This window comes from Somniosus microcephalus, chromosome 5, assembly GCF_052327205.1.
Source record: "Somniosus microcephalus isolate GS21.2 chromosome 5, FLI_Smic_1.0, whole genome shotgun sequence".
NCBI classification, from domain to species: Eukaryota; Metazoa; Chordata; class Chondrichthyes; order Squaliformes; family Somniosidae; genus Somniosus; species Somniosus microcephalus.
In genome coordinates, this window is record NC_140991.1 from 224,612,540 (window position 1) to 224,756,718 (window position 144,179).

Genomic DNA, 144,179 nt, shown 5'->3' on the forward strand with positions numbered 1-144,179 from the left:
CTGTCAGGTTAGTGGAGTTTCAGTGCTTTCTTGTCACTTTCACATTGTGCAACTGTTTAATTCAGTAATTTAAAGGTTATTCTGTATCAGGAGTATTGTGGGAAGTAAAAAGTAGCACATTTATTCTTAAAACAATCAAACTGCTACACTTGGCTTAAATTAATGGGGGCTGTACTGGCAATCGACCTGGCCCTCCAGGATCTAAGGCAGAAGGAGCAGTGGCAGCAAGAAAGAGTGGAACATGTGGCCAAAGGGAGGAGGAGGGCCATCAGGGCTCTCACCAGGAGGCCTTTCCCTCCGTGGGTATTCCGAGAGCACTTCTCCAACCTCTAATTAAGTGAGGAGCAATGCATTAGAAGGCTCTGCTTCAGTAGGAGAAGGGACTACATTTCCTTCCCCATTACCAGAGAAAAGCAGGACGAGTGTGCACATGGCTTTGTCAGGATAGCAGGATTCCCAATGGTGCAGGGCGCCATTGACTGCACCCACATGGCTTTGTGGGCACCACATAACAACCCTGACATCTTCCATAACTGCAAAGGCTACCACTCACTTAATGTGCAGTTGGTGTGCGACCACAGAGCGAATCCTCAATGTGAATGCCCGCTATCCTGGCAGCAGCCATGATGCCTTCATCCTGTGCCAGAGCGGTGTGCCAGCACTCTTCCAGCCATCACATGAAACTCGTGGCTGGCTGCTCAGAGAGAAGGGCTATCTGCTCTCCAGCTGGCTCATGACTCCCCTCTGCAACCCCAACACTCCTGCCCAGCAATCATATAATGAGAGCCATGTTGCCACCAGGAACATCATCAAGCAGACCATCGGGGTGCTCAAGCAACAAGTCTGCTGCCTTGACTGCTTGGGAGGAGCCCTCCAGTACTTGGCTGAGCGGATGTCCCATTTTGTTGTGGTCTGCTGTATGCTCCACAACTTGGCCACCATGAGGGCCCAGCCCTTACCATCAGGGATTGCGGGACCACCTCAGGAGGAGGAAGAGAGAGAGGAGGAGGAGGATGAGGAGAAGGAGGAGGAGGCTGGATGACAGGCAGCGACAAGGTCAATGGCGGAGTGGCAGTGGTGGGAGCAGGAATGCTGTCATCCTGACAGAGGACAGCAGGTTCCTGCTCCATTGACCCACTGCTACTCCCCTGGGGCGGCACCTCAGCATCCCTAGCAATCTGTTGGAGCACAGATTGCTGGCCTGCTGTGACACCATGAAAGCCCCGGTCGACAGTGGTAGACACAGCCATGATGGCAGCAGTCAGAGATTGCGTGGCATCAAGCTGAGAGTGCATGAGATTGGATGCCATCAAGCATAGTCTGCATTACAGCACTAAGACATTGTGTCGCTTCTGCCTGTGCTGCAATGGAAGCTGCCAGATTGCCCATCACATGCGGCATCAGGTCTGGGTTGCCACAGTCTCTCTGGGAGTCCACCATCCTTTGCAGACTGGAAATCTTGGGCTCCATGTGTAGTGTATGTACCTTTAAGAGGAGAACTACTTTTACAGCTCCTGTATACTGTAGTACCGGCAGTGACCACACCTGTATATAAACCCTGTGTAGGGATCTGTACCTTAGTCTTTAGACTACCCTCATCCAGTAAACACCTGTTGATTGTTAATCTGCAGTCTCCGTCAATTTATTGAAGAACACCATACCTTAAGATTCACACATTTAACAGTGGCAACGAGGTCGATTCGAACCTACCTGCAACTCTGCATTTCCTCCCAGGGATTTGCTCCTGGAGGAGAGTGGAAGAAAGTCGAGGCCAGAAGCACGGGCGTTGACCATGAGCAACTGCCCAGTCATCCGGCAGAGAGTGAGCATCGCAGGGGAGGCTGTTGAGAGCTTGGCTTGGTTCTCCAGCCACGACGATCCAGCAACAGACTGGCAACAGGTACAGCGCAGACCCTTCCCGGACAGCGGCGGCTGGAGCCGACCGACAGCACAGAAAAGGCCGAGCAGCGTCGACGGGGTAAGAGAGAGGGTAAAGCGCACAGGGCGCAGCCGGGGGTTGAAGACCGAGCGGCGTCGACGGAAAACAAAAAGAGAGAGAGGGTAAAGCACAGCCGGGGTTCAGGACCGAGCGGCGGCAACGAGAGGCGCGCACAGGAGAATGCAGCCAGGGCTCAAGGGCTGAGCAGCGTCCGCGGGGGAAGAAAGGAAGCGCGGGAGACGCCATTTGAGCCGTGGAGAAGAAGGGTGAGCGCGGGAGATGCCATTTTTGAAGCCGCAGCGGAGAAGAAGGGTGAGCGCGGGAAGAAAAGGAAGTGCGGGAGATGCCATTTTGAGCCAGCGGAGAAAAAGGGAGAGCGCGGGAGACGCCATTTTAGCCAGTCTAACCACGCCCAGGGATGCCGAAGAGTGGCAGTGTCACAGCGTTCGACAATGAAGTCGAAGATTGGGCGACATATGTGGAACGCATTGAGGTGTACTGCAAGGCGAATGAAGTGCCAGATGCAAGGCAAGCACTGGTTTTGTTGAATTCTATGGGTGCAAATACATATGGCTTACTGCGAAACCTAGTAACCCCAGAGAAGCCAGTGGATAAGGATTTCGAAAGCATAGTGGAAATCCTACAGGACCACTTAAACCCCACACCGCTGCTGATAGCAGAAAGATTAAAGTTTCAGAAAAGGAACCAGCATAAAGACGAAAGTAATGCTGAGTATTTAACGGAACTGCGCAAGCTATCGAAACACTGCCAGTTTGGAATGGGACTAGCAGATACGTTAAGGGACAAGTTTTTGTGTGGGCTTCAAAGTGAAGGAACCCAGAAACGGCTTCTATCAGAAAAGGATCTTACGCTGGACAAGGCTTTCAGCATGGCAGTATCACACGAAGCAGCCGCATGGGGCGCTGCAGAGATACAACGGAGACCGCAAGAATATGGCACCAATGAAATGTCATATGGAGCAGGGAAGTGTTATCGCTGCGGCAGGACAACACACGACCAGAAGGATTGTTGTTTCAAGGACCAAGTGGGCAGACAGTGTGGAAAAGCAGGACACATAGCAAGAGTCTGCAGGTCGGGGAAGAAAACCAGCAGCAAGAAATCTCCACAGGAGAAGTACAAAAAGGTACATAAGGTGACGGAGAGTAGTTCAGACGAACAGAAAAGTGCCACAGACTCCGGAAGCAAGGAGCTGTGTTGTCTGAAACTACATAATGTAATCAAAATGGAGGATCACCAAACTATCTGGGTCACGCTCCACATAGACAGAGTCCAAGTGAAAATGGAATTGGACACAGGATCAGCCCTAACAGTCATAAACCGAAGGGACCACAAGCGGCTATTCTCACATATACCCTTGAGAGATACAGAGATTGTCTTGAAGACGGACACGGGGCAAAAAGTCTACCCCAAAGGAAAAATAAGGGTGAACGTCATATACAACGGCGAGGAATCACCAAAAATGGACCTATATGTATTGCCAGATGGAGGACCACCACTACTAGGACGTGAATGGATCCGGAAGATGCAGTTAGATTGGCATTCCATACAGGCACTGACGGTAGAGGCCAAAAAGGATGATGACGTCACACCTGGACGACTGTCAGAAATGCTAAATGACGCACAAGAAGTGTTCCAGGAGGGACTAGGAACACTGAAAGGCATAACAACGACGATTAAAATAGAGGAAAATGCAAGCCCAAAGTTTTTAAAGGCCTTATGCGATCCGCCCAGCCGTCAAAGCAGAGCTGGAAGGTTTGGAACATTCAGGAGTACTGACCAAAGTGGACTGGAGTGAGTGGGCTACACCCATCATTCCTGTAATGAAGAGGTCGTTGAGTAATATGCCTGGGGAACCAAAGAAGGTTCGCATCTGTGGGGACTTTAAGGTGACAGTGAACCCAGTCCTTCACACGGTACAATATCCGCTTCCGCGGATTGAAGATATTTTCACCTCGCTATCTGGAGGAAAACGCTTCACTAAGATTGATCTGGCCCAGGCGTACCTGCAAATGGAGGTAGAAGAAGCCTCGAAACAATACCTCACGATCAACACTCACAAAGGTCTCCACCAATACAACCGGCTGGTGTTTGGGTTAGCATCAGCTCTGGCTACTTGGCAAAGGGCAATGGATCAAGTCCTGCAAGGGATTCCAGGGACCCAGTGTTATTGGGACGACATCCTGGTCACGGGCAAAAATGACAGTGATCACCTCGCCAACCTGGAGCAGGTGCTCACTAGATTGAAGGAATATGGGCTAGGAGCTAATCGCCACAAATGCGAGTTTTTCCAGAAGCAGATCTCGTATTGTGGCCACGTTATTGATGAAGAGGGGCTACATAAGTCCCCTGAAAAGATTGTGGCAGTAGTCAAGGCTCCAGCACCGGAAAATGTGTCAAAACTGAGGTCGTTCCTCGGGCTGGTGAACTACTACCATAAGTTCTTACCAAATTTGTCTACAGTATTACACCCACTGAACACCCTACTGCAAACGGGGGTACCATGGAAGTGGAATGACGAATGTAAACGAGCTTTCCAGAAGTGCAAAGAATTGATCACATCAAAAGAGGTGTTGGCTCATTTCAACCCAGCACTATCAATTCGGTTGGCGTGTGATGCATCACCCTATGGTAGTGGACCGGTGCTGTCGCACAAATTCCCAGACGGGTTGGAGAGGCCAGTAGACTTTGTGTCTCGGTCACTAACCTCAGCCGAGCGCAACTACACCCAGATTGACAGGGAGACCCTCAGCCTAGTATGGGGAGTGAAAAAGTTCAACCACTATCTGCACGGGCAGAAGTTCACCTTGCTGACTGACCACCAACCACTTGTCTCCATCTTTAATCCAAAGAAGGGCGTTCCGGTGATGACTGCGCAACGGCTACAAAGATGGTCCCTTTTTCTAGGGGCGAACCAATATGAAATAGAGTATAAGGGCACGAAACAGCATGGAAATGCTGATGGGCTATCACGCCTGCCACTGCCTACTGCGGAAGAAGTACCAGCAGTGGACCCTGTCGAAATATTTTATTCAACCATAATTGAACGCTTGCCAGTAACTAATGCGGATATAGAGAAGGAGACCTGAAATGATCCAGCACTATCTCGGGTATATGATTTGATGGTGAATGGATGGCCGGCACATGGCGACTCATTGTTGCCAGCATTCTCATCCAGAAGAGAACAGCTGTCAGTATGCCAGGGGACAGTGATGTGTGGATCCCGAGTGGTAATTCCACCCAAGTTAAGGGAGAGAGTGCTCAATGAGCTTCACGAAGGCCATCTGGGAGGGGTGAAAATGAAAAGCCTTGCTGGGGCTTATGTTTGGTGGCCGGGGATCGATCAACAAATCGAGGACCTAACAACGAGCTGCTCAGGATGGCAGAAGGTCCAAAATGCACCACCACATGCCACTCTACACCCATGGGAGTGGCCCTCCTCTCCATGGCAACGGGTGCATATTGATTTTGCTGGTCCATTCATGGACTCAATGTTCTTAATAGCAGTGGATGCGCACTCGAAATGGCCTGAGGTGATAAAAATGTCCTCCACCACTACGGAGAAAACGATTGCAGTCTTACGGACCATATTTGCCAGGAACGGCTTGCCAGAGCAGATTTGCACTGATAACGGACCACAGTTTGTGTCCGAAGAGTTTTGGAAATTTATGAGAAGGAATGGGGTAAGGCATTACACATTCGTACCGTATCATCCAGCCAGAGAGGTTCGTACAAACCTTTAAAAAGGCAGTAAGGGCCATGTGCGATGATAACATTCCACTGCAGCATAAGGTGGACAATTTCCTGTTAGCCTACAGAAATGCGACACATGCAGTTACCAACCAGACCCCAGCCATGATGTTCTTTAACCGAAGGTTGAGATCTCGTCTGGATTTGCTCAGACCAAATGTGCGAAGAAATGTTGAGAATAAGCAATTCCAGCACATCAATGAGAAGCCGACAAGGAGCTTCAATGTAGGACAACCAGTCTTGGCCCACGACTACAGAACAGAGAAATGGCAACCCGGAACGATATGCATACGGCAGGGGCCACTAATGTACACAGTGGATGTTGTGGAGAACATTGTGAGACGCCATGTCGACCAGATCCTAGCGTCACAGGAACGAGTCAACCCCATGTCTCGCGTACCTGGTGATGAACCCGACATACCGGTAGCATCTACCCCAGAAACAGTAGCATCGGAAGCTGATGAACTAACTGACGACAGGGAGCCAGAATCGCCTCCACACCAAGAGCAAGACACTCAGGAAAGGCGCTATCCAGAAAGGATCAGGAAGCCGCCCCAAAGACTGAATTTATTAATGGACTATTTCAGATAATGTGCATGTTAAAAGTGTTAACTGTTAAATGAATGTATGGTACTGTTAATCTAAAAGGGGAGGAATTGTAGTGTATGTACCTTTAAGAGGAGAACTACTTTTACAGCTCCTGTATACTGTAGTACCGGCAGTGACCACACTTGTATATAAACCCTGTGTAGGGATCTGTACCTTAGTCTTTAGACTACCCGCATCCAGTAAACACCTGTTGATTGTTAATCTGCAGTCTCCGTCAATTTATTGAAGAACACCATACCTTAAGATTCACGGATTTAATAGTGGCGACGAGGTCAATTCGAACCTACCTGCAACTCTGCATTTCCTCCCAAGGATTCGCTCCTTAAGATTCACGGATTTAACACCATGCTTAGCGCAAGGCCTTGTGCAATGTTGGAGGTGGACTCCTCCATGCTTCTTATCATTGCAGAGTGGCTCTTGGGCACCCTTGCCATTGCACCTATCATCTCCGTGTGCATGCCCATCAACCTTCTTCTAAATGCCTCCCCATCGAGGTCCTCATCTGAGTTCTGTGCAGCAGAACTCGCACGCGAACTCATCCTCCAGGGAGCTTGCCCCCGAACTAGCCCCCGAGCTACCCTTTCCTGTTGTGGGGTGAGTGGGAAGTAGGATATGAGAAGAAGGAGTAGGGTTGAACATACCCCCAAGGGGGTCAATGTCACCGGTGGCCATGGCACCCACCACCTGGCATCCAATAATCTGCTGTACTCTATTCTCCATCTCAGACAGTGGTTGTGTTTTGGCTTGTCCCCCACCTATGCACTCCTGCTCCCTCCTGTTGTGAGCCACCTTGGCCTACAAGAGAAAGGAAGCTGTGTGAGTGAGTGTGGAGCAATGTGTTTGGGTGATGTGCCTGGCATAGTTGAATAGCTGTCATTGTGTGCAAGGTGTGAGATGTGGGTGTTGGTAGGTAGAGATTGTTGGTGGCTTCATGCTGTGGGTGTGGTGCTTTGGGCAGTGTGTGAAGACTATGGTTAAGATGGTGGTATGTAGCATTTGTTGATGCATTGACTCACCCTGACCACCCGAGTGAGGCTGTTAAATTTCTTCCTGCACTGTGTGTGGGTCCTGGGGACCACAGTGGTGCCCAAGACATGCTGCACTACCTCCCTCCACATGGTGCAGAAGACTTGCGACGAGGGCCTTCTGCCACTTGCCGGGTAGAGCACCGCCCTCCACAGGGTCTCGCCACAGTGAGCACCAACGCCTCCAATGCTTGATCGCTGAGTCTGCGGGCTCTCTCCCTGGGGCGTGGATCTGTCATGAGTACAGTTGATTCATCATCTGGCTTCTTCTCCTTGACCTGCTGCTGCTTGCTGAGGCAGCTGCACAGCCAGCAATGCTGAGAATGAGGTTCTGCAGCATCAATGAACTACCCTTTAAGAACTGGAAAAAGCCTGTGGCAATCATGACTTGCAATTAGACTGCACCTGATATTGTTCCACCCTTTAACGACAATGAGCTTGGGCTTTAAGGCTTTAATTAGCACTCCAATCATTTCTTTGAACAAATATTTTGTATCTGTCTTCAAGGTAGAAGACACTAACAACATCCCAATAATGGATAATCAAGGGGCCACAAGGAGGGGGGAACTAAAGACAATCACTATCACTAAGGAAACAGTACTTGGTAAAATAATGGGACTAAAAGACGACAAGTCCCCTGGACCAGATGGCCTGCATCCCAGGGAATTAAAAGAAGTGGCTGCAGAGATAGTGGATGCATTGGTTGCAATATACCAAAATTCCCTGGACTCTGGAGAGGTCCCAGCGGATTGGAAAACATTAAATGTAACACCCCTATTTAAGAAAGGAGGGAGACAGAAAGTAGGAAACTACAGACCAGTTAGCCTAACATCTGTCATTGGGAAAATGCTGGAGTCCTTCATTAAGGAAGCAGTAGCAGGGCATTTGGAAAACCATAATGCAGTCAAGCAGAGTCAGCATGGTTTTATGAAAGGGACATCATGTTTAAAAAATTTGCTGGAGTTCTTTGAGGAGGTAATGAGCAGGGAGGACAAAGGTGAACCAGTGGATGTGGTGTATTTGGATTTCCAGAAGGCATTCAATAAGGTGCCACATAAAAGGTTACTGCATAAGATAAGAGCTCACAGAATTGGGGGCAATATATTAGCATGAATACAGAATTGGCTAACTGACAAGCAGAGAGTCGGGATAAATGGGTCATTTTCTGGTTGGCAAATGGTAATTAATGGGGTGCCACAGGGATCGGTGCTGGGGCCTCAACTATTTACAATCTACATTAATGTCTTGGATGAAGGGACCGAGTGTAATATTGCCAAGTTTGCGGATGATACAAAGATGGGTGGGAAAGCAAGTTGTGCAGAGGACACAAAGAACCTGCAAAGGGATATAGATAGGCTAAGTGAGTGGGCAAACATTTGGCAGATGGAGTATAATGTGGGAAAGTGCAAGGTTATACACTTTGGCAGGAAAAATAAAAAAGCAAATTATTATTTAAATGGAGAGAGATTATAAAATGCTACAGTTCAGAGGGACCTGGGGGTCCTTGTGCATGAAACACAAAAAGTTAGCATGCAGGTACAGCAAGCAATCAAAAAGGCAAATGGAATGTTGGCCTTTATTTCAAAGGGTTTGTTATGTTCATTAATAACTAGACATTCTTATTATGAACACAGCTAGCTTCTAGCTAGTTATTTATTCAGTACACGTTCTCTAGGTACAGTATCAGTAGAGGCTTCCATGTCTGCTCATGTGTGCAGGCTGCCATCTTGACTGTTGCCTTGTGGGTAGCCTAGTGCCTCATGGGTAATGTAGTCTTAAACATACAGCTATATACAGCTCTACACAGCTCCACCTAGTGTCCACTATAGAATGACATGCTATTGATCACTACATCCCCCTTTCTTTGAGGTTTAACAAAATCAATATCAATCAACTTTCAAGAAAACAATAAAGATAATATCAGTAACACCTTTGTTAGTGCTCTATAAACATAAACATTTTCAAAACAGTCAACACATTTTCAAAGCTTTACATTGTACTCAAAGATTAAGTCTATCAGGCTCTTTTACTTCACGTGTGGATCTTCTCAACGCAGGTAAGTCTGATGTGTCTTCATGAGATTGTTCTGGCGGTGAATGACAAGATGCAGTTGCGGCATTGTCATCAATCTGGTCTTGAATAGTCTCTTGTGTTTTTAGGAGGGAACGGCGGTTCCTCCTGAGAATCTGTCCTTCCTCAGTTCTAACAATGTATGACCTTGGTCCTACTTCCTCAAGAACTGTAGCTTTCCTGTTCCATGCATCTGGATCCTCAATCCTGACAACATCATCCTTTGTCAATGGTTTTAGAGTTTTGGGTGACTTGTCATAGTATGATTTCTGTTTCAGCTTTAACAGTTGAAGTCTCTGTCTCAGTTCCTCACTTTGCTGTTCTTTTGCACAGCAGGGTAGCGTGGTGCGCAACTTGCGACCCATTAGTAGTTCAGCAGGTGAAGAACCACAGTCTAAAGGTAAGGCTCGGTAGCTCAGCAGGGCGAGATAAGGGTCAGACTTGCTTTCTGTCGCTTTCTTCAGTAGCTGCTTGAGAACTTGAACACCTTTCTCTGCCTTACCATTTGACTGAGCATATAAAGGACTGGATGTGATGTGCTGAAAGTCATAATGTGCTGCAAACTGTTGCCACTCCTTACAGTTGAAGCACGGACCATTGTCGCTAACGGCAATCCTGGGAATTCCATGTCTGGCGAAGATGGATTTCACATGCATTATGACACTGCTTGCTGTGGTGCTTGAGAGCAGCGCCATCTCAGGATAGTTAGAATAGTAGTCAATCACTATTAGATAGTCTTTACCATTTAAATGAAAAAGGTCCATACCAACCTTTTGCCATGCTGCTGTTGGTATGTCAGCTACTATCATTGGTTCCTTTGCTTGTTTGCTTTGGTGTTTCTGACATGTCTCACATTTGCCTATCATGTTCTCAATGTCCTTATTTATGCCAGGCCAATAAACAGTGTCTCTTGCTCTCCTTTTGCATTTTTCAATTCCGAGGTGTCCCTCATGAATCCTTTTGAGCATGTCTTGACGTAGAGCCTGTGGAATGACTATTCTGTTCTGTTTTAGTAATAGTCCACTTGCGACACTCAATTCTGACCTTGTTTTGGACAGGAACCTTTTGGCCAACCATGATGAATGTTCTCTATTACTGTTTGTAATACTGTATCTTTTACTGTTTCTTCTGCTATTTGCTTTGATTTTGTGTCTGACACGGGCAGCGCAGCAGTGACCATACTCACATGAACATCCACGTCTTCTTCAGTAGAGCTCACATGACTCATTGTGGGTGCTCGGGATAGTGCATCTGCTAACACTATGTATTTGCCTGGTGTGTAGATCAGTTCAAAGTCATATCTTTGCAGCTTCATCATGAGTCGTTGAATCCTTGGAGACATCTCATTCAGGTTTTTTTTTATGATGGCAACCAGAGGGCTGTGGTCTGTCTCAACTGTGAAGGTGGGAAGTCCATATATGTAGCTATGAAACTTTTCTAATCCAACTACCAAGCCTAGACATTCCTTTTCAATCTGGGCGTATCGACACTCAGTATCAGTCATAGACCTGGAGGCATAGGCAACAGGCTTCCAATCTTTACCATCTGCTTGTAGCAAGACCGCACCTAGGCCATCTTTAGATGCATCCGTTGACACTTTAATTCTTTTGGTTGGGTCAAAGAAGGTGAGTACAGGTGTGGTTGTCAGCACTGTTTTGAGGTTTATCCACTCTTGTTCATGTCTTTCTGTCCATGCGAACTCATTTGATTTATGTAGCAGGTCTCGCAGACAGGCTGTCTTGGCTGACAAGTTAGGAATGAACTTTCCAATGAAGTTTATCATCCCCATGATGCGTAGCACTCCTTTTTTGTCAGTGGGTCGGGGCATTTTGAGTATGGCGTTTACTTTTTCCATATCTGGCTCTATTCCTTTACCAGATAGATTATCTCCTAGGAAAGTGACTTCCTGGACGCCAAACTGACACTTGACTTTGTTGAGCTTCAGTCCATTCCGGCGTATGCTCTGTAGCACTTTAGTCAGTCTCTCATTGTGTTCTTTCAGTGTGGAGCCCCAGATGATGATGTTATCAACATAGACCTGAACTCCTTCCAGACCTTCAATTATGTGTTCCATCGCTCTATGAAAGATTTCAGATGCAGATATTATCCCGAAAGGCATTCTGAGGAAACAATACCTGCCAAATGGTGTGTTGAAGGTACAGTATTTGGTGCTCTCTTCATCCAGTTTTAGTTGCCAAAATCCTTGTGAGGCATCGAGCTTTGTAAAGTATCTGGCACCTGACATTTCACTGGTGATTTCTTCTCGCTTGGGAATCTGGTAGTGTTCATGTTTTATGTTTGCATTTAAGTCCTTTGGATCCATGCATATTCTTAGATCATTGTTCTTTTTCTTTACACATACCATGTAGTTAACCCAGTCTGTTGGCTCTTCGACTTTCCTGATGACTCCTAGTGTGGTCATTCTGTCCAGTTCATTCTTGAGCTGGTCACGCAGGGGTGCTGGAACTCTTCGTGGAGCATGTACCACTGGCTGAGCATTCTGCTTTAGCTGGATCTTGTAAGTGAATGGTAGAACTCCAAATCCTTTGAACACATCCTGGAAATTATTCACTACAGAATCCACCGAGTCATCTGGTCTGCTTATGGCACAGTTTATACGGTAGACTCTTTTGACCAGTTCTAAGTCCTCACAAGCTTTGTCACCCAGTAGTGAATCAAGCCTTTCAGCCACAACAGAAAACATGAGATGATGCACTTTGTCTTTGACTGTCACTTTAAGTCTGCATACACCTAAGCTATCTATTTTCTGTCCATTATAGTCCTTCAGTAGTACTGACTTTTCTGTATTTTGGGCTTTCCTTTCATATTGTTAATGTCACTCATACTGATTAAGTTTACTTTTGCCCCAGTATCCAGTTTCAATGTAACTAATGCTCCATTTATCTGCAGTGGGATCATCCATTTGTCCTCTTTTACTGCATTAACTTTATGTTCAGCATTGTCTATTTCTGAGGGCTGCACATTTTCTGTATCTTTTTTGATATTGTCACATGACACCATTCCTACAAAAAATGTCTCACTTACATCAGTGTCCTCAATCACATTAACTCGTTGCCCTTTCGTCGTTTTTACTTTTGAAAAGCATTGTTTGGCAAAGTGATTCTTTCCATTACACTTTGTGCACATTTTTCCAAACGCTGGGCATTGTCTTAACTGGTGTTTGTAACCACAGCGTTTACAATTAAATATTTAATCCTCCGATTGCTTTTCATTTCTGTTCTGCCCACGTTTCTTCCCCTTGTAGGACACAGCACCGACAGCAGCATTATCACTCATTGCATTCACATCATTATTGATTTCACTGAAAGTCTTCGCGTGCTTTCGAGCTAGCTCGCTGGCTTTGCATATTTTCACTGCATTTTCCAAATTTAGTTCGGTTTCTCTCAACAGACGTTCCCTGAATTTTTTATCATGTAACTAATGCTCCATTTATCTGCAGTGGGATCATCCAGTGCCACGTGCTAGTGAGTATAGGAATAGGAGGATAGTGCAGATGAATGCGTGGCTAAAGAGTTGGTGTAGGAGGGAGGGTTTTAGTTTCCTGGATCACTGGGCCTGCTTCTGGGAAAGGTGGGACTTGTACAAGTCGGACGGGTTGCACCTGAACCAGAGCGGGACAAATATCCTTGCGGGGAGGTTTGCTAGCACTGTTGGGGGGGGGTTTAAACTAACTTGGCAGGGGGATGGGATACAGAGGGGAGCTGAAATAGGGGGTGATGTGCTGCCAATTATAGAGAAAAAAACAAGTCAGCTTGGTAGACAGGGCAAATATATAAGGGCAAGGCTGGATGGCATCTATTTTAATGCAAGGAGTCTTGCAAATAAGGTGGATGAACTGAAGGTGTTGATAAACACATGGGAGTATGATATTGTTGCTATCACGGAGACATGGTTGAGGGAGGGGCAAGACTGGCAGCTCAATATTCCGGGGTACAGAATCTTCAGGCGAGACAGAGGGGGAGGTAAAAGAGGAGGGGGTGTCGCCATATTAATTAAGGAGTCAATTACTGCAGTAAGGAGGGATGATATATTAGCAGGTTCCTCTAATGAGGCCATATGGGTGGAGCTTAAAAACAAAAAGGGGGCAAGCACTATGCTGGGAGTGTACTATAGGCCTCCAAACAGTCAGGGGGAGATAGAGGAACAGATATGTAGGCAAATCTCAGAGAAATGTGCAAATAATAGGGTAATAATAATGGGGGATTTCAACTTCCCCAATATTAACTGGGATAGTCAGAGTGTGAAAGGCACAGAGGGTGTAGAATTCTTAAAGTGCCTCCAGGAGAGCTTTTTGAGCCAGCATGTAGAAAGTCCTACAAGAGAGGGGGCGGTACTGGACCTAATTCTAGGGAATGTGGCCGGCCAAGTGGAAAAAGTGCTAGTAGGTGAGCACTTTGGTGACAGTGACCATAATATGGTGAGATTTAAGGTGGTCATGAAAAAGGACAGGAATGGGCCGGAAATAAAGGTTCTAAATTGGGGGAAGGCCGATTTTAATAGGATAAGGCAGGATCTGGCCAAAATGGACTGGGATCAGCTACTTGTAGGAAAATCCGCATCGGAGCAATGGGAGGCTTTCAGAAGGGAGATTGAGATCATACAATGGCAACATGTTCCCGTAAAGGTCAAGGGTGGTTCCAAAAACCACAGGGAACCTTGGATGTCAGGGGATATACGAGAATGGATTAGGAAAAAAAGGAGGGCTTTTGGCAGATACAAAAGGCTAAAGATGGAGGAAGCCCTAGAGGAGTACAAATAGTGCAGGGGGATACTTAAAAAAGAAATTAGGAGATCAAGGAGGGGCCATGAAATAACACTGGCGAGCAAAATAAAGGAAAATCCTAAGATGTTTTATAAGTATATTAAGGGTAAGAGGATAACTAGGGAAAAAATAGGGCCCATTAGGGACAAAAGTGGCAATCTGTGTGTGGAGCCGGAAGATGTAGGAGGGGTTCTAAATGAAATTTTTGCATCTGTTTTCACTATGGAGGAGGACGATGTAGACATAGAAATAGGGCGGGGGGACTGTGATATGCTCGAACATATTAACATCGAGAGGGAGGAGGTATTGGCAGTTTTAGCAGGCCTAAAAATGGATAAATCCCCAGGCCCGGATGAAATGTATCCGGGGCTGCTGTGTGAGGCAAAGGAAGAGATTGCGGGGGCTCTAACACATATATTCAGAACCTCTCTGGCCACAGGGGATGTGCCAGAGGACTGGAGAACCGCTAATGTAATACCATTATTCAAGAAGGGAAGTAGGGAAAAACCGGGGAACTACAGGCCAGTGAGCCTAACATCAGTGGTAGGAAAATTATTGGAAAAAATTCTGAGGGACAAAATTAGTCTCCACTTGGAGAGACAAGGGTTAATCAGGGATAGTCAACATGGCTTTGTCAAGGGAAGATCATGTCTGACTAATTTGATTGAATTTTTTGAGGGGGTGACTAGGTGTGTGGATGAGGGTAACGCAGTGGATGTGGTATACATGGATTTCAGTAAGGCCTTCGATAAAGTCCCGCACAGGAGACTGGTCAAGAAGGTAAGAGCCCATGGAATCCAGGGTGCCTTGGCACATTGGATACAAAACTGGCTTTGTGGCAGAAGGCAGAGGGTGATGGTCGAAGGTTGTTTTTGTGACTGGAAGCCTGTGGCCAGTGGGGTGCCACAGGGATTGGTGCTGGGTCCCTTGCTGTTTGTGGTCTACATTAATGACTTGGATATGAATGTAAAAGGTATGATCAGTAAGTTCGCGGATGATACAAAAATTGGTAGGGTGGTAAATAGCGAGGAGGGTAGCCTCAGTCTGCAGGACGATATAGATGGGTTGGTCAGATGGGCGGAACAGTGGCAAATGGAATTTAACCCGGAAAAGTGCGAGGTGATGCACTTTGGGGGGACTAACAAGGCAAAGGAATACACAATGAATGGTAAGACCCTAGGCAAGACGGAGGGTCAGAGGGATCTGGGTGTGCAAGTACACAGATCCCTGAAGGCGGCGGAACAGGTGGATAAGGTGGTAAAAAAGGCATATGGGATACTTGCCTTCATTAGCCGAGGCATAGAATATAAGAGCAAGGAGGTTATGATGGAGCTGTATAAAACACTGGTTAGGCCACAGCTGGAATACTGTGTGCAGTTCTGGTCGCCACACTACAGGAAGGATGTGATCGCTTTGGAGAGGGTGCAGAGGAGATTCACCAGGATGTCACCAGGGCTGGAGCGCTTCAGCTATGAAGAAAGACTGGGCAGATTGGGTTTGTTTTCCTTGGAGCAGAGGAGGCTGAGGGGGGACATGATTGAGGTGTACAAAATTATGAGGGGCATAGATAGGATGGATACTGAGGAGCTTTTTCCCTTAGTAGAAGGGTCAATAACTAGGGGGCATAGATTCAAGGTAAAGGGCGGGAGGTTTAGAGGGGATTTGAGAAAGAACTTTTTCACCCAGAGGGTGGCTGGAGTCTGGAACTCACTGCCTGAAAGGGTTGTGGAGGCAGGAACCCTCACAACATTTAAGAAGCATTTGGATGAGCACTTGAAATGCCATAACATACAAGGCTACGGACCAAATGCTGGAATATGGGATTAGATTAGACAGGGCTTGATGGCCGGCATGGACACAATGGGCCGAAGGGCCTCTATCCGTGCTGTATAACTCTATGACTCTATGACTCTAATACCAAACACAATCTGGCCACGAATCATGGATGCTTTGAGCTCAGAGAAATTACATGTCTGTGCTTTCAGTTTCAGATCAGTTATAAAGCTAACAAAAGTCTCATTTTGTTGCTGTGTCCGAGAACGGAAGATGTATCTTTCATACGTCTCATTCTTTTTGGGAGAGCAATGTGCATCAAATTTTTTTAGCACATCTTCTAATTTTTCTCTGTTCTCCGCTGGATTAAATACAAATGTATTAAATACCTCTATCGCCTGTGGGCCTGCAACCGTAAGCAGCAACGCTATCTTCCTTGCGTCTGGCTTCGTACCGAATCTGATGGCTGCAATGTAGAGTTCGAATTGTTGTTTAAAAATCCGGCAATTGTAGTCGACATTTCCCTCGAGATTCAAACATCCTGGTGGCTTCAAATTCTCCATGTCGCTTTTCACAATTTTCAGCAGATCTTCACCACCCTGGTACCATGTTATGTTCATTAATAACTCGACATTCTTATTATGAACACAGCTAGCTTCTAGCTAGTTATTTATTCAGTACACATTCTCTAGGTACAGTATCTGTAGAGGCTTCCATGTCTGCTCCTGTGTGCAGGCTGCCATCTTGACTGTTGCCTTCTGGGTAGCCTAGTGCCTCATGGGTAATGTAGTCTTAAACATACAGCTATATACAGCTCTACACAGCTCCACCTAGTGTCCACTATAGAATGACATGCTATTGATCACTACAGGGAAGTCCTGCTACAACTCTGCAGGTTATTGGTGAGACCACACCTTGAGTACTGCGTACAGTTTTGGTCTCCTTATTTAAGGAAAGATATACTTGCATTGGAGGCACTTCAGAAACGATTCACTAGGTTAATTCCACAGATGAGGGGGTTGACTTATGAGGATATGTTGAGCAGGCTGGGCCTATACTCATTCGAATTTAGAAGAATGAGAGGTGATCTTACGAAACATATAGGATACTGAGGTGTCTCGACAAGATAGATGCAGAGAGGATGTTTCCTCTCGTGGGGAAATCTAGAATGCGGGGGCACAGATTTAGAATAAAGGGTCGCCCTTTTGGAACTGAGATGAGGAGGAATTTCTTCTCTCAGAGGGTCGTAAATATGTGGAATTCTCTGCCCCAGAGAGCTATGGAGGTTGAGTCATTAAATACATTTAAGGTGCAGATAGAGAGATTTTTGCAAGGTACAGGAGTGAAGGGTTATGGGGAGTGGGCGGGGAAGTGGCTTTGAGCCAAGATCAGCCATGATCTTATTGAATGGCGGAGCAGGCTCAAAGGGCCAAGTGGCCTATTCCTGCTCCTATTTCTTATGTTCTTATGTTCTTTGAGCAGTGAGCATGAATTTTGTGTGCAGTCTAAAGAAATGGCGCCTGGCGCTAATTCTCCAACTTTTCCAATGATACGGGCCATTCCTGGGCTATAATCAATTTCTAGCCCCTAATGCCTATTTTAGGCAGGCATGCTGGGCTTTCAGAAGCTGTTACACTTCTGGGGGGAACAGGCGCAGGATACTCTCCCTTGAAATTTGTCTCCCCAACATCCATTTCGTGTCCAAAACACATTTGGAACGGGGGCCAATTACCCTGTATTTTTATTTCATTTTATATTAACAAATTGAAGAATTTACCTACTGGTAGATATCAGTTCAGCCATGTCAGTGATGTATTGTTAGGGTTAACAATAAAAATTACCACATTTCTTGATTAAAACATCAAAAGGAAAAAAAAAAGTGAAATATGAAAGGTGAAGCTTTTAAAATGGTTTGAATTAGAAAGCAAAACAGTAAAGGGCAAGACGAGCACAGACAAAGCAATCAAAGACTGCTGTGGCTTATAAAATGAAAATGAAGATGCCTTTTACTGAATAGCTATGGTTTATAGTTCAAGGCTGCAAACACTTGGGCCGGAATCTTTACCATGTAGTCGGGTTGCGTGCATGCGGGCCGTGTAGCGGGATGGGAACCCAATGTTCTTCAGTGGCCCCAATTAATTTAAACCAGTCATGCGCGTTTCCCGGCCCAATTAAGTGGAGTAGGTCTGATGATGTCATCGATGACTCGTTTCCAACACGGATATTTAAAGCAACCTTGCACACATCTCATTTGAAGGTTGATGAAGGAGTGTTCAAGGTGATTTCCAAAGGTCTGAGTAGTGTTGTTATAAAGCTGATAAAAGTGTCGCTCATGGATACACAAATGCAGAGGGCTGCACCAAGATTTAACGATGCCTCCCTCGATGTTCTGGTGGAGGCAGTAAGAGTACACAGGGAGGGCCTCCTACCTGCTGATAGGCGCAAAAGGCCACCCAAAGACACCAAAAGGGCCTGGTTGGCGATCACAGAGGTGGTCAGCAGTGGGGATGTGGTCAGCAGGACATGGATACAGTGCAGGAAAAGATTCACTGATCTCCTGAGATCAGGAAAAGAGTGCAATGCCACACTCACCTTCATCCTGATGTGCCTGTCACCACATCCCCATCACTCTGCCATCCCAAGCCTACTCCTGCGCATCATTCCTCACACCAAAATACCTTCCAGGTCCACTCTTTGTCTATGTACATACTCACATCCCCATCTGACTAACCACCCCTATCACTCACCCTCATCCTAATGCAATCATAGCAAGTAACACCACAGAAGGAACCATTTGGCAATGGCACCCCACTTCCTCAGAGTCACCCTCTACAGATGTAGCCCATCCACTCCTCACACTCATTCTATCACTCTCACTCAAAGTTCTCTTCTTTCCCTCTTTGCAGGAGAAGAGAGCCCACAACAATAGGTAGAGGCAGAAAACCGGAGGAGGCTCTCCAGTTCTCGCTCAATTGACTCCAGCAGAGAAGGAGGCCCTGAAGATTTCTGGAGTAGCACAGCTGCTAGCAGTGGGAGACAGAGAGAGGGGGACATCCCAGCAAACTTGTGACAGAATTACATCTCATACAGCCACATGACATACAGCAGTCACTCATATGGTGTACTGATGTCAGCAGCCAGTGAAATGTCATCATGTGCATAATGGTAACGTTACCCATTCTTATCATAACACTTCTAATGCATCTCTTTACTGTGCCACAGGTCCATCAAGTGCCCACCCTCCCTGCCCCCCCGCCCCCACTGTCCTGAGAGGAAGCTCCAGCCTCTGAGGGTGCACCGACAGCAGACCCAAGCGCACCCAGCACCAGCGCAGATATGCACACCTCGGTGCTCCTGTGCGAGATAGAATAGTATTGTCACCTGGTGTCTCTCACATCACAAGTCAGCAAGAGCAAATGGTGGAGACAGGGACAGCAGTGGAGACTCCTCACCGGAGGGTGCAGGACGTTGCAAGCTCTGCTGAGCTGCATGCAGATGCTGAACCTTGGGAGCCATCGAGAGAGAGGGTGATCTTGGAGGGGCAGGAACAATTGTGTGAGGCTCTGCCAGCTTTTGCAGCCGCGATGTGTGAAAACGTGCAGAGAATGGAGGAGTCCATCTCTAACATGAGCACCACCATCTCGCAGGCGATGAGAGAAAATGTGCTGTTCCATGGAAAGGATAGCCACCTGCATGGAGCAGCAAATGCACCACTCACATGAGAACATACTTGCTGTGGACAATAGTTGGCAGACAACCATAGACCGCATCTCTAGGAGCAATATCAACATAGACTTGGGCCTTCATCGCCCCACTGCTATGCAGCAAGGTGCACTCCATCTCCTGCCTAGCAGGGAAGTGCGGGTGGCCCATGAGAGGGATGATGGTGAGAGGTGACATGGAAGTGCGGCTCTACTCAAAGCGCTCCCACTTCTATCCCGTTACCTCCCCCTCAGTCAGAGCCCCACGTGCTTCCATGGATCCCAATGACCGAGTCTGCTCCTGCACAATCGCAGGAGGAGCAGCCTTTGGCGGGGTCCTCACAGGCCCCAAAACCCAGAGGACATCTGCCAAAAGTGTCTAAGCAGTTGCAGCAGGGAAGTGAGCAGCCTGTCTCTACCTCTGCTGAAGCCACAGAGGTTGCACCTCGTAGAAGCACTCAGAAAAGAAAACAGACACAATCCTAGATGCACACGGGTATGCACATGGGCGTATGAACAAATGTTAATGATTAGTTTCAGTTATTTTTATGACACAGATAAAGGTATTTCTTTGCACCACTTTCCTGTCTTGTCCATTTTTGCCTGCGACCTGGGAAATGGCTTTGTCACTTGGAGTGAATGATGAAACATGACTTAACCTCGAGCTATGGGGGCTTGGGTGGCTGGAATAACTTGGTCATTGTAGGGATGCTTTATGAAGTTGTTGGCTAGGGTGGGGTGGGGGGCGTGGGGGAGGGGAACTAAGTACAGCATTTGGCAGCCATATTGGTTTATTGGAGCAAGTTAAGTAAATCTGGCCATTATGAGACCATCCCGTGTCTCCCAGGTAGCAATGTGCAATGCTGCTGGTGCCATCTCCACCTCAGGTTCCTCCTCCTCCTCATCTTCCACCAGTTCCTCCTCTTCCTCCTCCTCCTCTGAAGAGGCTGTGAGCTCTGCGCCTTGGTCCTCCTGCAGCTCCAATCCTCACTTCTGTGCTATGTTGTGCAGCGCGCAGCAACCAACAATGATTCTGGAGACCCTGGCTGGCGTATAGTGAAGGGCTCCTCCAGATCTGTCAAGGCATCTGAAGCGCATCTTCAACATATCAATTGCTTGCTCTTTGACACATGTGGTGGACATGTGGCTCTCATTATAAGGCTCCTGGGCCTCAGTACTTGGCCTTCTCAAGGATGTCATGAGCCATGTCCTCGGTGGATAGCCCTTGTTTCCAAAGCAGCTAGCCGGAAAGTCTGTTTGGCGGTGCAAAGAACTGAGGGAGGGTGGACTGGTGAGCACAAAAGAGTCATGACAGCTGCCAGGGAATCGGTTGCACACATGCATGATGATCTTTTTATGGTTGCAGACGAGCTGCACATTGAGGAAGTGGAATCCCTTTTGGTTCACAAGCACTCCTGGATGATGAGGGGGTGCCTTTATGGCCACATGTGTGCAGTCGATGATACCCTGCATCTGTGGGAAGCCAGCCAGAGACGCAAAGCTGAGCGCCTACTCAGTAACACTGGCTTCATCAATGGCAAAGTTGACATAATTGGCTGACTTTTCAAACATGGCATTGGTCACCTGGGTAATGCATCTGTGGGCGGCCGACTGCGAGATCCTGCAAATGTCTGCTGCAGATCCCTGGAAGGAACCGGAGGTGAAGAAGTTGAGGGTGGTGGTGACTTTGACAGCCACTGATAAGACATGTCCACCAGGTCCTCTGGGCAGCAGTTCTTGTTCCAGCAAGCTACAAATGTCTGCGACGACCTGTCGTGATAGCCGGAGCCTCCTGAAGCACTGCTGCTCAGTCATGTCCAGGAAGCTCATTCTCTGCCTGTATATCCTGTGTTGGGGGTATCGCCTCCGGCGTGGTGCAGCCCTGTGCTGGCACTCTCTCTCCTGTACAGCATCAGATCATTGAGGAAAAGGCTGGTGTTGTGGCTGCTGCTGCTGGTGTGGCTGGTGTTGTTGGTGCTGAGGCTCATCTTGGTCTGATTCTGAGGTCCAAGGTGAGACAGCATAAGCGGCACCCATGCTGATATAATAGATGGCAGGTAAAGTGGAGATCAGAGGCACAATCCTTCAATATAGTGATAGTGACTAGCAATGTGGTGAGAGTGGCTTCCGAGGTTGCAGAAATGACCTGCAAACTGCTGTCAGCAAAATCTCTGCACAAAATGGAATCAGCAGGAGCCTTTCCATTAGCCAAGCAAGCAGGTGTAATGTGGGAGCATTTATGTGTTTTACCAAGCTCTAAATTAATGCACTCGCACAATGGCCACTGAGCTCCCGTGTAATACCCATGCTCCTGAAGTTAAAGCCAAAAGCTGCTGTTACAAACCCTCTTAAGGGTCTCTCAACAAGCATTTAATTACTTGAATGAGGTCGCCTGTCTTTCCTGAGTGGGTCCGTGGCGCGTCTCCAGACATGCCCGAGTTAAATGCAGAAGTCGGCAGGATGATGGCGGGTTCCCGACACACTGTTAATTTCCGCGAATTTAACTGCCGAACCGTCCCCAAACCCGCACGCTCAGCACTGGGAAAATTCCAGCCTTGGTTATTGGTTCCACTCTTCAGCTCCCATAAAACCATTTTTTTTGCAGCGCTAACTGCATTACTGATTTTTCTGATCTGCTTTACATTAGGAATATCTCTACCTCCTCTTCTTAAGAACATAAGAACATAAGAAGTAGGAGCAGGAGTAGGCCATACAGCCCCTCGGGCCTGCTCCGCCATTCAATAGGATCATGGCTGATCCGAACCTAGACTCACGTCCACTTCCCTGCCTGCTCCCCGTAACCCCTAATTCCCTTATCAGCTAGGAAACTGTCTATCTCCGTTTTAAATTTATTTAATGTCGCAGCTTCCGCAGCTCTCTGGGGTAGCAAATTCCATAGATTTACTACCCTCTGAGTGAAGAAGTTTCTCCTCATCTCAGTTTTGAAAGGGCAGCCCCTTATTCTAAGATTATGCCCCCTAGTTCTAGTCTCACCCATCAGTGGAAACATCCTCATCGCATCCACCCGATCAAGCCCCCCTCACAATCTTATATGTTTCGATAAGATTGCCTCTCATTCTTCTAATTGTGAAGCTGCAAAAAGTTGTATAGGAAAGTTTAGGCTTCAAAGCCTTTGCTAAAGTAATTAGAGAAAGGGAGCAAGAAGAGAAGAAGACTGACTCCCTATGTCGTTGGTTGCACTATGTCACCTATTTAGATTAGAAAATGGTGAGGCAAATCAGCAACAAAAAAAATGAACTACCTCAACAAGTGAGCTGCCTACGGTAATAGTACCAGGACTGGTAATGACCCCCAAACAAAAAATACACATGCTAAATTGAGTGAAAACAAATAAACCTGTAGGATATCACGCGCCTGCTGAACTTTCTTATGTTCCACTCATTTATGAGGACTATTGCAAATCACTTTTGAAAGAAAAGAATGATAGCAGTGCTTTTTTAAAGGAGCTGATAAAATGAAGTGACTGAAAATAAATAAATGAATAGGATTGTTTGAGTTGGTGAAGTGACATAGCATGACTTTCATCTTATTGTTTTCCTCTGCTGTGGAATTGCACCTGGGCTCTGGTAGCTAACCCACTGTGTGAGGACTCGCAGGTACAATTAGCTGCCTCTCCAATGTTCCATGTCACTGCGCCATCCTGAAATTAAGCTCAGGCCAAAGCATGAAATGGATGATAGCATTTTCTGTTTATTTGACTTTAATGAAAAAGAAAACCGGATGCAGCGTAAAATGCACTGCTGATTTGCTATCGCCCGTTTATGCCACCGCTGAAGACCAATTTCACCCCCATATTTTCTATGCTAACGGTGAATCTATAAAAATTGTATGGGGAGATTTACTTATCAAAGACTTTGCCAAAATAATTAGAAAAATGGAATTGACGACAGAACACCGACTCATATATCCCTTTTTTATGTATTTAGATTAGAAAATAACTTGCAGCAAATCAGCAAAAAAAAAGTGGACCACAGCAACAAAAAAGTAGATGGGAATTAACAATGGGGCAACAGTTATAGAAAGTGATAACAGTTTAATTTAATTTCTACCACTAACCCGATCTTGATCCTTGTCGAGAGTATCCATACAAAAGTTAGCACCCCCAAAAATTTGCTTGTCAAGGACCATTAAGTTCTGTTAAAGAACAATCAAGAGAAGCCTGTTCAGTTTAGCATATGAAATATGCTTTGAAATATGAAAATTGATTTCCATTCATTCAGACCTGTTAGTTATACAAAGGAAAGGCAAGATTTTAAAGCTTTAAGAGGGTAGAGACAGAAATGAATAGTATAACACAGCATGGGTGCAGCAACCCATAGAATGTTTCTCTTGTTCCATCATGGAACTTCCTCCCAGGTTGTCCTAGTGGTCGACCTCAGGTTGACCTGGTCGGTATCCAGCTGTTGTGCTCTTTGTGTCTAGCGCAAGCTTCTGGCCTGCCCCCAGCACACATTTCTTGAACGCTAATTCCAAGGACCTCCATGCACTGGTCAGTTAAATATCTTTGCTGTGCCATTTTTGCTAAGCTTTGGCCCAGAATTTGCGGTTGGGATGATAGTGAACTGGCAGTGTTCGCCATCATCCCGCCTTTGAACCTGACCGCAACTTCAAGATTTGACGCATGTGGAAATAATGAAGTTGCGGTCTGTCATTCACAGCTCCGGATGCGCTGTGCGGCTTCCTGCCCCCCACCCCCTCCTCCCCCCTACAGAGCCGGCAATCTGTGTAATCACCAAATCAGGGAAACTGACAAGAACTTTGGCTCTTCCGCAGTAATTACACTGTTAATTTCCCCACTGTAGGGGGTGGCGTGTGCGCGGGTGCGCCCAGTCAGCTTCACCTCTGACTGTCCTTTGAGCGGTTCGAATCACTCCCACACCCCTGGGTTCTAGACACCGGACTTAGGTACAGGCGGCGATACAGAAAATCGAGTAGACAAGTGGTTTGGCACAAGAAAACCAAGATTTTATTAAAAGCAGAATACAACAATCTTATGAAAAATTACTGGTATGAAAATACAGGCATGAAACAATTATACTGGGAATGGGGAACACATGGCACATCGAGGGAAATCAACTACATTAACAATCCCCTTATCCTTATCCCACCCCCTATACTTAACTAGATTAAGCTATGAGGGGCCAGGAATTCATGCTCACCAGTCCAAAACCTATTGCTTTAATGGTTGTGAGTTTTGAGGTCTGTTCCTGCTGTCCTTTGGGGTATCCCATCACCACGTGGTCTCAGGGTGCGGTGCTGAAGTTGTTGATGCGAAGCACCCTCCTTTTCCTCAGCTGCCATCGTCGTCTCGTCACGATGGGTTTTCTTCTTCTTCTCCCTCGGGCGATCGTTGGCGGTCTTTACCATCTGAATGATTTCACTACCCAAGCTTCGAGCGCCGGTTTATTCGTCGCGGGCGCCGCCACCCGCGTTTAACACCAGCTTATTCGCAATGTTCAAACGCCAACTTATTCTCACTGTCCATACATGCGTTACCACTTTCTTCACCAAACGCCAGCTTATAACTAGGTATTTGGTTTTTTTACCAATGCGTCTTTCGCTGCCCTTCTCTGCTTTTATCGGTTACCTTCTTCATCTCGTCTCGTCTCGTCCCTTTGTGGCCTGTGTGTCCTGTGTGGTATTGAACTTGGGTCTCGTTCTCCTCCCGCGTTTGGCCCTGGTGTAATGGGCGTCCTTGGTTGTTGAGCGGTGCGGGGAGCAAGAAGAGAGCCCGCCACGAGGCCAGGGCATGAGTACGAGCGGCAGCAGGCCAAGGCCACCGACAAGAGGTCAGAGTCAAGAGTCAAGAGAGCGATTGCTACCGATGGGCCTACTATTATACCCGTTCTTCCACTCCTTATCTGCACACCAAATCAGGTCAGTCCATTGTTTAACTTTTGGCGGGCTTGTTTAAATGATTACAACCATTTATTTTAATGACTTTTGGAGTGGTTGTCTCTGGATCTAATGGCCCCGATGTCCTGGTTGTTTATCATGGATAAAACCTAATTGTCCCCATCCTGACTTGATGGCTACTGTGATCTGTTACCCATTAAACATGCAGAAACCTAATGGCCACGATTATAGGCCCATTCTAGCTTGATTGGATTCAAGTCGAATGAATGCATATTCTGTGTTTACTTTGTCTGGCTGGCTCCAGAGAGTTCCTTCTCACAGATTCCTGCATTTTAAATTTTGTCTCCGGGCCTGCTTGTTTTCAGAGCCCTGCTTAAGAATCCTGTCGGTTTTGATCACGAGGTTACAAAAGCCATTTTGGGCACCCTGTTTTTAATAACTTGTCCAAAACAGGGTCCCTTGATCCATAATTTGGGGAGTGCGGGAATTTTGAGAACCCTGCAGCTTACACTCCCCCCTGTTGATACTAAACTTGCTTTAAGTATCATCCTGATGAGGTGAGCAAAATTTCCGACCCTCCATAGTCAACCTTCCCCTGTAATTACCTATCTAATATACCCACAACACATGCATTTCCCATTCCGCGAAAATGTGGTGTACATAAGTATACATAGAATAATTACAGCCTTTTACACACATCCAAGCATGGAGGGGGTCCAACACCCCTGCACCACTTGGTACACATACATCTTTATTAACAACACATTTGAAAATCTTTATTAAAAACAACAAACACAAAAAAAAATCTTTAATCAGAAACACAAACTCAAACAGGTGTATCTCCCTCCACCCTCACATAATGTTCCTTCCAGGTCCTCTGGTTTTAGAATTCTAGTATCTGACCTTTTCCCTTGCACTGAGTGTAGACTAGGTACAATACGATTCCCAGCTGGCATACCACGAGAATGTGGGAAGCCAGCCTGATCCACGAAGGGACCTCTATATTATTGAAAATGTCCCACCAGCGTGGAATCACAATGTCCAATATCTTAGCCCCTATCTCTACTGTTTTCTGCTCCAGAGTGTAAAAATGTTTCTGTGAAACTATAACGGCTTTGAGTATCTTGGTAAGGTGTTCTGGGAGAGGGAGAATTTCATAGTCAAAATGCGCTACGTACTTCTGCAGGTTGGTAAAATTCTCCTTCACAGTGAGGTGAACAGTGGAGGGTTCAGGAATGGGGACAATTCGTTCTTGGGCCACTTTAACTTCTGCCTCGGGTTTATAGCAGAAACTGCTGTCACGTACCGGACACCAGCTATGCTGTCCATGCTGGTAGTGGGGCGCGCCTGTGGTGACACAATATGTCCCACCTCCTATATATGCTACCTGCGGGGGAACATGGCCTTGTGCCATTGCCTCCATGGTGCAATTTATAGGTTTTGCGGCAACAGATTTAAACCCGCACTGTGGTTTTGAATAGGCGTTCAAGTGCTGGGGACACAGTATTATGTGTGCTCCCCGGCTCCGGCACCCCAAGAGGTCAGTACCTGCCATAGCATGCTCCCTCTTTATGATGTAAGATGGGACCGCTGTGAAACTAATGTGTGCACCCCCTTGAATCACTCCAATGTTCTCAACCCTCTATACCGGCGTGGGTCGGGCTGTCCTACCCATGACCAGCATTCTCACTACTATTCCCATGATGGTGTGGTTGGACCACCCACAATCCACTGGGACTGGGTAGGCTTCGGAAGCTAGCCGGAGTTGGCACGAGCTTAATGCATTCTTGAATGGATGGAGGGCTGCGAGGTGTTTGTTACTGATCCAGGAGGGGACTAAACCCTGTTTTAAATCCTCCAGATTACTGCGGCCCTCGCCCAGCAACCACGCCCCATACAGCATGCACACCTCGTTCTGCGCAGCCTGGTCAGAAGCATTTCTGTCCTCCCTTATGAGGGCATTTACAGTCTTTGCGTGCTTCTCCAGCTCGGCTATAATCTCTTTTAAATGGACCATCATGGCCTGGTCCTCAAGTAACTCCGAGCCCACTACGTTGTTCTCGTCCATCAATATCTTCCTTAACTGTGTTTTTAAACAGTTTATCTTGGTCTGCAGCTCTCTGTCATCCAGACTGTTGATGACAGAGGACCCTGTGTTAAACGCAGTAAAAACATAATTCCATGCTCCCCTTCTTTGTCTCCCTGTGCTACCCAAAAACTCACAGTGTGTGGTGTACAGTTCGGTTTTGTCGACATTGGCGAAATCAAACTCATAAAATTTCCTGAACATGTCCTTTAATAGGGCCTGGTATAGCTGCTCTGTTTCTTTGGGACACCACTCTGGTAAGTGTACCTCGGTGAGGTTTAAAATCACGGAGGCTACCGCGTAGTGTACCCCCTGGTACAGCACCTGATCTGCAGGCACTAGTACCAGCCCATTCCCTGGTCCCTTGGTGGTGGTGGGGCACCCTTCCCTGTGGGTTCTTGCTGCCTGGGTCGTGGGCAGGGGCTTCCAGGGGTGGGTCACTAGTTCAGTGGCATTCACTGGGATCGGTGAGTATGGGACTACGCACGCCTTCAGGCTGGAATCCCACTCCACCCCCTCCCCGGCATCTTGCCATTGCCGGTGGAAAATGATGGATATGCCTGAGGTGCAGGCCTTCTCTGACCCCCACATGCAGACATAAATCCCCTAATCCGGTTCCCACCACTTGTCCCAGCACACACTTAATCCCCCATGAGTCCCTGTAATTGTCCGGTGGGTATTGTTCCCCAACCGTTCCCATTCGACTGTGGGGTTTCTCATGTCTTTGCTCAGTTTCCTGAGCCACCACCACCTATCCAGAGGAATGTGTCCCTTGCAGGTTAAACATACACGTTTCCCTACGGTGACGCTGACCCTTGTGGTAACGACCTGTACCCTGGGGCACAGGAGGGAGGCCTCCCCGTACATGAACCCGGTCTGGCTGGAGTACTGGGACAAGTTGGACCCCAGCCACCCTGGCCACCTTCCCTCGTGGAAGTAGACGGCGGTCTCCTCCACATCCCGTTCGCCGCTTCCGTCGGTTGCTATTCGCGCTCTATCACCTGAGCACCCATAGATGTGAGAGTCCTCCACGTCGCCTCTCTTTCCAATGCTCAGTCCTATCAGGGCAAGTAGGATTACGCTCCCCTTCATCCTGAATGTCTTTCTGCAACAGATACAAAAACTTACAGCCAGGTCCCCAAGAGATTCTCTGGCTTGGGTGAAGCATATTCGGGTCTTGCGACCTCGACTCAAATACACACACTCTTAGCAGATTACCACTTAATTAAAACTACCCATCACCTTACTTAACTTAAGCTAAAACACCCAAACTTAAGCTAAATACCTAATCTTAAAAATAAGTTTCAACTATGTACATCCGCCGCCCGTCTCCGGGCGGCCAGTCTAATTCCTGTTTGGGCTGCGGCCCACCACTCCCTCCGGTGTGGCCGCACAGCCCTGCACTGTCGATCCCTCGCCGCCCTTGGCTGCTGGCTGGGGACCTCTGTCCTTGGACATCCCCCTGACTCGGGAGGCTGTCCCTTTAAACTGGGGAGCCGGTGACCATGGCTTCCTTGGCTGGGGCGTCCGTGGGGACCTTCTAGGGACCTTGGCGGGTGGGGCTTTCTTGGCTGGTGGGCCTTTAACCCGAACTGCTGTCCCCTCTGGCGCGGTCTGTGGATTTACCACTGCCGCTGGCTGGGGATCCTTTTCCTCAGGCTTTACCTCTCCTGAAACTGGGCTAGGGGCAGGTAACTCTTCGCAGCCTGTTGCTGCAGGCTGAGAGTCTCCGCCCCCAGGTCCCAAAACTGGGTCCGGGGCGAGGTCTTTGACCTCAGGTCCCTCCTCCTCTACACCTGGGTTAGGGGCGGGGCCTTCGCCCTCGGGTCCCTCCTCATCTGGAGCCCAGAAGAGTGGGGGAGTGTCCCAATTGGTGGGCGGGATGGCCCCTCCCTTTAAGCAAGCCACAGCGCCTGCCTGTGCAGTCTGTGAACTCGCCCCTGCTGCAGGCTGAAGATCTCTATCTTCAGACCTTACCCCAACTGGCTGTTTTCTCCTTTCAGGTTTAAACAGTTTGCACTAATTAATGTGAAACCATTTTGTGCACCGAGGCATCTTAACGGCGTATACCATGGGGCTGGCTTTGTCTACAATGCCGTAGGGCCCCATGTATAATGGTTCCAAACTCCCTACTCGGGCATACTTCCTCACCATGACCTGATCTCCTATCTCCCACTCGTGGTGCTTTCGGGGCTCTAACAGCAATCGGTTACTCCGATGCTACTTTCCCATGTTCCCAGCCGCCCGCTCGTGGACCTGTTTAAGGTGCTCAAAAAGGTTTCAGGCGAACCTGTCCCGGCTTACCTCTCTGAGCTGACCCTCCATGAGCACCGGGGCTAGTACATGGGTGGGGGTCCGCATAATCCTGCCAGTCATTAGCTCGTACGGTGAGTACCCCGTGCTTTTAGACTGGCTGGCCCGGATCCCCATCAGAACCAACGGTAGGACCTCGGCCCATTTACGGGGCGAGTCCACCGTCTCCTTCCTCAACCTTTCTTTTAAGGTCCTATTCATTCTTTCCACAATCCCTGATGACTGCTGGTTGTGGGCCACGTGCCACTTCCCCTCGATGCCTAGCAGCATAAGGGTATTCTGCATCACCTGTCCGGTGAAGTGACTCCCTTGGTCGGACTCCACATACTGTGGTAGCCCCCACCGCGAGAACACCTCCCGGACCAGGATCCTGGCAGTACCCAGAACTGTGGCCGTTCTGCAGGGGAAGACCTCTACCCATTTTGTGAACACATCCACCAGGACTAGGCAGTACTTATAGCCTCCCTGGGCGGTGGGCAGGAGCCCGATGTAGTCGACCTGTATCGACTGCCATGGCTCCTCTAACCTCCTGAGGTACCTACCTTTTGCGGGGGTCAGGGTTAATAGCAGCGCACACAAGACAGCCAGCACAGAACTCGTGGACATCTTCCCTGAGTCCTGGCCACCATCCCATCTGTTCCACCCATTGCCAGGTGGTCTCAGGCCCGGGGTGTCCCGCTCCTGGACCCTCGTGGGCCAGTTGAAGGAATTCCCTCCGGTGCTGCTGCGGCACAACCCACTGTTCCCCCCGGAATAGCGTGCCCTCTTTCACGGAGAGGGTTGCTGTGCCGTATGGACCCTCTATCCCTTTTTCCCTTAGCCACTGCACTGAGGACTGCTTTGAGGATGGGGTCTTGGGCTTGGACCGTCTTAAGATCCGGGGCTAAAGCTACCCCTACACTCCCTTGGGTCCCGTCCCTACCTCTGACTGCCGCCATGGGTCTGGACCCATACGGGTCCCAGAAAATGTCTGTGTGGGCACCCTCCTTGGTGAGCATGTCAGCCTGCTGGTTGCCTTGACTATGGGGTTCTGTGGAGGAATGGGCGTTCACCTTGTGGATGAAAACCTCCCCTTCCTCCCCCATTGTTGCTAGGGTCTTTTCCAGCAGGGGTTTTACTGTGAGGGGTCTCCCATCGGCGGAGGTGTATCCGCTGCGGGACCAGATGGCCAGGTACTCCGTACACGAATTGCACTTAAATATGCTGTCCGAGCAAATCGTGTATGGGGTGGGGAGGATTTTGGGGTGTGTAACGACGTACACTATCACGGACAGTTCAGCCTGCTGGGCGCTCATGGTGCTGGGGAGTTTAATCACCAGGGTAATGTTTGCCGCTGGGTCGTAAACTCCACACCCCGTGAGTCGTTCGCCAGCAGATACCGTGCTGGAACCGTCTACATAGATCTCGCGGCCCGTGGGATGTATCCCGGCCCGTAAACCCATGTTCACTTCCCAAACCCCTTCCATGGAACACCGGTGGGCTGTTCCAGGATATACCAGGTTGGCTGCGAGCTTTGGCTCGCAGAGACCCTTCACCTTAAGATCTATCTGTGAGAGGAGCAGTGTCCAGCGGGCAATGCGGGCACTGCTCACTGTTCCATCCTTGATCCTCCCATCCAGAAGCATTTGGGTGGGTGAGTGATGGGTGAGGAGGGTGATGGGAGAGGTGCCTGTGAAGATCAGTGATCTTTTCACAGCGCAATGTGTGGCCAAGAGGTGCCGCTCACAGTTGGAGTAGCTCCTCTCCACATCCGTGAGTATAGCAGAGGTGGCGGCGGAGCGGCTATAAAACCGACCCCGAGGACCAGATAGGCCCCAGAGCGGAGTCGGACCTGTGTGGGAAGCAGAGGCGGCGGCGGAGCGGCTATAAAACCGACCCCGAGGACCGGGTAGGCCCCAGAGTGGAGTCGGACCTGTGTGAGAAGCAGAGGCGGTGGCGGAGCGGCTATAAAACCGACCCCGAGGACTGGGTAGGCCCCAGAGCGGAGTCGGACCTGTGTGGGAAGCAGAGGCGGCGGCGGAGCGGCTATAAAACCGACCCCGAGGACCGGGTAGGCCCCAGAGTGGAGTTGGACCTGTGTGGGAAGCAGAGGCAGTGGCGGAGCGGCTGTGAAACCGACCCCGAGGACCAGGTAGGCCCCAGAGCGGAGTCAGACCTGTGTGGGAAGCAGAGGCGGCGGCGGAGCGGCTATAAAACCGACCCCGAGGACCAGGTAGGCCCCAGAGCGGAGTCGGACCTGTGCGGGAAGCAGAGGCGGCGGCGGATCGGCTATAAAACTGACCCCGAGGACCAGGTAGGCCCCAGAGCGGAGGCAGACCTGTGTGGGAAGCAGAGGCGGCGGCGGAGCAGCTATAAAACTGACCCCGAGGACCGGGTAGGCCCCAGAGCGGAGTCGGACTTGTGTGGGAAGCAGAGGCGGCGGCGGAGCGGCTATAAAACTGACCCCGAGGACCAGTAGGCTTACCAATCTCCAATCTCAGAGCTCCGAGCGGGAGAGAGGTAAAAAGTAGTTGAAGTGTGATGTCACCAGAAAGCAGGTAAGTGATTGGTTGGTGAGTATTTTCTCTTTTTTTTTACAAGCTTAATTTCTGCGGTTTATATTTTCTAGGGTCTCTGTGGTGTAGTGGGGACAGTTGGTAAATAAGCACCCTAGAGTAGATCTTTAATTGGTGGTATTGATTTAATTAAATTAATTAAAGGGTAAGTCATGTCAGGACATCCCAGCCCTGTGTTATGCTCCTCTTGCTCTATGTGGGAATTCAGGGATGCTGCCTATGTCCCTGACGACCATGTGTGCCAGAAATGCATCCAGCTGCAGCTACTAGCGGACTGTATTGAGGCGCTGGAGCTGCGGATGGATGAGTTTTGGAGCATTCGCGATGCTGAGAGGGTCGTGGATTACACGTTTAGTGAGTTGGTCACACAGCAGGTTAGGGCTGCACAGGCAGAAGGGAAATGGGTGACCATCAGACAGAGCAGTAGAGGCAGGCAGGTAGTGCAGGGGACCCTTGTGGCCATCCCCCTTTCAAACAGATATACCGATTTGGATACTGTTGAGGGGGATGACTTACCAGGGGAAGGCAGCAGAAACCAACTTCCTGGCACCAGGGGTGCTTCTGCTGCTCAGGAAGGGAGGAAAAAGAGTGGGAGAGCAATAGTGGTAGGGGATTCTATCGTAAGGGGAACAGATAGGCATTTCTATGGCCATAGACGTGACTCCAGGATGGTTTGTTGCCTCCCTGGAGCCAGGGTCAAGGATGTCACTGAACGGCTGCAGGGCATTCTGAAGGGGGAGGGTGAACAGTCAGAGGTTGTGGTTCCCATTGGGACCAATGACATGGGTAGGAAGAGGGATGAGGTCCTGCAGCAAGAATTTAGGGAGCTAGGTAGCAGATTAAAGAGCAGGACCTCAAAGGTTGCAATCTCTGGATTACTCCCGGTGCCACGTGCTACTGAATATAGGAAGAGGAGGATAGAGCAGATGAATGCATGGCTAAAGAGTTGGTGCAGGAGGGAGGGCTTTAGTTTCCTGGATCACTGGGTCTGCTTCTGGGGAAGGTGGGACTTGTACAAGTCACACGGGTTGCACCTGACCCAAAGCGGGACAAATATCCTTGCTAGCACTGTTCGGGGGGGTTTAAACTAAAATGGCAGGGGTTGGGAACCTGAGCAGGGAGGCAGAGGAAAGGGAAACAGGGATAAAAGCAAAAGATAGGAAGGAGAAAAACAAAATTGGCAGTCAGAGAAATCAACGGTTTAAATCAAACGTGGCCACAGTAAATAATAATTCTAATAGGTCTAAGAGTGTTAAAAAAACAAGCCTGAAGGCTTTGTGTCTTAATGCGAGGAGTATTTGTAATAAGGTGGACGAATTGACTGCGCAAATAGAGGTAAACAAATATGATTTGGTTGGGATTACGGAAACATGGCTCAAGGATGGCCAAGACTGGAAACTCAACATCCAGGGGTATTCGATATTCAGGAAAGATAGGCAAAAAGGAAAGGGAGGTGGGGTAGCATTACTGGTTAAAGAAGGAATTAATACAATTGTAATGAAGGATATTAGCTCTGATGATGTGGAACCTGTATGGGTAGAATTGAGAAATACTAAGGGGAAAAAAACATTAGTGGGAGTGGTGTATAGACCTCCAAACAGTAAGGCGGAGGTTGGGGATGGCATTAAAAGGGAAATTAAAGAAGTGTGCAATAAGGCACAGCAGTCATCATGGGTGACTTTAATCTACATATAGATTGGGCCAACCAAATTAGTAACAATACTGTGGAGGAGGAAATCCTGGAGTGTTTACGGGATGGTTTCCTGGACCAATATGTCGAGGAACCAACCAGAGATCAGGCCATCTTAGACTGGGTATTATGTAACGAGAAAGGATTAACTAGCAATCTTGTTGTACGAGGCCCCTTCGGTCGGAGCGATCATAATATGATCAAATTCTTCATTAAGATGGAGAATGAAGTAGTTGACTCAGAGACTAGGGTCCTCAATTTAAATAAAGGAAACTACGATGGTCTGAGGAGCGAGTTGGGTAGGATTGATTGGGGAATGGCACTCAAAGGGTTGATGGTGGATCGGCAATGGCAAACATTCAAAGGTCGAATGGATGAGCTACAGAATTTGTTCATCCCAGTTTGGCATAACAATAAAACAAAAAAGGTGACTCAACCGTGGCTAACAAGGGAAATTAGGGATAGCATAAGATCCAAGGAGAGGACATATAAATTGGCCAGAAAAAGCAATAATCCTGAGGATTGGGAGCAGTTTAGGATTCAACAAAGGAGGACAAATGGATTAATTAAGAAAGGGAAAATAGAATATGAGAGTAAGCCTGCAGGAAACATAAAAACTGACTGTAAAAGCTTTTATAGATATGTGAAGAGAAAAAGATTGGTGAAGTCAAGCGTAGGCCCCTTGCAGTCAGAATCAGGGGAATTTATAATGGGAAACAGAGAAATGGCAGACCAACTAAATTTATACTTTGGTTCTGTATTCACAAAGGAGGACACAAATAACCCCCCAGAGATGCCGGGGAAAATAGTGTCTGATGAAAGGGTGGAACTGAAACAAATCAGTATCTGTAGGGAAATGGTGATAGGAAAATTTGATGGGACTGAAGGCCGATAAATCCCCAGGGCCTGATAATATAGATCCCAGGGTACTTAAGGAAGTGGCCCTAGAAATAGTAGATGCATTGCTGGTCATCTTCCAGAACTCGATAGACTCTGGAACAGTACCCATGGATTGGAGGGTACCTAATGTTACCCCACTAATCAAAAAAGGTGGTAGAGAAAAAGCGGGGAATTATAGACCGGTAAGCCTGACATCGGTAGTGGGGAAAATGCTAGATTCTATTGTAAAAGATGTAATAGCAGAGCACTTGGAAAGCAGTGACAGGATCAGACAAAGTCAACATGGATTTACAAAAGGTAAATCATGCTTGACTAATCTACTGGAATTTTTTGAGGATGTAACTGGTAAAATAGATAAGGGAGAACCAGTGGATTTGGTGTATTTGGACTTTCAGAAGGCTTTCGATAAGGTCCCACATAAGAGATTAGCGTGCAAAATTAAGGCACATGGGGTTGGGGGCAAGGTATTGACTTGGATAGAGAACTGGTTGGTGGACAGAAAGCAAAGAGTTGGAATAAACGGCTCGTTTTCCGAGTGGCAGGCAGTGACTAGTGGGGAACCGCAAGGATCGGTCCTAGGACCCCAGCTGTTCACAATATATATTAATGATCTGGACGAGGGAATTGGATGTAATATCTCCAAATTTGCAGACGACACAAAGCTGGGTGGGAGGGTAAGCTGTGAGGAGGATGTCGTGAAACTCCAGTACGATTTGGACAGGTTGGGTGTGTAATGTATATACCTTTAAGGGGGGAACTATCTTTTACAGCTCATGTATACTGCAGTACCGGCAGTGACCACACCTGTATATAGCACTGAGTAGTAATCTGTACAGATCAGTTCCTGTGTGAGCCACGTTGAGTAAACGCCTGTTGTACCGTTCTCCTGCAGTCTGTGTCTTATTATACACGGACACAACATTGGCGACAAGGCAAGTTCGAACCTACCTGCAACTCTGCATCACCTCCCGGGGATTCGTTCCTGGAGATCAGTGGATTGGAGGTCAAGGCCAGAGACTCGGGCGTCGACCACGGGCAAACGCCCAGTCATCCAGCAGAGACTCGAGAATTGCGGGGGAGGCTGTCGAGAGCCAGGCTTGGCTTTCCAGTCGAGGTGGTCCAGCGAAACGGGCTGGCAACAGGTAGTGCGCAGACCCTTCCCGGACAGCGGTGGGCTCGAGCCCGACCGAGCGGCACAGCAAAGGGCCCAGCAGCGTCGACGGGGGAGAGAGAGAGAGGGCAGAGCGCACAGGGCACAGCCGGTGTTCAGGGGCCGAGCAGCGTCGAAGAGAGAGAGAGAGAGACGCGCAGAAACCCGCGAGGCGCCGCCATTGCCACGAGGACCGCCGAGAGCGGCATTGGCAGCAGCGCAGGAGAAGCGCGCAAAACCTACAGGGCACCGCCATTGCCATGAGAACCGCCGGCAGCGGCGTTGGCAGCAGCGGGGGAGGAAGGAAAGCGCGGAAGATGCCATTTTAAGCCATTGGGAGATGCCATTTTAAACCACACCCAAAATGCCGAAGAGTGGCAGTATCACCGCATTTGACAATGAAGTCGAAGATTGGACTGCATATGTCGAACGAATAGAGGTGTACTGCAAGGCAAATGAGGTGTCAGGTGACAAGAAAGCGTCGGTATTGTTAAATTTAATGGGTGCAAAGACGTATGGTTCATTATGAAATCTAGTAACCCCAACGAAGCCAATGGAAAAGAGTTTTGAAGACATAGTAACGATACTACAGGAACATTTAAACCCCACACCGCTGCTGATAGCAGAAAGATTCAAGTTTCACAAACGGAACCAGCATAAGGATGAAAGCAATGCTGATTATTTAACAGAACTGCGCAAACTATCAAAACACTGCCAGTTTGGAGTGGGATTGGCAGATACCTTAAGGGACAAGTGTGTGTGTGGGCTTCAAAGTGAAGGAACCCAGAAACGACTCTTATCTGAAAAGGACCTTACGCTGGAAAAGGCTTTCAGCATTGCGGTATCATATGAAGCAGCAGCACGGGGCACTGCAGAGATACAACAGAGACCGCAAGAATATGGCACAAACGAAATGTCATATGGAACAGAGAAGTGCTATCGCTGCGGCAGAACAACACACGACCAGAATGATTGCTGGTTCAAAGACAAAGTGTGCAGACAGTGTGGAAAAGTAGAACACATAGCACGAGTCTGCAGGTCAGGAAAGAAAACCAGCAATAAGAAACCTACCAAAGAAAAGTACAAGAAGGTACATAAGATGACAGAGAATAGTCCAGATGAACAAAAGAGTGATAACGACTCCGAAAGCAGCAAGCTGAGTTGTCTGAAACTACATAATGTGATCACAATGGAGGATCACCGAACCATTTGGGTCACTCTCAAGATAGCAGGAGTCCAGGTAAAGTTGGAATTGGACACAGGATCAGCCCTAACAGTCATAAACCGACGGGACTATGAGCGGTTATTCTCACACATACCCTTGAGAGAAACAAAAATTATATTTTGAAGACATACACGGGACAAAAAGCCTACCCCAAAGGAAAAATAAGGGTGACCATTATATATAACGGTAAGGAAACACCAAAACTAGACCTGTATGTATTGCAAGATGGAGGACCACCATTACTGGGACGTGAATGGATCCGGAAAATACAACTGGATTGGCATTCCATACAGGCACTGACTGTGGCTGACAAAAAGGATGACGACGTCACACCTGGGCGACTGTCAAAGATACTAACTGATGTGAAAGAAGTGTTCCAGCAAGGACTTGGAACACTAAAAGGCATGACAGCGATGATTAAAATTGAAGAAAACGCAAGCCCAAAATTTTTTAAGGCCAGACCGGTACCTTATGCGATCCACCCAGCCGTCGAAGCAGAGCTCGAGAGTCTGGAACGTTCAGGTGTACTGTCCAAGGTAGACTGGAGCGAGTGGGCTACACCCATCGTCCCTGTGATGAAAAAGTCGTTGAGCAGCACGCCTGGGGAACCAAGGAAAGTTCGCATCTGTGGGGACTTTAAGGTAACAGTGAACCCGATCCTTCACACCGTACAATATCCACTTCTGCGGATTGAAGATATTTTCGCCTCGCTATCTGGAGGGAAACGCTTCACTAAGATTGATCTGGCCCAGGCGTATCTGCAAATGGAGGTAGAAGAAGCATCAAAAAAATACCTCACAATCAACACCCATAAAGGTCTCTACCAATACAACCGGCTGGTATTCGGGGTAGCATCAGCTCCGGCTATTTGGCAGAGGGCAATGGAACAAGTCCTGCAAGGGATCCCAGGGATCCAGTGTTATTTGGATGACATCCTGGCCACAGGCGAAAATGACAGTGATCACCTTGCCAACCTGGAGCAGGTGCTCACTAGATTGCAGGAATATGGGCTCCGAGCTAACCGCCCCAAATGCGAGTTTTTTAGAAAACAGGTCTCGTATTGTGGCCACATTATCGATAAAGAGGGGTTACATAAGTCCCCAGAGAAGATTGAGGCAGTAATTAAGGCTCCAGCACCGGAAAATGTGTCACAGCTGAGGTCGTTCCTCGGGCTGGTAAACTACTACCATAAGTTCTTGCCAAATTTGTCTACAATGCTACACCCACTGAACACCCTACTGCAAACTGGGGTGCCATGGAAGTGGAGTGACGAATGTAGACGAGCTTTCCAGAAGAGCAAAACACTAATCACATCGAAAGAGGTATTGGCCCATTACAACCCAGCATTACCAATTCGGTTGGCATGTGATGCATCACCCTATGGCATTGGAGCGGTGCTGTTGCACAAATTCCCAGACGGGTTGGAGAGGCCAGTAGACTTTGCGTCACGATCACTAACCTCAGCCGAGCGTAACTATGCCCAGATTGACAGGGAGGCCCTCAGCCTAGTGTGGGGAGTGAAAAAGTTCAATCATTATCTGCATGGGCAGAAATTCACCTTGCTGACTGATCACCAGCCTCTTGTCTCCATTTTTAATCCGAAGAAGGGCGTTCCGGTGATGACTGCGCAACGACTACAAAGATGGTCACTTTTTCTAGGGGCGCACCACTATGAGATTGAATATAAGGGCATGAAACAGCATGGAAATGCTGATGGGCTATCACGCCTGCCACTGCCTACTGCGGAGGAAGCACCAGCAGTGGATCCTGTCAAAATATTCCAATCGACTATAGTTGAATACCTACCGGTAACTAACGATTGTATCGAAAAGGAAACCCGAAATGACCCGACACTATCTCGGGTATATGATTTGATGGTGAAGGGATGGCCAGCACATGGCGACTCACTGTTGCCAGCATTCTCAACAAGGAGAGAACAGCTGTCAGTGTGCCGGGGGACCTTGATGTGTGGATCCCCAGTGGTAATTCCACCCAAGCTAAGGGATAGAGTGCTCAATGAGCTTCATGAGGGTCATCTGGGAGGGGTAAAAATGAAAAGCCTAGCCAGGGCTTATGTGTGGTGGCTGGGAATCGATAAACAAGTCGAAGACCTGACCAAGAGCTGCTCAGGATGCCAGAAAGTCCAAAATGCACCACCACAGGCCCCTCTACACCCATGGGAGTGGCCCTCATCTCCATGGCAACGGGTGCATATTGATTTTGCTGGTCCATTCATGGACTCAATGTTTTTAATAGCCGTGGATGCGCACTCGAAATGGCCTGAGGTCATCAAAATATCCTCCACCACCACGGAGAAAACTATTGCAGTCCTACGGACCATTTTTGCCAGGAATGGCTTGCCAGAACAGATTTGCTCCGACAACGGACCACAGTTTGTGTCCGAAGAGTTCCGGAGGTTCTTGAAAAAGAATGGGGTAAGGCATTACACATCCGCCCCGTATCATCCAGCCACAAATGGATTGGCTGAGAGGTTCGTACAACCCTTTAAAAAGGCAATAAAGGCTATGTACAATGACGACATTCCACTGCAGCACAAGGTGGACAATTTCCTGTTCGCCTACCGGAATGCGACACATGCAGTCACCAACCAGGCCCCAGCCATAATGTTCTTTAACCGAAGGCTAAGATCTCGCCTAGATTTGCTCAGACCAAACGTACGAAGAGATGTTGAGGGTAAGCAATTCCAGCACATCCATGAGAAGCCAACAAGGAGCTTCAATGTAGGGCAACCAGTCTTGGCCCGCGACTACCGAACAGAAAAATGGCAGCCAGGAACGATATGCACACAGCAGGGCCCACTAATGTACACAGTGGACGTTGAGGAGAGCATCGTGAGACGCCATGTTGACCAGATCCTAGAGTCACAGGAACAAGTCAACCCCATGCCTCGCCCATACGTACCTGGTGATGAACCAGACGTACAGGTCGCATCTGTTAGATCCGTGTATTTTGATGTTGTGTGTCCTTCAATAACTAGACACGAGACTGCAGGGAACAATCAACAGGTATTTACTGGATGAGGGTTACTCTAAAACTAAACGTACAGATCCCTACTCAGGGATTATATACAGGTGTGGTCACTGCCGGTACTACAGTATACAGGAGCTGTAAAAAGTAGTTCTCCCCTTAAAGGTACATACACTACAGCATCTACCCCAGAAACAGTAGCATTGGAAGCTGATGAACCAACCGACGACAGGGGGCCAGAATCGCCTCCGCACCAAGACCAAGACACTCGGGAAAGGCGCTATCCAGAAAGGATCAGGAAGCCTCCCCAAAGACTGAATATATAAATAGGCTATTTTCAGCTGATGTTGCATGTTAAAAGTGTTAATTGTAATTAGTTTGATATTTAATTGTTAAATGAATGTTATGGTACTGTTAATCTAAAAGGGGAGGAATTGTAATATATATACCTTTAAGGGGGAACCATCTTTTACAGCTCATGTATACTGCAGTACCGGCAGTGACCACACCTGTATATAGCACTGAGTAGTAATCTGTACAGATCAGTTCCCGTGTGAGCCACGTTGAGTAAACACCTGTTGTACCGTTCTCCTGCAGTCTGTCTTATTATACACGGACACAACAGGGTGATTGGGCAGAAACATGGCAAATGCACTATAATGTGGATAAATGTGAGGTTATCCACTTTGGTGGCAAAAACTGGAAGGCAGATTATTATTTGAATGGCAATAGATTGGGAGAAGGGGAAGTGCAAAGAGGCCTGGGTGTTCTTGTGCACCAGTCGCTGAAGGTAAGCATGCAGGTGCAGCAGGCGGTTAAGAAGGCAAATGGTATGTTGGCCTTCGTAGCAAGAGGGTTCGAGTACAGGAACAAGGATATCTTACTACAGTTGTACAGGGCCTTGGTGAGACCACACCTTGAGTATTGTGTGCAGTTTTGGTCGCCTTACCTGAGGAAGGACGTTCTTGCCATGGAGGGAGTGCAGCGAAGATTCACCAGGCTGATACCTGGGATGGCAGGAATGACGTATGAGGAGAGATTGTGTCGATTGGGCTTATACTCACTGGAGTTTAGAAGATTGAGAGGGGACCTCATCGAAACCTATAAAATTCTGTCAGGCCTGGACAGACTAGATGCAGGAAGGATGTTCCTGATGGCCGGGGAGTCCAGAACCAGGGGTCATAGTCTAAGGTTAAGGGGTAGGCCATTTAGGACTGAAATGAGGAGGAATTTCTTCACCCAGGGAGTGGTGAACCTGTGGAATTCTCTGCCACAGAGGATGGTGGAGGCCAGTTCATTAAATATATTCAAGAAAGAGTTGGATATATTTCTTAAGGCTAAAGGGATCAAGGGATATGGGGAGAAGGCAGGGACAGGGTACTGAATTTAGATGATCAGCCATGATCTCATTGAATGGCGGAGCAGGCTCGAAGGGCCGAATGGCCTACTCCTGCTCCTATTTTCTATGTTTCTATGTTTCTATGAGTAGACCACCGGCCTTAGCCGGCCGTGCTGCTCTTGGAGCAACACAGCCCTCAGGCTATCCCCGCTGGTTGCTACCTCCAGGAAAAGCTCTTTCCCCCCATCTATGGCCCTTGGAGCTGGCGCGGTCTGCAACTCCTTCTTGAGCCTGACAAATGCTGCCTGGCAACCGTCATCCCAAACCCACTCCACTCCCTTGTGTAGGAGTCGGAGCAGAGGGGCTGCGGTGGCTGCATAGTCCTCAATGAAGTCTCTACAGTACCTGGTTAGCCCTAGAAACGATCTCACACCCGTAACTGTGTTGGGGACCGGTAACTCTTGTACCGCTTCTCTTCTAGCCTTATCTATGGCCCTTTCTCCAGCGCGTACGGTCAGGCCCAGGAATTTCACCTCCTGCTGGCCGATCTGCGCCTTCTTGGGGTTTACCTTAAAACCCTTTTGCCCAAGCAGCTCCAGCAGTTCGGCCAATAGTGGGCCATGCTCCTCTCTCGAATCGGTGAACAGGAGCAGGTCATCCACATACTGTACCAACTGTCTGGGCTGACTAAAATCCTTTAAACTGTTTGCCATGCACTGATGGAAAATGCTGGGGCTGTTGTGGAAGCCCTGAGGCAAGCAGTTCCACGTGTACTGCTGCCCTTTAAACGTAAAGGCAAACTTATACTGATCCTCCCTCATCAAAGGGATGGACCAAAACCCGTTGGAAATATCCAGCACCGTGAAAGTGGTCGCGGATGCTGGGCTACTTCCTATTAGGTTGGCAACTGCTGCTACCGTGGGTGCACAAGCTGGGATGTTACTATTGAGCACCCGATAGTCCACCGTGGCCCTCCAGGAATTGTCCGGCTTTCTAACCGGCCACAATGGAGAGTTCACGTGGGTGGCTATCAGTCTCAGAACTCCCTGCTGTATTAAAGAGGACATGGCTGCTTCCATGTCTGGCTCCGCTTCCCTGGGGAAGTTATACTGTTTCTGTGGTCGGGCCATGGGGTCCCCATCTACGCTGACCTCAAGCCCGTTGACCCTCCCGCAGTCGTGTTTGTGTGTGGCAAATGTGGCTAGGTGGGCCTGCACAAATGCCTGGAACTCCTGTGGGGTGTTACTGACCATGAAGCTCAGAGGACCTCTTTGGGCTTCATGGTGCATAGGGTCCCCTTCCCTTCCTTTCCTGGGATTACCACTACCTCGCCGTCCTTTCCTTTACTTGCGCCCCATAGGCAATGATTTCTTAAATCTACCAGGATCCCGTGGCCTACAATAAAGTCAGCTCCCAGGACCCCTCTTCCACCCTCCACTTCCCATTTCATCAGGACTCAGGTCCACTTAGAGCGTAGCGGTCCTAAACGAATTGCGAGCGGGATGGAAAACGAGCCGGCCTTTTCTTTGCCTGTGAATCCCGACAGACTGTATGGGACCCCGTTAGATAGAGGCGAGGTGGTGGGGTTAGCTGAGTGGACCACGGTGCATGATGCCCCCGTGTCCAACAGATAGGTCCCCTTCACCTTTTCTACCTCCATCTCCACGAGGGGTCTTTTCCATTCATCGTAGCGGAGAGAACACAGGTAAACAGGCTGCGCTGGCTCTAGTCAGGGCTGTGGGTTGGATGGGGCTGACGGGGTCAGAGCACTGGTAGCGGCTGCTACTCTCCCCTGGCTAGTCAATAAGGACCTCATGGTGTCCAAAAATGACTCGACCGCAGCGAGAGGGATTCCTGCCTCTGCCTTTTGGGTTGGGGCTGTGGAATTCTTCTCCTTGTTGTCTTTCCAAGGGTTTTTACACTCCTTCTGCCAGTGACCATCCTTCCCACACCCGTAACAATTAGTCTTTGTGTTGGGGGGGTTATTCCCTTCCTGATGCCACTCTTTCCTACCCTGTCCAGGTTTTACCTCATGCACCTTCCCCTTGGGTGGGTGTGCATCGGTTCCCCTACCGTTCTTATAGGCGAGGGTCAACTGTCTGATCACCGTAAGTTTGGTGGTCTGGGGTTTCTTGGGGTCGAACCAGACTTCCGCCTTGGCCCGGACCTGTGGCAAGCTGTTTGCCACCAGGCAACGGAGCCAATGGGCCAGTGGATCCCCGTTCAGGAATGCCCGGTTAGGTGTCCCCGGGCAGGCACTCCGGTACACCGGCCATAACCTGTCCGCGAAAGCCTGCGGGGTTTCCCCTGTGAGCTGGACCGTCTTCTCCACATGGGAGAAAGGACTTCCGACATTCATCCCCATGGCCTCCAGAACTTCATCCCTGAGCGCCTCATACCGGCTCTGCCCCTTCTTACACTTGTCAGAGAGGGATTGGAGGAGCCTACTCTCCAGGGAGAATAGCAGCATTTTGGCCTGCTCAGCACCATCGCAGTCGTTGACGCTGGCTGCCTGCTCTACTTCCCTGAATTGGATCGAGGGGTCCCCTTTTTCGGAGAGCTTTGGGATATGGCTCACCATAGCCCAAAGCTGTTGGGTGCTATAGGGTAATACGATCTGGTTTTGGAGGGGTCCCTCATCGTCGCCATTGACGGGTGGGCCAAACCGCCGATGCCGTGCTGGACACATCGGTCCGGCTCCGACCTCTCTGGCGGGGGTTGCTCCACCTCCGCTCCCACCTCTGGCTCCCCCTCCCTTGCTGCCAGACCTCGCTGAAACCTGGCGCTACGGGTGGTGGTCGTGAGACCTCCTGTTCAACTGGGTCGTCCCTGGGCACTACCAGTGATGTTTGAACTGTCCTCCCCTCGCTCCCCATAAAATCCGCCTGACCTGCCTTCGGGCTTATGAGGCACACCATGCCTTTTGCCTTCCTCAGGGCCAGGCTCAGATTTTCTATCTGCTCTTTGCAGGGGCCATGATCCGTACCTTCAAACCCCTGCTCGCTCGCTAGCTTGTAAGCTGCCTTTACTCTTTTACTTTCTCTTCCTGTTCCCTAACTTGCCTTGCCAGGCGGGCGTTCTTTTCCCGCAACCTTAACTCATTACCCTTGGCTTTGGTGAATTGGCACTGTAGGTATTCCAGCTGGGCTTTGTGTTCTCCCATTAAATACAACCTCTCCTGATTCAGGGCCTGCAATGCTACCATTAACTTTTCCCCTGCTAGAGCCTTATCCTGGATCTCCAGGGCTGACTCCTTTAACTCGGCTGCCTGTGCTGCAACGAGCCTGTCCAAAAGTTGGACCTGCCTTTTGAAACACATCAGCCAGGCTGCCTTCTCTAAGGACTTCTGGTGCTCCTTCCCTTCTGTCCACATAGCTGCTGCATCTACCGGACGCCCAGCCCTTAACAGAGTGGTGATCCACTTCTTTGTGATAGTCACCTTACTAAACACATAATCAGAAATCCTTTCCTCCATCATGGTTTGCTCATCCGAACCATTGTCTACTGTATCGCACCCCTGTTTCCGGTGTCCTGCCGCGGTCACCATTTCCGTAGGGGGTGGTTTGGTGGGTGGGTGCGCCCAGTCAGCTTCACCTCTGACTGTCCCTTGAGCAGTTCAAATTGCTCCCACACCCCTGGGTTCTAGACGCTGGACCTAGGTACAGGCGGCGATACAGAAAATCGAGTAGACAAGTGGTTTGGTATAAGAAAACCAAGATTTTATTAAAAGCAGAATACAACAATCTTATGAAAAATTACTGGTATGAAAATACAGGCATGAAACAATTATACTTATATGGGAATGGGGAACACACGGCACATCGAGGGAAAACAAGTACATTAACAATCCCCTTATCATTATCCCGCCCCCTATACCTAACTAGATTAAGCTATGAGGGGCCAGGAATTCATGCTCACCAGTCCAAAACCTGTTGCTTTAATGATTGTGAGTTTTGAGGTCTGTTCTTGCTGACCTTTGGGGTATCCCGTCGCCACGTGGTCTCAGGGCGCGGCGCTGAAGTTGTTGATGCGAAGCACCCTCCTTTTCCTCAGCTGCCGTCGTCGTCTCGTCGCGATGGATTTTCTTCTTCTTCTCCCTCGGGCGGTCGTCGGCGGTCTTTACCGTTTGAATGATTTCAATACCCAAGCTTCGAGCACTGGTTTATTCGTCGCGGGTGCGCCACCTGCGTTTAATGCCAGCTTATTCGCAATGTTCAAACGCCAACTTATTCTCACTGTCCATACATGCGTTACCACTTTCTTCACCAAACGCCAGCTTATTACTAGGCGTTTAGTTTTTTTACCAATACGTCTTTCGCTGCCCTTCTCTGCTTTTATCAGTTACCTTCTTCTTCGTCTCGTCTCGTCTCATCTTGTCCCTTTGTGGCCTGTGTGTCCTGTGCGGTATTGAACTTGGGTCTCGTTCTCCTCCCGCGTTTGGCCCCAGTGTAATGGGTGTCCTTGGTTGTTGAGCTGTGCGGGGAGCAAGAAGAGAGCCCGCCATGAGGCCAGGGCGTGAGTACGAGCGGCAGCAGGCCAAGGCCACCGACAAGAGGTCAGAGTCAAGAGTCAAGAGAGCGATTGCTACTGATGGGCCTACTATTATACCCGTTCTTCCACTCATCTACGCACCAAATCAGGTCAGTCCATTGTTTAACTTTTGGCAGGCTTGTTTAAATGATTACAACCATTAATTTTAACGACTTTTGGCGTGGCTCTCTCTGGGTCTATTGGCCCTGATGTCCTGGTTGTTTGTCATGGATAAGACCTAATTGTCCCCATCCTGACTTGATGGCTACTGTGATCTGTTACCCATTAAACATGCAGAAACCTAATGGCCACGATTATAGGCCCATTCTAGCTTGATTGGATTCAAGTCGAATGAATGCATATTCTGTGTTTACTTTGTCTGGCTCGCTCCAGAGAGTTCCTTCTCACAGATTCCTGCATTTTAAATTTCGTCTCCGGGCCTGCTTGATTTCAGAGCCCTGTTTAGGAATCCTGTCGGTTTTGATCACGAGGTTACAGAAGCCCTTTTGGGTACCCTGTTTTTAATAACTTGTCCAAAACAGGGTCCCTTGATCCATAATTTGGGGAGTGCGGGAATTTTGAGAACGCTGCAGCTTACACCACTAAAAGTTAGACCCAAAGGGATTAGGTGTAACTGGGGTTTTAACAGTGTTATTACTACTAAACAAAAGTTAAAGGCCTGGAAAACTAATTTTAATTTTGTGCAGTGTGAAATTTGTCCATTTTGATGAAAATTCAGATTTTTAAGGAACTTTTCAATTTAAAGTTTGTCCGTCTTTATTTCAGGCTTGCCTTTTCCCCGTGTGAAAGCCCCAATCTTTGTTTTGCTTTCTCTAACATTTTTAAAAAGTTAGAATTTTAAGAGCTTCCTTGTTCACAGTCTGTGAGAATTCTACCTTCTGACTGGCTGCTTAGACAGCCTGTTGATGTCACAGCAGTTCGTACAAGGGGATCCCCACTGTATTTCATTGATTTGAATTGAAGGTCAGAAAACCCAAAATTCTCGACATAGGGATCACGATATCCTTGTACGATGCGTACTTCGGGGCCAGCGGTCAGCGCCTTTGCTTTGCCGCTGACCGCAAATTCCGAGCCTTTATGTATGCCTCAGATGAATGAATGGAAAATTTAGCATTTAAACTGCTTAAGTGCCAATTTAGATGCTTTATTGAAATTAAGGTAGATTATAGAAATTAAACCATTGAAACAATAAACATCTTTTGAAATTCATTGTACTGAGGAATTATAGAAATGTTAAACAAAAATATTTGTTACTTACGTGAATTGCTTATCACATATCTTTTCCAGTGATGGAAGTAACCTACATGCTGAATCAGTTGCAGTCAGTTTGACTGCCAAAAATAACATGATGTAACCCAAATAATGGATCATCAAAAGCTTCAGAGTCACTTACAGCAGCAAGGTTAGCACCGTCCATTGCTTAAAGGTATTTAACATTAAGTATACATAATCATGATTATCTTCAGAGTGTGGTCATTATCTTTTATTTGTTAAAAAAAAATCCCACCATTTACTCAGCAAAATAATCAAGTTTGGTTGAAAAGAACTTATGGAGCCTTTTAGCAAAGTTAGCACTATTTCATTTAAAAGAATCATTATCTGTGGGTTTTTTGTCAGTACTTTCAGAATGCTTTAGAAAAAAGCTTTCTCTAAAACCATTGAAGCTTAGGGTGGGGAATTACTAAAATCAGACTGGGATTCGGCAATCTCATAAGAGCCTCCTATCATTCACTGACTATTTTGGTTGTTACTACTGGACCAGCATATCTCCACATATTAGAATAATGGAGAACTGTTTAACATTTCAAGCCTCTCTTCAAAAAAAAGTGACGATGTTCCTCTGAAACACAAGATATCTTCACATGCAGAAAGCAGTTGAGAGAAAGGCCACAGGAACTTTCCCATTGATACGAAACGACACACAAGGACAGCTGCCGTACAAACTTCAGTGGGTCCTTTCCCAGACTTAGTACTGTTGAGGAAAGAGGGAAGAGTGTCAGGAGGTCAGACCCGGTCTGCCCTCTTGATTTACCATGCCACCCTCCCCTTGTTTGAAGTTTATAGGCCTTGTCTTAATCACTACAGCCTGTCATCGTGACTCTGTACTACCCACCCTAAAAGCTGATTGTGGCATGCTTTGTGTTTCTCGGAGCTCCAGCAAAGCATCAGTCACGCTCTTCTTTTACTTAACATCTGAAAGTGCAGACAAGCTGAATTGTATTACACTAATAACCATTAAATCCCACTCCAAAGGCAATCAGCAATATATCAAATATGATAAAAGACTTTTATATAGTGATTAAATGTACTTAAACTTGGCGAGGCTTTCTGTGTATTCTTTTAATCGAATCCTATAGTTCTTTTGTGAATCCTTAAACCATTACTAATATACTTAAGACAAATTAATACATGTTGATAAAACAGAAAGTCAGAAGCAGACTGAAAGTTTTTGAGTTATTACAATTAAAATGATGTTCCTGTAAATTCTGGAGACCTGTGCATACTTAATAAATTGTGAGAGACATGGGCTTCTGTACCTGGCAAATCTCGAAGGCCAGCTCTGAGAACTACAGAACTCTCATGTCATGCCTTCCACCAAGGAAAGCTGTGGTAATGTTGTAATTACTGCAGTCATGCTGTCAATTCACATAACTTTATGAACTAAATTCTGTGGGGTTTTTTCCTGTGTGCTGATACGTAAGAAGAAATTATGGGTTCCTAGAACCATTGAAGTATCAATGATCACAGCACGGAAGGAGGCCCTTCGGCCCATCGTGTCTGTGCCAGCTCTGTATCTTCCTCTGCTTCAAATATTTATCCATGTTTCCATTAAAAGGTGTGATGGTCTTTGCCTCAACCATTTCTTGTAGCAAAGCACACCATTCTCCAAGAACCCTACGCGTAAAAATTAATCTCTAAACCTTTCCCCTTACTCTTGCACTCTAGGTCTCTATTTATTAAAACACCAAATGCTACTGACCTTTTTATGGCTTTATCTACCATCACTCACACTTTCAGGGAATTATGTATTTGAATCTCTAGGTCTCGCTTCAATTTCACCATTCACTGTCTTTCCTTTGAGTCAGTGTTCCTGTTCTTTGCTTTTCCTTGCAAAACGTATTACTACTCACTTATGCACATTAAATTGCAATAGCCACTTGTCTGGCCCTTCTACTAACCCATCTGTCTTCTGGAAGTCTTTTTCAGTCCTCCTTGCTGTTTGCCAAACACCCTACATTTATATCATCTGATCTAGTTCTCCCTACGTTCAGGTCAAAGTTATCTATTTAGACTAAGAGCAGACAAGAGCCCAGTACTGAACCATTTCCGACTCTTTTCCAATCTAAGTGAAGGTTCCTTCATCGATTGGGCACTAAAATTCTTGGGTTAAATTGGTACCCCAAAATTGACCCTCAAATGAAGAGGATTGTACTGCTGCAACCGCTTCAATTATCCCAAAAAGGATGGTCAATGGAAAATGTGGCCCATAACAAGGGTTCGATAAGCAAAAGCTGGGAAAAAGTACTGATTGCAGCAGGAACGAATTAGGCCAGTTTTCAACCCATTGAGCAAGAGACACAGCCCATCCATTGAACATTCAGATATGGGTAAAAAAAAATAATACTAGTAAACTTGTCTTGGATTTAATCATGGATAATCTAAGACCTGGAGTGCACTTTAAGTGTAGGCTTGTCGCGGGCTAAGCATAGCACAGTTCTGAACCGAGGAGGTTTTCCACAGTCAAGTCTCCAATGACCAACACCATGAACTGTTGGTCATTTACTGTGCTTTTGAGCCTTAAATCACCCTGGTGCAATGTCCAAGCTCAACATCAAAACACTTTGGTAGCATCCCCTGCCTATCCCAATGCAAATGTCATTCCTCCTCAATAACACAATTAAAACTTAATTCCAAACATAATTTGGCTCATAAAATTTTTATTTGGTGACTTAAACTATGTAAAATTATTTTAAAATGATATACTTTTATTTATTTTTACCAGCTCATGGCTGACAGCTGTTATTTGTAACTTTTCCACCTGGTCATCCAGGAGGAGTCAAGCCCCAGGCTCACAGGGGAATGGCACATCCATGTGGGAAAACATCTTGAGGAATTTTTAACAATAAATTGTTAATTTTACAGGCAAATTAAATGATTTATTTCCAGAATTGTTTAGAGGTAGATTTATGTCGGGAACCCGCTCCCACGTGCCTTTCCCAATGTCGGGTTTGTCAGCACTGAGCAGACCCAAAAAACAGCGGCGGGTGACCCACCTTGGCCCCTATTACATTTTTCCTTGTAGTTTTCCACTCCTTTCCCCCCCCCCCCAACCCTTTCCTTTTGTTTCTCTCTCACACCTGGCAGCTATCTCTTGCCCTGCCAATACACTTCTCACCTAATCTCAGCCTATTACCATCTCGTCTAGCTTCGTATACCTTTTATTGTCTCTTTTACTGCTTTTGTTTCTTTCACTTCTTTTGTCCGATCGCAGCCCTGCCTTCGATCTATTTTCTTTTCTTTCCAGTTTTGAAGAAGGGTTCGACCCGAAACATCAACCCAAATTTCTCTCCACGGATGTTGCCTGACCTGCTGAGTTTTTCCAGCATTTTCTGTTGTTATTTCAGATAATTAGTGGCTTGTTTAGAGCCACTTAAGAATTATTTTCTGCTTACCTTTTGCATTTGACAACTCACCTGCGGGGTCCACGCTGGTCGTGGACCACGTCTGTCAAGCTGAGGCGGGAGTTCAGTGGTCATTGAATCAACTGATGAGTTGACAGCTTCAAATGTAAAGTAAAAGCTCCCACCTTAGAAATATATCTTCCCTCAACCACAAGCTGTTCCTCAGTGCATTTCCCCAACAGATTCAGCATGCTGCAAGTCTTTACACAAGTCTCCATCCAGTCTGACCTCATTACCTCGCTGCCCATTGACAGATGGCTTCTGTCATCTCTTCTTCTCCTGCCACCTATTCCATCAGCATGGGTGTCCTTTATACTCTTTCACCTTGGTCCTCAGAATCCCACCACGATCAGCCCCAACACCGCAGCACCAGGCACACCAGCAGCACCAACAACAACACCAACCGACTCCGTAATCACCTGATGCTGCACAGGACAGAGAGCATCAGCACCTGACCATATTGCTGCCCGGGAGGCCAGGCATGGCCTCACCATGGCCAGATTTACTTCACTTGATGCTGTGAACCCTGGCTGCCACATGATGCACCAGGTTGGCACCACCCCATACCAACACCATAAAGCATGCCTACAATACCCAAGCCATTCCTTTCACACTCATCACCATTGTGAGGGTTACCGTTATGTTTCACCATTTACTGCAACTCACTAAGCCACTACCAAAGGTGCACACAAATCTGTCCAAGAACGCAAAGTGTTGAAAATAAAGGTTTCAATGTTTGACAGCACCTTAACAGAAACTTCACATGAACATTGCATAAAACACCCAAGTGCCCACCCATGTGTGTTGTTAGTTGGTATGATTGCACTAGGATGAGGGTGAGTGTGAGTGGTGGCTAGTGAGATGGGGATGTGAAAATATAGATAGAGAGGGATGGGTGGAGGTCCAAGGTAAGTTGGTGTGAGTATGGATGTGCAGGAGTATGGTAGGGAAGGCAGAGTGATGGGGATGTGATGAGAGGCACAGCAGGATGAGGTTGAGTGTGGCTTTGTACAAAAGTTTTGTGATCTACTGAGATTATTGAAACACTTGTGGCACTGCACCCAGGTCCTCCTGACCACATCCCTGCTTGTGCCCTCCTCTGCAATGTGCAACCAGGCTGTGTTGATCTCCTGAGGAGGTCTCTTCCACCCATTGGAAGGGAAGACGACCACCCTGCATGCTGTGACTCCCTCCATAGTCTGGGAGAGCCTGGATGCAGCCTCAATGCTGTAGAACACTGACAGCACAAATGTCAAAATAAATTTGCGCATGATCCCTTTAAGGAAACCGGCTGATGATGCGTCATCAAATGATATCACCAGACCCGCTTCCTCTAATTGGCCGGGAAACGCGCTGGGTGGGCTTAGCAAGCTCTATTAACGGAAATTCATTTCACAGAGCGGGATGGAGCCAGCAGCATGGTTGGGGCCCACCACTGACATCGCCCGCCACAGACCCACCGAGATGAGCAAAATCCCGGCCCCTGTCATTTTACCTTTTGTTCCTGGGTGAAGTCAATGAAAAGAAAATCGGGCGAGATATAAAACCAGTTTTCTGCCCGGCGATAAAAGTTAAATTTATCCCCAATGACTCTTTCGAAAGCATCTAAATTTCTACTTTAAAAAAGCCAATGATCATTCTGCAACTATCTATATGACAGATGTAAATCTGGAGACATGCCTGTCAGTATAATCGCAATGATTCCAGTAGTACCTTTCCATCATTGTAGAATTTAGTTTTCATCAAAAATCACTGCCAATTATGTAATATAGCTTTTTATACCACTTCATACAATAAAGTGAAATACTAAAACTTTATGTTTAAAAATTCGTTCATAGAATTTAAACTTTGATACACATCACACTGAAGTAGATACTGTATTTTGCATGCACTGCTTACATTAACAACATGCCAGACTGGGGTGAAGCCTAAAAAAGGTCAGTGGTTGGGGTCAGAGGTGGCCACTAATGAGCCATCTTGCTGAAAAAGGGTCTCCAGTGGCCCTAATTCTGCGGCTCCAGTGTTTATCAGCCCCCTTCGCCTGGTGGTTCCTGGCGTCAGCAGCAGTAGCAGTAGGAGACAGGGAAATCGGGTGGGTTTCTGGGCCCTGCCTCCTCACAGTCACTTACATGCAATGCAGTGGTGAAGGAATGGCTGACCACCTTCCCTGCTGAGGTAGGGAGGGAGAAATTAAGAGTGGTTCTGATAGGGTGAGGGATGCAATGCTAGGTCTCCTCTGCCCAATTTCCTTCGATTTTCTACCATTATACTGCTCAATTTCGGGTGCTATAATGGAGGAAAATTCAGTCCTGAGGATTGTATATTGTTAAACACATGGATGTACATTTGGATGGGGTGGTCACTGATTCAGAAAGCTCCACTGTACATATAAAAGACAATGGCCTAGAAATTCAGTCGCGTTTGCGCCCACTTATTGGCTATAGAGTGGTTTGCGCCGGAAGTTTTTTAGCGCCCGAAATTCAGTTGGTCCCTAACATCGGCGTTAGCCGGTAGCGCTGCGCCGGCACCGATGATGTCATCGGTGTGCGCAGCGCCCCGGTTCCAATGCTATTCCGTGCCGATGGCCAAATTCAGTTGCGGCCGCCTCGCCCGTAGCGGCCGCAAACAGCGTTTGAAAAACGGTGCCTTGCAGCTCCGAGAGGCCGGCGCATAAAGGTGGAGTGGCGGCCGGCCGCTTTCCCGGCGGCCGCCTGGCCGCACCTCCCTCCCCGGACTCCTGCACCACCCCCCCGCGGCATTGGTGTCTGACTCCCGCGAGCCCGGCACTTCTCCGTGGTGCCGGGCTCATTTGCCGGGGGAATCCAGCGGCGATCTCACGGCTGCAGGCAGCTCCTCCTTAAGAGAAGGAGGAGGCCTGCAGTACCCCAGCCTGCCGCACCGCATCGGTTGCTGCAGCGGCAGCTGGACGCCTGAAACTGACTTTCATCGCCCCAAACGAGGCGGCCAAACCCTGCAATAGCGCCCGCCTCCGTCTTGGGGCGGCGCAACTGAATTTCAGGCGGGCGCTACGGGAATCCGGGCGAGCGCAAAATTTCGGGCACTAAAGACCTGGCGCGGCGATACCGAATTTTTAGCCCAATTTCCCTGCCCTGGGGCTGGACAGGAGCAGCACATACAAGTGCAGGTCCAATAGTGCCAGAGTTTTCTCCCTTTAAAATGGCTCAGTGACACCCCCAGAGCAAGCTCCTCCCATTGCTGGTTGGGCAGGGGTCTGAGGTAAGCCACAGTGCCATGTTTCTCTGGACACACTTGCGCTAGGGCACCCAGTGAGTACTCCTCCAGGAAATTTATGTGGGACCCTGGGAACCCACCCTACGTCATTTGCATTGTGCCTACTCAATTCTGAGTTACCTGGATAGCCCCCTCGTGATTTGGTATTAATCAGATCGTAAGGGGTTTCTTTGTAGCTTTAGCATTTTACACTGTCTTGACTTCAATAGTATCATTATTTCATTTGCTTAAAATTAAACTTATTTAAGATACATTCTGAGATCTTGACCCTCTGAATGCAATGAATTTCAAACTTTGCTTGTGGCAAACTGTGCCAAACGTAATCATGACTCTGCTTCTGTAGCCCAGAAACTAATAAAGAAAAGATCAAGAGAGTTTAGCTACCCTTCTCAGTGAAGAATCACATCATTAACATAGGTTTTACAACAGGTGCACTTCACTCCATCTGGGAATTGGCAAGCTCTGAAAATACAGGCGATACATTCTTGTCAATGTTTGCGTGTCCTGTGTCATCAGAGGTTTCTATAAGAATGAACAGACATTCCTTCATGTATAGGCTGGGATGATTGTTTTTTACCTTTGTGTGGGGAAGGAAAGGGATTATCCCCAAAATGGCAGTGGCAATGAAGTACCCTGTAAACGAAACAATAAATAGATTTTGATCATTATGAGTAATGTGAAGTGGGCAGCATTTCTGAAACTGCTCAAAGGATCATCAGTGTAACAATTACAATGAAATCCTTTTGCACCATCATTTGAAGCTGCCCCCTCCCATGTGTTTGTGTGCAGGAATTTCTGTCATTTCTACTAGGAACTCCTAACAACATAGTATCCATAATAGACTGGATCAGAATTCCCATATCTCTGGAGATATGTAGGCTGAAACAGTTCATACTGAATTTTTTCTTAATCCCTTGCTGAGTGTGCTGGAATTTTACAGTATGTTCAGCAAATAGTATTGGATTATAGTTGACCATTTTCTCAAGAGTGTGCTCTAACTGTAACAATTTGCTTCTAAGTGTTATCCTCCAATACAAGCATTAGCTTTTTGAAAAAAGTAAAATAAAATAAAAATAGGCTTTGCAAATTATAAAATGTCAATTTGTTTTCTGCAAACTGAGGATTCTGAGGGCACTTTGCCCTGGAAATGATTTTCTCTATTCTCGGGATGTGGGCGTCACTGGCAAGGCTGGAATTTATTGTCCATCACTAGTTACCTTTGAGAAAGTGGACCTTCTCCTTGAACAGCTGGAGTCCGTGTGGTGAAGGTGCTCCCACAATGCTATTAGGTTGGTGTAATGATATCAGCAAATAGAGATGGTATTTGCCTGTTTGATTATGATGCCTTACCAGCATGTTTGCATGTATTGATTACTTGTGCCTGACCAGCAGAGGGCATGTGACCGAGACAAGCAAGGCAGTTTAGTTTAGTTTCAGTTTCATTCTAGATGCATCACTAGCATGATGTCTCCTGTAAATGCTGTTAAAAGAGTTGAACAAGCTTTAGATTAAAAGACATTCTCTTTCATAAATGTCTCGTCATTGAACCCACAAAGAAATCAATACATGGTGTCAGAAGTGATTGAAAGAGATGAAGAGAAAAAATCTGAAGTTAAATCAGCTCTCCACAAATTAGCAAGCCAAAAGAGAACATCGTTGCTTACCATTGGAGAATAGCTAACGAACTGAAAAATGGAAGGTTTACACCCACCGGCGACGCTTCAGTTGACAGGTAATGTGGCTGAAAATTGGAGGAGGTTCACAATGTGTGGGGTTGTATTTAGCGGCAATCGGAGCTGACGAGAAAAGTGATAATAAGAAATCGTCAGTGTTCTTACATGTCGTGGGTGATGAAGCGCTGGAGGTGTATAATAACTTCACATTCGCTGCTGATGGAGACAAAATGAAACGAGATAAAATAATGGAACAGTTTGAGGCCTACTGCATACCTAAACGTAATGTGATGTCTGAGAGGCACAGATTTTTCACATGTGTACAGAAAACGGGAGAGACTATTGATCAGTATGTGACTGAACTGAGAAACCGAAGCAAAACGTGTGAATTTGGGGGACTGACAGACTCGCTGATAAAAGACAGACTGGTGTGTGGTATTCCAGATAATGGTCTAAGGGAAAGACTGCTAAGAGAGCAAGATCTAGACCTGGGAAAAGCCATAGCACTGTGTAGGGCTACAGAGACTGTGAAGTTGCAGGCAAAGGAGCTGTTCAGTGACAGTAGCTGCAACGTGGATGCAGTGAGAATGAACAGATACAAACCGTTTAACAAAAAGAGCGCCAATGTGAAAAAAGAGGCGTGGCCAGGGAACGAAAATGAAAGGGACAATCGAAAGTCATGTAGTCGATGCGGTACACAGCATACACCAAAAAAGTGTCCAGCATATGGTAAAACATGCAATAGTTGCAACAAGAACAACCAATATGCCCGTTGTTGTAAGAACCAAGCGCAACAAAGCAAGGTCCATACAGTAGATGAAAGCGAGATAGAGGAGTTCTATGTAGATGTTGTGTCTGAAAACAAAAAAGAAGAAAGAGACTGGATGTTGACACTAAAAGTGAATGACATACATATTCCATTTAAATTGGATACTGGAGCACAAGTTAAAGTGATATCAGACACTGATTTTAAGAAAATTAGACCCAGACCAAATATACATGGAATAAAAGTGAAAGTGACAGGATACTCAGGTACTGATATACCAGTGAAAGGAAGATGCATTGTCAAAGTAACACACAAGGACAGAGAGCACACACTAGCATTAATCGTGGTGCCAAAGGATGTGCAAGCCATTCTAGGTTTAAAAGCCTGTGAGAGACTGAACCTGGTAAAGAGAGTCCTCGTTGTGGAAAGCGAAGGAGAGACAGTCTATGATGAACTCATGAAAGAGTACAACAACCTATTTAAGGGTCTAGGCTGCCTGCCAGGAGAACACATGATCAGAGTAGATAAAAGTATGCCAATGGTCATACATCCATGCAGAAAAGTTCCGTTTGCTCTTCAAAAGCAACTGAAGGCAGAGTTGGACAGGATGGAAAGCCTGAACGTGATTCAGAAGATAGATGAGCCAACTGAGTGGGTGAGTTCCCTCGTCATTGTGGACAAAAAGAATGGAAAGCTCAGAATTTGCCTGGATCCAAGAGATCTAAACAGAGTAATAAAGAGAGAGCACTTCAAGCTTCCTACATGTGAGGAAATCATGGCACAGTTTTACAATGCAAGTTTCTGACACTTTGCCAAAGAGTGGGACTTTGTCCACACAACATCAAGTCCTCACTATCCACAGTCCAATGGACTAGTGGAAAAATCGGTCCAGACAGTGAAAAGACTGATGTACAAGGCAAAAGACAGTGGAACTGACTTCTACCAAAGCATGCTTGTATACCGCACAACGCCGCTCGAGTGTGGTAAGTCACCAGCCCAACTCCTGATGGGACGTCGGCTAAGGTCAAACCTACCCATCCCGGAGAACCTCCTGAAAACAAAAGAGGGGGAGAAAGTGAGGAAGTTCAAAGAACAACAGAAAGAAAAGCAAAAGTACTACTATGACAGAGGAACACAAAACCTACCTGAACTCCACACTGGTGACCAAGTAAGGTTGAAAGACAAAACAAACACATGGACTCAGAAGGGAACTGTCCTGAGTGAAGTTCAACCAAGATCATACACCATTCAGACAGATGAGGGTGCTGTCCTGAGAAGAAATCGTCGAGATCTTCTCATGGGACCAGCCACAGCAGGTCAAGAGACTGATACTGTTGAACAACCTGATCACACAGCTGAGAACCAATCACCTGAGGCAACAACTCAGATTCAAGGACAATCAATCAGAAAATCCTCAAGACACGTGAAGCCTCCTGAGAGACTCATTGAGCAAATTTAAGGACTATTGTTATAGAAGGAAGTAATGTTATCTTATTCTTTCTTCAAGTTCTAGTGTATTAATATATTTCATGTGAACACACAAAGCAAAGTTAAAAAACCTTGATCATGATAATGATAATGTAAGTTCATTAAGTGTTACAGTTAAAATGCAGATTAATACAAAGAAAACATGTTGTTAGTTAAAAGTAAAATACTTTTGTTTTAAGAAAAGGAGATGCACTGATTTCAGCAAATAGAGATGGTATTTGCCTGTTTGATTATGATGCCTTACCAGCATGTTTGCATGTATTGATTGCTTGTGCCTGACCAGCAGAGGGCATGTGACCGAGACAAGCAAGGCAGTTTAGTTTAGTTTCAGTTTCGTTCTAGATGCATCACTAGCATGATGTCTCCTGTAAATGCTGTTAAAAGAGTTGAACAAGCTTTAGATTAAAAGACATTCTCTTTCATAAATGTCTCGTCATTGAACCCACAAAGAAATCAATACAGTTGGAAGTTCCAAGATTTTGACCCAGCAATGATAAAGGAATGGTGATATACGTCCAAGTCAGGATGGTGTGTGACTTGGAGGGGAACTTGGAGGTGGTGGTCTTCCCATGTACCTACTGCCCTTGTCCTTCTAGGTGATGGAAGTCACAGGTTTGGCAAGTATTGTCAAAGAAGCCATGGCAAAATGCTACAGTGCATATTGTAGATTGTACATACTGTAGCCACGTTACGCCAGTTGTGGATGTTCAGGTTAGTGGGTGAGATACGGGTCAAGTGGATTGCTTTGTCCTGGATGGTGTCGAGAATCTTGAGTGTTGTTGCAGTTGCACCCATCCCAGCACGTGGAGTGTATTGCATTACATTCTGACATATGCATTTTCAGGGGTGGAGAGGCTTTGGGGAGTCACGAGATGAGCCACTCGCAACAGAATATCTAGCCTCTGACCTGCTCTAGTAGCCATGGATAATGTGGCTGGTTCAGTTGAGTTTGACCTCCAGGATGTTGATGGTGTGGGGCTTGGCAATGGTAATGCCATTGAATGTCAAGGGAAGGTAGTTAGCCTCTCTCTTCTGGGAGATGATCATTGCCTGGCACTTGCATGTCACAAATGTTACTTGCCTCTTATCAACCCAAAACTGGATATTGTTCAGGTCTTATTACATGCAGGCATGGACTACTTCATTATCTGAGAAATTGTCAATGGAGCTAAACACAGCAAACAGTCCCACGTATGACCTTATGATAGAGAGAAGGTCATTGATGAAACAGCTGAAGATAGTTATGCCTAGGATACTGCTCTGGGGAACTCTTGCACCAATGTCATGCGGCTGAGATAATTGGTTTCCAACAACAGCAACCACTTTCCTTTGTGCCAGATATAACACAAGCCACTGGGGAGTTTTCCCCCGATCCCCAAGTGACTTCAGTTTCACATGGGCTCTTTGGTGCCACACTTGGCTGAATGCTGCCTGGATGTCATCTCACCTCTGGAACTCAGGTCTTGTTTAGATCAAGGCTATAGTGAGGTCTGGAGCTGAGTAGTTCTGGCGGAACCCAAACTGCACATCAGTGAGCAGGTAAGTGTCACTTGATACCAATGTTGATCACTCCCTCCATCACTTTGTTGATGATTTGGAGTAGGCTGATAAGATGGTGATTGGCTTAGCGGGATTTGTCCTGCTTTTTGTGGACAGGACATACTTGACCAATTTTCCACATTGTCGGGTAGCTGCCAGTGTTGTAGCTGTACTAAAACATCTTAATCTTAAGGGCACGACTAGTTCTAGAGCACAGATCTTTACTACAGTCTGGATGTTTTCGGGGCCCATAGCCTTTGCTCTGTCCAATGCACTTCCATTTCCCATTTCTCATTGTCACATGGAGTGAATTGAATTTGCTGAAGTCTAGCCTCTATGATGGCAAGGACCTCAGGAGGAGGCTGAGAAAAATTATCTCCTTGGCCCTGTGCTGTGCTCTGCCATCATTGAGGATGGAAATGTTCATGGAACCTCTTATTCCAGTTAGTTGTTTAATTGTTCTCCACCATTCATGACTTGATATGGCAGGGCTGCAGTGCAGTGTTCTGATCCATTGTTTGTGTGAACGTTTGGCTCTGCCTATAGCATGCTGCTTTTGCTGTTTAGCATATATATAGTCCTGTGGTGCTGCTTCACAGATTGCCACCTCATTTTCAGGTACACCTGGTAATGCTCCCAGCATGTTCTCCTACAATCTTCGTTGAACCAGGTTTTGTCATCTGGCTTAATGCTGATAGAGGAGTGTGGAATATGCCATGAGGCTACAGATTGTGGTGGAATAGAGTTCTGCTGCTAATGTCCCACACTGCCACATGGATGCCCAGTTTTAAGCTGTTAAGTCTGTTCTATTCCATTTAGCACAGTGCTGCTGCCACACAACATGATGGAGGGTGCCCTCAGTGTGAAGATGGGACTTGGTCTCCAGAAGGACTGTGCGGTGGCCCTTCCTACCAATATTGTTGTCATGGACAGATGCATCTGTGACAAGTAGCTGGGTGAGGACAAGGTCAAGTAGGTTATACCCTCGTGTTGGTTCTCTCACCACCTGCCGTAAGCTGAGTATGGCAGCTATGTCCTTTAGGACTCAGCCAGTGGTGGTATTACCGAGCCATTCTTGGTGATAGACATTGAAGTCCCCCACTCAGAGTACATTCAGTGCCCTTGCTACCTTCAGTGCTTCCACCATGTGCTGCTCAACATGGAGGAGCACAGATCATCAGTTGAGGGAAGATGGCATGTCATAATCAGCAGGAAGTTTCTTTGCTCATGTGTAACGTGAAGCCTTGAGAATTCATGGGGTCCAGAGTCAATGTTGAAACATTTCCTTGCTTTTTTAGAAGCTTATGCAAAAAAAGGTTGTCCTAAGGAATAAAGGTGGACTTTTGTCAATTATGTCTCATTAAACCTAAGTTAAAAGAAGCAACAGCAACTTGGACTTAAATATCACACTTAGCATAGGGTGACCATACGTCCCCATTTTCCGGGGACAGTCCCCGGATTAGGTACTGTGTCCCCGGGCAAACAATGTCCCCAGAAGAGTCCCCGGTTCTGGAAACTAGTTCGCGAATAAAATGTTCAGTGATTAAATGTAAAATCATTTCAGGCAGTAAACAAGAACTCTGGCCTATAGATTTAGGAAAATAAATTTAGAATTTCACCTCCATTAGTTACATCCAAAAACAGTACATTATAATTAGTTATCGCAGGTGTGGCTGATGTTTCAACAACTTTGGTCGTGATGTGCTGGAGGTGCCACCCACCATGTCGTCAAAACGGGGTGACTGATGATTGAGCAGGGGAAACTTGAGCTGCATCTACATTGTAAATAAATTAGATGAGTAAAGTGCGGGCAGAGGTGGGATTATCCGGTGGAAGATGGAAGGCTAATGGGTGGTGTATTTGTGAAAGGATGGAACAAAGACAGTGCGCCAAATTTAAGAAACTGAGTTTATTTAAGCAGTATCTTTTAAGTACTTGGATATGTTGTATTCTTACTAATTGAGGTACTTTATTCAACCCCTAATTCTATAGAACTCTGGTCCCTAAAAATGTATTTATTTTCATAGATGCTGATTGAGCTGTTTGTTTTTTTTCAAATTTCTAGCATATATAGATTTTTAAAATCTTATCTAAGCAGTCTCTACCACCCACAGATTCACTCTTTACGCCCTTTTGACTTTGTTTTTAGCTTCTGTGCAGTGATACTGGAATAAACACTAGTAGTACATTAGTGGCCAACAGTTTCATGGGAATGAGGTCAAGGGAGCCAGGAAATGGGTCTCATTCACATAGAAAGAGCAGGAGGTAAGGGAGAAACTAGAGAAAGACATGGGTTCAGGGCCAGGGCACAGGGGAGCCTTGAGAGAGGTTTGGCTTGGTGGACAAGGGGTTTGAGGTGTGTGGCAGAGGCGGATGTACAGATGGCCTTAATCTTTGTGACAAACAAGTCTGTGAGCTCCTTCCATGTGTTGATGGCAAGAACATTGGAATTTCCATTATACATACACTAGAGAAAATTCTGAAAGCTGAAAACCCTCAGCTACAGGAGAGAAGGCGGGCTGAAGCAAGAGCAGAGATAGACAATGTTATGGAGGTGGATGTGGGCGGTCTTTGTGATGGAGCAGATTATGGAGTTGGAAGCTCAGTTCAGGGACGCTGCAGTGGCAAATGATTTGGTTCAACCCGAGATAGTGGCCAGGGAACAGAGAAGGAATCGGAGGCCAAGGAACAGAGTTTGTGGTGGGGCTGAAAACAATGACTTAGGTGTTCCCAACGTTTAACTGGAGGAATTTTTGGCTCATCCAGGATTGGATGTCAGACAAGCAACCGGACAACACAAAGGCAGCGGAAGTGGTGAGAGAGGTGGTGGAGAGGTAAAGGTTGGTGTCAGTCAGTGTACAGAAAGCTTGGAACTAATGGGTGGATACTGTTTGGTTGTACTTTGTGGCAATCAGTGTGTAAACTAAAGATAGGAACATGTGCATACCATCAGAGACTAGTGATGGTTGATGGAGGTTAATCTCTATGTGTATTCCACCAGCAGAAGCAACAAAGTCATGCCGGTTTTCTTTAAACACGGAGGTAGCACAGCAATCATTAATAAATCTGTGAAAAATAAATGACATGAGCAGTGATATGATTTCACCCGATGATGGGTGAAACTAGAACTAGGGGGCAAAGTCTTAGAATAAGGGGCTGCTCTTTCAAAACTGAGATGAGGAGGAACTACTTCACTCAGAGGGTGGTAGGTCCATGGAATATGCTGCCCCAAAAAGCTGTAGAAGCTACATCATTACATACATTTAAAACAGAAATAGACAGTTTCCTAGAAGTAAAGGGAATTAAGGGTTACGGGGAGCGGGCAGGAATTTGGACATGAGTCTAGGTTCGGATCGGACATGGCCCTGTGGGTAGCGGAGCAGGCCCAGGGGCCGTGTAGCCTGATCATGCTCCTATTTCGTGTGTCTAATTCTGTTAGATTCAGGAGATGGTTCTGTGATAGTAGATTGGCAGTTAGGATCAGATCAGCCATGATCTTATTGAATGGCGGAGCAGGCTCGAGGGGCCAATTGGCCTACTCCTGCTCCTATTTCTTATATTCTTATGTTCTTATGTAAAGATTTTCTGAATACACCGTATAGACTGGGTATGAAAAACTGATGTCCCTGAACAGTGTTATTGTATTATTTACTAGCTGGGGTGAGCCCGGCGTTGCCGAGGCTTTTTCGAGGGCATGTTGTTGTTGGAAGAGAGAGAGAGCGACTGGGGGGGTGGGGGGGCGGCAGAGAGAGACTGGGGGGGGGGAACAGAGAGAGACTGGGGGGGGGGAACAGAGAGAGACTGGGGGGGGGGGAACAGAGAGAGACTGGGGGGGGAACAGAGAGAGACTGGGGGGAGGGGGGAACAGAGAGAGACGGGGGGGGAACAGAGAGAGACTGGGGGGGGAACAGAGAAGCTCTCCCCCCCCCCCGCGATTTCCCGAGGCTCTCCCCCCCCCTGCGATTTCCCGAGGCTCTCCACCCCCCCGCGATTTCCCGAGGCTCTCCCCCCCCCCCCGCGATTTCCAGAGGCTCTCCCCCCCCGCGATTTCCCGAGGCTCTCCCCCCCCGCGATTTCCCGAGGCTCTCCCCCCCCGCGATTTCCCGAGGCCCTCCCCCCCCGCGATTTCCCGAGGCTCTCCCCCCCCTGCGATTTCACGAGGCTCTCCCCCCCCCACGATTTCCCGAGGCTCTCCCCCCCCCGCGATTTCACGAGGCTCTCCCCCCCCGCGATTTCCCGAGGCTCGCCCCCCCCCGCGATCTCCCGAGGCTGTGTGCTGGCATCACGGGGGCCGTGCGCATGCGTGCCGGCGTCAAGGCGGCTGCGCAACTGGCGGCCTCTTCATTTTTTTTAAACTCATGTCACGGGGTGGCGGGCTGTGCGCATGCGTGTTTTCAAGACCGCCGGCGTGCCCCATTGCCGGGGTAACGGGGGCCGTGCGAATGCGTGCCGTCGTCAAGGCGGCCGCGCAACTGGCGGCCTCTTTTTTTTTTAAACTCATCTTTCGCCGATTAAATAAATAGAGAGCAGCAAAAGAGTTGGAGGGAGTAGGAGTCGCTCGGTAGGCCCATGCAAGAAGGACGGTAGCTGTGAATAGGAGGCAGGGCTCGGCTGCCGGTTAACTAAGTGGCCCCTCGGGTCGGACGCAGGCCTGGTCTCGAACGAGGAGCCAACTGCCCCGCCCACCGCGTGCTCATTTGCTAAACACAATTTAAAACACAAATAAATTGTTATTTAATTCCCTAACACATCATTAAAATATTTACCTTAGTTCCCTAACACACAGAAAGTGTGGGGGAAAAAATCGTGAAAAATCAAGATGGCGGCCACTCACCTCGGTTCAGAAGGATAAGGCCTGCCCACACACGCACCGATTGGTCGACCGGTCAGGTCACCGAAGCGTAGGATTGGTCAATCGTCGAGTCACTCGACACTCAACTGTAGGACGGCACGCGCCAGGAACACGCCGTCCGATTGGTCGACCTCGACGTCACACGGTCGCTAATGAGATGCTAATGAGCGGAACGCTGAACGTTTTTCGGATACCGCGGGCGGGATTTTTGTCCGGCCGGAAGGTAAATACGCCTATGACTGGTCCGGAATCGCAAGCTTTCTTTTGAGGTGACGCGCGCGTCAGTACGCTCTGTAACTTTCAAACGTATAGAGAACAGACAGACAGACAGACATCGGGACAGACAGACAGAAGAGCCGCTTTATATATATAGATAAACAGAATCTGAATGCACTTCAATAGTGTGACGTCACATCCGTGGTAATTATATGCACACTTGTTTTGTATTTGTAGTGTACAAGTGCAACTGTTAAAATATAGGCTACTAAAAAATTTTGCTTCACTTAATTGTGCAACCTATATTTTACATCCTGGGTACTTTGCTGTGCTCCCACCCTGTGTGTCCCCAGATTTGGGTTAGAAAATATGGTCACCTTAACTTAGCATAACAAAAACATCCTGGGCTAGAAATTCGTGGCCTTAGTGCCACTCCGTAGCGCCATTAAATGGCGATAAAATGGCGGCGGCCGCTCATTCACTAGCTGCTGACAGTTCCCGTGGCGGACGGCATTTTTGTCCTTACCTTTGCGCTGCCGGTAACTGGCAGTGCCATGCTGGACAAAATGGCGGCATTGTGATATAAATCAGCGTGCAAAGCCGACTTTTCGTCACAGGCACGAATTTTGACCCTAGCACTGAATTCACGCAGGGTCCTAAGCATGCCAGGTTAACCTGGCTTGCAAGCAGGCTGACAGTGGCAATGTCTGGACCTCTTAAAGGGACACACACATCATTCAGGTAAGTTCAAATTTAAGGGTTTGGACTGGATTTCTTTTGATTTTATTGAAGTGGTAGCTTGTTGCAATAGATGTGAAAAGTTTTTTAAGTGTGCAGGGAGTGCTGCTGGACACTTGCAAGGGCTCGGATGGTAAATGAAGGCCCACGAGAAGATAGAACATGCAAAGAATACTCAGCAGGTCAGGCAATATCTGTAGAGAGAGAAACAGAGTCTACGTCTCAGGTCGAGATGCTGTCTGACCAAATGAGAATTTCCAGCATTTTATGCTGTAATTTCACATTTACAGCATCCGCTTAGAGAGGGAAGAGGAAGACACAGAAGAGGAGGAAGCCACAGAGGAGAAAGCCGAAGAGGAGGAATCAAATGGAAGGATGCATCCCAGCCAGCCCCTTTGTGGCTGGGTGTCAAATAATTTTGTCTTATAATACGCCTGTGAAGCGCCTTGGGACATTTTACTATGTTAAAGGTGCTATATGAATACAAGTTGCTGTTGTTGGGCTATCCAGGATGGAATCATCCACCTGTGGTCCCAGTGACCACAATCCCAATTCCTCTTTCAACATTAGTCTCACACCTTACCTTCCCTCTGTTACTGACCATCACAACATCCTCTTGGCCACGATGCTGAAATAAAAGCCACCACAAAGCAAATTTTCCAATCCACCTATACACATCTATCCATCCAATGTGACATCAAGAAATCAACTCATCACCCGTATGCATTCTCCTAGTGACTGTCTTGTGTGTGCCTTTGCCTACCCTACTGATGTCATGCAGTGCTACTCCAGTGGCTGCAACATGGCTGGTGGAAGGCTGCTGACTTTCAGTGGGGGACACTGCAAATGGCCTTGCTGGTTGAACTTTAGGAGATGGTGGCTGGGAGTGTGAAATCAATTGTCTGCTGTTCTTGTTCTTCTTCACTCTTCTCTCCCTCTTCTTGTTGACCCACTGGCTGGGCAGGGAGCATTTCTTGGGTGTGTGAAATGAGGAAGGCATAAGAGTGGAGTTGTGCTGACGGGAGGGCGGGAAAGCAAGAGGTGCATACCAGAGGATAACGTACAAGGATACCAGCATCTTGTGTCCTTTCAGCTCTGCCACTGGCCAAGGGCTCAGTCATGCCCCTGCCAAGAATAGCCTGTACTGTCTCCTCCAAGGGGGTGAGGTGAGGTGAGGAGATGTGCCTTGAAATTGATGCAGATTGTTGGTAGGTGAGTGATTGGGGGTTGTGCATTGAGCAGTGTATGAGGCTAGTGGTGCAGTTGATGGCTTTTGAAGATGCATTCACTGACCTTAACCAGTGGTCTGAGGTCATGAACCTTCTTTGGGCACTGGAACCAGCTGGTGGGGGGCAACACTGCTGGCAGTGACGGCCTCTGTGATGTACTCCCACATCCTTCTTTCTGGAGGGCCTGCTGCTCCTTGTGGGTAGAGGACCTGTGTTGCAGTGTTGACTCCCTGCACAAAGCTGGAGTGCTGTGAGAGAGACCCTTGGTGTCCCTTCCTTGGCTTGCTGAGCTATTTGTGTTAGTGCTGAGGCACTTTTCCCATTTGTTGAGGTTTGGAAGGTAATTCAGCTTTAAGAGCTGAATATTCGCATTTAGAACATTTTTAAAAGGCAGAAAGGGCTGGAAAATGTATTGATTCATTTCATTTTATTTTGTATTGCTTCAGTGTGCAGGGCCCCATTAATTCTCAGACCTCTTCATTGCCCACAATTCCTTGTGCACGCCACAGCTTCACTCCCAGAGGCTGTGGGAAGCTGCAACACCGCACCTGGACACAAACCTCGCCCCGGATCCCTCCAGCAATGCCACCAGGATGACATTGCACAGAACGTGAGTACTGCGCCACCTATCTCCATGTCCCCCAGACCAATTTCACTCGCTTAGCATTGTGGCCATTTTCAGCAGCTGTTAACTGCAGTTGCCGATGAGGGTTTCAATGGTGGTGGAGGTGAAGTGCGAATAGGGATGAGCAATATTTCAAAGGTGGAAATAGGTAGTCTTGGTTGTTGACTGGAAGTGGATCTTGAAACTCAACTCAGGCTCAAATAGGACACAGATGTTATGCACCATCAGATTTAGACTGAATGAACTGCTGGGAAACAACAAGGTAATTGTCATTTAATACATTCACGATGATCTGTGACTACTTGTTGGTGGTTGACTGGCTTTGTAATCACTGTACACTTCTGCGCCTTTCTTTCATTCTACTTTGTGTTGTGTAGTGCCTTTGCAAAGTCCCAGAGTCCTGGCTATAATTCTTACTTAGTTTTCTCAATGTGGATTTATGGTTGCCATATATGTAATATTTTTAGCACATGGATGTGCTGCTATATCTATAGATTTATGAACTGTATCTTGAGAGTCAGGCCACAGAGGAACAAGACAGCTGTTCTTTTACTTAATTAATTGCATTACTGAAAATGTTGGAAAGTAATTATTATAGCATGGTTCTGTCTGGTATGAAAGTATGCCAAGGCAGAGTGGTTTAGAAAATCATTGGCGCCCAGTTTCGGGAGGCCTGAGGTCGGCCCAAAATCAGGCCTCATTAATATTAATTGTATGAGCTGATGACGTCCAACCCGCCTCCACAGGCAACTCGCCTATTTGAACAAAATGAATATTGAGCCATTTGCTTCACCAGAGACTCAAATGTGAATACTGGGGGGTAGGGTGGAGTAACAGTGGAAGGAGCGAGTGAGTAGGATGCTGTGGAGTCGAGGGAACATTCATGCTCCTCCTGGCACCATAGCAACATTAAAAAAAAATTTTTTTTTTTTTAACTTAGCTGTTGGTGGCAGCTGCTGCTTCGGCTGCAACGGCCGTTGAAGAATCCTGAGCAGAGCAGGCCCAGCTCCTGCTTCACTCATCGGAGACTAATTTCACAGAGGGGTCCTTAAACCAGCATTAGCATATGCAAGAGGCCCAAAGCCTGTTTTAGGCAGCCGCTCGGGACGCCTAAAGAATGAGCCCGACGAATTTATCAGTAGCCTGAGCACTTGCGCAGACTGGAAGCCCCACTGCTAAATTTATCACTGATGCGTCTGATTTGTGCCTGAAAAATGGGCGCAATGCATACCAATTTTTACACCTGTGCATCAGAGTGGAAGACATGGACTGACAAACATGGTTTCCCATCCAATGAGTTTCTGATCACAGTCAGATTGCTGAAGGAAATCCCTGAATGATGGCCATTTCTTTCCTGACAGCAAGGAGGCGAGATCAATGAATCAATAAATTTTCCTGCACTCATTCAGACTCGGGCAAAAATTGGGTTGCTTTGCGCCTCCCGTTAGCACTCCGGGGAGGGGGCGCTAACGAGGCGCAAATCACATAGCACCCGGGTGTGTGGTGTATGTGACTTTAAGAGCCCCAGGTGTGCTGTAATGCCGATAATTGCCACTCGGGCTATATAAGCCTGTATATTGTGTATATCCGTTAGAACCCCCCCCAGACTTTGCTTAGTAAATACCTATGAACCAACTCCTGTCTTCAGTGTCTTTATCAACACACGGACACAACAGTGGCGAGGAAGTGGAAACAGACTTACCTGCAATTCGGCAGCACCTCAAGGACATCGATTCCTCGGGCGTCCAGAAGACTCAAGGAAGTGAGAGAAGCTGTGGTTTCACCAGCTGGCCAAGCTGGTGGCAGGTACTGCGCTGATCCTTCCTGGGTGTCGGGCTGGGGCTCCAGCGGCTGGCTCTGCAGCTGAGACAGGCAGCGAGATCGGAGGCAAGCAGTGGCGGACTGGGGGGGAGCACTCGGGAGACGGCCAGCGCGGCAAGCAGGTCAGCGTTCAGACCTCCGGCGGGAACGAGTCTCCAACAGTAAATAAAAAAAAGAGAACGGAAACCGCAGTAAACAGCGTTGTTATTGGCAGCAGCGGCGGGAAAGCATGGGAAGCGCCATATCTTTGCTACAGAAAAGAAAAAAAAGCGCGGGAAGCACCATATCTTTTCTGAAATGCCTAAGTCTGGCAATATTGATGCTTTTGATAGCGAAATAGAGGATTGGACCACATACGTGGAAAGAGTAGAGGTATATTGCACTGCAAATGGAATAGAAGATGAAAAAAAAGCTTCAGTACTTCTGAACTTAATGGGCGCAAAGACATACGGGCTGTTACGAAATTTAATCACTCCAGCCAAACCAAAGGACAAGAATTTTAAAGAAATTGTTGATACCCTGCAGGAGCACTTAAACCCAACACCGCTGCTGATAGCGGAATGATTCAAGTTCTTCAAGAGGAATCAACACAAGAATGAAAGTAACGCTGATTACTGAACCGAATTAAGAAAGCTATCAAAGTACTGCCAATTCGGGGCAGGACTATCAGATTATCTTCGAGACAAATTCATTTGCGGTCTCTTAAGAGAAGGAACACAAAAAAGACTGCTTTCTGAAAAAGATTTAACATTGGAGAAAGCTTTCAGTATGGCTGTATCATACGAAGCAGCAGCAAAAGGAGCTGCAGAGATACAACAAAAGACACAGGACTTCGGCACCCATGAAATGACACAGGGTTTCAAAAGATGTTATTGCTGCGGCAGATCAACCCATAACCAGAGGGACTGCTGGTTCAAGGACAAAGCATGCAGGCAATGCGGAAAGATTGGACACATTGCACGGGTATGCCGATCTGGACAAAATAAATCCACTGACAGAAAAAAAAAAATCAATAAAGAAAAGTACAGGAAGGTACAAATGATGACGGACAGTAGCTCCGAAGACCAGAAGAGCGATAGCGACTTCGAAAACAAGAGACTAAGCTGTCTCAAATTACATAATGTACTTGCCAAAGATGATTACCAAACCATTTGGGTTACCCTCACAATAGCAGGGTCCCCAGTAAAAATGGAGCTAGATACAGGATCAGCTCTAACCGTAATAATTCGACGGGATTACGAGAGGCTATTTTCGCATATACCTCTAAAAGACACATCCATTATCTTAAAAACATATACGGGGCAGAAAGTATACCCCAAAGGAAAAATAAGGGTGCCTGTTGTATACAACGGCAAAGAAATATAAAAGTTGTATTTATACATTCTACAAGATGGTGGTCCACAGTTGTTGGGACGTGAATGGATCAGGAAGATACGTTTAAACTGGCACTCCATTCAGGCACTGACGGTGACCAGTAAGGAAAAAAACAATGATGACATCATACCTGAACGATTAAAAGACATCTTGGCCAACGCCAAAGAAGTGTTTCAAGACAAACTAGGAACCTTGAAAGGCATCACCGCCTCAATAAAAATGGAAGATGCAGCAATTCCCAAATTTTTTAAGGCAAGATCAGTGCCATACGCAATACATCCAGCAGTCGAGGCAGAGCTGGAGAATTTGGAAAAAGCAGGCGTATTATCCAAAATAGATTGGAGCGAATGGGCAACACCCATCGTTCCAGTCATGAAAAAAGCATTGAATAAAGATAAATCTGAAGAACAGAGAAAAATTCGCATCTGTGGTGACTTCAAGGTGACTGTAAACCCAGTCCTTCACACAGTACAGTATCCTCTTCCGAGGATAGAAGATATTTTCGCCTCACTATCCGGAGGGAAATGATTCACCAAAATTGACTTGGCACAGGCCTATCTACAGATGGAGGTTGAGGAGGCCTCTAAAAAGTATCTCACAATAAACACACACAAAGGCCTGTACCAGTACAATCAACTGTTTTTTGGAGTAGCATCAGCTCCAGCTATCTGGCAAAGAGCTATGGAGCAAGTCCTGCAAGGGATTCCGGGGACTCAATGCTACCTAGACGACATCCTTGTAACAGGAGAAAATGACAACGAGCACCTTGCCAATTTGGAGCAGGTGCTCACTAGGCTGAAAGAACGGGGCCTACGAGCGAATCACCCCAAGTGCGAATTTTTCCAAAATCAGATATCATATTGTGGCCACATAATTAATAATGAAGGGTTGCATAAGTCACCTGAAAAAATTGAAGCGGTTATAAAAGCCCCAGCACCTGAAAATGTTTCACAATTAAGGTCGTTCCTGGGATTAATAAATTACTATCATAAATTTTTACCGAACTTATCAACTCTTCTACACCCTCTTAATGAACTTCTACAAACAGGAGTGATTTGGAAATGGAACGAAGACTGTAAACGTGCCTTCCATAAATGCAAAGGCTTAATCACATCCAAAGAAGTTTTGGCTCATTACAACCCATCACTGCCAATCAGACTGGTGTGCGATGCATCCCCTTACGGCATAGGAGCAGTATTATCCCATAAATTCCCTGATGGCTCAGAACGGCCGATAGCTTTTGCGTCATGCTCATTAAACTCAGCTGAGCGTAACTGTGCCCAAATCGACAGGGAAGCACTCAGCCTGGTATGGGGAGTGAAGAAATTCAACCATTACCTACACGGACAAAAATTTACCTTGTTGACTGACCATCAACCACTCATCTCCATATTCAACCCTAAAAAAGGTGTTCCCATTATGACAGCGCAAAGGCTACAGAGGTCCCTTTTTCTAGGGGCACACCAATACAACATAGAATACAAAGGGTCAAAACAGCATGGGAATACTGACGGTTTATCGCGCCTACCATTGCCAACGGTAGAAGAGGCACCTACAGTAGACCCAGTAGAGATGTTCCACTCTACCATAGTGGAATGTCTACCAGTGACAAATTCTGCCATTGAAAGGGAGACGAGAAATGACCCGACTCTCTCATGGGTCTACGATTTAACAGTGAAGGGATGGCCAGCACATGGCGAACCTCTGTTGCCAGCATTCTCGCAAAGAAGAGAACAGCTGTCAGTGTGCCGAGGAACCTTGATGTGTGGATCCAAAGTGGTGATTCCACCCAAACTCCAGGATAAAGTGCTAAAGGAGCTTCACGAGGGGCATCTGGGTGGAGCGAAAATGAAGAACCTAGCTAGGGCGTTTGTATGGTGGCCAGGTATCGATGGAGACATCGAAGAAATGACCAAGAGCTGCCTAGGATGCCAGAAGGTCCAAAACGCTCCACCACAAGCCCCTCTACATCCATGGGAGTGGCCCTCATCTCCCTGGCAAAGGGTGCACATCGACTTTGCTGGTCCATTTATGGACTCAATGTTCTTAATCGCGGTTGATGCACACTCCAAGTGGCCGGAGGTAATAAAGATGTCCTCCACCACCACGGAAAAAACCATCACAGTATTAAGGACCATATTTGCCAGGAATGGGCTGCCGGAACAGATATGTTCTGATAATGGACCGCAATTTGTGTCCGAAGAATTCAGAAATTTCTTAAAAAAACAATGGGGTTAAGCACTACACGTCTGCCCCATACCATCCTGCCACCAATGGATTGGCTGAAAGGTTTGTCCAGACCTTCAAGAAGGCCATAAAGGCCATGGGTAATGAAGACATAAAACTTCAGCACAAGGTGGATAACTTCTTATTCGCATACAGGAATGCAACACATATGGTTACCAACCAAACTCCCGCCATGATGTTCTTCAATAGAAACCTAAGTTGCCGGCTGGATTTGGTCAAGCCCAACATCAGAAGGGACGTGGAAAACCGGCAGTTTCAAGGCATGAATGAAAGGCCAACTAGAACCTTCCAGATAGGTCAACAATTTTGGCCCGGGACTACCGTACCGAGAAATGGCAGCCTGGAACTATCTGCACACGACTAGGACCACTGATGTATACCGTGGATATTGGAGAAAGCATAATAAGGCACCATGCTGACCAAATCATAAAGTCATCTGAAAAGGGACAACCTACACCACAACTCTATACATCTAACGATGAAGTAGAGATACCCATATCTACCTCCGATCCGGTGATACTGGAACCCGATGAACCCGACACTGGCATACAAGCCGAATCAGCCTTGCCAGAAGAACCTACTACACCACCAGAAACTACTACACCCCCGAGGCATTATCCGGACCGAGTCAAGAAGCCTCCTGAGAGACTAACTTATAATTAATTAACTACAGCAATGTATATTATTTTGCTTATAACATGTAATTAATAATTACTTAAAATATGATGTACTGGTTAGCTAAAAGGGGAGGAATTGTGGTGTATGTGCCTTTAAGAGCCCCAGGTGTGCTGTAATGCCGGTAATTGCCACTCGGGCTATATAAGCCTGTATATTGTGTATATCCGTTAGAACCCCCCCCCCCAGACTTTGCTTAGTAAATACCTATGAACCAACTCCTGTCTTCAGTGTCTTTATCAACACACGGACACTACAGGGTGCAGTGCCACTAACGCCTCCCGCAAAATTCAGCGGGAGGTTAGCAGCGGCAGTAGCCGGTAGCACCCTATGGTGCTGCGCCTCCGGCAATGACATCATCACGGTGCGCAGCGTCCCGCTTGCCCTGGCTGCAAACTTTGGTCGCGCCCCATACCCACCGCTGGAAGATATGTCTGACAGGGTCAGGGTGGTGTTTTGTGGCCGCAGCCACGCTAATTAAAGGGCAGGTGCCGGGTGGCTATTTATTTTTGGGCCGCCTGCCAGCACCTCCCCCCTTTCCATTCCCTCATGCGGGGTGCCGGCCGCAATCTGTCAGTCCAGCACTCCTCTTGAGTGCCAGGCTGTTATCCCAGCACCCCGCTCCCCCCCCGCCCTCCCCCGGTGGTCCAGCAGGGCCCCGGTGCACGCTGCGCTAAGACCTTTAATCAGGGGAGGGTGGCCTGTAGTACCACGGCGCTACGTGCCGCATGCCTGGCGCTGTTGCTCGTAGCACCACAATATTGAATGTTAACACCCCAGGCAGGAGGAGGAGCACTTCCAGTAGCACCCCGCCTCCTGCATGGGGCACTACCATTCAATTTACGGCGCGGGGTTGCTAACTTTTTCGGGGCGCTAAAGGTAGCTCTGCAGATTCTGCTATTGCTTTGACACGGTGCTAAATTGTTCCCACAACTGAACACAAAACACAGGTTGAGCTAATTATTGGGAAGTCAAATCCAAATATGATGCATACTCCAAACTTTGAAATGGCTTTAAACATCTTGGGGTTGCTGTGTGCGATAGTAGTAATGAATCTGTTGACATGAAATCCCTCCATGTACTCTGCTATTTTAATGAATACATTTCATAGAAACACACTAATATGTATGTTACGAATATTATACAGCATGCCAACTCCTTAATGCTTTAAGTCACAGTGCATTCCCTGTGACAAAACTGGAGAATCTCACCTGAGCTAAATGCCATATCATTACCATTCAGTTTCATATTAAATTGCGGATCTTGTCCATTTAGGTGACAACACTTTAGGCAAGCCTAAAAGGTTAGGAGAGATGATACACAGTGTGCTATGGGCAGATATCGGCAAGAGAAACTCCAACTGATTTCCTGGCCACCCATTCTACACAATATCATCAACCATGGTGACTGAAAGTTCCGAATGCATTTTTCTTTGTATCTGAGCAAAGCTACGGAAGAACAACAACACATTGGCCTGTAATTTGCAGTCAGCAAAGACGTTTGCCGCTGGCCCTGAAGTAAGTTTCCCACAAAGATCCCGCGATCTCTGTGGCGAGAAGTTTGTTTTTTCTGGCGTGCGGTTGAAATCAATGTAAGTTATTGGGGAATCCATAACATGAGTTTCTGTGATGTCAGCAAGCTGTCTAAGCAACCAATCAAAATGTAGAATTCCTACAGACCGGGAACCAGGAAGTGAGTACGCTCCTTTGATTCTAACTTTTAAAAAATGTTATAGAGAGCATAACATAGATTGGGGCTCTCACACGGGGGAAAGGGAAACCTGAAATAAAGATGAACAAACTTTAAAAAATATATATTTTTTAAAAAGTTTCTAAAAAATTTGACACTCCACAAAATTAAATTTAGTTTTTCAGGGCCATAACACTTGTTTAGCAGTCAATACTCTGTCAAAACCCCAGTTACACCTAATCCAAAAGGGTCTAACTTTTAATGGGGTATTTAACAGCGATATTACCACGGAAGAGCTGGAGTTTTCGTCAGTTTCCCTGGTTTCACAGATTACACTGGTTGCTGGATGTTGGGAGGGGGCACAGCGCAGCCAGTGTTGGAGCAGTAAATGACTGACCACAACATCAGGATTTCTGCATTAGGATGCGCATGCGCTACATCCTGCAATTGCTGTCAGTTTCAAAGGGATAATAACAGCGAATGCTGTTCATTCGCTGTTATTACCCACCACAAATCTCGGCCCATTGTGTGTTATGTAAAATAATGCTTCTCTCCCGATAAAGCAGCATGTCTTCTGACTCGCCATGATAAATGCTATGGGAGAGTCACTAGAATACCTTAAAATTTTTTGCATCGTGCAGCATTTTATTCATCACATTCAGATATCACATTTTATTCAGATACAAACCAATCAGAAAGAAAGTCGATAACTTAATTACAGGTACTTCTGACATGGAGCCTGAAACATCAAATTGTTTTCCAATCTGCACAATTAACTCACCCAAAAAAACAGTTAATCTCTGATTGACCTAAAGCTGTGTTTACTCAACAGCAATTGGATTGTTTTTGCCTTAAAAGAACACAGCTCCTCCTAAGCATAAAAATAATACATTTGTGCATTACATGGTATAATATCCCTGTGTTTATAAAACAACGTTTCATCTCATTTCCATCAGCAATGCTGTAGGAGATTTGTTGGTAGGTTCTAAATTGAGACACATTAATGAGGATTATCCTAACAAGAATCAGCAGTGGCATCTCCACCATTGTTTTCTGCCATTCCCTCCAAATATCCCAAAATGTGCACCTCTTTAGAGAGCTCCCTCAGCTGATGTTTTTTTTTAGGGCTGTACAGAGGAATATGGAATTTCTACCTCATACCAGAGCTCCAGTCATTGCCTCCATCCTCAGGCAGGCATGTCTGGCACTTGAGTGCAAACACTAGCTTGAAAGGCATCACAGTACGTGCCACTTCCTATCCTGCCAATCAGCATAAAGACAATGGTGATGAACGCCCAATGTTTCAAATCTCTCCCTGTTACTCTTGAAAGATACTGAAGTAAATTTGTATTGAAATGTATCTATACCCTTAGTTGCTTTCACGGCGTGGTTGTTGAATGCAATCCTTTCTTTGGTAGCTTTCTTCACATTAATGAACCTTTTTCTAACCTCTTGCCGTCTCTTATATTCTTAGCAATTGTGTTCAACTGTCCTGCAGCCTCTTTGTAGAGATCTTTCCAAAAGCAAAGGTTTGGAAGTTTGACAGGCAGACTGGCCACAACCTCATCCACAATTAAATTCAACACCTGCCCTGTGAATCTGACCTTCCGCTTCTTTTGAAGGAAAAGAAAGAACTTGCATTTATATAATGCTTTTCACATCCCCATGATGACCCAAAGCACTTTACAGCCAATTACTTACTTTTGAAGTGCAGTCACTGTTGTAATAATGTAGATAAATGCAATAGCCAGTTTATGCACAGCAAGGTCCCACAAATAACAGTGAAATGACCAGTTAATCTGTTTTTGGTGAAGTTAGTTGAGGGACACTGGGAGAACTCTCCTGTTCTTTCTTGAATAATGCTCTGGGATTTTTTTTTATCCACCTGAACAGTGGACAGGACTTCAGATTAACATCTGAAAGACAGCGCCTCCAACAATGCAGCACTCCCTCAGTACTGCACTGAAGTGTCAACCTATGTTATGCGAAGAAGTTTTGGAGTGAAGCTTGAGCATGTGAGATTCTGGCTCAAATGTGACACAGATGCCTTCTTCTGACAAGTTATGGTGATGGGAGTCATTCCATGAAGACCTATAAGGGATCAAGATCCTCACTTATTATAGAACCATGGATATCCCCCAAAAAGGGGTGTGGGGATCACGATGTGTGATTACCCTGTGCCAGTTCAGTGTAATGCAGGCAGCATGCCAACTCTGTGCAGCCTGCTCATTGTAATGATTTCTGCATGCAGCTAGCACTAACTGCTGTTCATTGGCTGCACGCATCAGCAGCAAACCCAATATGGGCCCAGAAATTCGGATCCCAACGCGTGAGTACGGACGGAATACCCACACGTGGACCCGATGGAAGTGCCGGTTTCTTGCATGCACAGCGCATGCGCGGGAAAACGGCACTTCTGGTCCCCTGAACGAAGGGGTTAAGAGGTGAAACGCATGCGACGTATGAGGCAGCGCGTGCACGGTGAACTTCCGGTTTTTTGACAGGTTTGCCCGTGCGTGAAGGCCTGTACTTTTTGCACATTTAAAAACCAGACGTAAGGACTTAGTTTTAAAAGGTAAGTGGTCTATTAATTAAAGTTAGAAATTTTTTCCCACGGGTTTATTATTTTTAAAGACTTTACAGTAAGGTAAGTGTATTTTTAGACCTGATTTTTTAAAAAATTATTTTTTTCAAAAATTTGATTAATTGTTTAAATTAGTTTTTTACAGTTATTAATAGTTCATTTAATTAGTGGGATTTTTTAAAACTTTTATTTGAAGTTTAAGTACTGTTTTGGGTGCCCGGAGTTTTCATGAGTTTGACAGTTCTTACTATCAAACTCATGAATGAACTTTTGCAACCTCCGATTGGTTGCCCAGTGCTCACATGATCCCAGCCGGCTCATCGCACTAACTACACCACTGGATCACGCAGGCACAGCACGCCGGGAGCTGCAGCGGGCCACAGGCCGGAAATGCATGCAGGCCCAGGCCTCAACGGCCGGCGCGCTAGGTAAGTGCAGGTCGGGGGCTTGCACCCGCGGGAAGCCCCCGACCTGAATTTCTGGGCCATGGTAACTTCTAAGCACTACTTTCCTAGCTGATAAGGGAATTAGGGGTTACGGGGAGTGGGCAGGGAAGTGGACGTGAGTCTAGGTTCGGATCAGCCATGATCCTATTGAATGGCGGAGCAGGCCCGAGGGGACGTATGGCCTACTCCTGCTCCTACTTCTTATGTTCTTATGTTCTTATGTACTTAAAGCTAGCCTACACTGCTTAAAGCTAGCCTGTTCCTCTTAAAGGGAAGGTGCATTGTGGCTGTGGGAGGTGCTGAGATCATTGGGAATAGTGTGTTGTGCAACAATCAACACTAGCTAACCATGAGAGGGAGCGTGCACCAAGTTTTTTGGACGTTGCACTGGAGGTCTTGGTAAAGGAGGTGGAAAGGAGGAGAGATGTTATGTATATGTAGCGGGGCAGGAGGCCCTCCAGATATACTATGAGAAGGCAATGGGAACAGATAGCCATGGAGGTCAATACTGGGAGTTTAGCCCCAAGGACCTGGATGCAGTGCCGTTAGAAGTTTAATGACCTCACATGAGTGGTCAAGGTCAGTGAATGCATCTTCAAATGCCGTATCCCACCAACTGCAATGTTAGCCTCAGCCACTGCTCAATTCACCACACCCCCATCACTCTCCTACCAACAATCTCTATCAATCAGAACTCATACCTCACACTCATATGCTTCACCTCACCCTCACACACTTAGCACTGTTGCAAGCCTCACATCCACATCTCACAGCTTGCACACACTGTCAGCTATATAACCATGACAGTCACATCACCCAAACATATTGTAGGACACTCACTGACACACTTCTCTCTAGCAGGAGACGGTGGCACACAACCAGAGGCAGCAAGAACTAACTGGAGGGGGAGAGGCGCGTCTGCATGTTCTAACCCCCATGGAGGAGATGGTGCTGGCCATTATGGGAATGGCCATTGCTGAGGCTGTGGCCACCAGTGGGGTTGATTCCATTGATGATGACGGTATCCTCATACCTAATCTTCCTTCTCACATCTCACTTTTTCCTTCTCCCCCTCTTCCACAATCTCTTCTGACTTACAAGCTGCAGATGGTGTAAGCATGCACTTCTTACTTTCTCCTCTCCCCTCACCACAACCTTACCCTTGTCCCTTTTTAATTTAATTTTGTATGCAATATGGCATGATTTAATTTATAAATTTGATTTGGAATGTTTATTTTGTGTTGGCTTTTATTTTTTTATTGTGGCCAAGAGGACGATGTGATGGTCAGTGACAGAGGGAAGGTAAGGAGTGTGGGACTGTTGGTGGTGGGGAATTGGGGTTGAGGTTATTGATATTGCACTTGAATTCGTTCTTCCTATATAGTCTGGGCAGAACGGTGCTGTCTAGGTTGCAGCCTCCCTTCCTATTCACAATCTTCTGACTCCTCCTCTTCCTCTTCCTCCTGCTCCTCTTCTTCCTCCTCCTCGCCTGGTAAGTGGTGGCAAGGGCTGTTCCCTCATGATGGCGAGGTTGTGCAGCATGCAGCAGACCATCACAAATCTTGAGAATTGCTCAGCTGAGTACTGCAGGGCTCCTCCAGAGCAGTCCAGGCAGAGGAATCATTGCTTCAGCACACCAATGGTCTGCTCTATCAGGTTTCTTGTGGCAGCTTGGCTCTCATTATATGTATGCTGTGCATGTCTGCGTGGGTTGCGAATTGGAGTCATGAACCATGTCGTCAGCAGATAGCCCTTGTCACCCAGTAGCCATCTTTTGCTTTGTCATGGTGACTGAAATACAACTGGCACAGCGGACTGCTGCAGAATGAAGGCATCATGACTGCTGCCAGGATACCAGGCATTGACCTGCATGATTGGCTGCCTATGGTCACACACCAGCTGCATGTGGAGAGAATGGAATCCCGATAGGTTCAGGTACATGGTAGAGTTGGCATGAGGCACACGCAAAGCAATGTGCATGCAGTCAATGGCACCCTGCACCATGGGGAATCCTGCAATCCTAACAAACCCTTATGCTTGCTCCACCTGCTTCTCCCTGACAGGAGGGAATGAAATGAAGTTACCTCAGTGACCTCCCTTAATCAACAGTGCACTGCCAACTGTAGGATGTTGCTAATATTTCCAGCAGCAGCCTGGAAGGAGCCAGACACATAAAGTTTCATAAACACGTTCACCTTCACAGCCTCTAGCAATGCGGTCTTTGCCCTGCTCTGAGGTTGGAGTTGTGGCTGCAGCAGTTGGCAGATTTCAGTGATGACCTCCTTAGTGAAGTGCAGACATCTCAAACATTGCTTGTCGCTGAATTTCAGGCAGGAGAATGACTCCCTGAACACCCTGGGTGGATATGGCCTCCTGCTGAGAGCCCTTCTCCCCCTCTTCCTCCACCTTCTTCTAGCAGCTTGTTCTGCTCTGTGGGCCTCTGCTCATTCTCCCAGTCATGCTCGATTCCAAGAGGAATGCCTACTTGTGCATGCATGTCTGGTTTGTGCAGAAGCCCCTTGACATCAGCAAAAAGTCCTTCAGCACCTGTCACACCACTCCCTGTAGACTTTTGAAGCTTGAAACAACTGTGGAAAGCACCAAAAACATGTAGAATTGTAGCAACAGCCAGAAGAAATAAACCAGCAACTAACAAATCAAATCAAATCAAGTCAAATCAACTTTTATTGTCATTGTTAGTGCACAAGTGCAGTACAACGAAATGTAGGCTTGCGGCTCCCGAGAGTGTACATTTGGATTAAGACATTTAAACATTCAACATACATTTGGCTTGTAATATATTAACATAAATATAACCATAATAAAGTGCATTGGCAGATGTGCAGGCTTTAGAGTTTATTTGTGGAGTTCAGTAGGATGACAGCCCTGGGAAAGAAGCTGTTCCTAAATCTGGTCGTACGGGTGCGAATGCATCTGTAGTGTCTCCCAGATGGCAGGAGGGCGAACAGACTGTGGCTGGGGTGGGTAGGGTCTTTGATGATGGACCGTAACCTCCGTAGACAGCGTTTCTGGTATATTTGCTCTATGGTCGGTAGCCGGGTGCCGGTAATGCGTTGGGCAGTTTTGACTACCCGCTGCAGGGCTTTCTGGTCATAGTAGCTACAGCTGCCATACCATACTGTGATACAGTTTGTCAGGATGCTCTCTATAGTGCAGCGCTAAAAGTTAGAGAGGATCAGGGGTGACAGATTACATCCCTTCAGCCTCCTTAGGAAATATAGGCGCTGCTGGGCCTTCTTCACCAGAGAGGAGGTGTTGAGGGACCAGGAGAGGTCTTCCGTGATGTGGACTCCGAGGAACTTAAAGCTGTCCACCCTTTCCACCACAGCCCCATTGATGTGGATGGGGGTGTGACTTCCGCCTTTGGACTTCCTGAAGTCCACAATGATTTCTTTTGTTTTCTTGGTGTTAAGGGCCAGGTTGTTATCGGTGCAGCACTTCACGAGATGCTGGACCTCCTCCCTGTAGGCTGACTCATCGTTGTTGGTGATCTGGCCTACTACCGTGGTGTCATCCGCAAACTTGATGATGGTGTTGGAACCATTAACAGCCACACAGTCGTGGGTGAAGAGGGAGTAGAGGAGGGGGCTCAGCACACATCCTTGTGGGGCCCCCGTGTTCAGGGTCAGGGGGGGAGGTGTGGTTACCTAATTTGACAGACTGGGGTCTGTTTGTTAGGAAGTTTGTTAACCTGTAAGTACTTGATGATCCCTTTAAATAGCACTGGTGGGGGTGCTCCTTGATGCTGCTTAACATAGTGTTCAGTTGTACGAGGTTAAGAGAAAGCTTTGGCTGGAGCAAGGAGCTCCAAAATTGCGGTGCTGGCTTCAAGTCAGCATTGCATGTCATGATCTGCCTGCTCTGCATACTCCCAGAGGATGTTAAGTGCTCGCTCGCTAACCCCTTTACCAAAATGGCGTTTGGCGTGCTTTGCATCAGAAGTGTGCACGCGTGCTGCGGCTGCCATTTTGAAACCCTAAGGGCCTCATAGCACTCAAAAGGCAGGCACTACCAAGCCCAATTTCATTCCAAATTGAATCATACAGCACAGAAGGAGGCCATGTGGTCCATCATGCCTGTTCAGGCTCTTTGAAAGAACTACCTAATTGATCCCACTTGCCTGCTCTTCTTCCATAGCCCTACAATTCTTTCCTTTTCAAGTATATATTTAGTCTTGATCTCTGAAATTCAAATAGGTTGAGGGACAAAGGGGTTCTGCTGACTAGAGGTCCTGTTGGTTGGGGTGATGATCCTTGCCTATGGTTGCATTCCTGTGTTGATCTATTGTCACTCCTGGGAGTTGTTTGTATATTTGGGGAGGGGCGTGGTTAGTTTGTGCTGATTGAGACTCAAGATACAGGCTTCAGACTACTTAATATTATTACAGTTCTACGTGGAGGCCAAGCATCACTGATTTAGATTGAAATATGTCACATAGGTGCTTCAGTCGCCTGTTTGATGTGGGAGAGGGCACTCCATCACATCTTGCTGTTAGAAGCGAGAGCTGTGAAAGGTTGCATGCTCAGCAGTGGGTTGGGGAGGGAAGATGAAGGAAGGACTCTTGCTCTGCTGTAGGCCTAGCAAGCAATGAATTAGGCCCTTTGACTGAGTGCAGCCACAGTCCTTGTGGTCTACTGAACCACTGGTGAGAATCCGGAGCATGACGAGAATATGTGTAAAAGGGTCCCTTCTGACTGTAACCCCTTATGTAAGAGGAGTGAAAATTGTAGAGCTTGTGTAGGGAACAGGATGTACAAAGTGCAATTTTTGAATTAGCTGTAGGCTGAGGTCTAGCTTCATGTCGCTTACAATTTCTTTTGCATTATCTGGCAGACAAGCTCTCATTCATTGGCTCTCTTCAGGGTCACTTCTTGCAATGTTTGGGTGCTTAACTTTAACTATTGTAGTTCCCCAATGGCCTGAATTCCAACATATACAGACCAAAAAAATCAGGGTTCTACTGATTTCACTGGTCTGATACAGAACAGTAATTGGGCTGCTACAGTTGGCCAGAAAAGGAAAAGAAATCTGCCAGGTTTCCCACTCCTGATCACTATCTAGTGATCTGGCTGGAAAATGCATGCGTGTGGCGATTGGGTGTGAGCAGGATCTGAATGGCTGTGATGCCTACCAGACAAAATTAACTGCTGGCTCACTATCTAGGCTGACACATTAAAAAGATTACTTGTATTGGAAAGATTTCCATGTCTGTGGAATCATACTCCAATGATGATTGGATGTCTTAACCTGTTGCTGGCACTGATGGATTAATTTTCTGAATGCTCCTTCTGTGGAAAATCATAGGGAGTACACCTGCGATTTTCTGACATGTGCTCCCAGTGGGCAAGGCCCTGTGCCAGGAGCATGGATTTGCAAAATTTACCCGTAAACTTAAATGTGATGGATTAGTATTGAGTATGAGCCGGTAACATAACTAAGGTGGTTTTATACCCCAAGAGTCTAAAAGTAGGTCTGCATAATATCTTGTTCCAGTGACCACTGGGTAGGCAGTTTTCATTTTGAATATATTGTTGGAGTCGCTAGAAATCAACAGGCTCTGAGACTTTTGTTGCAGCAAAGGCAAAACGCGTGTTACTTTATTCATTCTCCATGAGGACTGAGGGTCTCTGCCTCGTTGCAGGGCTATGACGTCATCACACTACCGACGCATGACATCATCACGCTACCGACGCTCTTAAAGGGACCCTGCCCCGATAACCCAACCAAGTACGTACATATAACAACATTGGCTATATATAGTGAATTGTGTTTAGGTACATATAACAACATTGGCTATACATTGTGAATTGTGTTACTGTCCCTATGTCGTCTCCGCCACATACGTCCCCCCAGAATTCACTAGCACTGGCAATGTCAGTCGTTGGGGGGGCCGGATCACACGGTCGGAACGGCTCCTCAATTCCGGGGCGGGGACCGGGGGTTTCGTCGGAGGGACCTCGGGAGCTCAGTGGTGGACTGAGGGTGCAGAAACCGGATGTCCGCCCTGCCTCGGGGGCTGTGCCAACTCAACGGGTCGGTCCAGATCCAGGTGGGCCGGCTTAAGACGGTCCACGGAAATGCAGTCCGGCTTACCGCCGACATCCACTATGAAGGTCTTGTCCCCGGTTCCCAGGTCGCGGAATGGTCCATCGTAGGGTGGCTGAAGAGGTCCCCGGTGGGCGTCGTGGCGGACGAAAACGTACTCCGCCGCATGAAGGTCAAGCGGAACATGGGACTGCGGGAGGCCGTGCTGCAACGTGGGCACCGGCGCGAAAACCTTGGCGTTGTCCAGAATGTCGGACCGCTGACGGGCTGCGGACCAAGGTTCCGTTGCGTTGGGGACGAAATCCCCGGGAACCAGTAGCGGCTGTCCATAGACGAGCTCAGCGGACGAGGACTGGAGGTCCTCCTTGGGGGCGGTCCTGAGTCCCAGCATGACCCACAGAAGTCTGTCGATCCAACTGTCATCCCGGAGGCTGGCCCGGTGCGTGGCCTTCATGGAGCGATGAAACCGTTCGCACAGTCCGTTAGCCTGAGGGTGGTATGCTGTGGTGCGGTGGAGTCTCAACCCGAGGCCTCGGGCGACAGCGTTCCAGAGCTCCAACGTGAACTGGGGCCCCTGGTCGGAGGAAATGTTAGATGGGGCGCCGAACTGGGCGACCCAAGTGCTGATGAATGCCCGAGCCACATCGGCTGATGTCGTTGAAGACAGCGGGACGGCTTCCGGCCATCGGGTGGTTCTGTCGACCATTGTGAGGAGGTGGGTGAACCCGCGGGAGGCCGGCGGGGGCCCCACCAGGACCACGTTAACATGGTTGAATCGCCTCTCGGGCACCGCGAAAGGCGCCAACGGGGCCTTCGTATGGCGATGCACTTTTGAGCATTGGCATACAACGCAGGTGCTGGCCCAGTCGCGAACATCTTTCCTGAGCCTGTGCCAGAAGAATATAGCCGCCACCAGCTTCTGTGATGGCTTCCTGCCCGGGTGGGAAAGATTATGGACGGCGTCGAAAACTTGCCGTCTCCACCCTTCGGGCACAACGGGACGTGGCTGCCCAACGGAGACGTCACACAGGAGTGTGGTGCCGGCATCGTCGAACGCGATGTCCGCTAGTTGAAGGCCCGTGACCACCGTCCTGTAGGCCTGGACGTCCGGGTCAGAGGCCTGGTCGGCCGCCATGTGGGTGTAGTCGATGCGAGGTGTACAGCGCTGGCGTCGGCTCGGGAGAGACTGTCGGCGACGGGGTTGTCTTTCCCAGCCACATGCTGGATGTCCGTTGTGAACTCTGAGAAGAAGGCCAGCTGGCGTTGCTGGTGGGCCGACCACGGCGCGGAAGCTTTGGCCATGGCGAAGGTCAACGGCTTGTGGTCAATGAACGCTGTGAACGGGCGAGCCTCCAGCAGGAAACGGAAGTGTCGGACGGCGAGGTAGAGGCCAAGAAGCTCGTGATCGAAGGTGCTGTACTTCCGCTCGTTGGGGTGGAACTGCCGGCTGAAGAAGGCGAGCGGCTGCCAGATGCCGTTGACTCACTGTTCGTGGACGGCGCCGACTGCATAGTCCGAGGGGTCGGTGGTGAGAGTGATTGGCGCATCAGGTAACAGATGCACCAGCATGGTCGCGTTAGCCAGGGCCCTTTTCATGTCCGTGAAAGAATTGGCCATCTCCTCAGACCAGTCGACAGCGAGCTTGTCGGGCTTGCCTTTGAGGGCCTTGTAAAGGGGCTGCATAAGCTGGGCTGCTCGGGGGACAAAGCGATGGTAAAAGTTCACCATGCCCAAAAACTCCTGCAGGGCCTTCACGGAGAGGGGACGCGGGAAGTCCATCAAGGCCTCCACTTTCGATGGCAGTGGCACCGCCCCGTCCTTCGAGAAAGTCGATCGAGGACAGCCCGAACTGGCACTTGGCCGGGTTGACGATTAGGCCGTGCTGGCTGAGGCGTTGGAAGAGAGTCCGAAGGTGCGACACATGCTCCGTCCTGGAGGCGCTGGCGATGAGGATATCATCCAGGTATACAAACAGGAATGTCAGGTCCCGTAACACGGTGTCCATTAGGCGTTGAAAAGCCTGGGCGGCGTTTTTGAGGCCGAATTGCATCCGGAGGAATTTGAACAGCTCGAACGGGGTGATCACCGTGGTTTTCGGGACGTCCTGCGGCCGGACAGGGACCTGGTGGTAACCCCAGACGGGGTCCACTTTCGAGAATACCACTTTCCCGGCCAGGCGGGCGGAAAAGTCCTGGATGTGTGGAATCGGGTAGCGGTCGGGGGTCGTAGTGTCGTTGAGGCACCGGTAATCGCCGCATGGGCGCCACCCGCCACCTGGTTTCGGAGCGATGTGGAGGGGCGAGGCCCACGGACTGTTCGACCGGTGGATGATGCCTAGGCACTCCATGGTGTCGAACTCGGCTTTAGCGATGGCAAGTTTCTCCGGGTCGGGGCGCCGAGCGCGGGCGTAGACAGGCGGACCGGTGGTCGAGATATGGTGTTCTACCCCGTGTTTGGTGGTGGCGGACGAGAACGTGGGCTCTCCATGAGGACTGAGGGTCTCAGTCTCGTTGCAGGGCTATGATGTCATCACGCTACCGACGCATGACGTCATCACGCTACCGATGCTCTTAAAGGGACCCTGCCCCGATAACCCAACCAAGTACGTACATATAACAACATTGGCTATACATAGTGAATTGTGTTTAGGTACATATATCAACATTGGCTATACATTGTGAATTGTGTTATTGTCCCATGTGGTCTCCGTCACAATATATAGACTACATTCTGAACCGTGTGTGATTTTTCCTGTTATTTCACATGTATACTTTAGTCACTGCTCTGCTCTACAAGCTGCTCAGACGTTTGTTTTCCCTCCTTCACCTCCCCCTCATGACCTGCTCCTGACCCATGATAATTAACTTTTGAAGTCTTGGAAAGAAAAAGCTGAAATAAAAATGTTAATCTGTTAACAAAAGATCCTAGCTTTCTATGGAGCATGAACTGACACAAAAATTATAAAGTGCTGTTGAGTAGAATATAGTTGTTTAAAACATAGGTCTGAGGTTTATTACTAAAGCAGCTGGCTGTTTGACAGTGTCTAATAAATGCAGAGGTCAAAGGTTAAACACAGTTTTTTAGACAGGTATGTTCATATTGTTTCCAGAAAGGTGCAGCCACTTCTTTGTTGCAGCATTTTTTTCTCTGTTGTTATTGTCATCAAAGGGAGATATGAACTAATGGCTTCATAAACTGGCATGAAATAAGGGGAGTTGCAATGCCAGTTCTGGTTGGAGGTATCCCTGGTGATTTGATCACCTAAAGTCTGCCCACATGACGTGTAACCACCTGGTGTCTGACCGTGTGACGTCTGCAAATGTTATGCATTTACCTTATAAAGGTTGGATCCCATGTAATTTAGCATCTTTGCTCATGGTCTCATGCCAGAAGCTGTTGTGCGAGAGGTTCCGAGAATCAGGAGGCCAGCAGCAGGCGAAGAAGGGAAACCGAGGGCGGGAAAGACGGGAAGCTGAAGGTTGGGGATGGATTCGCGGGAGGGAAACCAGTGGTAAGAGGAACATTGATTCCGCTAGTAACTAATAATAACTGACTGAAATTGAATCAATAACTAATAGTAACACTGGTAGCACTCAGATTCCCATCATAACCAACAGCAATACAATAACGCACTGATAGTCTATATGTAACTGGTAGTAATAGGCATAACGATCTGCACTTGGACTTCACATATCAAAAGCAACTATACCGGACCCATATGAACCAAATTGAGAAATCGCATGGTGTTGAGGACACTTCTCATAGGTCACAATGTCCTAAACTCTGCTCAGCACCAACATTTCTAAATCACTCCCTGGTCTCAGACTCAGTAGAAGAGAGTTTTCATAGAATGATAGAAATTACATCAGAAGAAGGCCAATTGAACCCCGATGCCTGTGACAGCACTGGCGCTCTCTCCTGTAATCCCAGATCCTTTTATATTCATCCTTTTCAAATACTGGGGCTTACGGGGCGATCAAAGAGTGGGTGACTGGGGCCTTGGGGCTCAGGAAGGGGAGAAGCAGATCCCATTCCCTTTTAAATGACATTCTAGTTTCTGCCTCAAAAAACAATTCTGGTGAAGCATCCCCTGGTCTAGTGGTCCAATATTCAAAAGCTTTCCTTCTCCCTTCTCTCTATTTTGTTTAGTGAGAATCCTTGGTCTCCATTTCCTTGTTCCCCATTCTGCGCCCCGTGAAAACAATGGCCTCAATTTTAAACCCACCCCCCCACGCAGAGGTAGGTCAGGGGGAGATTAAAATATTGGGATCAAGGTCCCGACCCCAATCCAGTCCATTGAAATTTTTATAAATACAAATCAGGCAATTGACAAGGTTGCCGCAAAAGGCAGGTGGGGGCCATCTTAACATTCAAAAGTTAACTAACTAAACTTAACTGCGTGGCTTTTAACAAGGTCCCATGTGGCAGAGTGGTCAAAAAATAAAAGCCCATGGGATCCAAGGGAAAGTGGCAAGTTGGATCCAAAATTGGCTCATTGCCAGGAAGCAAAGGGTAATGGTCGATGGGTGTTTTTGTGACTGGAAGGCTGGATCAAGTGGGGTTCCGCAGGGCTCAGTACCAGGTCCCTTGCTTTTCGTGGTATTTATCAATGATTTAGACTTCAATGTAGAGGGCATGATTAAGAAGTTTGCAGATGATACAAAAATTGGCCATGTGGTTGACAGTGAGGAAGATATCTGTAGACTGCAGGAAGATATCAATCGGCTGGTCAGGTGGGCAGAAAAGTGGCAAATGGAATTCAATCCGGAGAAGTAATGCATTTGAGGCAGGCTAATAAGGCAAGGGAATACACAATAAATGGTAGGATACTGAGAAGTGTAGAGGAACAGAGGGACCTTAGAGTGCATGTCCACAGATCCCTAAAAGTAGCAGGACAGGTAGATAAGGTGTTTAAGAAGGCTTTCCTTTATTAGCTGAGGCATAGAATATAAGAGCAGGGAGGTTCTTCTTTTTGAAAGAGCAGGGAGGTTATGCTAGAACTGTATAAAACGCTAGTTAGGCCACAGCTAGAGTACTGCATACAGTTCTGGTCACCACATTACAGGAAAGATGTGATTGCACTAGAGAGGGTACAGAGGAGATTTATGAAGATGTTGCCAGGACTGGAGAATTTTAGCTATGAGGAAAGATTGGATAGGCTGGGGTTGTTTTCTTTGAACAGAAGAGGCTGAGGGGAGATTTAATTGAGGTGTATAAAATTATGAAGGGCCTAGATAGAGTGGAGAGGAAGGACCTATTTCCCTTAGTGGAGAGGTCAATAACCAGGGGGCATAGATTTAAAGTCATTGGGAAAAGGATTAGATGGGAGTGGAGGAGAACATGTTTCACCCAGAGGGTGGTGGGGATCTGGAACTCACTACCTGAAAGGGTGGTAGAGGCAGAAATGCTCATCCCATCTAAAAAGTACTTGGATATGCACTTGAAGTGCTAGAACCTACAAGCTACGGACCAAGAACTGGAAAGTGGGATTAGGCTAGATAACTCTTTTTCAGCCGGCACAGAGACAATGGGCCAAATGGCCTCTTTCTGTGCTGTAAACTTCTATGATTCTATACATGTGAGGGTGATTTCCGGCAGCTGATTCAAAGCGGGATGAGTGATTGCCTAAGGTAAGTACAAAATCTGCTCCATATAGCACTCTTTGTGGGCCAGGAACAGCAGGAGTGCCCCCACTAGGCCTCACTAGAAAGCCTTTACCTCCCCCAGCTCCATTCGTGGTCTGGAGTTTGCAGCCTTTACCTTCCAAGCAATTCTAAACAAGAGTGCAGCAAGTGTGTCACAGAGCCATCACCTTGCTCACCATCTACCTGGATAACTAGGCGTGGATGCATCATTAATCTGCCCTCTCATAGATGGTGAAGCTAATCCTTCTGGTCAGAACTAATCAGGGGCACAGACACTGAATGAGAGCCGGTTTCTTCCTGAGATGCTCCAACTGTTTGGGTTCACTTGTACAGGTAGACTATCCTTTATCCGAAAACCTCGGGACCAGCCGTGTTTCGGTTTTCGGAAAATTTCGGATTTCAGAAGGTATTTTATAAGACTGGGAAATTTGTCGGTGGGGGTCGGCGGGGGGTCGGGGTGGGGGTCGGCGGGGGAGAAAAGAATATCGGACATGTAGTGTATGTACCCGTCTACCTTTAAGAGAACTATTGTATGTAACCGTCCACCTTTAAGAGAACTACTTTAGGTGTTGCACTACTTTGTTGGCTTCTGTATCCTGTAATACCGACGGTGACCACACCGGTATATAAGTGCTGTGTCAGGATTTATTGGGCAGATTCGCCCTGACCTTCGAATAGTAAAGTCCTGTTTTAAGTTACTCTGGTAGTCTGTGTATTAATTAACTAAACAACCCACAGACTTTACAGTGGCGACGAGTCCGATCGTACCCTGCGGCAACAATACTTCCGAAGCAGTTAACGAGCGTCGAGAAGAGGCAACCGCCCTCATCATCCTGCTGGGAGAAAACTCGAGTCTGCAGAGCTGGAAAGGAGGAAGAATTCAGAGACAAAGACTTCCATCAGCAACAGGCACTGACTGTCCCTTCTGCCACGGTGAGGAGTGAGCCGATCAGCACGAGAAGCAAGCCGGCCACGGTGACTGTGAGTAAGGGAAAAGTAAAAAGAATAACCGGAGGATAAGGGCGGTGCACTCGACCACGGTCGAGGGGGGAAGGAGCCGGACAGAAGTCGGGCCCAGAGGCGCTGAGACTGGGGCAGCATGGAGCAAGGAAGCTGCGGGACAGACAAGCTGGGGACGCAACGGCGTCGTGAGACAGCTAGACCGCGACCGGCGAAAAAGGCCGGGCAGCGACCGAAGCCACGAAGCGCTGCGACCGGGAGCGTAGGCGCGGGAAGATATAAAAACTCAGCCGCAGCCGGGGGGGGAAGCACCGGACTGCGAGAGGGCTGGGAGGCGCGATTGGGAGCCGAGCGAACGGGAGAGGCAGAGCCGACCAAGGGAGACTGAGCGAGAGCCAGTCCAGCGGCTGAAACTGTTCGCCGTCAACGGGGTGTACCCAGCGCCGGTAGAGCCGAGCGAGCGGGAGAGTGACAGAGCCCGAGCAAGGGGAACTGAGCGAGAGCCAGCCCAGCGGTTGAAACTGTTCGCCGTCAACGGGGTGTACCCAGCGCCGGTTGCCCTGCCGAGAAAAGGGAAAGCACTGAAGCCGACGCGCAGGCTGTGAACCTGAAAGCCAGCGGCCGTCGCCCGTGGGGAAAGTGTACCCCTCCCGCCAGGGGAAGAAACGCGGGAAGCCGCCATTAGGCGGAGAAGAAGACAGAAGCGGGGAACCGCCATTGAAGTGGGCGGGGAGAGAAGATAAGCGCGGGGAACCGCCATTTTCGCGGGAACCGCCATCTTGAAAAAAAAAAAGAAAATTTAAAGAAATAATCCGTGGTGTTATCAGGAAGAGAGGAAGATGCCTAAGCGTGGTAACATCAACGATTTTAATTCCGAGGTAGAAGACTGGGCCACGTATGTGGAACGCATTGAGATCTATGGTGAGGCCAATAAAATAGAAGAAGATGACAAAGCTATAACCTTGCTAAACTCGATGGGCGCGAAGACATACGGGCTCTTGAAGCATCTACTAGCACCAGCTAAACCGGCGGATCAGACTTTCGATGATATTGTTGCTGTCCTGAAGGATCATTTTAACCCCGCACCACTGATGTTAGTGGAACGATCCAAATTTTACGCGAGAACGCAACGGAAAGAGGAAAGCAACGCGGAGTACCTGATTGAACTGCGTAGGCTAGCGAAACACTGTCAGTTTAGGGAAAATCTGGCAGAGGCACTCCGAGACAAATTCGTGTGCGGAATGTCGAAGGAAGAAACACAAAAACGACTGCTCGAAGAGAAGGATCTTACACTTGATAAGGCTGTCCTTATTGCTGCATCGAACTAAGCCGCAGCGAAAGGAACGGCGGAAATGCAGCTAAAGGCAGCGGCACTCAGTGTGCAGCAAATTACTTCGGGTACAACGAAATGCTATCGTTGTGGGAAGACAACACATGACCAGAACCAATGCTGGTTTAAAAACCAGGAATGTAGGAAATGTGGCAAGCTCGGTCACATAGCTAAGGTATGCCGGTCAGGAAAGAAGACCAACAATAATGAGTCACCACAAAAGAGGTACAGAAAGGTACATGAGGTGACTAGGAAGAGTCCGGAAGAACAGAATCCGGACTCACACTCCAACTGCAAGGAACTGGATAGTCTGAGAATTCACAATGTGAGTAATGAAGCTGACCGACAAGCTATCTGGATCACACTACAGATTGCAAAAGTCCAAGTGAAAATGGAAGTGGACACCGGATCGGCGTTGACGGTCATGAATAAGCATGATTATAAAAAGTTATTCAAGCATATTCCCCTACGGGATACGGAACTAGTATTGCAGACATACACGGGGCACAAAGTATACCCCATCGGAAAGATAGAAGTCAAGGTGAGATACAAGGACAAAGATCACCAAAGGATGGACCTGTATGTGTTGCCTGAGGGAGGTCCACCACTTCTGGGACGGGAGTGGATCAGGAAAATAAAGATAGACTGGCATTCACTAAACACCATGATGGTAGATTCCGGAAAGGAAAATGTCAAACCTGAACGGTTGTCCAGAATATTGGACGAAGCTAAAGAGGTATTCCAGCAAGGACTGGGAACACTGCGAGGAATTAAAGCAAAGGTTAAGATTGCAGAACATGCAAGCCCAAAATTTTTCAAAGCTAGATCGGTACCTTACGCGATACGACCTGCTGTGGAGGCAGAACTGGAAGAACTTGAACGATCAGGGGTACTGTCAAAAGTGGACTGGAGTGAGTGGGCCACGCCCATTGTTCCCGTCATGAAGTCTTCACCAAGTAACAAGCCAGGGGGACCGGGGAAGGTCCGCATCTGCGGAGACTTCAAGATCACAGTGAATCCGGTGCTTCACACGGTACAATACCCGCTTCCGCGGATTGAAGATATCTTTGCTTCGTTGGCTGGAGGGAAACACTTCACCAAGATAGACCTGGCACAGGCATGCTTACAAATGGAAGTCGAGGAAGAGTCGCGTCAGTACCTCACCATCAACACACACAGAGGCTTGTATCGTTATAATAGACTGGTTTTTGGGGTAGCTTCGGCTCCAGCAATTTGGCAGAGGGCCATGGAGCAGGTATTACAAGGAATTCCAAGCACGCAGTGTTACTTAGACGATATCCTGATTATGGGAGAAGACGAGGAAGAACACCTCACAAATTTGAAACTGGTGCTCACTAGGTTGAAGGAATATGGCCTTCGAGTTAATCGCAAGAAATGTGAGTTCTTCCAAAAACGGATCTCGTACTGCGGTCATGTCATTGACCGAGAGGGGCTGCACAAGTCACCTGACAAGATAGAAGCTGTCGTGAAGGCCCCCGCTCCGGAAAACGTATCACAGTTAAGATCATTCTTGGGGTTGATTAATTATTATCACAAGTTTCTGCCAAATCTATCCACGGTGCTGCATCCGCTGAATGCTCTGTTGCGGAAAGAAATACCATGTAAGTGGAGTGAGGAATGTAAAAAGGCCTTTCGCAGAAGCAAGGCGTTGATTACCTCTGAAGAAGTGTTGGCTCATTTTAACCCAACGTTACCTCTTCGTCTAGCTTGTGATGCTTCCCCCTATGGAATTGGAGCAGTACTTTCACACAAGTTACCAAATGGCTCGGAAAGGCCAGTGGCATTCGCGTCCCGATCATTGACCTCCGCGGAGCGAAATTATGCTCAAATAGATAGGGAGGCCCTCAGCCTTGTGTGGGGCATAAAGAAATTCAATCATTACCTGCAGGGCAAGAAGTTCACATTACTGACAGACCACCAGCCGTTGGTGTCCATATTCAACCCTAACAAGGCCGTTTCCACCATGACAGCGCAAAGGTTACAGAGGTGGTCCGTGTTACTTGGGGCACACCAATATGACATTGAATACAAAAGGTCCAAACAGCATGGAAATGCTGATGGGTTATCACGCTTGCCATTGCCGATAGTAGAAGAAGCGACTACAGTGGACCCGGTAGAAATGTTCCACTCATCCATAGTGGAATGTCTACCAGTAACAAATTCGATGATCGAAAACGAAACAAGAAATGACCCGACTCTCTCACGAGTCTATGATTTAATGGTGGAGGGATGGCCAGCACAGGACGAACCAACGCTGCCAGCATTTTCGCAGAGAAAAGAACAGCTGTCAGTGTGTCGAGGAACCCTGATGTGTGGATCTAGAGTGGTGATTCCACCCAAACTTCAACAGAAGGTGTTAAAGGAGCTGCACGAGGGACATCTGGGTGGAGTGAAAATGAAGAACCTAGCAAGAGCGTTTGTGTGGTGGCCAGGCATTGATGGGGACATCGAAGAAATCACTAAGAGCTGTCTAGGATACCAGAAGGTCCAAAACGCGCCACCACAGGCTCCTCTGCATCCATGGGAGTGGCCCTCATCTCCTTGGCAAAGGGTACACATCGACTTTGCTGGTCCATTTATGGACTCAATGTTTCTAATAGCGGTGGATGCACACTCCAAGTGGCCGGAGGTAATAAAGATGTCCACCACCACCACGGAAAAAACCATCACAGTGTTAAGGACCATGTTTGCTAGGAATGGGCTGCCGGAACAGATCTGTTCTGATAATGGACCACAATTTGTGTCCGAAGAATTCAAGAAATTCTTAAAGAGCAATGGGGTTAAGCACTACACGTCAGCCCCATACCATCCCGCCTCCAATGGATTGGCTGAAAGGTTTGTCCAGACCTTCAAGAAGGCCATAAAGGCCATGGGTAATGAAACCATTAACTTACAACATAAGGTGGATAGTTTCTTGTTGGCGTACAGGAATGCAACACATGCGGTCACAAATCAAACTCCCGCCATGATGTTTTTTAATAGACGACTAAGATGCCGGCTGGATTTGCTTAAGCCAAACGTCAGAAGGGACGTAGAGAACCGGCAATTCCAGGGCATGAATGAAAGGCCAACTAGATCTTTTCAGATAGGTCAACAAGTTTTGGCCCGGGACTACCGTACCGAGAAATGGCAGCCTGGAACTATTGGAAAAAGGCTAGGGCTGTTGATGTATACGGTGGACATTGGGGACAGTATAATAAGGCGCCATGTTGACCAGATCAAAGGGTCAGCCACAAATGGCCAACCTACTCCACCACCTTACACGGTTAATGTTGAGACAGAGATACCCAGAACACCTATCTCCGATCTGGTAATACTGGAATCAGATGAACCTGACACTGTCTTTCAAGCCGAATCGACCTTGCCAGAAGCACCTGCTACCCCGCCGGGAGTTACGACACCACCGAGGCGTTATCCGGACAGAGTCCGGAAACCTCCAGAGAGACTGAATCTGTGAATTGTCTTGCATAAAGTTGTATATATGTTATAATGTATGTTTAATGGGGAATCAGTATGTTGTAAGCTAAAAAGGTAGGATTGTAGTGTATGTACCCGTCTACCTTTAAGAGAACTATTGTATGTAACCGTCCACCTTTAAGAGAACTACTTTAGGTGTTGCACTACTTTGTTGGCTTCTGTATACTGTAATACCGACGGTGACCACACCGGTATATAAGTGCTGTGTCAGGATTTATTGGGCAGATTCGCCCTGACCTTCGAATAGTAAAGTCCTGTTTTAAGTTACTCTGGTAGTCTGTGTATTAATTAACTAAACAACCCACAGACTTTACAGGACAGGCCGCTGCAGCTATCGGACGGGCCGCTGTATTGTCGGGTTCACTCTCCCGGTACCTCCTTCACACTGCCCGGCTCGGCCTGCAATCTCCTACCCAGGAGGGAACTCTGTGACCCCTCTGCCCTGCTCAGTGTGAGTCGTGCGCCACTCTGGTCATGTCGTGCGCACAACTTACGCTGAACGAAAACACTTTCGGTTTTCAGAGGATTTCGGTTTTCGGAAGTGCGGATAAAGGATACACTATCCCTTATCTGAAAGGGGGGGGGTCGGGGGGGAGAAAAGAATATCGGACAGGCCGCTGCAGCTATCGGACGGGCCGCTGTATTGTTGGGTTCACTCTCCCGGTATACCTCCTTCACACTGCCCGGCTCGGCCTGCAATCTCCTACCCAGGAGGGAACTCAGTAACCCTCTGCCCTGCTCAGCGTAAGTCGTGCACCACTCTGGTCATGTCGTGCGCACGACTTACGCTGAACGAAAAAACCTTCGATTTTTAGAGGGTTTCGGTTTTCGGAAGTTCGGATAAAGGATAGTCTACCTGTACAAAGGCCAGCTCTGTTTGCTAACTCATTGCTCCATGACTTGATGTCAGCAGGGAAACTCCTTTTCCTTCATGGCAATCCCTTCTGGATGCAGTATCACTTCAGTAACCAACAGATACCTGTGGCCATGATTAACAGGTCGTGAAAGTTGCTAGATGTGCCTGTCCATGCAGTGCCTAAACATTTGTGAGGAATGCACAGGGATTTACTTTCATTCTGTTTCACATTTAAAGATACTCGAGTATTACTGGTGTCCTCTGGGTAGCAAAGTGAAGCAAGCAGCGCACCAAGAATCCAAACCAGTAGAAAAACACATCCCTTCAGAGCCCATGGAATATTCCAGGAGGTTTCTTCTTCTGGTCTTGCCCGGTTGCTACAATTTGGAGTTGACTGTGATTTGATTGATACCTTTAATACCATGCAGAATATGTTTCATGTGGCCCACCATGGTTATCCCCAGATCCTTAAAAATAAAATATTAAGATTTGTTGCCTGACAGCCACTGAGAACCAACGAAGGTGGCTTGAAAGGATGGCCCCTGAGCACAGCCCGAAGCTAGCAGCCTCCCTACTGACTGACGAAAGACCATTACCACAGGTCCGTGGCTGTGGCCTCTTGCTGCCACTTACTGCTCCCGCCTATCTGGCTGTCAGGTGAGATCGGGCCAAATTATTCAAATGAGGTCCTGCCATTAGGATTGGCAGTGCCTCTACATCCTCAGCCTTGCCCGGTCATCGTCTGCTATCAGACTCCCCCTCACTCTCCCCGCCTCCCCATTAATATTGGGGCCAATCATTCACTATTTATCAACAGTAAAATCCCTACGTTTTACTCACTCCTTTGCTGGATGCTCCTCTCTCAGCCCATTTCCACTCACCATGTTGCTGCAGCTGTTCCTGGCTCTGCAGGTAATGCTGAACCGCACACCCATCCCATATCCCAGTCTCCCTCTTCCCAGCACCCCCACCCCCACTACCCAAGCCTGAATTCCTCTCACCCCTAATCTCCCTTTCTCCATGACCACCATTTCCCAGACTCTCACTCTCCCTGACCCCCATTACCCAGTCTCCCGCTCCCTCGAGCACCAGTCTACTGTCACTCTCTCCCCTCCGTGAGCCCGAAGGTCCCGGCCCCTCCCAGTCTCAGGTCACCCACTCTTTGACCAACCTCAATCTCCAATTCCCTGTCCACTAGTCCTTGTTCACCCAAAACCTGCACCTCACCGCTGTCTCTCTCTTCCCCCTCCCCTCAGACACCCAGCAACCGGTCAGTCCCGTTTCCATTCACCCCTAAGTGGGGGTTTGCTCCCTGCGGCCACATTACAGAGTAGGGGGAGGGAAGGATCATAGGAACATAGGAACAGGAGTTAGACATTTAGCCCCTTGAGCCTGTTCCGCCATTCAATGAGATCATGGCTGATTTGTGACCCAACTCCACATTTGCCTTTGCCCCATATCCCTTAATACCTTTGGATAACAAAAATCTATCAATCTCAGATTTAAAATTAACAATTGATCTAGCATCAATTGCTGTTTGCAGAGGAGAGTTCCAAACTTCTACCACCCTTTGTATACAGAAGTGTTTCCTAATTTCACTCCTGAAAGGTCTGGCTCTAATTTTTAGACTATGCCCCCTAGTCCTAGACTACCCAACCAGCGGAAATAGTTTTTCTCTATCTACCCTATCTGTTTCCTTTAATATCTTGAAAACTTCAATCAAATTACCCCATACCTTCTAAATTCTATGGAATACAATGCTAATTTGTATAATCTCTTCTTGTAATTTAACCCTTGGAGTCCAGGTATCATTTTGGTAAACCTACGCTGCACTCCCTCCAAGACCAATATATCGTTCCGAAGGTGTGGTGCCCAGAACTGCTCCCAGTACTCCTGGGGTGGTCTAACCAGGGTTTTGTATAGCTGCAGCATGACTTCTACCCCCTTGTATTCGAGTCCTCTAGATATCAAGGCTAGCATTCCATTAGCTTTTTTGATTATTTTCTGTACCTGTTCGTGACATTTTAAAGATCTATGTATCTGGACCCCCAAGTCTCTTTGGACCTCCACTGTTTTTAGCTTTTCACCATTTAGAAAGTACCCTGCTCTATCCTTTTTAGGTCCAAAGTGGATGACCTCACATTTGCCTACATTGAAATCCATTTGCCACAGCTTTGCCCATTCACTTAATCTAGTAATATCCCTTTGTAATGTTATGCGTTCATCTACATTGCCTACAATGCCGCCTATCTTTGTGTCATCAGCAAATTTAGATATGTGGCTTTCTACCCCATCATCTAAGTCGTTAATAAATACTTTGAATAGTTGAGGCTTCAAACACTGATCCCTGCGGGACACCGCTAGTCACATCCTGCCAATTAGAGTACCTGCCCATTATCCCTACTCTCTGTTTCCTGCCGCTCAGTCAATTTCCTAAACAGGTCAATAATTTGTCTTCAATTCCACGGGTTTCAACTTTAGTTAACAGTCTCTTTCAGTTTTGGTTGCAGTAAAACAAATAAAACCAGCAGGGAGGGTGGTAAGGGCACTTCTGTGGCCATAAAATTTAAAGCACACATTTCTACCAGTGTCCAGAAGAGTCATGACCAATTCTGGAAGATTCTGGGCAATCTGGGAAGATTGGCAAACCTAAGTTTCACCGATGATTTGAATTTAGGTGGTGTGTGTAGTGGGGGTAGGGGAAGGGCGAGGGAGAGCTTAGCCAGAACACTATGACATCAGTAAATGATACAATGGAGAGACAGAAAGAGCTTGCAGAGTGGACTTTAACTGCTAGAGGAGGACTATTTTATTTTTAGGTATCGTTCTACATTTGGGAATCTTCAATGTTTATTGATGCTGTGAGCAAATTTATCCATTTATCCACATGAAATTAGAAAGCAACATTAATCTCCATTAATCTCTGCTAATATTAACTTTAGATTAACAACTGGCATTTCAGCAATAATTATACACATTGCATTGGTTACTATTGACAATACAGCCCGTCTTTGAACAGGGGCAATCCACTGCCACTGTTCAAGCCTCATCCATGACTTCTGGCTTTGTTATGGAAGCCCTTTCTTTCTTGCTGTCCATCCGACATAGAGGCACACACACCTGCATTGTGCAAATAAGGCTAGCCTGTCCCCCAATAGGAACAGCCATGTGCTTGGTATGGCTAAGTTAAACACGACAATGATTTTATTTATCGCATGCTCAATACTACTATACACCAGTTACTCCTGCTCTCAGGGTGTAGCTGTCTCTCCCCTGTGTAGGTGGAGCAGAGCCTTTCTGTTGCTGCTCTGTGAAGCATGCCTTAAAGATCAGGCTCTTTATGGTCACTGGGCAATCAGTCAGCAGCCATTTCATTTGTAATAGCTGGTTCCACAGTGCACAGCAATTTAAATATCCCACATGCCACAATAAAATCCAAAGGCAGGGATTTTTTTAATAAGGGGAACGGAAGCATAGTGGTTATGTTACTGGACTTGTAATCCAGAGGTCTGGACTAATGATCCAGAGATGTGAGTTCAAAACAGGGGAATTTAAATTCAATTAATTAAATAAATCTGGAATAAAAAGCTATTATCAGTAATGGGGACCATGAGAACCAACACGAGGGAAAAACCTACTTGACCTCGTCCTCACCAATCTACCTGTCGCAGATGCATCTGTCCATGACAGCATCGGTAGCAGTGACCACCGCACAGACCTTCTGGAGATGAAGTCTCGTTTTCTCACTGAAGACATCCTCAATTGTGTGGCATTACCACCCTGCTAAATGAGATAGATTCAGAACAGATCTAGCAGCTCAAAACCAGGCATCCATGAGGCGCTGTGGGCCATTAGCGGCAGCAGAATTGTATTCCACCACAATCTGTAACCTCATGACCTGGCATATCCCTCACTCTACCATTATCATCAAGCCAGGGGACCAATCCTGGCTCAATGAGGAGTGCAGAAGAGCATGCCAGGAGCAGCACCAGGCATACCTAAAAATGAGATGTCAATCTGGGGAAGCTGCAACACAGGACTACATGCGTGCTAAACAGTGAAAGCAGCATGCTATAGACAGAACTAAGTGGTTGTGGTAATTGAAGGTCAATCATCACAGCCCCAGGACATCGCTGCAGGAGTTCCTCAGGGCAGTGGCCTAGGCCCAACCATCTTCAGCTGCTTCATCAATGACCTGCCCTCCAACATAAGGTGAGCAATGGGGATGTTTGCTGATGACTGCACAGTGTTCAGCATCAATCACAACTCCTCAGATAAAGAAGCAGTTCATGCCCACATGCAACAAGACCTGGATGACGTTCAGGCTTGGGCTGATAAGTGGCAGGTAACATTCATGCCACAGAAGTGCCAGGCAATGACTATCTCCAACAAGCGAGAGTCTAACCACCGTCCCTTGACATTCAACAGCATTACAATCGCCGAATCCCTCACCATCAACATCCTGGGGGGTCACCATTGACCAGAAACCTGACCAGCACATAAATACTGTGGGAACAAGGGGAGGTCAGCGGCTAGGTATTCTGTGGTGAGTGTCTCACCTCCTGACTCCCCAAAGCCTTTCCACCATCTACAAGGCACAAGTAAGGTGTGTGATGGAATACTTTCCACTTGCCTGGATGAGTGTAGCTCCAGCAATACTCAAGAAGCTTGACACCATCCAGGACAAAGCAGCCCGCTTCATTGGCACCCAATCCACCACCTTAAATATTCACTCCCTCCACCACCAGCGTACCGTGGCTGCAGTGTGTACCATCTACAAGATGCACTGCAGCAATTCAGCAAGACTTCTTCGGCAGCACCTCCCAAACCCGCGACCTCTTCCACCTCGAAGGACAAGGGCCGAAGACGTATGGGAACACCATCACCTGCAAGTTCCCCTCCAAGTCACACACCATCCTGACTTAGAAGTATATTGCTGTTCCTTCATCGTCACTGGGTCAAAATCCTGGTACGCCCTCCCTAACAGCACTGTGGGAGTACCTTCACCACACAGACTGCACCAGTTCAAGAAGACGGCTCACCACTACCTTCTTAAGGGCAATTCAGGATGGGCAATAAATGCTGGCCTTGCCAGGTGTGCCCACATCCCAGGAACGAATAAAAAAAATTGTTTTCACTCCATCATTTAAAGAATGCAATAAAAACAGAAAAGGCTGGAAATACTCAGCAGGTCAGGCAGCATCTGTGGAGAGAGAAACAGAGTTAACATTTCAGGTCAATGGCCCTTTGTCAGAACTGGAAAAAGTTGGAGATGGAATCGGTTTTTAAGCAAGGGAAAGGGGGGAGGGGAGGAAATAACAAAAGGGAAGGTCTGTGATAGGATGGAAGGCAGGAGAGATTAAGAGACAAAAGGGATGATGGTGCAAGGCAAAAGGAGATGGTAATGAGACAAGTTGAGAAACAAAAGATGACCCTAGATGAAGTGTAAATGGCAATGGCAGAATGATCAACAGCTGCCATATAAGAGAGAGAGATAAAAAATTGAAAAAAAAGATAGGAGCAGAGGTTATGGTCTGAAATTGTTGAACTCGATGTTGAGTCCAGAAGGCCTAATCGAAAGATGAGGTGCTGTTCCTTGAGCTTACGATGAGCTTCATTGGAACAGTGTAAAAGGCCGAGGACGGAGAGGTCAGAGTGGGAGTGGAGCAGAGAATTAAAGTGACAGGCGACCAGAAGCTCGGGGTCACCCTTATGGACTGAACGGAGGTGTTCTGCAAAGTGGTCACCCAATCTGCGTTTGGTCTCCCCAATGTAGAGGAGACCGCATTGTGAGCAGCGAATACAGTATACTAAATTGCAAGAAGTACAAGTAAATCGCTGTTTCACCTGGAGAATGCTGCTTAAAGAATGCTGCTATTTTTACTTAAAAATTCCCAATTTAAATAAATAGCTAAAAATTCAACAGTGGGGAAAAATGGCATTGCTCTTTGACACTGTGTGGGTTATTTTGGTGAAAGGGTGAAAACTGGGGCTAAATGGGTACTGTGCTGATAAGACACATCTGTTTGAAAGTCTAATTTTAACACACAATTTAGGGCCTCATTGCTGATTACAATAATTTGAACTTGCCTGGAGGTGCTAAATTAGACACCTGCAGGTTCAGCATTCAAGCTCTGTAAGAAGCAATTTTCATGGAGCAGTATGTGTGGTCTCCCACACCCAATTCCACTGAAGGTGTGGAGTGCGCTGGCTGACACACAAGGACAGGTTTCAGGTTGGCTCAGGGACCGAGGGAGAGGGCGCACAGGTTCTCGGACACGGCACTGGAGGTGCTGCTGGAGGAGATCCAGAGGAGGAGGGGTGTCCTGTACCCCTGTCCTGCCTGTCCCTCTCTCCTGCAGCAGCTGCTGCTGCTCTGCCCGGCCTCATGCCTGATGTGCCTCAATAAGTTCCGAGACTCGATGTTAGTGAAACAAAACAAGGCTTTTATTAACTTAGAAAGTAACACGTAAAAGAGAGAGATGTCTTCCTTCTGGAGGCTGAGGCCAGACTGAGCCAGCTTACAAAAGGGGCCAGGTATGGGCGGAGCCCTACACACAGCACATTCCAGCACATTCCAATACATAATACAATGAGGACTGGGGGAAGGGAAATGACACTGAAACCGACCACAGTCACAGGCAGTGATGAATGGAATATATTTCATCACATTCACCCCTTCTATAGATTTAGTCTGTTCGGGGGTTTGATAGTCCTCTGCGACCGACGTGGTGCCGCGGGTGTCGGCTGGGTGTCCCCGGTAGCCTCCTGGGTCTCTGCCGGGGGTGCCGCCAGGGTTGTTGAAGGGGTAGTTGGTGGGGGTGCCGTTGGTCGATGTTCTTCCGGGGGTGATGAAAGAGTAGTGGGTGGGTAAGGGTTGCTGTGATCGTTGAAAAGAGTAGTGGGTGGGTAAGAATTGCTGTGATCGTTGTCGCTGCTATTGCCGTGGTTGTTGTCGATGCCGGCTGGGGCGACGTCTTTTATGGACACGGTGTCCTCCCTTCCGTCGGCGTGCTGGACATATGCGTATTAGGGGTTGGCGTGGAGTAGGTGTACTGGCTCCACGAGAGGGTCCGTCTTGTGGCCCCTCACATGCCTTCGCACGAGTACCGGACCTGGGGTGGAGAGCCATGACGGCATGGATACAACTGAGGTGGATTTCCGGGGAAAGACAAACATACGTTCATGAGGCGTGGCATTAGTGGCCGTACACAATGGCGACCGTATCGAATGGAGCACATCCGAGAGGACTTCCTGCCAGCGGGAGATAGGGAGGCCCTTGGTCCTTAGAGCTAGAGTGACTGCTTTCCACACTGTCCCGTTCTCTCGCTCCACCTGGCCGTTACCCCGGGGGTTGTAGCTGGTGGTACGGCTCGTGGCGATCCCCTTGGACAGCATGTACTGGCGTAGCTCTTCACTCATGAAGGACGCCCCCCTATCCGTATGGATGTAGCTCGGCATACCGAACAGGCAGAACAGGCTGTTGAGGCATTTAATGACCGTGGCGCTGGTCATGTCTGGGCAGGGGAAGGCGAATGGGAAACGGGAGTATTCGTCCACAATGTTCAGGAAGTAAACATTGCGGTCGACGGACGGGAGGGGGCCCTTGAAATCTAAGCTGAGCCGCTCAAAGGGCCGTGTAGCTTTGATTAAGTGGGCTCTATCTGGGCGGTAGAACCGAGGCTTGCACTCAGCGCAAGTGCGGCAGTTCCTGGTCAGAGACCGAACTTCCTCAATCGAGTAGGGTAAGTTACGGGACTTTATGAAGTGGAACAGCCGCGTGACCCCTGGGTGGCAGAGGTCGTTGTGGAGGGTCTGTAGCCGATCCCCGGTGGCGCTGGCACACATCCCTCGTGAGAGGGCGTCAGGGGATTCGTTAAGGGCCCCTGGCCGGTAAATGATGTCGTACTCGAAGGTGGAGAGCTCGATCTGCCACCTAAGAATCTTATCATTTTGAATCTTCCCCCTCTGTTTATTGCTGAACATAAACGCTACCGACCGCTGGTCGGTAAGTAGGGTGAAGCGTTTGCCGGCTAGGTAGTGGCGCCAGTGGCGCACTGCCTCCACGATGGCTTGGGCCTCCTTTTCCACAGAGGAGTGTCTAATCTCGGGGCCATGGAGGGTCCTCGAGAAGAAAGCTACGGGCCGCCCCGCCTGGTTGAGGGTGGCCGCCAAGGCGAAGTCAGACGCATCACTTTCCACTTGAAATGGAGTGTTCTCGTCCACTGCCTGTAGCGTGGCCCGCTCAATATCCTGCTTAATGCTTTTGAAGGCGGCGTGGGCCTCAGCAGAGAGTGGAAAAGAGGATGCTTTCAAGAGGGGGCGGGCTTTGTCGGAGTAGTTGGGGACCCATTGGGAATAATAAGAAAATAACCCCAGGCACCTTTTCAGGGCTTTGGGAGTGTTGGGCAGGGGCAGCTCCCGTAGGGGGCGCAATCGGTCGGGGTCTGGTCCGATTTCCCCATTCTCCACCACGCTGCCTAGTATGCAGAGGCGCGTGGTGTTGAAAACGCACTTGTCCTCGTTGTAGGTGAGGTTGAGTTTTTGTGCGGTTTCCAGGAACCTCTCGAGGTTCGAGTCGTGATCCTGCTGATTGTGGCCGCAGATGGTGACGTTGTCGAGGTAGGGGAAGGTTGCCTGCAAGTGGTGGTCATCGACCATGCGGTCCATCTCCCTCTGAAAGACCGAGACCCCATTCGTCACCCCAAAGGGGACTCTGAGGAATTGGTAGAGGCGTCCGTTCGCCTCGAAGGCGGTGTATGGGCGGTCCTCTGGTCTGATAGGGAGCTGGTGGTACGCTGACTTGAGGTCGATGGTGGAGAACACCCGGTATTGGGCGATTTGGTTCACCATTTCTGATATGCGGGGTAGCGGGTAGGCATCTAGTTGGGTGTACCTGTTGATCGTTTGACTATAGTCGATCACCATCCGTTTCTTCTCGCTACCCCTTACCTCTACCACTTGGGCGCGCCACGGGCTGTTGCTGCGTTCAATAATGCGCTCTTTCAGGAGCCTGTCTACCTCGGTCGCGATAAACCGCCTGTCCTCCCAGCTGTACCTCCTGCTTTTGGTCGCTATTGGCCGGCAGTTAGGGGTAAGGTTCGCGAATAGCGAAGGTGGCTTTACCTTCAAGGTAGCCAGACCGCACACTGTGAGGGGCGGCTGGGACCCACCGTACTTGAGCGTGATGCTTTGGTGGTTGCACTGGAAATCCAGGCCCAAGATCACGCTCGCACATAGGTTCTTCATGATTAACACTTTAAAATTATCGTATACAGTTCCGTTAACGCCCAATTGTACCGTGCAGTAACCCAGAATGGTCGATGTCTGGGTTTTATCAGCCATAGATATGGTACCCTGAGTAGGGACCACCTTGAGGGAGAGTTGCTGTGCCAGTTCAGGGTGGATAAAACTCTCCGTGCTTCCACTGTCAATTAAGCTTTTAACCCGGCACCCGTTTACCTCGATGTCCACCATTGATTTGGATAGCGGGTGCGGCCTGGTCTGGTCCACTGTGACCGATGCCACTGTAGGGCCCTGATCGATACAAGATGGCGTCCACGCTGTCTGCTCATAAGATGGCGGACCCCACGAGGTTGGGCAAGATGGCGTCCAAGATGGCCGCTCCCACGGCGCACACGCGGCGGTTGCGGGTTTTCCGGCGGTTCGTTTTCCGGCGGGGTTCCCTCTGCACACCTTCCCGAAGTGCCCCTTCTTACCGCACTTAAAGCAGGTGGTGCCTTTCGCCGGGCACAGGTTTCTGGTGTGCTTTGGCTGCCCGCAGAAGTAGCAGTTGGGTCCCTGACGCGTCGCGGCTGTCGTAGGGTTTCTGGGGGGAGAGCTGGGCCCCGCCGGTGTCGGGCTGCCGGGCGGGGAAGATGCCTTCCAAGATGGCGGCGCCCTCGGTGCGCACGTGGCGGCGTGGATGGCGCGGGCTGAAGAGTAGGCGTCCGAGTTTCTCTGGGCCACATCCAGGGACCGCGCGGTGTCCGCAGCCTGTTTCAGGTCCAACCCCGTTTTTTCCAGCAGTCTTTGCCGGATGTAAGTGGAGCTGAGGCCTGTGATAAAGGCATCGTGAACAAGCTTGTCGATGTACACTGCGGCTTTTACATCTCGGCACTTACAGTCTTTGCCAAGCATTTTCAGGATGCTTTGGAACTCCTCCACCGATTCCCCAGGTCGCTGTGCGCGAGTAGCGAGTAGATGCCTAGCATACACCTCATTCGTAGGCTGCTGGTAATGCGCCTTTAAGATGTCGCAGGCGGCCAGGTACGTATCGGCGTCTTGGATGAGGGGGTAAACCCGGTGGCTTACCCAATTCCGCAGAATTCCGAGTCTCATCCTCGCAGCGTCCGTAGCGTCTTTGACGGCTGCGGAATTGTCCAGGAAGAATTCCATGCACTCAAACCAGTGTCCGAAGCGTGCTGATGCGTCCGGAGCATGTTGATCCAAATCCAAACGTTCGGGTTTCAGGAGTTGGTCCATAGTGTTGAAAAATAAGTTAATAAAATTGATGTGCCTCAATAAGTTCCGAGACTCGATGTTAGCGAAACAAAACAAGGCTTTTATTAACTTAGAAAGTAACACGTAAAAGAGAGAGGTGTCTTCCTTCTGGAGGCTGAGGCCAGACTGAGCCAGCTTACAAAAGGGGCCAGGTATGGGCGGAGCCCTACACACAGCACATTCCAGCACATTCCAATACATAATACAATGAGGACTGGGGGAAGGGAAATGACACTGAAACCGACCACAGTCACAGGCAGTGATGAATGGAATATATTTCATCACAATGTCCTCCTCCCATTGCTCATCCAGACCAAGGAGGACCCCTGACAAGATGCCCATGACCAAGCATCCCTTTCTCCTGGTGACTCCTATAAGGTGTCCAATAAGGTAGAGTAGCACAGCACTCACTCTCTTTAGGTGAAGTCCTCAGATAGAGTGTTGGTGAAGTCTTGACAAATTGTCCCAGAAAGTCTCCCGATATGTTTCAAAAGTTCAAGTGCTATCCACCAAAATGCCGTGCAGCTTCTTTAATGAGCGCTATCAGACAATTTAAGTGGCAATCAGCCCCTTAATGATCTTCCATGTGGCTGTTCCTTGCGCGCGCTTCAACTCCTTTACCAGGATGGCATCTTGCGCTAAGCGCAGGCTAAATCAGCGTTGCAGCTCTAGACCCCCATCTTGGCCACCTCGGAGGCTCTATCACGCCTAAGGCATTCGGGGCAAATTGCCCCCTAGCCCTAAAGTTAAAAAGAATAATTGCATTTTTTTTAGAATTTGTGGCATATTATCACTCTGCTTTAGGACACTACTTAAAAAGTAATCCACTGTAGATAAAGTAACATGAGTTAAACAGTGCATTTAGTTTCTTTAATATTTTAACAACAACATATTAAACCACGCATAAGAAAATGGACAAAGGCAAAAAATTAGGGCACTGATATTTACTGGTGTGGGTCTTGTGAGCAGGGGTGGTGGGGTGGCAGGGGTGGATGGGTGGAGTTGTGTTTGACGCTGTGGAGTTTTGATTCATGTGCATCTTCTTTTCCAAGCAGGTTCCCCACCTGGAAGCCAGCTTGATTGATGGGGTTGGCTCCCTGTCGGGTGGGGAATGCTCCGGAGGAGGTCGCAGCCCAGGAGCAGGTAGGGAGCATGAGGGGGTCTGAATTTTGTGGCGGGGAGGTAGTCGTCGATCCCTGGGGGGGGGCTGTTCGATGTTGGGGTGGGGTTCTGATCACTGGGGAGTGGTCCGATGGCGGGCAGGGAAGCAGGTAAGCTTGGTGGACTGGGAGGAAGTACTCCTGCTCCTCCGGGCCCACAAGCAGTGCTGGAAAAGCACTAACCCTTTCCACGAAGCAGTCCTCACCTCCCTTTAGCTGTCGGGTTTCCTGAGGCCCGGGAAATCTGGCCGGCCAGGGTTAACCCTGGATAATAGGTTAAATGTGAGGCACGCAGCCTCATAATATTTAAATGGCCAACCCACCTCCAGGGGGCAGGTTGGTTGCCCGCCCCATGTCCTGCCTCCGTTTAAACCGAAAATGGGTGGGTTGGAGGCGGGTTGGGGTCAGATTTGAGATTTTTTAAATTTTAACATCCCACCTAACCCAAAAATTTTGGGGGTTAAAATTCACCCCTAATTTCTCACATTTGTGACCTCTGCTGCTCCTGACCCCACCAAAATAAAATTTACATTTCTTGGAACATTTTGAGAGCAGCCTCCAGCAGTCCCTTTAAGGATTGCTGTTTAGGTCACCAATCGCCTGGTACAAATGGGCGGACCAGCACAGTGCACACTCTGCCCAATTGTATGACAAAATTGCAATCAGGGCCCCGTGTATGTCATAGGACCTCAATTTGCATATTACAAGTGGCCTCCCGCTTGATGCAGGATGCAAGAGCTCCGGGCGTCTATCTCAGGGCACTACCTAAGATGGCAGTGGCCGGATCGCGAGCAGGAAAAGGGCGGTAAGTGACCCAATGTCATTTTTGGGCCACTCCTGCCCTGTCTACGCTGAGCTGAAGGAGTTATAATCAGTCCTATATCAAGTCAACATGTAGACTATGTTAAATCAAAGCAGAATGCAGTATAACTGCAGTGATCACAGCCCAATTCAATTTAAGTGAATCAATATGTGACCACCTTGAGGAGACCTTTGTAGGGAGTTTGCAAAATTCCCCCACCTCGCCTGCTTTCCGAATCAAACAAAGTTGGCCACTTTTTAAACGTACAAAATGGAGTTCTGGGACACGTGACCAGAAAGCTGCTGGAAGCGAGTCATTTTTCTCCCCAGCAACAAGACTGGAGACAGGGCCTGGAATCCCACAGTCCCTATGTGGATTCCAGGCCAGACATGGAATTGAATATGTAATAGCAAGTCGCCAGTAGGCCGGTAAGAACAATGAACCTAGTTGCACTGCAATCAGGGTTAAGCTAGTTAAAACCATCATCGGGCCCATCCTAACAGATCCAATCATATCAGAAACCATTTTAGAGGACTAGGCACCAGAGACACCATTGTGTGACATAAACCAAAAACAATGAGGGCCGGTGATAAAGCTGTTAGTGGGAAATCGGCCGTTTTGCAGCCATTTACAGTTAATGAAGTAACCTGGGACACCTCTCGATCTGGGGGAGGCAAGGCAGATCGAGAGAGTATAACTGTTTTTAGTAAGCAGACAGAAAGGGCAGTTCGAGACACTTCGACTTGGAACACACTTCGGGAGAGACAGCTTCTACACTTCACTTCGATTTCATCCTGGGACTTCGCTGCAAAAGGGAAACTTCGAGGACTCTACTGGGAGAAGCAGTCTCCAAGACGGGGAAGGCTATGCGCAGCAGGCCCATGCTTTGGTAAGCAGGTGAAGCTCCCGGTCCGTACTGCCTCCCGATTTAAACCTGACTGTTCCCCCCCACCCCGTGCCCACCACCTCAGGCAGGGATTCAGAGTGGAACCAGGAAGACACGGGACGGAGTGCACCATCCCGGTACGGACCGGAGCCCAGAGCGGGCCTCGCTAAACGGCGCAGCCCGACCCAGGAGGGAAGCCTTTTCGCCCAGCCAAGGAGGAAGATCCACTACCTGACTGACGGGAGAGTATGTGGCCAGTGCACACTGAACTTTATCAGGCCAGACCAACTAAAGCTGCAGTCCCAGGACAACCTAAAGGCCTTTGTTCCAATGCGTTGGGTGAGCATGAGAGTCTGACCCCCCTTTAGTTTGACCTAGGTTAGGGATAGTGTAGGAGGTAGGGATAAGGCTAAGGGGAGTGTTAATGTGTGATACCCCTCGATGTGTCGTACTCCTTCCTGCACTCGCGTGCCCTCTGTTTTGAATATATAGTATTCCTTTTTTTCTTTTTAAAGTGTATAGAGCTGTAGCCTTGGTTTAGTATCGTTGAACCAATTAATTTCTCTGCTTGCCTGTTTTGTTTTATTTCTCTCTCAATAAAACCGGTATTATTTTAACCTTTCACCTACTTGTCTGTCTCGAGCTTGTTATTCTGCGCATCAGCTGCCTGGTAGGATCCCAGTGTCAGAACTAAGTGGGAGTGTGGGGACGCCTTGAAAACATCCACTGGGTCAGGCCCGGGCCAAACCGACCACCCAACCAACAACCCCTACAAAATGGCGACCGCGGCAGGACACTGGGCGCAGGCATCTGGTGTTGTAGATGGCGAGTCGAATGAGACAAGCTTGATGGACGAGAGAATCTCGGACTATGTGTTCAGGAAAGTGAATCTCACTAAGAAGTGGATCACCGCTCTGCTGAAGGCTGGCCGTCCGGTGGACGCCACAGCTCAGTGGACGCAGGGGAGGGAACACAAGAGATCTCTTGAAAAGGCTGTGTGGCTGTGCTGCTACAAAAAGCAGGTACAGCTCCTGGATGGGCTCGTCGCAGCCCAGGCAGCCAGGTTAAAGGAGCTGGAACTGGAAGTCCAGGAGAAGGCTCAGGCAGGAGAGAAGTTAGTTGTGGCGCTGCAGGCTCTCGCACAGGAGAGGGTGCAGCTCTTAGGGGATTATAATTCCCAGTTGGAATACCTGCGGTGTCAAGTCACCGAGGCCAAGGGGAATGAGTTTAGGCTGCGGGACAAAAGTGCCCGCTTGGTAAAGGAAGTAAAAGAACAGGAGGAGAAAGTCAGGGAAGCGAAGGCAGCCTATAAGCTGGCCAGTGAACAGGGGTTCGGGGAAGCTGACCACAGCCCCTGTCAGGAGAAGATAGAGAGTCTTAGCCGAGCCCTCCGGAAGGCAAAGGGCATGGTATGCCTGATGAATCCGAAGGTGGATCAGGCGGATTTTCTGGGGAACGAGGGTAGGACCATTTCACCATCCCAAGTGGTACCTAGGGAAGCAATAGAGGAAAGAGAGGAAACCGCGCGTCCACCACCCACTACTCCGAGTTTCGGGAAAGTGTGGCACCAAGGGGAGGTGAAGGCGGATGTGGTCCAAGCCCCGGCTAGGACGGGAGCGGGGCCCATGTGCCCGGCCCGGCAGCTGAGGTTAGGTCCGCCCGCCGAAGGGGAAAGCGAAGGGCCTCTCCAGAACCAGTTTGTGGTCCCTTTTAATACCCAACAGCTTAGGAGTATGGTGAGCCATATTCCAAAGCTCTCCCAGAAGGGAGATCCCTCGGTTCATTTTAGGGAGGTAGAGCAGGCAGCCAGCGTCAACGACTGTGATGATGCTGAGCAGGCCAAAATGCTGCTATTTTCCCTAGAAAGCAGCCTCCACCAGTCCCTCTCTGACGGGGATAAAAGAGGTCAGAGTGGGTACGAGGAGCTCAAGGACACAGTCTTAGAGGCATTGGGCATGGATGAGGGTAGTCCGTTCTCCCGTGTGGAGAAAACGGTCCAATTGGTGGAAGAGACTAGGCAAGCTTTCGCGGACCGGCTGTGGCAGGTGTACCGGAGAGCTTGCCCAGGGACACCCAACCGTGCGTTCCTGAACGGAGATCTCCTGACCCATTGGCTCCGTTGCTTGGTGGCGAACAGCCTGCCGCAAGTTAGAGCAAAAGCGGAAGTTTGGTTCGACCCCAAGGACCCCGGGGCCACAGAAGCCGGGGTGATCCGGCAGCTCACCCTAGCCTACAAGAACGGTCGGGCAGCCGAAGCGCTCCCAGCGAAAGGGAAGCTGCATGAGGCAAAACCCAGGCCGGGTAGGAAGGAGTGGCGCCAGGAAGGGACTACCCCAACACACCCCAAACTTAATTGTTATGGGTGTGGTAAAGATGGCCACTGGCGGAAGGAGTGTAGAAACCCTTGGAAAGAGACCGGAGGAAGGTGCCCACTGCCCCAGCCCAACCGGCGGGGGCAGGACCCAGCCAGGTCGAGGTAATACTGGACGCCGTACGGTCCGTATTGTCTGGCCAGGGGAAGGTAGCAATGGCCACCGGCACTCTTACTCCGGCAGCCCCAGCCAATTCCCAACCCTGACTAGCAAGAACGCAACCAGCCCACCTGTGCTCTGTCCGCTATGACAAGTGGGGGAGACCCCTCATGGAGATGGAGGTGGAGAGGCTGAAGGGGACCTATCTGCTGGATACGGGAGCATCAAGCACCGTAATCTATGCAGATAACCCCGCCGCCTCGCCTCTCTCCAGCGGGGCCCCCTACATTCTATCGGGATTTACAGGGAAGGAACAGGCTGGGTCGGTGTCCATCCCGCTTTCCATCAAGTTGGGACCACTCCACACCACATGGAAGTGCATCCTGATGAGGTGGGAGGTGGAGGGTGGAAGGGGAGTCCTGGGGGCCGACTTCATTGTAGGTCACGGGATTCTGGTGGATCTAAGGAACCACTGCTTGTGGGGAGCAGGTGGAATAAAGGATGGTGAGGTAGTAGTGATCCCGGGAAAGGAAGGGAAGGGGACTCTCTGCACCATGGAGCCAAAGGGAGGCTACGACCTCGGGCTTATGGTCAGTGGTGTCCCCGAGGAGTTTCGGGCATTCGTGAAGGCGCACCTGGCCACGTTTGCCACTCACCAGCACGACTGCGGTAGGGTCACGGGGTTTGAGATCACGGTAGATGGGGATCCCATGGCCAGACCACAGAAACAGTATAATTTCCCCAGGGAAGCTGAGCCAGACATGGAAGCAGCCATGTCCTCCCTAGTGCAGCAGGGAGTTCTGAGACCTATAGCAACCCACGTGAACTCTCCATTGTGGCCGGTGAGGAAACCGGACGGTGCCTGGAGAGCCACGGTGGACTATCGGGTCCTCAATAGTAACATTCCTGCCTGCGCCCCCACCGTGGCAGCAGTCGCTGAACTAATTGGGAGTATCCCAGCATCCGCGACCACGTTCACGGTACTCGATATTTCAAACGGGTTTTGGTCCATCCCTGTACGGAGGGAGGACCAGTACAAGTTTGCCTTTATGTTTAGGGGGCAACAGTACACTTGGAACTGCTTGCCACAGGGCTTTCACAACGTTACCCTCTGTTAGACCTCATTCTCAGCATTGCTGGCTGTGCAGCAGCACACAAGGAGAAGGAGCAGCCAGACAAGGAGAGTGGAGAGTGGAAAGTGGTGGTCTCCTGACCAAGAAGAGGAAGAGAACGAAAGACCACCACCACCTCCACCACCTCCACCATCATCACAGCAACTGAGGTGCCTGGAGAGAGAGGACAGAGGAGGAGAAGGAGAAAGGAGGCCATCAACAACACCAACCAGGGGAGAGGCCTTTCCATTACTGCCTCCCCAAATTGGCCTCCACTTCAGGAGAGGGAGAGAAACAACCAACAACCACCAACTGTTTGGAAGGAGGGAAGAACAACATCATCTTTTCAGAACATCTACAGGTGGGTGTTATTTGGTGCACTCTCCCAAAGACTTTGTATTTTAGGTGGGGGGAGAAAAGAAGAAAAAAGGGCCGGATCATCAAGGGGTGTGTGTGTGTGTGTGGCTCTTGTAAAACACTAGGCCACACACACCACTAATTAAGCACCCCTTCCTATTGCCTGGCCTGGGATAGCTGGAGCTGCCTAGGTGAACAGCCCAATTAATACATCGTTAAGACCTGGTGTGGGACTGAGCCTGGGGCATCTCCAGCTTTCCCAGGTGAAGACATCTTCTCCCCCTGCCAGAAGACCACCCTCAAAGACTTTAATTTTTCCATCAGAGAGTGCACCCCTGCCAACACCCACCCACCCACCATCCTGAGTGGCAACCCTGCCCTTGCGGCCTCCCTCCTTCCCATACCCCCCTCTCTCTCTCTCGTTGTCTCTCTCTCTCTGCCTTTCTCTCAAAAGGCACCTCATCTATCTATATTTTAATTACCTATTGAGCAGAGGGGAGAAGGCCCCTCTCCCAATTCTAATCAATAAGGGGAGAGGTGTGCCTTCAATTTAAACAGCTCCCTCTGCTCAATAGAGGACCAAAAAATACTTGAGGCCACAATTAACACCTTCAGGCCTGTGACTTGGGGTGAGTGTAGCCCTTTTTAGAAAACACCCCAGAATGGCGACTGCATCTTCGCCGGTGGCGGGGCCAGCCAGGAATTATGCGGGAGTGGCAGCCACAGCCACAGCTGCTCCCGCTGCTTCTGCTGCCCCGTCACCATTCAGATTGATAACAAAAAAGCTTGGAGTGAAGAGCTACACTCACCCCACTATGACCATTGAGGCCTGCGTTAAAGCCATGGCTGGGGTTGTCGGCCCCTCAGCCATCGTCGCGGCCTCAAAAATGTATGGGAAGGCTGTGCTCTTCCTGGGGTCGGAGCGGGCGGTGTCCCTGGCCGTCGCCAAGGGGCTCACCATGGGCGGGACCTTCCTGCCGGTGGATCCTCTCGAGGCCACCGCGCAGAGGATCGTCATTTCTAATGTCCCGCCCTATGTTCCTGGTGAGCTCCTCCTTCCCCATTTACGCCAACTTGGGGAGGTGAGGTCAGGGATCACACCCATCCCGCTCGGCTTCCGGGAGGCCAGCCTTCGCCACGTCTTCTCCTTCCGGCACCAGCTGTTTATCCAGCTGGCGCGGGAGGAGGACACCGACGGGGCGTTTGTCGTCCTCCACGAGGGGACCGCCTATCGCATCTTCTGGACGTCGGACGGTTTGCGGTGCCATGCCTGCAAGGAGGTGGGGCACATTTGGAAAACTGCCCTGCCTCCAAGGCCGCCAGATCATCTAGTGCGGCCGAGGCTGGCGCCGCCGCCGCTTCTCCCCCCGGATCTGCCCGCGCGTCAGGAACCGCTGATGCGTGGTCGACGTCGGAGGCTGATGCCACCAAGGCCTCCGGCAGGGGGGTGGGAGCGCGTCCGGCCGGAAAGAAGGCGTGGAAAAAATCAAAACACCTTAGGGCGGGACCCCCGTGGAGGGCCAGCCCTTGCCCCTTAAGCCCCTTACACCCACGCTCCTCGCGGAGTTAATCGGGGCAGACATGAGTGGGAGGGGCCTCGTGCCCGAGCCTGTGGCCGCAACCGCCGTAGCGGAAACGCCAATACCTACGGCCGGGCTCGGGCCCGAGGAACCCGACAAACCTGCTCCGCCGGAGGGAGCTGAGGAGGCCTCTGCAGACATGGAGGTCTCCCTCGCTCCCTCCATGCTAAAAAGAAGGCGCGACCCCCTGGAAGAGGAGGAGGACAGGGAGGAGGAAAGTCTCTCCGAGCAGGGGGAGTCGTCGCCCGCTGCGGGTACTGCGCCCCCCCCCCCCCGCTGTCATCACCACCGGCGATTGGCGGGGGTCGCCTGTCCCTCGGGAGGATGAGGCAGATGTGTCCGTCCGGCACGTGCCTCCCGGGGATGGGGAATGGACCCTGCCCGTGGGGGTGGGCGCAGGACAACCCGCGGCAGACATTGATATTTTATCTGTACCGTTACCCCTCGCCGGGTCGGGCGGCCTGGGGTCTGGGTCGGGCGAGCTCGAGGAAAATGAGCTCACCCAATGCGACCCGGACATCTCCCAGGGGCTGCTCGACCTGGTAGAGGTTTTAATTCAAAACACCCCATCCGCTGGGTCGGAGGTTGGTGGCGGGGAGGAGGATGGCCCCCTGGCTGCGTCTCTGGTGCTGGACGTACTGGAGGAGCTGGGAATTGTTCTCTCCCCGGTTTCTCCTGTCGTTCCGGCATCTGGGGCGGAGGGGAGTTCTGAACCGCCGCCGTCGTCTGGCCCAGCACCCCTAGAGGAGCCCAGGGAGGAATCCTCTGCCGCCGATCCTGGGGGTGGGATCCGGGCGGAGGCGGGGCTGGCTGGTGCGGCCGAGCCATTCGCTGCGCACTGCGCGGTGGACGGGTCGGCCACTGGTGACGATCCCCTGGCGGAGGATGGGGACTTGGTGATGGGCACGGATGACGATTCGGACTCCAGCGCCGACGAGGCGATGGATGACCTCATGCCCCTTGCCGAGTCTCCCCTCATTCCCGTAAGGGAACTCCGGGATTTTATGGCCACATGCCTGGGTCGGTGCAATAAGGTCCGGCTGGCCCTCGACAGGTGGTCGGAGCTAACGCTGCTCATCGTGTCCGTCCGCGCCGCCGTTAAGATCATGGGCGCGGACGAGGGCGTGAACCCGCTCGAGCTCCGTCGGCTCAGAACGTTCCTCACTGGGCTGCTGAGGAGGTGGCGGCTGACCAGCAGCTGCGTTTCCTCCCCCCGTTAGGTGTAGGTAGAGGTTGCACTATGCTTCTGACATGAAGATAACCATAGCCAGCCTCAACATCAATGGCAGCAGGGAGGCGCGCCGCAGTTTCAATAACTTCTCGGTCCTTCGGGACGGGAAGTATGCGGTGTGCTTCCTGCAAGAAACCCACACTGTTCCGGGAGACGAATCCACGTGGCTCCTGGAGTGGCAAGGAGGGGTCAGCACGAGTCACCTCTCCAACAATTCCAGCGGGGTGGCTATCTTGCTGGCCCCGCATTTTCAGCCGGAGATCTTGGGGGTCAAGGAGCACGTGCCGGGCCGCTTGCTCCAGGTCACTGTTCGCCTGGGGGGCGTGCTGCTCCATCTAGTGACCGTGTACGCCCCTCAGACTGGTGCGCAGCAAGTGCGCTTCTTCGAAGAAGTGTCCGCTCTTTTGGGCTCCGTCGACGTGGGCGAGTGCGTCAACCTCGGGGGGGATTTTAACTGCACCCTCAAGGCGAGGGACCGTTCCGGTCCCCCGCGATGCCCGGCGACGATTTGGAAGTTGAGGGACCTGGTCGTGTCCTTTGACTTGGTGGAGGTCTGGCGAAATCTGCACCCCGACTCCAGTGCCTTCACTAGCGTGAGGTCTGGGGGAGGAAGGTCCAGAATCGACCGCCTCTACATTTCCCGGGCGTACGTCTCCTGCGTTCCGGCGGCTTCCATGCGGCCGGTGCCATGCACGGACCACCACCTGGTGTGGGCGGAGCTCGCTCCGCTGCGCGCGTGGCGGGGGTGGTCCGCGTACTGGCATTTTAACAACCTGCTGCTGGAGGATGCGCGGTTCCGGGATTCGTTTTGTCGGTTCTGGGCTGACTGGAGAAGGATGCTGGGGGGCTTCCCCTCCTTGAGGCTATGGTGGGACGTGAGCAAGGCTCACGTCCGTCTCTTCTGTCAGGAGTACGCGAAGGGGTCGCCCAAGAGGCGGGAGGCCCGGGTCGGGCGGTTGGAGAAGGAAGTGCTCGACCTGGAGTCCTGTCTCGGTCAGGTCGTCAAGGACCCGGCACTGCGGAAGGTGTACAAAGAGAAGAAGGGCGCGCTGAAGGACCTGCAGCTCGACGGGTCCTGAGGCGCGTACGTGAGGTCGCGGATCCAGCTCCTTCAGGACCTGGACCGCGGCTCCCCCTTCTTCTACTCGCTGGAAAAAAGACGGGAGGTCCGTAAGCAGCTCTTGGGGCTGCTGGCCAACGACGGATCTCTGGTCTCGGATCCGGAGGGAATCAGCGCGGAGACCCACGCCTACTACGGGGCTCTGTTCTCTCCGGATGCATGCAGAGTTTTGTGGAAGGACCTGCCGAAGGTCAGCCCGGAGGGCTCCGAAAAACTGGACGCTCCGCTAAGCCTGGCGAAGCTGACCGGCGCCCTCCGCCAGCTCTCTAGGGGAAAGTCCCCAGGGCTGGACGGGCTGACCGTGGAGTTCCACGGGGCGTTCTGGGATGTCTTGGGGGGCGACTACGCGCAGGTCCTGGGGGAAAGTTTGGCGACCGGGGAGATGCCCCTCTCTTGGCGCAGGGCGGTCATTGTCCTGCTGCCTAAGAAGGGCGATCTCCGCCTCCTTAAGAACTGGCGCCTGGTCTCCCTCCTCAGCATGGACTATAATAGCTTTGCCAGGGCCATGTCTGCTCGCCTTGGCACCGTGCTGGCCCACATGATCCACCCCGACCAGTCCTACACGGCCCCAGGCCGGACCATCCACGATAACATCCATCTGGTCCGGGACCTGGTCCACCACTCCCAGAGGGCTGGTCTGTCAGTCGCCTTCCTTTCCCTGGACCAGGAGAAGGCGTTCGACAGGGTGGATCACGAGTATCTCTTCGGGACTCTGCGCGCATTCGGGTTCGGGACGCATTTCGTCGCCCGGATCCGACTTCTGTACGCCGCCGCGGAGTGTCTGATTAAAATTAACGGGTCCTTGACGGCGCCCCTTTCGCTTCGGGTGGGGGGTGCGTCAGGGATGTTCCATGTCCGGTCAGTTATACGCTGTTTGCGTGGAGCCATTCCTGCGCCTCTTGCGGAAGAGGTTGACAGGACTGGCTCTGCAAGGGCCAGGCGTGGAGGTGGGCCTCTCAGCTTACGCTGATGACGTGCTCCTCACGGTCACGGATCCCGCTGACTTGCGGAGGATGCGGGAATGCAAGCAGATTTACTCGGACGCATCCTCCGCCAAGATCAACTGGGAGAAATGTTCCGGACTCCTGGTGGGTCAGTGGCGGGTGGACTCCCTGCCGGAGGAGTTCAGGCCTTTCGCCTGGAGCACCACGCACCTCCTCTATTTGGGAGTCTACCTTAGCCCTGCCGAGGACACCTGGCCGGTGAACTGGTGAGAGCTGGAGGCCAAAGTCACCGCTCGCCTAGGACGCTGGACAGGATTGCTCCGAGTGTTGTCCTACAGGGGTCGAGCGCTGGTCATAAACCAGCTGGTGGCCGCCATGTTGTGGTACCGGTTGGTCACTTTGATCCCTCCCCCTGCGTTTGTCGCCAAGTTGCAGAAGAAGCTCATTGACTTCTTCTGGGACAAAAGGAAGCACTGGGTCTGTGCCGCGGTTCTGTGTCTCCCCCTTAGGGAGGGCGGTCAGGCACTGGTGTGCCTTCGCACCCAGGCTGCGACTTTCCGTCTTCAGACGCTGCAGAGATACCTGTACGTCGAGAATCCTCCGAGATGGTGTGCGCTGGCGACGTATTTCTTCCGCCAGCTGCACGGCCTCAATTACGACACGCAGCTACTGTTTGTGAAAGTGGGCTGCAGGCGTGCCGGCCTGCGGGAGCTGCCTGTCTTCTACCAGGAACTGCTATGGGTTTGGAACTACATCGCTTCCAGGTGGAGCTCTCCCCCATCAGGAGCGGCGGCTCTCCTTTGGGAGCCGCTGCTCAGGAATCCGCACCTCCACGACCGCGGGTTCGGGCGGCTGGCGGAGTGCAGGGCTGTGCCTGGCAAGGTGACCAGAGTCAGGGACCTGCTCGATGGCGAAGGAGCGGGCTGGATGGCGCCGGAGGAGCTGGTGCGGCGCCTGTCCTGGGCCAAAGTCCGGCTCGCGGTCCAAGCCATCGAATCAGTGAAAGTGGCACTGGGCCCCAACTCCACTAGGTGTATCAAGGCAGCTCAAGCACGTGGGGCGATCCCGTCCGAGCTTACCCCCGTTCGGACGGAATTCCTCATCGGAGCCGGGCCCCGAAACTCCCCTCGGGAACCGGCGCCTCTCAACTTGGGCCGTCTCGAGGAAATACCCTCCGTGCCTTTTCATTCCGTGCGGAGGGGTTTCCTGTATGGGCTGCTCCTGCACACTCTCCACTTTGCCATCTTCGTCTCCCATCCGGACACGCCTTGGCGTGGCGTCTTGCCGACCGGCGGAGGCGGAGGTCCCCAATGGAGGGCTCTCTACGCGGGAGTCCTCCCTTTTTCCATCGGGGACTTGGCCTGGAGGGTGTTGCACGGGGCGGTCCCGTGCAATAAGGTTTTAAGTAGGTTCACAGACTCCCAGGCCGCCTGCATATTTTGCGGCCTGGAGGAGTCCGTGTTTCACGTTTATATGGAGTGTGAGAGGTTGCAGCCCCTCTTTCACTACTTGAAGGGACTGCTCCTCGATTTTTGGTTGCACTTCAGTCCCACGCTCTTGATCTATGGTCACCCGGTGCGGAGGGGTGCGGACAGGTTGGAGGACCTCCTTGTGGGCCTGCTCCTGGGCCTGGCTAAAAAAGCCATCAATTGGTCCAGGCAGCGGTCGGTCAAGGGGGTCGTCCAGCCGGATTGCCTGCCTCTCTTCCGCGGCCATGTTCGTGCCCGGGTGGCCCTGGAGATGGAGCACGCGGTGTCCGCCGGTGTGCTTGAGTATTTCCGTGACTGGTGGGCGCCGCGGGGACTGGAGTGCATCATCAACCCGGAAAACCAAATTTTAATTTGATTTGTTAAGTTTTAGTTCAACTTTTGTTTACAGTCTATTTGGGTTTTTTGGTTCAAACAACAAGAGTACCCTCTGTCTCAGCATTTCTGGCTGTGCAGCTGCCTCAGTCAGCAGGAGGATAAGGAGCAGCCAAACCAGGAGAGTGGAAACTGGTGGTCTCCTGACCAGGAAGAGGAGGACAACGAAAGGCCACCACCACCACCTCCACCATCATCATCACATCAACAGGGGTGCCTGGAGAGAGAGGACAGAGGAGGAGAAGGAGAAAGGAGGCCAACAACAACATCAACCAGGGGAGAGGCCTTCCCTATCACTGCCTCCCCAAATTGGCCTCCACTTCAGGAGAGGGAGAGAGGGGAGAGAAACCACCATCAACAGAAAACAATGAACTGTGTGGAAGGAGGGAAGGAGAACATCTTTCTGAACATCTACAGGTGGGTGTTATTTGGGGAACTCTCCCAAAGACTTTGTATTTTAGGTGGGGCGAGAAAAGAAGAAACAAGGCCGGATCATCAAGGGGTGTCTGTGTGTGTGTGTGGCTCTTGTTAAAAACTAGGCCACACACACCACTAATAAGCACCACTTCTATTGCCTGACCTGGGACAGCTGGAGCTGCCTAGGTGCAGTCCAATTTCATTAATTACATCATTAAGACCTGGTGTGGGACTGAGCCTGGGGCATCTCCAGCTTTCCCAGGTGAAGACATCTTCTCCCCGTGCCAGAAGACCACCACCATCAAAGACTTTTAATTTTCCATCGGAGAGCGCACCCCTGCCAACACCCACCCACCCGCCATCCTGAGTGGCAACCCTGCCCTTGCGGCCTTCCTCCTTCCCACCCCCACCCCCTCTCTCTCTCTCTTTGTCTCTCTCTGCCTCTTTCTCTAGGCACTTCAACTTCATTTCATCTTTATTGATTAATTGCCTATTGAGCAGAGGGGAGAAGGCCCCTCTCCCAATTTCAATCAATAAGGGGAGAGGAGTGCCTTCATTTTAAACAGCTCCCTCTGCTCAATAGAGGACCAAAAAAAATACCTGAGGCCATTAACACCTTCAGGCCTGAGACTTGGGGTGAGTGTAGCCCTTATAAAAACACCCCATAATGGCAACTGCATCTTCGCCGGTGGCGGGGCCAGCCAGGACTTATGCGGGAGTGGCAGCCACAACCACAGCTGCTCCCGCTACTTCTGCTGCCCCGTCACCTTTTAAACTTATGACAAAAAAGCTTGGGGTGAAGAGCTACACTCACCCCACTATGACCATTGAGGCCTGCGTTAAAGCCATGGCTTGGGTTGCCGGCCCCTCAGCCATCGTCGCGGCCTCAAAAATGTATGGGAAGGCTGTGTTCTTCCTGGGGTCGGAGCGGACGGTGTCCCTGGCCATCGCCAAGGGGCTCACCGTGGGCGGGACCTTCCTGTCGGTGGATCCTCTCGAGGCCACCGCGCAGATGATCGTCATTTCTAATGTCCCGCCCTATGTTCCTGGTGAGCTCCTCCTCCCCCATTTACGCCAACTTGGGGAGCTGAGGTCGGGGATCACACCCATCCCGCTCGGCTTCCGGGAGGCCAGCCTTCGCCACGTCTTCTCCTTCTGGCACCAGCTGTTTATCCAGCTGGCGCGGGAGGAGGACACCGACGGGGCGTTTGTCGTCCTGCACGAGGGGACCGCCTATCACGTCTTCTGGACGTCGGACGGTGTGCGGTGCCACGCCTGCAAGGAGGTGGGGCACATCAGGAAAAACTGCCCCGCCTCCAAGGCTGCCAGATCGTCAAGTGCGGCCGAGGCTGGCGCCGCCGCCGCTCCTCCCCCCGGGTCTGCCCGCGCATCCCGAATAACCAATGCGCGGTTGACGCCGGAGGCCGATGCCAGCAATACCTCTGGCGGGGGGGAGGGAGCGCGTCTGGCCGGAAAGAAGGCGCGGAACAAAACTAAACACCTTGGGGCAGGTCCTCCGGTGGAGGGCCACCCCTTGCCCCTTGCGCCCCTTACACCCGCGCTCCTTGCGGAGTTGATCGGGGCAGACGCGAGTGGGAGGGTCCTCGTGCCCGAGCCTATGGCCACAACCAATGTAGCGGTAACGCCAATACCTGCGGCTGGGCTCGGGCCCGAGGAACCCGACAAACCTGCTCCGCCAGAGGGAGCAGAGGAGGAGGCCTCTGCAGACATGGAGAACTCCCTCGCTCCCTCCTTGCTAAAAAGAAGGCGCGACCCCCTGGAAGAGGAGGAGGACCGGGAGGAGGAAGGTCCCTCCGAGCAGGGGGAGTCGTCGCCCGCCGCGGGTACTGCGCCCCCCCGCTGTCATCATCACCAGTGATCGGCAGGGGTCGCCTGTCTCTTGGGAGGCTGAGGCAGATGCATCTGTCCGGCATGTGCCTCCCGGGGATGGGGATGAGACCCTGCCCGTGGGGGGTGTCGCGGATCAACCCGCGGAAATTGACATTTTAACTGTACTGTTACCCCTCGCCGAGTCGGGCGGCCTGGGGTCCGGCTCGGGCGATCTCGAGGAAAATGAGCTCGCCCAATGCGACCCGGACATCTCCCAGGGGCTGCTCGTCCCGGTCGAAGTTTTAATTCAAGACACCCCATCCTCTGGGTCGGAGGTTGGTGGCGGGGAGGAGGATGGCCCCCTGGCTGCGTCTCTGGTGCCGGACGTACTGGAGGAGCTGGGAATTGTTCTCTCCCCAGTTTCTCCGGTCGTTCTGGTGTCTGAGGCGGGGGGGGACTCCGAACCTCCGCCGTCGTCTGGCCCGGCGCCCCTAGAGGAGCCCAGGGAGGAATCCTCTGCCGCCCATCCTGGGGGTGGGATCCGGGTGGAGGCGGGGCCAGCTGGTGCGGCCGAGCCATTCGCTGCGTACTGCGCGACGGACGGGACGGCCGCTGGTGATGACCCCCTGGAGGAGGATGGGGACTCGATGATGGGCACGGAGGACGATTTGGACTCCACCTTCAACGAGGCGCTGGATGACCTCGTGCCCCTCGCCGAGTCTCTCCTCATTCCCGTATAGGAAGTCCGGGACTTTATGGCCACGTGCCAGGGTCGGCACAATAAGATCCGGCTGGCCCTCGACAGGTAGTCGGAGCTAGCGCTGCTCATCGTGTCCATCCGCGCTGCCGTTAAGATCATGGGCGCGGACGAGGGCGTGGACCCGCTCGAGCTGCGTCGGCTCAGAACGTTTCTCACTGGGCTGCTGAGGAAGTGGCGGCTGACCAGCAGCTGTGCTCCCTCCCCCCCGTTAGGTATAGGTAGAGGTTGCACTATGCTTCTGACATGAAGATAACCATAGCCAGCCTCAACATCAACGGCAGCAGGGAGGCGCGCCGCAGATTCAATAACTTCTCGGTCCTTCGGGACGGGAAGTATGCGGTGTGCTTCCTGCAAGAAACCCACACCGTTACGGGAGACGAAGCCACATGGCTCCTGGAGTGGCAAGGAGGGGTCAGCATGAGTCACCTCTCCAACAATTCCAGCGGGGTGGCTATCTTGCTGGCCCTGCATTTTTAGCCGGAGATATTGGGGGTCAAGGAGCACGTGCTGGGCCGCTTGCTCCAGGTCACTGTTCGCCTGGGGGGCGTGCCGCTCCATCTAGTGAATGTGTACGCCCCTCAGACCAGTGCGCAGCAAGTGCGCTTCTTTGAATAAGTGTCCGCTCTTTTGGGCTCCGTCGACGTGGGCGAGTGCGTCATCCTCGGGGGGGATTTTAACTGCACCCTCGAGGCGAGGGACGGTTCGGGTCCCTGCGAAGCCCGGCGGTGATGGAGAAGTTGAGGGACCTGGTCGGGTCCTTCGACTTGGTGGACGTCTGGCGAAATCTCCACCCTGACTCCAGCGCCTTCACTAGTGCGAGGTCTGGGGGAGGAAGGTCCAGAATCGATCGCCTCTACATTTCCCGGGCGTACGTCTCCTGCGTTCCGGCGGCTTCCATGCGGCCGGTGCCGTGCACGGACCACCACCTGGTGTGGGCGGAGCTCGCTCCTCTGCGTGCGCGGGGGGTGTCCACGTACTGGCAATTTTACAACCTGCTGCTGGAGGACGCGCGGTTCCGGGATTCGTTTTGTTGGTTCTGGGCCGACTGGAGAAGGGAGCGGGGGGGCTTCCCCTCCTTGAGGCTATGGTGGGACGTGGGCAAGGCTCACGTCCATCTCTTCTGTCAGGAGTACGCGAAGGGGTCGAACAAGAGGCGGGAGGCCCGGGTCGGGCGGTTGGAGAAGGAGGTGCTCGACCTAGAGTCCCGTCTCGGTCAGGTCGTCGAGGACCCGGCCCTGCGGAAGGTGTACGAAGAGAAGAAGGGCGCGCTGAAGGACCTGCAGCTCGTCGGGTCCCGAGGCGCGTACGTGAGGTCGCGGATCCAGCTCCTGCGGGACCTGGACCGCGTCTCCTCCTTCTTCTACTCGCTGGAAAAAAGACGGGGATCCGTAAGCAGCTCTTGGGACTGCTGGCCGATGACGGATCTCTGGTCTCGGATCTGGAGGGAATCAGCGCGGAGACCCGTGCCTATTACCGGGCTCTGTTCTCTCCGGATCCGTCCAGCGAGGATGCGCACAGAGTTTTGTGGGAGGACCTGCCGAAGGTCAGCCCGGAGGACGCCGAAAAATTGGACGCTCCGCTAAGCCTGGCCGGGCTGACCGGCGCCCTCCACCAGCTCGCCAGGGGAAAGTCCCCGGGGCTGGATGGGCTGACCGTGGAGTTCCGCAGGGCATTCTGGGACGTCTTGGGGGGCGACTACGCGTGGGTCCTGGGGGAAAGTTTGGCGACCGGGGAGATGCCCCTCTCTTGGCGCAGGGCGGTCATTGTCCTGCTGCCTAAGAAGGGCGATCTCTGCCTCCTTAAGAACTGGCGCCCGGTCTCCCTCCTCAGCACGGACTATAAAAGCTTTGCCAGGGCCATGTCTGCTCGCCTTGGCACCGTGCTGGCCTACATGATCCACCCCGACCAGTCCTACACGGTCCCGGGCCGGACCATCCACGATAACATCCATCTGGTCCAGGACCTGGTCCACCACTCCCAGAGGGCTGGTCTGTCGGTCGCCTTCCTTTCCCTGGATCAGGAGAAGGCGTTCGACAGGGTGGATCACGAGTATCTCTTCAGGACTCTGCGCGCATTTGGGTTCGGGACGCATTTCGTCGCCCGGATCCGACTTCTGTACGCCGCCGCGGAGTGTCTAATTAAAGTTAACGGGTCCTTGATGGCGCCCCTTTGCTTCGGGAGGGGGGTGCGTCAGGGATGCCCCATGTCCGGTCAGTTATACGCCATTTGCGTGGAGCCTTTCCTGCGCCTCTTGTGTTAGTGGTTGATGGGACTGGCTCTGCAAGGGCCGGGCATGGAGGTGGTCCTCTCGGCTTACGCCGATGATGTGCTCCTCACGGTCACGGATCCCGCTGACTTGCGGAGGATGCGGGAATGCCAGCAGATTTACTCGGACGCACCCTCCGCCAAGATCAACTGGGAGAAATGTTCCGGACTCCTGGTGGGTCAGTGGCGGGTGGACTCCCTGCCGGAGGAGTTCAGGCCTTTCGCCTGGAGCACCACGCACCTCCTCTATTTGGGGGTCTACCTTAGCCCTGCCGAGGACGCCTGGCCGGCGAACTGGCAAGAGCTGGAGGCCAATGTCACCGCTCGCCTAGGACGCTGGACAGGACTGCTCCGAGCGTTGTCCTACAGAGGTCGAGCGCTGGTCATAAACCAGCTGGTGGCCGCCATGTTGTGGTACCGGTTGGTCACTTTGATCCCTCCCCCTGCGTTTGTCGCCAAGATGCAGAAGAAGCTCATCGACTTCTTCTGGGACATAAGGAAGCACTGGGTCTCTGCCGCGGTTCTGAGTGTCCCGCTTAGGGAGGGCGGTCAGGCGCTGGTGTGCCTTCGCACCCAGGCTGCGACTTTCCGTCTTCAGACGCTGCAGAGATACCTGTACGTCGAGAATCCTCCGAGATGATGTGTGCTGGCGATGTATTTCTTCCGCCAGCTGCACGGCCTCAATTACGACACGCAGCTCCTGTTTGTGAAAGTGGGCTGCAGGCGTGCCGGCCTGCGGGAGCTGCCTGTCTTCTACCAGGAACTGCTGTGGGTTTGGAACTACGTCGCTTCCAGGCGGAGCTCTCCCCTGTCAGGAGCGGCGGCTCTCCTTCAGGAGCCGCTGCTCAGGAATCCGCACCTCCACGACCGCAGGTTCGGGCGGCTGGCGGAGGGCAGGGCTGTGCCGGGCAAGGTGACCAGAGTCGGGGACCTGCTCGATGGCGAAGGAGCGGCCTGGATGGCACCGGAGGAGCTGGCGTGGCGCCTGTCCTGGGCTAACGTCCGGCTCGCGGTCGAAGCCATCGAGTCGGTGAAAGTGGCACTGGGCCCCGACTCCACTAGGTGTATCGAGGCGGCTCAAGCACGTGGGGCGATCCCGTCCGAGCTTACCCCCGTTCGGACGGAATTCCTCATCGGCGCCCGGCCCCGAAACTCCCCTCGGGAACCGGCGCCTCACAACTTGAGCCGTCTCGAGGAAATACACTCCGTGCCTTTTCATTCCGTGCGGAGGGGTTTCCTGTACGGGCTGCTCCTGCACACTCTCCACTTTGCCATCTTCGTCTCCCATCCGGACACGCCTTGGCGTGGCGTCTTGCCGACCGGCGGAGGCGGAGGTCCCCAATGGAGGGCTCTCTACACGGGAGTCCTCCCTTGTTCCATCGGGGACTTGGCCTGGAGGGTGTTGCACGGAGCGGTCCCATGCAATATGGTTTTAAGTAGGTTCACGGACTCCCAGACCGCCTGCATTTTTTGCTGCCTGGAAGAGTCCGTGTTTCACGTTTACGTCGAGTGTGAGAGGTTGCAGCCCCACTTTCACTACTTGAAGGGGCTGCTCCTCGATTTTTGGTTGCACTTCAGTCCCACGCTCTTGATCTTCGCTCACCCGGTGCAGAGGGGAGCGGGCAGGTTGGAGGACCTCCTTGTAGGCCTGCTCCTGGGCCTGGCTAAGAGAGCCATCAATTGGTCCAGGCAGCTGGCGGTCGAGGGGGTCGTCCGGCCGGATTGCCTGCCTCTCTTACGCGGCCATGTTCGCGCCCGGGTGGCCCTGGAGATGGAGCACGCAGTGTCCGCCGGCACGCTTGAGTATTTCCGCGACCGGTGGGCGCCGCGGGGACTGGAGTGCATCATCAACCCGGAAAACCAAATTTTAATTTGATTTGTTAAGTTTTAGTTGAACTTTTGTTAATTTACAGTCCAATTTGTTTTTTTTTGGGTCCAAACAAAAGAGTACCCTCCTGTTCAGTAAAGTACCTGTTAAACTGTTCTCCCGAAGTCCGTGTATTATTGAGGCGCGGACTTTACAGTGGCGACGAGTAATTCGAACTCACCTGTGTAGGGGGTTTTTTCCTGCTCTCTTGCCTGTTCTGGCCTCCTGCCAGGCTTCGTGCAAGAATTACCCTTGAGTGGTTCGACCCACTCCCCCTACGGTTCTAGACCTTGGACTTAGATGCAGGGAACAGTAGTGCAGAGAAAAGGACTCAATAGACCAGGCTGAATAGCACAAAATGGATGCTTTTATTTTTAAACAGTTTGAAGCATTACAAATTACATGTCATAGGCACAGATTAAAGTAACTACAATCATGCACAAATTTATGAACTTGACTCTATGGAAATGGGGAACACACGGCACATCGTAAAAGGGGAAACACATTACGATTTCCCTTAACTCCCTCCCCTATACCTAAACTAAGTTTCGACCTGGGGAACCTGGGATCATGCTCACCACTCTCAAAATCACGAGAAAGGGGGGTTCGCAGCCCTTTTGGCACCGCTTTCCGTCGTCACGTGGATTTGGAAACTTCTGGCGCAGTCGATATTCTCTCTCTCTCTCTCTCTCGAGGCGATGGGGTAGACACAGCCTCGATGAGCGCTCGTCAAGGTTGAGATCCACTAAGCCTGTCGTGGATTTTTGTTCATGGAGTAGAACAACAACCCAATGGGATGTTGAGACACGGAAGTGTCAGGCCCGGACTGTCTTTTTGTCTCCGGCCTGGTCGGTTCTCCAGAGGGTTTCTTCTCCGTCGGCCTGGGTCGTCGATGATCTCCCGACCCCAGTACCCGGGCCACCCTCGTCGTCTTCTCGTCGTGGCCGAGCCTTATTTGGCTGAACACCGACCACGTTGTCTTTTTACCGAAACCGTCCGTCTTTAAAAAGATGAAAACGTTTTCATCGATTCTGCATCTGCCGAAGTGGAAGAGGCGCCGATCCTGGCACCGTCCGAAGAAGTTGAAGTAACGTATGTTGTGTATGTAACCGTTTACCTTTAAGGGAACTATAGAATGTGACCGTTCGCCTTTAAGAGCACTACTTCAGGGTGGCACTATTTATTGGCTCATGTATACTGTAATACCGATAGTGACCACACCAGTATATAAGGGTTGTGATACGTTAACTAGGGCAGAAATCGCCCAGACCTCTGAATAGTAAAGACCTGTTTTGTTTGTACTTCTAAAGTCTCTGAAGTTATTTACTGCACAACCTACAGACTTTACAGTGGCGACGAGTCCGATCGTACCCTGCGGCAAGACTAACCAGTAGCAGAGAGCTTCAAAAAGAAAACACGAGGCTCCGTCTACTAAAAGTATAGTACTTACTGGAAGCTGGAAGATTAACAGCAAAGCTGCGGCAGCAACAGGCACAGATTACCCTGCTACCACATCTTGAGCGAGCCAATCAGCCTAAAACAAGGCGGCCGAAGAGACTGTGAGTAGTTAAAACAAATAAATTTAAAAAAAAAAAACGGGGTAGAAGTATTTGGAGGAGAAGGGCAAAGCATTCGGGTCCAATGGCGTCGGGTGACAGCCGGACCGCGGGCAATGTGAGAAGCCGTGCAGCAACCGCTGCCACGAAGCGCTGAGCCTGCGAGTAGGCGCGGGAGTGTCAGAGCCGAGAGCCGCGCGAGCGGGGGAGCCAGAGCCGAGCGGGAGGCGTTGCAAGCCAGCGATCGCATCTCCAGATAAGGGCCGAGAGCCGCGAGAGCGATCGGATCTACAGATAAGGGCCGGCAGCCGCTTCGCGATCCAGCGATCGCATTATAGATAAGGACCGCACTCGGGCTGACAGACGGCGTCGGGGGACCGGGTGAAGACCGCCAAGCGCGGGAAAACCGCCATTGAAGTGGGCGGGGAGAGCGAGAAGCACGGGAAAGCCGCCATTTTTCGGGGAAAACCGCTGAAGAAGAAGGAAGAAGCGGGAAACCGCCATCTTGGAAATTATTAAGAATTTCAGAAAAGTAATAAGATTTTTCAGAAAGGCTGGTGTGTTCTCAAGAAGAGAGAAGAAAATTAATAATAAGTAAAGTAATACTTGTACTGTTCTCAAAAAGAGAAGAAGATGCCTAAGCGAGGAAATATTAATGACTTTAATGCAGAAAAAGAAGACTGGGCCACGTATGTGGAACGCATAGAAATATATTGCGTAGCCAACGAAATTGAGGATGACAACAAGGCAATAACTTTGTTAAATTCGATGGGAGCAAAAACATACGGGCTTTTGAAACATCTAATAGCACCAGTTAAACCAGTGGACCAGACCTTCGAAGAGATCGTAACAGTGTTGAAGGATCACTTGAACCCCACACCGTTGATGCTGGCTGAACGATTTAAATTTTACGCCAGAACCCAGAGGCAAGATGAAAGCAATGCGGAATACTTAGTCGAACTGCGTAAGCTAGCGAAATACTGCCAGTTTGGAGGGAATTTGACAGAGGCGCTGCGGGACAAGTTCGTATGCGGCTTGGCCAAAGAAGGAACGCAGAAGCGACTTCTGGAAGAAAACGACCTCACACTGGACAGGGCTGTTCTCATAGCTTCATCGCATGAAGCCGCAGCGAAAGGGACGGCGGAAATGCAGCTAAAGGCGGCGGCACTCGGGGTGGACCAAATTACAACAAGCACTCCCAAATGCTACCGTTGTGGAAAGACAACGCACGACCAGAATCAGTGCTGGTTTAAGAACCAAGAGTGCAGGGAATGTGGCAAACTGGGTCACATCGCGAAGGTATGCAGGTCCGGAAAGAAGACCAACAAGCAAAGGAAGCCACCACCACAAGGAAAGTACAACAAGGTGCATCAGGTGGCTGAAAAGAGTTCAGACGAACAAAATTCAGACTCAGACCCAAACAGCCAGGAGCTGGATAGTCTGAGAATCCACCATGTGGGTAAAGTAACTGATCTACAGTTGATCTGGGTCACACTAAAAATAGCGGGAGTCCAAGTACGAATGGAGCTGGACACGGGATCAGCTGTATCCGTCATCAACCAAAAGGACTATCACCGGCTATTCTCTCACATACCCTTAAGAAATACCAAATTCGTATTACAGACATACACGGGGCATCATGTATACCCCCTGGGAAAAATACGAGTCAAGGTGAGAGATAGGGGTAAAGAACACCCACGAATGTATCTGTACGTACTACCTGAGGGAGGACCACCACTTCTGGGACGGGAGTGGATCAAGAAAATAGACATGGAATGGCACTACCGACAAGCAATGACGAGTGAGGACTCGGTGCAGACAAGCAGCTCAGACTCCGAGCCGGAAGACGATAAGTCCAGCTTATGTATGAAAAACAAGATTAACATGAACTCACGGACTAAGGTTGGGAAATCGATGGCGTGCATAAAGACAGAGAATTCTGAGTCTGTTCAAGCTACAGACAGATGCATTACGGAGGAACACCGGGCTAGAACTCAACGTTATGTCAAAGTACAACGACAATTAGAACAGTTGAGTGCCCGTCTCCTACAAGAGATGGAAAAGGTGAAAAAGTTCTGGGACACCGAATGGGAGTCCCTGGAAAGACAACAGAGACAGCTCGCTCAAGCAGAGAGCGACCATAGAGCCATCGTGGCCAAGTACCAATCACATCTCCCTGAGGCTGTTCAGGAACTAGAATATACACAGAACGATCCAAAGGAAGAGGAATCTTCAGGAAGTCAGGATGGTATTCCAGTTCACCTCTACGACTTGTTGCAAGCAGAGTGTAACGAGTTGAAAGAACAGTATGAACAGGCTCGGACTACAATCCTGGAAGGGGTTAACTTGGCAACTTCCGAAAAGCTCGTGTTAGTGAAAGAACATGAACGACTAAAGGTTGACCATAAGCAAGAATTACAAAGTCTGCAGGAAATGTTTGATGAGCTTCAGGCCAAGGCTGACTCATCGTTAGGGATTCAATCCATAGGAAAAAAATTAGTGGTGGAAGACATACCAGAACAGGGAATACAGGATGTCCAAGAACTCGTTAAATTATTAAAGGAAACACAAAATAAATATGAAGCGGCAATGGCCGAGGTCCAACGACTTGAAGAACAGATGCAACTGGAAATCTTTTCAGTGGAAGAAAAGGGAACTGTAAGAAACACAGAGACCGTAAGAATGGGCCATGAACATGAGCTTAAATCGTCAGAGGAGAAGGGTTTGGAGTTCTCAAAAGTTATTGAAATAGCCGAGGTTGCAACACAGACTGAGAAGATGGCAGCAGAGCAACCCTTAGATACCAAAGGTACGCTGACTCATGTCAAGGTTGAACAACAGAACGCTGAAACAACTGCTCCGGTAGAGGGATTGAATAGTCCGATCAATCAATCTCCAAAGGAAGTTGAAGTATTAAAATCACAAATGAGGTCATTAGTAAACAACTTGCTGAAAGCCCAGAAAAAGTTAGAGGAAGCGGAACACGTGAAGAAGTCTCTTCAGGAAAGATGTCTGGATTTGGAACAAAAGCTGGCTGACGTCCAGCTGGGTAGGGAGGACATAGAAGACCCTCTCGCTGGCCTAGCTCAGGACGACTCCGAATATTACTATGTCCTGTCCTGCCCAACTTGTAACTTCGACTCCCACCATACAGAAATCATGGAGGAGCACCGAAAGTCTACGGAACATCGGGAGAAGGTGGCTCTACTACGGAAAAAGGAGGAAGAGAAGGAGGAACTGCGCATGCAGCTGGCAGCTGACAGTGGAGCCCAGAGAGTCTCCAAGAAGCAGAAAAGGAAAAGTCGAAACAGAAGATGACCCATCTGAACCATGATTACCTCTACCAGATCACACACGTGGTCCCTCCGAACGGAGCCAATTCAGTTCGGAAGTTCAAACTGTTAAACCCATGGAAGGACTATTGAATGAGTCACTCCAGCAATGTGAACCGACTACACCACAGAGACTGAATCTATGAACTGTTTTCCACAGAGACTGAATCTGTGATCTGTTTTGACATGAAGTTATATATGTTATTATGTTATGTTAAACATGAAGTTATATGACGTTGACTCCATCGAGAGTATATCTGTAAATTGTTATATGACGTTGACTCCATCGAGGGTATATCTGCAACCTGTTTATATAAAATTGAAGATTGTATGTTTAACGGGATTCGGTAAGTAATAAGCTAGGAAGGGAGGAGTGTTGTGTATGTAACCGTTTACCTTTAAGGGAACTATAGAATGTGACCGTTCGCCTTTAAGAGCACTACTTCAGGGTGGCACTATTTATTGGCTCATGTATACTGTAATACCGATAGTGACCACACCAGTATATAAGGGTTGTGATACGTTAACTAGGGCAGAAATCGCCCAGACCTCTGAATAGTAAAGACCTGTTTTGTTTGTACTTCTAAAGTCTCTGAAGTTATTTACTGCACAACCTACAGACTTTACAACGTATATGGACTTTCAATCCATAGTTATACTCTTTTGGAACAGTCTTATCTCCCGCCAAATCATAGTCCTGTCTTTGTATTAATTTTGGCGGGCAGAAATCTCTGCAGGGGCGCTTTGTCTTGTAACGGAGCCGGTGATAACTTAAACTGGCCTTCCTGGCCGATAATGTCTTTTAATGTCTTTTGCATTGTCACCGCGGCTCGGTTCGCATGTTGACCGGTCCGGAGATTTTCCTTGATGGCTGCTAAACGGTTTTTCCTTTGTACAATAAATGGGTATGAGTGATTTTGCATTGTCCGCCCATATCTTGATGGGCCCCATCCTGTACTTGTAATCCATTGAATACGTATGCTGTTCCTCTGAGTTTCGGTTCCCAGATACTGGCTTTCGCGGGCTCACTGTCTTCAATCCACAAGCCTGTCTGGCTTGTAGTAACAGAAATAAAATGGTTCATAAACTGATCATGGGGCCTGGCGGCCATTTTGTATGCCCTTTTATCAAAGGTTTTTCTGTGCAAGCTTACTTTGGTCAATAAACAGTCTTATTTTATCCAGTTTTCTTGCGTGAATTTTGCTGAAAATTGCGAATCTTACACCTGCAGTGTGGCATCGTCTCACGGGGATCTCATCCTGAGAGGAGGGTTCTTGGAGGTCGTAGTCTGAGCAACGGGTGTCGACCGCGGGCAACCGCCCAAAGAATTCATCGGTGTTCGGAGAATTGCGGGAGAGGCTGTGGAGAGCTGTGCTTGGCTCCCCAGTTAAGGTGTTCCAGCAAATCGTGCTGGTAGCAGGTAGCGCGCTGATCTTTCCGGACTGCGGTGGGCTTAAGCTCGATCGAGCGGCTCTACACAACGGGTCGCGCAGCGTCGCCGGGGAAAGAAAACAAGAGAGAGAGAGGGTGGAGCGCACAGGGCACGGTCGGTGCTCAAGATCCGGGCAGCGGAGAGAAAATAAACGGGGGGAAGGAAAGCGAGACGCGCCGAAGCCGCGGGTTGCCACCATTACCCTGTAGAACGCTAGGTGCAGCGTGGCAGCAAGGGGAAGAAGCAAAAGCACGGGCGGCACCATTTTATTCCATTGGGGAAGAAGGAAAAGCGTGGGAGGCGCCATTTTATTCCATTGGGGAAGAAGCAGAAGCGCGGGAGGCGCCATTTTAAATCACCCAAGATGCCGAAAAGTGGCAGTATCACTGCTTTCGACAACGAGGTAGAAGACTGGACCACGTATGTGGAAAGAATTGAAGTGTACTGCAAGGCAAATGAGGTGGCCGATGGAAAGAGGGCGTCGGTATTATTGAATTTGATGGGCGCGAGTACGTACGGCCTATTGCGGAATTTAATTACCCCAGCTAAACCAATGGAGAAAAGTTTTAAGGAGATTGTTAATATCTTACAGGAACACCTAAACCCTGCATCACTGCTGATAGCAGAAAGATTCAAGTTCCATAAAAGAAACCAGCACAAAGATGAGAGCAATGCTGACTATCTTACAGAACTACGCAAGTTATCGAAGCACTGTCAGTTCGTAGCAGGACTGGCAGACACCTTACGGGATAAGTTTGTCTGCGGGCTCCAGAGTGAAGGAACCCAGAAACGACTACTTTCGAAAAAGGACCTGACGCTAGAACAGGCTTTCAGCGTGGCAGTATCCTACGAAGCAGCAGCACGGGGAGCTGCGGAAATACAACAGAAACCACAAGAATGCAGCACTAATGAAATGGCGTATGGAGCAGAAAAGTGCTATCGCTGCGGCAGAACAACCCATGAGCAGAAGGACTGCTGGTTTAAGGACAAAGTATGCAGGCAATGCGGAAAAATGGGACATATAACAAGAGTCTGCAGGTCGGGAAAGAAAACCAGCATGACAAGAACTACTAAGGAACAGTACAGGAAAGTAAAGAAACTGACAGATAGTAGTTCGGAAGATCAGGAGAGTGATAAGGACTCCGGGAGCAGGAGACTAAGTTGTCTAAAGTTACACAATGTGATCGCAAAGGAGGATCACCGAACCATTTGGGTTACCCTCACGATAGCAGGGTCCCCAGTAAAAATGGAATTGGACACAGGATCAGCCCTAACTGTCATGAATCGACGAGACTATGAGCGGCTATTCTCACACATACCCTTAAAGGACACGTCCATTGTACTGAAGACATACATGGGGCAAAAGGTTTACCCCAGAGGAAAAATAAGGGTGCCAGTTATATATAACGGCAAGGAAGCGCAGAAACTATATATGTATATAGTACCGAGAAAATTGTAATTGTAATTAGTTATTATTTAGTTGTTAAATGAATGTTATGTACTGTTTATCTAAAAGGGGAGGAATTGTTGTGTGTGTACCTTTAAGGGAAGAACTGGTTTTAGACTGCAGTACCGGCAGTGACCACCCCTGTATAAAAGGCCCTCGCAGGCTTCTGTATTTCAGTCTGACGTTACCCTCCTGTTCACCATCAATTGGTCCAGGCAGCGGGCGGTCGAGGGGGTCGTCCGGCCGGATTGCCTGCCTCTCTTCTGCGGCCATGTTCGCGCCCGGGTGGCCCTGGAGATGGAGCACGCGGTGTCCGCCGGCACGCTTGAGTATTTCCGCGACCGGTGGGCGCCGCGGGGACTGGAGTGCATCATCACCCTGGAAAACCAAATTTTAATTTGATTTGTTAAGTTTTAGTTGAACTTTTGTTAATTTACAGTCCAATTTGTTTTGGGGTTTTTTTGGGTCCAAACAAAAGAGTACCCTCCTGTTCACCATCAATTGGTCCAGGCAGTGGGTGGTCGAGGGGGTCGTCCGGCCGGATTGCCTGCCTCTCTTCCGCGGCTATGTTCGCGCCCGGGTGGCCCTGGAGATGGAGCACGTGGTGTCCACCGGCACGCTTCAGTATTTCCGCGACCGGTGGGCGCCGCGGGGACTGGAGTGCATCAACAACCCGGAAAACCACATTTTAATTTGATTTGTTAAGTTTTAGTTGAACTTTTGTTAATTTACAGTCCAATTTGTGTTGGTTTTTTTATTTTGTGTACAAACAAAAGAGTACCCTCCTGTTCAGTAAAGTACCTGTTAAGCTGTTCTCCCGAAGTCCGTGTATTATTGAGGCGCGGACTTTACACTACCTACCAACACCCACACCCACATCTCACACCTTGAACACAATGACAGCTATTCAACTATGGCAGGCACAAGGGCAATTAGTTATTAGAATGAATGTGAGATGTGTAATATGTTTATGCATAAATTTATTAATGGAGTTTGCAATATTTTGTGGTCTCTCTCATTTCACCTTTGCACCCAGGAGGACTCTGTGATATGGCATGACTCGGGGATGGTATGATGGACATGTGGTGAGCAAAAGGGATCTGGGGTTTAAGTCATCTTGGTGTGAGGCTGGAGGAGGTGGCAGAGTTCTGTGACTACCACCTTGTCTAATAGACTGCTCCTTGCTTAATTGAAGGTAGGAGAAGTGCTGTTGGAATACCCTCAGAGGGTAAGGACTCCTGGTGAGTGCCCTGATGTCCATCCTCATCCCTCTGTGCACATGTTCCCATATTTCTCACTGCCTATGCTCCTTCCTCCATCGATCCAGGAGGTTGAGGTGGCATGCCAGTACAGCCCCCATTAATGCTGCCAAGTGTAGCAGTTTGAATCTTTGAACAATAAATGTGGCCACTTTGCACTTGCCAGAAGACTGCTGATTAAAAAAGAAGCTTGAAATTACTCATACAAACTGATCCACTGGGTGAAACTGACAAGAAACCACTGAAGCTAACCTGCCTTGACAGCTGCAAGTGATTAATACTGATGCCTTTAAATAACGTCACTGGAGCCGGCTTCCTGCAGCTGCATGCCCGCTCTCCCTGTCGCTGTCTGGTTGAAGTGCTAAGGTAAGTGGCGACAGTGAATTTTCCAGATTGGGCACTCAGCACTGACGTCATGATCTGCCTGACGTTGAAGTCCCCGGCACAGTACTTCGTAATGGCGGGGCAACAGCGGGGGGGGGCGGATTTGCCGTGCAGCGCTGGATTCGCCTCGCCCCGGCGCTACTGCATCAGCGCCCCATTCCGCTATCTGCAGGTGCTAATGGGAGGAGCTAAGCTACTGAATTCTTCCCTCTATAGGCCGCAAAATTCGGCTCCGTAGTACTGGTAATTTTGTGCAGTTTTGAATGAAAAATGGTGTCCATCATCTTGGTATGGGCGTTAGCGTGAGTGGTACGTGTTTGTGCCAGCTGTATGCAGAGTAGGCAGATTGTGACGTCAGTCAGCATGTAACGTGAGTGCGGTGCATTATGTTTGGGTGTTGTGCCTGCCATGACTGAATAGCTGGCAGTGTGTGCAAGGTGTGAGATGTGGGTTTGAGGTTTGCAACAGTGGTAAGTGTGTAAGGTTGAGGTGAAGCTAAGAATGTAAGATTTGTGTCATGATTGATAGAGATTATGGGTAGGTGAGCAATGGGGGTGTGTTGCATTGAACAGTGTGTGATGCTACTGGTGCAGTTCGTGAGAGACGGCATTTGAAGATGCATTCACTAACCTTGACCACTCGTCTGAGGTCATTGATCTTCTTTTGGCAATGTATCCATGTCCTTGGGGCAAGACCGCCCTCATTGGCCTCATCAGCTATCTGCTCCCACTGCCTTTGAAGTATGTGTCTGGAGGGCCTCCTGGCTGCCTCCTTTCCACCCCCTGCACTAAGGCCTCTAGTGCTGCGTCCAATAACCTTGGAGCCCTTTCTCTTGCCTGTTGAGCCATTTTTACTCTTCTTTCTGAGCCTTGCCTCCACAACCAGTTGAATGAGATGCTGAAGGCAGAATGCACCTCCCCTTTAAGAGGTGCAGATTGCCTTTAAGAAGTGGGGACTAGCTTTAATTGGAGCTAGCCTCACACAAACCTGGGCCCCTCCTGAGCTTTCAGCCACTTAGCACCATGTTCAATGTTGGTTGTGGAGGTCGCGTGCTGCCTGCATTCCTTTCAATGGGTGCGAGTCGATCGCGCATCAAGATCCCTGCACCCGTTTTCAGGGGCTATCGAATTTTTAGCCCTTTCATTTTAAACTATTTGATTTAGGCTGTTCCACTAGTTCTTTGTTAAGATTAAACATGGCACTGCCACTTGCTTGTAACAGAATTCCTCTTTCACTGGTTAGAGTTGGCAGTATAACTCAGTTTTGCAAACTCACGCCATTTTAAATTAGACCAAACTCTTACCTTTAGTATAACTTTGTGATAAAACTATATTGGAATATGTAACAAACTAACATTCCATGCTCACTACAGTATAGATATGTAATTATGTAATAACGGCACGGAATCACATCTGTGGAAAATTCTATTCCCATTTGCTATTACATGAGCAGTTTCAGTATTAACGTTTCCATTGGTCAATGAATTGGTAACAAGGGCTTAAATTTAAGATCATCACCAAAAGAATGAAGGGAGAGGTTAGGAGAATTTTTTAATATATATGCAGAGGGTTGTTCGGACACGGACACTAATGCCCTGACCTTATCTGGGAGACACGCTGGGAGTTGGGGTGGGGGGGGGGTCCAATATCCCATGGGAAATCCGGAAGTATGTTCAGCGCATCTGTCAGTGGCTTTTTAATGTAGCCACCTCATTATCACGTAACTTCAGGGTTTCCCGTCCAACAACAACAGCAGGCATGATGAGGACCCTCATGACACAATCTCAACTCCAGACAGGCCAGTGTCGGGAGCGGTGAGAGCGGAGGTACAGTGAGTATTTAAACTCACTTTCACGGGGTTTTTTTCACAGGCCATTGTCAGGAGCAGTGAGAGCGTAGACTCAGTGAGTATTTAAACTCACTTTCGTGGGCTTTTTTTCACAGGCCATTGTTGGGAGCAGTGAGAGCGGAGGTTCAGTGAGTATTTAAACTCACTTTCGCGGGCTTTTTTACAGAGGCCATTGTCAGGAGCGGTGAGAGCGCAGGTTCCCTGAGTACTTAAACTCACTTTCGTGGGCTTTTTACAGAGGCTTACCAATCTCGCAGACCGGCGGCGGCGTTCCAGAGCCACGTCAAGATTCAAAACGTGACGCGGGCAGGAGGAAGCAGCTGATTGGGCGAGTATTTATACTACTCTATAGTTTGACAGTTAAGGTTCATAGGCCTAGAAATTGGGTACAGCCCCGCTTGAGGCGTTAGAACTGGCGATGCACAAAGTTTATAGCCAGACGAAACTTATCGCCGCCTGGCGCGATATTGGGTTGCATCGCCCCCAAAGGGGATTGAGGCGCTAACTCAGCCGTTGCACGGTGCTCTTAAGGCGCAAAAGGTCAGGCGCTACTCAATATCGACGCGGACGGGCGCAGCACAGGTGAACTCAATTACGGGAAAGCACAAGACCTACAGGCGCCGGCCAGCTCTTGAAGGGGCGGGTCAGTCAGACTGAGCTTAAACACCCAACGCCCTGAAGGCCTCAGATTCGGCGCTCGCCCTTGTCTGGTGTTAGAAACTTGTGCATTATGGAGAAGGTTAGGCAGAAAGCAGAGCGCTTCAGCACTGAGGCTCTGGACCACTTGGTGGCTGCAGTTGAACACCGTCGAGAGGTCCTGTATCCGGATAATGGCAAGAGGCCAAATCAGACGGCTTATCGACGATCTTGGAGGGAGGTTGCTGTGAGGGTGAATTCCAGCAGCATGGCGACCAGGACCCCTGTTCAGTGCAGGAAGAAATTCAATGACCTCACACGGATCGTTAGGGTGAGTGATGGTTTACCAAACTTGTGCTTCCCTCCATCTGCAGCTGACTTCAGGCACCCTGCTGCAATGATGCGCCAATGGCCATCTGTCAGTATGCACCCATGGCCCTTTCTGGCCACACACATGGACAGATGTCTCAAGGCCTCATGTAAGGGCTCTTGCACCATGGGGGGCATGTGATGAGGTCTCAAGGCCTCATGTAACAGAACCTCCCCTTCTTTCCCCTGCAGTCCAAGATGGCACAGATTAGAAAGGAGCAGCGTCGAACCGGTGGCGGACCTGCACAAGTGGTCACTCTCACGGATCTGGAGGAGAGAGTGCACCAGATACTTGGAGGACGTCTGTCTGGTCCAGTGACCACTGCATCTGCCGACCCCATTACCGACAGCGAGGGTAAGACTCTTACCTTTTCCACCTGTTGCCTTCCACTTGGTACCCCGCCAGCATGCATCCTCAGTGTGCAGCCATGTCAGAGCCTTGCCGCAATCTGGCATGCCTTTCAGCAAACCTGTCCTTTTGCTAAAGCCACTCTTCCACCTCCCACTTTCAGATGAAGCAGCACCAACTCGGGCTCAACGTGCTGAAGCTGCCAGTGCCAGTGCCACCGGAGGCGAGGACCAGGAGGAATCCGGACCAGCCGTTGCAAAATCCGGGGAGCGGAGACATCTGCAGACTGGGGATAGTAGTCCCCTGGAGGGGAGGGGGGGTGGCTCTGAGGATGAACCAGTTGCCGGACCAAGCAGCATGGAGCAACGCAGGGGGGATAGGCAAGTTCGGCCACCGTCTCCCCGCAGGGCAAGGCAGGTCATTATGACTGCTGCACAGAGTGCAGATGAGGTCCATCGCCCTCCAAACAAGCTCCCATTCTGATGCCAGTTGGTCAAAAGGCTTTTAGGTGTAGTGGTGCAAGTGCTTCGGACAGGGTTGAAGGTACCAAGTACTGTAAAGCTCAAATCCCAGAACTCCGCTCCACATTAGCTCGCCAACTCTCTCTAGCAGCGAGCGCAATGAGCAGGCCAAGTGGCAGAAGATTCTGCAGTAGAGCTGTTCCCTTTAAATAGCGCCCCCCTACTCCGAGAAGGGCCTGTTAGCCCTCCCTCAAACTGTCACTAATAGCGCTGGACGCTAAGGCTCCGGGCGCCACCCAATATGCGGTAAGGCGCTCCTAAAAGGCGTTGCACACTGAAATGATGTCATGAGCTGCTTGCGCTCGCGGGCGCGTGCAAACACTTAGCGCAGGCGCTAAATGTATAGTCAATATCTGAGTTGGCACTATCTTCATAGCGTCCGCCCCAACATAGCGCTTCGCCCCAATTCTAGGCCATAGTTTATAATGTTTAGAAGGTCTTAATTTTGTGATTATAGATTCTAAGGTCTCTGTTGTGTAGCGGGGAGAGCTAGGAAACAAGGGCCCTTGAGTATATCATTTAATTGTAGTATAATTGGTGGTATTGATTTAATTTAATTTAATTAAAGGATAAGTCATGGCAGCAGAGCTCGGCCCCGTGGCATGCTCCTCCTGCACTATGTGGGAAATCAGGGACGCTGCAGCTACTGGCAGCCCGCATTGCGACGCTGAAGCTGCGAATGGATACATACTGGAGCATTCGCAATGCTGAGGATGTCGTGGCTATCACGTTTAATCAGTTGGTCACACCGCAGGTAAAGGCTGCAGAGGCAAGAAGGGAATGGGTGAACGCCAGGCAGAGTAGTAGGCGCAGGCAGGTAGTGCAGGGGTCCCCAGTGGCCATCCCCCTCTCAAACAGATATACCACTTTGGATATTGTTGGGGAGGATGGCTTATCGGGGGAAAGCAGCAGCAACCAACTTCCTGGCACCATGGATGGTTCTGCTGCACGGGACAGGAGGGAAAAGAGCGGGAGAGCTACAGTGACAGGGGATTCTATTGTAAGGGGAATAGATAGGTGTTTCTGCGGCTGCAAACAAGACTCCAGGATGGTATGTTGCCTCCCTGGTGCAAAGGTCAAGGATGTCTTGGATAGGCTGCAGGGCATTCTGGAGGGGGAGAGTGAACAGCCAGTTGTCGTGGTGCATAGAGTTGCCAAAGATATAGGTAAAAAATGGGATGAGGTCCTAAAAGCTGAATATAGGGAGTTAGGAGGTAAATTAAAAAATAGGACCTCAAAGGTAGTAATCGCAGGATTCCTACCAGTGCCACGTGTAAGTCAGAGTAGAAATAGAAGGATATTTCTGATGAATACGTGGCTAGAAGAAAGGTGCAAGGGGGAGGGATTCAAATTCCTGGGACATTGGAACCAGTTCTGGGGGAGGTGGGACCAGTACAAACTGGATGGTTTGCACCTGGGCAGGACCGGGACCGATGTCCTAGGGGGAGTGTTTGCTAGTGCTGTTGGGGAGGGTTTAAACTAAAATGGCAGGGGGTTGGGAACCTGTGCAGGGAGACAGAGGATAGGGAAGCAAGGATAGAAGCAAAAGACAGGAAGGAGAAAAGCAAAAGTGGAAGTCAGAGAAATCAAGGGTGTAAATCAAACATGGCCACAGTAAACAATAATTCTAAAAGGTCTAAGAGTGTTAAGAAACAAGGCTGAAGGCTTTGTGTCTTAATGCGAGGAGCATTCGTAATAAGGTGGATGAATTAGCTGCGCAAATAGATGTAAACGGATATGATATAATTGGGATTACGGAGACATGGCTCCAGGGTGACCAAGGCTGGGAATTCAACATCCAGGGGTATTCAATATTCAGGAAAGACAGGCAAAAGGAAAAGGCGGTGGGGTAGCATTGCTGGTTAAAGAGGAGATTAACACAATAGTAAGGAAGGATATTAGTTCTGATGATGTGGAATCTGTATGGGTAGAGCTGAGAAATACCAAGGGGCAGAAAGCATTAGTGGGAGTTGTATACAGACCCCCAAACAGTAATGCTGAGGTTGGGGATGGCATTAAACGGGAAATTAGAGATGCGTGTACTAAGAACACTGCAGTTATCATGGGTAACTTTAATCTACATATAGGTTGGTCTAACCAAATTAGTAACAATACTGTGGAAGAGGAATTCCTAGAGTCTATATGGGATGGTTTCCTGGACTAATATGTTAAGGAACCAACTAGCGGTCAGGCCATCTTAGACTGGGTATTATGTAATGAGAAAGGATTAATTAGCAATCTTGTTGTGCGAGGCCACTTGGGGAGGAGCGATCATAATATGATCGAATTCTTCATTAAGTTGCAGAGTGAAGTAGTTGATTCAGAGACTTGGGTACTGAATTTAAATAAAGGAAACTACGATGGTATGAGGCGCGAGTTGGCTAGGATGGATTGGGGAATGTTACTTAAAGGATTGACGGTGAATAGGCAATGGCAAACATTTAAAGATCGCATGGATGAACTACAGAATTTGTTCATCCCTGTTTGGCTTAAAAATAATACAAAAAAGCTGACTCAACATTGGCTAACAAGGGAAATTAGGGATAGCATAAGATCCAAGGAGAGGACATATAAATTGGCCAGAAAAAGCAGCAAACCTGAGGATTGGGAGCAGTTTAGGATTCAGCAAAGTAGGACAAAGGGATTAATTAAGAGGGGGAAAATAGAGTATGAGAATAAGCTTGCAGGGAACATAAAAACTGACTGTAAAAGCTTCTATATATACGTGAAAAAAAAAAGATTGGTAAAGTCAAGCGTAGATCCCTTGCAGTCAGAATCAGGGGAATTTATAATGGGGAACAAAGACATGGCAGACCAACTAAATACATACTTTAGTTCTGTCTTCAGAAAGGAGGACACAAATAAACTCCCAGAGATGTCGGGGAACATAGGGTCTAATGAGAGGGAGGAACTGAATGAAATCAATATTTGTAGGGAAATTGTATTAGGGAAATTGATGGGATTGAAAGCCGATAAATCCCCAGGGCCTGATAATCTACATCCTAGGGTACTTAAGGAAGTGGCCCTAGAAATAGTAGATGCATTGCTGGTCATCTTCCAAAATTCTATAGACTCTGGCACAGTTCTCATGGATTGGAGGGTAGCTAATATAACCCCACTATTTAAAAAAGGTGGTAGAGAGAAAACGGGGAATTATAGACCGGTAAGCTTGACATCGGTAGTGGGGAAAATGCTAGAGTCCATTATAAAAATGTAATAGCAGAGCACTTGGAAAACAGTGACAGGATCGGACAAAGTCAACATGGATTTACAAAAGGTAAATCAT